The 126,558-nt window shown below is 50.8% G+C and overlaps 3 protein-coding genes across 5 annotated transcripts; 2 read left to right on the top strand and 1 right to left on the bottom strand.

Moving 5' to 3' along the window:
• Window positions 1–11,865: 11,865 nt before the first annotated feature.
• PIAS4 (protein inhibitor of activated STAT 4) lies at window positions 11,866–61,940 on the top strand. 2 transcript variants are annotated; one of them, XM_075903008.2, is made up of 11 exons: window positions 11,866–11,987; window positions 17,076–17,505; window positions 37,881–37,965; window positions 42,467–42,508; window positions 42,946–43,036; window positions 43,403–43,531; window positions 43,620–43,725; window positions 48,925–48,998; window positions 49,214–49,374; window positions 54,613–54,743; window positions 59,011–61,940. In XM_075903008.2, exons 1-11 carry the CDS (start codon window positions 11,961–11,963, stop codon window positions 59,214–59,216), a joined length of 1,482 nt encoding a protein of 493 aa, XP_075759123.1. In that variant the 5' UTR covers window positions 11,866–11,960; the 3' UTR covers window positions 59,217–61,940. The 2 variants fall into 2 exon arrangements, with proteins under 2 accessions (XP_075759123.1, XP_075759124.1); XM_075903009.2 differs by lacking the exon at window positions 59,011–61,940 and adding an exon at window positions 49,736–49,953 and having other exon boundaries at window positions 54,613–54,745.
• Window positions 61,941–69,858: 7,918 nt separating this feature from the next.
• On the top strand, window positions 69,859–74,873 carry LOC149520891 (uncharacterized). The gene is made up of 3 exons (XM_089775027.1): window positions 69,859–70,286; window positions 73,020–73,192; window positions 74,090–74,873. Exons 1-3 carry the CDS (start codon window positions 69,921–69,923, stop codon window positions 74,364–74,366), a joined length of 816 nt encoding a protein of 271 aa, XP_089631153.1. The 5' UTR covers window positions 69,859–69,920; the 3' UTR covers window positions 74,367–74,873.
• Window positions 74,874–88,133: 13,260 nt separating this feature from the next.
• ZBTB7A (zinc finger and BTB domain containing 7A) lies at window positions 88,134–125,944 on the bottom strand. Of its 2 annotated transcripts, XM_075903010.2 has the most exons (3): window positions 125,613–125,944; window positions 102,627–103,831; window positions 88,134–96,902 (listed from the first exon to the last, which is right to left on the bottom strand). In XM_075903010.2, the coding sequence occupies exons 2-3, from the start codon at window positions 103,814–103,816 to the stop codon at window positions 96,434–96,436; spliced, it is 1,659 nt and encodes a 552-aa protein (XP_075759125.2). In that variant the 5' UTR covers window positions 103,817–103,831; window positions 125,613–125,944; the 3' UTR covers window positions 88,134–96,433. The 2 variants fall into 2 exon arrangements, with proteins under 2 accessions (XP_075759125.2, XP_006135663.3); XM_006135601.4 differs by lacking the exon at window positions 125,613–125,944 and having other exon boundaries at window positions 102,627–104,776.
• Between the last annotated feature and the right edge of the window lie 614 nt (window positions 125,945–126,558).

Below are 126,558 nucleotides of genomic sequence, written 5' to 3'. Positions count from 1 at the left end.
ATTGTGGGGTTGATGCATAAACATAACACTTGCAAGTTTTCTGGCAAACTGGGAGTCCCTTAATACTTGTCTCTAAACTACAGTACTACTGTTCTGTGGACAAAATCAACTCCAATCACATCCACTCTTGAGTGATTACTTTTAATGCAGGGTGGAGTAATGGAGAGTTCTGATCTGCATGACACACTCACAAATTGGAGCTAAAGTTCAGGGCTAGAACACAGATCCACCGCAGCTGATCCTCTAGTTATGGGTCACCTATATATGATCCCTCAAAGGGTGTTCTGTTGAAATCAGCAAGATTCCAGGAAGGCATGAGAAGCTGTTCACTCAAATCCCCTTCCAGGATAGGGACCATATTTCATAGGATACATGTAAAATATGTTAATAAAACCACTATGTAGGTGAATTAAACTGGACTCTGCTTAAAACCTTATCAAGAATACAAGCTAGTCCTGGATGTTTAACACCTCACTTAATGGAATTAAGCAAATGAATATAATCTTCTAAATGAAAACAAAATTCATTGCCTAAGGTTATCTCTATGACTGGCTTGACCATGATGATTAGATGAGACTGCAGTAGTCTGGCTTCTTGTACATCAGTAGCATTCCTTCAGATCCTGCTTACATCAGTAATTGTTCAAACTCTTGTATAATCAATTATAGCCAAGTATCAGATACAGCTCTTTCAGAAGTCAACGAGAATCTTGCCATTTATTTAAACTGAGAATTGGGTTCTAAGGGAATCCCCTGTATATTTTTGTGAAAAGTTATGACTAAGTTGTAAAGCGGTCTATCTTGATTCCTAAACTAAAATGAATACATGATAAAAAAAAGAATATAATAGGGAATAAGCCAATTAAAATATGTGCTTTTGAAATCCTTGGCCAGTTCACTTCCATTCATTAAAGGTGTGGGTAATAATACCTCTCTTCCCCCCAACACAAACTGGGACACTCCTCAGTTTCATCAGTTTTACAGCTGTAACCACGGACTTATGGAGGAAGACTCCTGCGTTACCTCAGCATAAAGCAGATGAGAATCAGGACCCCAAGCTGCAGTGGGGGAGGTCTAGGTTGGATATTAGGAAAAACTATTTCACTAGGAGAGTGGTGAAGCACTGGAATGGGTTACGCAGGGAGGCAGTGAAATCTCCCTCCTTGGAGATTCTTAAGTCCTGGGTTGACAAAGCCCAGGCTGGGTTGATTTAGTTGGGGTTGGCCCTGTTTTGGGCAGGGGGCTGGACTCAATGACCTCCTGAGGTCTCTTCCAGCCCTAGGATTGTATTAGTCTAATTAATTTCCAAATTGCAATGCAGCTGGAGGTGATTCATAACAGCTCCAAACTGCTGAACAGATACATTATTTCTGGCTTTGGCCCGGACCCTGAAATGAGCTCTACATGGGTGGACTCCAGGTGGAGCCCTCATTCAGTCAAGTCAGCTCTGCTTGGTGCAGGCTCTATAATCTTGTCCTTAAAAGCAAGATTCAGATAAGGGTTGTGGTTGTTTGGGGGTTTTTTTTGGGGGGAGGGTTGTTTTTTAAAGCATACACCATTTGTTGAAGCAGTATCCTTTGGCTTACCATGTTAACATTTGGTCAGCTGTACACTGAGGCCTGATCTTCCGATTTCCTACACAAGCAAGAAGTCCTATGCGAGTGATCTCTCTGTAGCCTAAGGAAACAGCTGCATGAGTAAAGGTTTTCAGGCTTTCACCCAGTGTGGTCCATTCCTTCTCTGTAAATCAAAGAAAAGCATTCATGAAAAATATACCACCACCAATTGCTGGGGGTTGCTTTTACCCAGCAGACACTCTCAGAACCTTCTTCTCTTTGAAACTATTGCCTCTTATGGGGTCCTTGCTAGAGCATTCAAATGCAGCTGCTGCCAGATGCTTACAATGAAACAGAAGCTGGAATAACTCATCACTTTGTGTTTCTTTCTGACATTAACCTCCCTCGATTTATTTTATTTTTGGCCTCTGTATTTTGATTGTTGTATCTTTACTGCTACATTATGGCCATTATTTCTGTGCTTATGGCCAAAATATCAAGGGGGAGGGGAAATAGGCTGGGAGGACTCCAAGGCCTGCATTAAATATTAAAGGAGGAGGGGGAAGGGAAATGAAATGAAAACCTCTGCAGGGATCCTGTGCTGCGCATGTACTGGCCGCAAGAGGAAGGAGCAGCAGCTCCACCTACAGGATGGGAGGTTCTGGTGCAAGCCAAGTGCTCCCAGAGGTGCTTGTGTGTTTGCTGGCATGCCAGGAGGGGAGAGCAGGAAACGGGTGCTGAAGAGCATTATTTTTAGACCCTCCACTAAAAGCTGGCACTTGGGTGCTGTTGTGCTCATTCGTTCTTGCAGGCTTCACCTTCATCCAGATCTTTGTAAGGGGAAGGCGTGGAGATTTCTGCATGTGCAAAGCAACAAGGGAGCTTTTAAAAAATGTCTCCTTGAAACACACGCCGCAGAAGTCCTCGCACCTTGGCGGAATGCTCAGTCCCTTGCAGGCGGAGGTACAGGTCAGCGATATCTGTCTACCTAGCTGTTTTCATGAGACTCATCGCCTAGGTTTCTAAGCACCAGTAAAACAAAACTTAGGTTCTAACTAGGGATGCAAAAGGTTTGAGTGATGCTACAGAGCATCTGAAGCGGGCCCAGGGTGGTCACAGGCAGAGGCTGCTCCAACCGGATTCCAGCCCGCCCCCCCTTTAATTGGTTAACCAATTAAACATGATGTTTAACCAATTAAACAGGTTTGTACATCTCCTCTAGTTCTACCAATCCCCCTATTGCTGTGGTTTTACCCAGATCCTTTATCTGGGGTGATCTGGCTTTTTCTCCCATGACTCTCTATTGTTGCCTTACTCTCATGGATTAGATGACAGTGCGAATGAATGCATCTTACAGAGGGCCCTAAAGAATGCAAGTGCACCATGCTTCCTGGTGGGGTGGGATGGGGTCCTGTCCCTGTTCCCTCTGCAGAGGAGAGTCCCAGAGCTGACTGTAACTGCTATCCTGACGGTGAAAGCCCTCTCTGGCATAGTGGCCATGAGGACAGCCTTTGGGGCATGTTCAATGCCTCTGGAAACTCCCTGAGTTGCAGTGTATGGGCTGGGAGGCAGTTAGACTAACTGCAGCAACCTTAAAAAGGCAGGTTCCCCTTAAAGTGCATTCAGCCCTGGCAGAGGGACACAAGCTGCAGGGGGAAGGCTCTCACGTCAGTGGTGAAATAGCATGAGGGCACAGGGAGGAGGTTGTTGTTAGATGAAAAGAGAAGCTGAGGGAGGGGTAGTCCTGGGAGAATTCTGCAATGTTACTGTGGCTCCAAATGCAACAATTGCAGAATTCCCCTAGCACTACTAGAGGGAGGCGGGACCAATGAAGTCAGCTGGATCAAATTAGGATCCTAAAGTGCACAAGGAGTGGAGTGCTTTGAGAGTGGGGCAGTAATCTGTCACTGAGCTCTCAGTCCACCTGCTTGGCTCAGGCTGCCTGCTAATATTTTTGTGCTCAGGTATCACAAGATGCATCCCAGCCCCCTCTAAAAGATACACAGCACCACTACCTAAAGCCTCATTATATCAGGGATGTCCAGAGGATTCACACTCTCCAGGGGAGAAATGCACTCCTACTCCAGAACCTTTCCTTGCTCGGTATTTAACCCATCTGCACTTAGCTTAGTCTGAATATTTTGTTCCCTGGCTCTTGAAAATGCATCTAAAAACTAAAGTATCACTCTGAAAATACACCCTTATGACCTGTAAGGGCTGATCTATCCTTAAGTTAGGTCAGCATAGCTGCAGTTCTTAGGGTTGTGAACAATTAAGCCAACCTAACCCCCAATGTAGACATGGTTAGGCTGATGGTAGAATTTTTCCATTAACCTAGCTACTATAACATGGGAGGCAGATTCCCACACAGACAGAAACCCCCTTCCATTGCTGTAGGTAGCATCGTCTACACTACCATGTGGCAGCACCATAAATGCAGCTCTGTAACTATGCCTCTGTAGCGCTCATAGTGTAGACCTGGCCTAAATATCAGCGATCTACTCTGCTCCTTTTTATACTTCTCTGCCTTATATGTAGCTTCCTTCACAGGATCTCAGAGTGCTTCAAAAACATCAGACCAAATTCTTCTCTCAGACTGGTACAAATCTCTTACTTGCAGGCTGTGACGGCGCGTTGGGGTTCCCCCGTCTCCTGCACCCCGAAATGGCACAAACAGACTGCACCAGCCGGTGGAGTAGAGGAAGTTTATTGCCTCTCCAGGATACAGCACAGCACAGATGTAATCTGGTCACAGAGCTGGGCTAGGATGCCTCAGGCCCCCTTGAGATGGGGGAGACTGGGCCCCTAAACTCCAGCCCCTTTCCCTAGGCTGTCTCCTCCATGCTCTCAGCCAGCAACTCTAACCCTCTTCCAGCCCTGCCCCCCAGCCAGGGCAGCATTCCACCTTCCTTTGTTCCTCTCCATGGGGGGTGTCTGGCCATACTGGTTTGCATAGTGACTCATCCTGTTTTGCTGGGTCGTGGTACCCACGGCAGCCAGTGGGGTTACCCCAGAGCCAGCAGCATAAAAACCAGCAAGGTATCCCCACTACGTCACATAGGCTGTGAAGTTACAGCCATGACAACCTGGTATGAGAGGAAAAACCGACCTGTTGTTCCGTCAAGCCCCTGTGCAATAGGGAAGTCTCCTTGTCCCATTTTCACAGATGGAGAAACTGAGGCAAAGAGCATAAGTAACTTGCCCAAGGTCACACAGTAAGTCAGTGCCAGGACAGCATCCAGGCGACCTGACTCTCGCTCTCTCCTTGTTTAGAGGCTAAATATATTCCCTCTTTTTTAATTTATTTTCAATCAGGATAAACAGCATTATGGGATAAGAACTATAATCCTATGTAGGATGTCACTGGTTAACTGGGTGATGGTTACTGGTTAACCGGCAGCCTGGATGGGCTGGAGCAGCCCCCTGGTCTAATGTGGGCAGGGGTCCGCTCCAGCCTAGCCGGGCCTCCTGCACCATGGGCAGGGCACCCTCCAGCCTGGTCCATCTGGAGCAGCTCCCTACCTGTCTGCGGCACAGTGGGCCCGGACTGTGCAGCCCCCGCAGTGCAGAGTGGCGGGCGTGACCTGAGCAGTCCCTGCTTGCGGCAGGCCTGGCTGGGTTGGAAAAGCCCCCCACCCACAGCGTAGTGCAGCCAGCCCAGCCCAAGCACCCTCTGCTTGTGGCCCAGGCTGGAGCAGCCTATAGCACAGTGGGCCCTGCTGGGCTGGAGCAGTCTCCTGCCTGCAGGAACCCATTTAAGTCTTTAACCAGTTAACTGTAACATTGAATCGGTTAATTGATGAAATGGGATCTTTACATCCCTACTCCCATGTTTCTCAAACAGCAATAAACTACCATAATAAAAGTTAGTGCACAACACAATCACTTTGTTTCATAACTTCCATGCCAGTCAGTAGTCTCCTGCTGAATTCCCCACACCTACGCCCCCAGCTTACTTAAGAATGATCACAGACAGTGGTTGGCAGCACATATGGGTGAGAGAGGGCCAGATTCGCTCCTAGTGTAACTCCAGTGGTGTCGGTGGCATTTCGCTAGGGATTGCTTTGCCCGCTGAGTCTGTCTGGGGGTGTGCTTTCTCCCTGTGACATGAGGAGCTATCAGCTGTTGCAGTTGCTACGGTAACGGTTTGCATTTTTAGCACAAACCCTGGATTTTGCCAGAATGTAAGTTGAGCCCCATCGACCTGATTAACACACTGGCCTGTCAGGGAAATTGTCTAATTATCTTCTGTGAATATTTGTAGCTGTCATCAAAGTGCAAAAGTCTCTTGAAAATCTCTCTCCTCCCCAGCAGCATTGGTTACGTACACTCCCTTTGCACGGTTGGGAGTTTATTCTCCTCTCTGTGTCTACCCTGCAGCTGGGAGGTGCAATTCCCAGTAGATGTAGGCCTGGTCTGTGCTAAAAGTTAGGTTGACCCAGCTATGTTGCTCAGGGGCTTGAAAAATCTGCACCCTGAGGCTATGTCTACACTGTAGCATTTTTGCAGAAGAGGAAATGCAAATGAAGTGCTCATTAACATTTCTTGCGCTTTATTTGCATAATCTCTTCCGATCTTTTTTGTGGAAAAAAACGCAGTGTAGACAGGGCCATTTTGCGCAAAAAAAAAAACCTTTTGCTCAGGATCCCTTATCCCTCAAAAAGGAGATAATCAGGATCTTGTGCAAAAGTGTTTTTTGCCCCATCTACACTGGGTTTTTTTTCCACAAAAACCTCTTCCACAAAACAGATCTGAAGAGACTATGCAAATGAGAGTGCGAGAAATGCTAATGAGCGCTTCATTTGCCTTTCCTCTTCCGCAAAAATCATAGAATCATAGGACTGGAAGGGATCTCGAGAGGTCATCGAATCCAGCCCCCCGCCCTCAAGGCAGGACCAAGCTCCATCTACACCATCCCTGACAGATGTCTATCTAACCTGTTCTTAAATATCTCCAGAGAGGGAGATTCCACCACCTCCCTTGGCAATTTATTCCAATGTTTGACCACCCTGACAGTTAGGAATTTTTTCCTAATGTCCAATCTAAACCTCCCCTGCTGCACTTTAAGCCCATTACTCCTTGTCCTGTCCTCAGAAACCAAGAGGAACAAATTTTCTCCTTCCTCCTTGTGACACCCTTTTAGATATTTGAAAAATGCTACAGTGTAGACGTAGCCTGAGTGGCATAGTTAGACTGTGTCTCTGGCGGGATAGGTCAGCTTAACAGGTGACAGAAGAATTCTGAGCTGCCACCTCTCAGGGTGGGGGCTTGCGTATGTTGATAGGACAACCCCTCCCTAGTCCCAACAGGGTCTACACCGAAACACTCCCGTGGTGCTGCTTGAGGCATTTCAAGTGTAGACAAACCAGCAGCGAGGCCGTGGTGTGAGCAGTGGGGCAGTGCAGTTGGGTGGGTCAGTGACTAGTCAGATAATCAGCCCCTTCTACCTGTAGGTAGCACAACAGCTGTCTTGCTAGTGCAGTCCCAAGTTGCAGAGGCAGCTATGAAGTGGCACCGCAGCCTGTACTGTGGGTGGGGATTCTTTTGTCCACTCCCCCTGGTGATCCCACTGTGTTCCGGGGTTCCCACTTCAGGAGCCAGTGCTACCAACTTTCCTGGGGAAGAGCTCACTTTGGCATTCCCCACGGTTGTTTACTGAGGCCAGGTGTGCACTACAGACCCCTATCAGTAAAACCCACACTCGAGCAGCATAGTTATGCCAGTTTACGCCCTGCACTGTGCAGACAGAGCGGTGTCCATGGGATGATTCTCCCTCCAAGATAGCGACTGCCTCTCAGGGAGGTGGATGAATTACGCCGGCAGGAGACACTCACCGGAGGGTGTAGGATTTCGTCACTTACGCACTACAGCTGCATCGATGGAACATTTTATGAGTAGTCTTGCCCTGCGTTCAGATGCTGATGCGTAAGAGTTGGAAAATGAACAGGATTAGAGAGGTGGGATATTTAGCATTTTGTCATCAGTTTCCCATCCCCAAAAGGCTCTATCTGATGTGTGAATGGGAGCTGAGCTGTCCTGAAAAATCGGTGGGATGTCAACAGGGAAAGCGAATGGTGACGAGCTAATGAATTGAGTTTCCATACTATAAGGCCATGGGTGCCTGGTGGCTTAGGCAAGGGAAGACTTTGCCTTCCCAAACCGCCAGCCTGGTCATGCCCACAGTCCGCCCCCAGCGTGCCTGTGTAGGCATTCTGGGGGTGCAGAGTTGCTGCCCCCATTGCCTGTCCTCCCTGTGCTCCTGGCCGGAAAGGCTGGAACCACCTGCACCCCTTCCCTCTCTTCCTTTCCCTAGTGCTGTGGGGAGTGCTCGGCGTGCTGCCCCCCCCCTGGGAGGGCGGGGTCTCAGCAGAGGGGGTAGGGGGCCTGCCTCCCCCAGTCCCAGCTGCATCAACTGCCCATGTATAAGGCAATAGTTGAGGTGTGTGTGTGTGTGTTTTGAGCGAGTCCACTTTCATCCCAAATGCCTCCGGCTTTACAGAGCCGGGGCAATGCTCAGACAGCTTAGGGGGTAGGTTACCTACACCAAAAGTTTGAAAAGGGGCTTCCCTTTGCCCATGTTTTCAACCCTGTCGACAAAGGACAAAGGCTTTCTGCAGCTCCTGCTCAGATTAGGGATGTTAAAATGTGTTTAGTTTGGTAAAGGTGTGCCTGCTGAAAATGTCAGCAGGCACACATTTGCTTGCAGAGAGCAGGAAGGGGCGAAGGTGTGGCTCCCAGGGAGCCTGCCCCATGCTGCTGCTAGAAGCAGCAAAGGGGAGGCAGAGGTGTCTCTGCAGGAGCCAGTATGTGTGGGGAGATGACTTGAAAGCTGGCTCCCTGCACATGGCTGCTCCCACCTGTCCCTCCGCAATACTGACACAGAGGAAGTGGAAGTGGGAGGAAAACAGCTGGGCGGGAGCCAGTATACTTTTAACCTGACTCCCCACATAAACTGGCTCAATTTCATAATAGTTTTGCTTCTTTCATATTTTAAGATGAAAACATATTGTCTCAGAACTCCAACCATCTGAAAAGATTTTTTTCCCCCATTTTTCTTTTTACAAAAATCCACTCTAGTCTGACTTTAAGCGAAGAAAGTTTCAACTCCAGAGATGACAACTTTTTTGGAAAGTTGTGATCAAGGGAAAACAGAAGAGGTAATAACCAAAATCCAGATGTAGCTGTAATGCAGAATCAAGAATTTAGGCCCCGATCCTGCAAGTTGGCCCACCTGGATAGAGCCTTGGACTCCTGTACAGCCTGCTGCATGTTCTCTGTGTGTCCTCATCTGTAAAATGGGACTAAGGATACTGCTCTCTTTTGTAAAACACGGGGGTGTGATGGGGAAGAATCCCAGAGACACCTGAAATCTACTGATGAAAAGTGCCACATACAAGCTGGGGATTATTTATTTATTGACATCTTGGGGCTCTGCCCAAGCAGGAGTTAGGCACCTAGGTACATAAAAGACCCACTTGACACCTCTCTGCATGTAACATAGCCTTAAAAAGCCTAAACAGCGTTGCCTCATTGCTGGTGGGTTAAAGTCAGACTTAGGAGACCTGGGTTCTATATTTAATTCTACTGCTAGCTTATTGGGTGCTTTTTGTCAAATCGCATCCCTTCTCCATACATCGGTTTCTCTACCTGTGAAATGGGGCCACTGATATTGACCTCTTTTGCAAAGCACTTCAGAGGAGAGACTGGATAAGAGGGTTATTCTTGCCTTTCAATGACATCTAGGCTCCTACGTGCATCTGTGATGTCTGCAAACAGGCATGGGCGTCATGGAACATTCTGCCTTAGGAGTTTGGCCCCCATCTTTCATGGCCTTTGTGCCATTTGTGGCTGTGAAAATGTCTCCCATTGTCCCTAAGGTCTAAGATTTTTAAAAAGGGAGACATAGAATCGTAGAAGTGGAAGGGACCTTTTGAGGTTGTCCAGTCCAGTCCCCTGCACTCATGGCAGGATCAAGCACCATGGACAGGTAATTGTCTAACCTGCTCTTAAATATCTCCAATGATGGAGATTTCACAACTTCCCTGGGCAATTTATTCCAGTGTTTAACCACCCGGACAGAAAGATTGTCCTGATGTCTAACCTGAACCTCCCTTGCTGCAATTTAAGCCCATTGCTTCTTGTCCTGTCCTCAGAGATTAAGGAGAGTAATTTTTCACCCTCCTCCTTGTAACAACCTTTTAGAAACTTGAAAACTCTTAGTATGTCCGTTCTCAGTCTTTTCTTTTCCAGATTAAACAAACCCGATTATTTCAACCTTCCCTCAACGGCCATGTTTTCCAGACCTTTACATTTAGGCCTATAAATCCCCAATCCTTTAAAGATTTATGGGCATGCTTATGTGCATGGTTAACTTGTTTATGTGCAGGACTTGTCATAGTGCATAATGTTAACCATTCTCATTAAGACTTTGCAGAATAAGGGCCTGACTTCCAAAAGACATCAGTGGGAGCTGCTCCGTGTTCAGCACTTTTGTAAACAAGGTCATTCCGAGAGATGCCTAAATATGAACCTAGCAGTCTAAGTTTGGGCACGTAAATCTTGGCCAGGGATCAACAGTGTCTTTTTGTCTTCTTTGTGTGGTTGCCAACACTTGCAATTTTATTACAAGGTCTCATGATAGGCGGTGACTTTCTTAAAAGCCCCGACTTCTGGAAGCAAGCGATTCCATTAATATCTAAGGGTACGTCTACAGTAGAAACACTCCAGTAGTGGAGCTTCCATGCTGCAGCTGTGCTGCACAGTTATTGCCAAGCGAATCCACCTCTCCACAAAGTGGTAGCTTGTCTGATAGAAGAATTCTTCTGCCAACCTCTGTATCTACTACTCCAGGTCTTAGGTCAGCTTTAATTACATGGCACAGGAGAGTAAATTTTTCGCAGCCCTGAACAATATAGTTGGACCAACCCAGCTTTGTATTTTAGACCAGCTGTTTAAAAAAAAAGTTACTAATCCCCTGTGGCTGTGGAAAAAAAGCTTGAGTAGAAAGGTTAAAAGCCAAAAGGGAAATTAAAAGAACTCCAAATATATTATTTTTTAAAATCCCATGACTTTTAAGCCATTCTTGTGATATTTTGAACTCCTATGGCTGGCCCAACAAAGTTTGAATGAAAAACAGCTGGAACAAATATACAAGTTTGAAAAGTGCTCACTGTATATGCCCAGCAGAGATTCTGAAAGGGTGAACAAAGGAAACCAATTCCAGCTCATGTCCTTTTATGCTGCTCTGTGATGGGTAAGAGAAATCCGAAAGATGTATTTGTTTTATAAAAGGTTTGTTTCTGGTTTCACAGAGGCTTTTCTATTTTAATTTGCTGTGGTGGATATGTATGTGTGTATAGGGGGGATGGCGGTTTGTTTTCCGAAAGAACATTTCATATGCATTTGACCCCAACACATTCAAAGGAGATTTCTTATTCTGGCCATATATAATCCAGGTTTGCGGTAGGCTTTGGCCTGATCTGCACACCACATAGGTGGATGCAGCTATAGAAGTGCGGAGTGTGACAAATCCACACTCCTGCACGCTGTAGCTACGTCGACCTCACGTCCAGTGCAGACACAACTAGATCACGGGAAAGATTCTGAAACTGAGGGCACAGCGGCATCCCCTGGCTCGGAGCAATTTCCACCAGACTGCGTTTATTTACAGTTTGATTCAATGGCACACAGCACCCCAGCTCTGCAAACTAGCGTGTACATGCCTTGCTGGGGGGAGGGCAGGATTATCCCCGGAATCCAGGGGCTAACTTGCCAGAGCAACAGCCCCCCCCATACGCTCCCCTGCAGGCAATGCAGAACTAGGCACCCCATGAATTCAACTGCACGGGGGTGCATGAGCCAGCATGGCCTTGTCTCCCACCCCACGAAGCCCGTGGCGGGCTGGCTGCGGTGAGCCCCTTCATAAGCAATGCAGGGGGCTAATTGCTCTCTGCCTTGCCTTCCCATTAATGGCCTTTGTTAGCCCGCCAGTGGGCTAATTAATAATTAATTAATTAATTAAAGCCCGTTCTCTGGCTGCCCCGCCCGCAGACGAGGGCCCTGTTGCTGGCCGGGGCCCAGCTCCCCGGGAGGAGCGGGGTTTGCAGCGCCCCGTTCTGCCCCGGGCCTGGCGCTGTCCCCCCTCCCCAGCCCCCCGGCTCTGTCACTTTAAGAGCCCGGAGGCGGCTAGAACGGGGTCATGGGCGGGGCGGGAGTGGGCGGCAGCGCGCGTGCGCGGGCGGGCGGCCGGCGAGGGGCGGGGGGCTGGAGCGCGATGGGATTGGTTCCCCGCTCTTCTCTAAGCCCGCCCCCTCCGGGGGGGAGGGGGGAGGGCGAGGAAGGAAAGGGTGCGTGTCACGTGACTCGGCGGCGGCTCCCGGCGCGCCGGTGGACGCTGGAAGCCAAGATGGCGGCGGAATTGGTGGAGGCGAAAGTGAGTGAGCGGCCTCCCCTCAGCGGGGGGCGCGCGGGGCGGGGCCCCGGGGGCGGCCGTGGCACGGCCGGGGAGCGCGGCTCCCAGCACCCGGGGCCGGGCGGGCCCCTGGGACCTTCCCTGCGGCAGGCGCCGCTGGCTCCCACCTCCCCCGCGGGCACCCGGGCCGGCCTGCTCGCCGCCCCCCCGCCCGGGCCTCGTCCGCCAGCTCCCTGCGGGCCCGGGCCGAGCCTCCCCAGCCCCGCCCCTGTCGGCCGGAGCCCTCGCCCGCTCCCCCGGCGGCGCCGTCCCGTTACCAGAGACCCCCCCCTCCCGCCGCCAGCGTCGTCCCATCCCCCCTCGTGTCCCTACGGGACCCCCATCCCCTCGCGTCGGCTCCGTCCTGCCTCCCCGCCCCGCCATAACCATCCCCGGGGGCTCCCTGCCCTTCTGTAGCTGACCCCGGAGACCCCACCCCTCCCTGTACCCACCTCCCAGTGTCAGTGCCAGCCTGTCATCCCCCCCTCTCCGAGACCTCCACCAGCAGCTTCAGCATTTTCCTGTCTGTGCCAACTCCACGGGCCTTCACTCAGCCTCTTTGCATCCCCAGGCTGATTCCTGTGCTTCCCTTGGGGCCTTTCCGGCTCCCCCACTGACCCCTGAAATTGCCCACCACTTAGAGCTTCCCCTGTTTTCATTCTGTGCAGCTGATGCTTCAGATTCCCCACCCACCGCTGTCTTGGCATCTTCTCATCCCAACACTGAACCCTAAGATCTCCCCCATTTTAGCAGGCTGTGATAAAATGATTAAAACAGGCATACTGCTCCCCACACACCTTGGCTTTCCTCCCGACACTCTTCTCCTCCCCCCCCTTCATCTCCTGCTACTATTGCCTCTTCCCAAGTAGTCATTGCCTCAGGTCCCTCCTGCAGTTCTCCCATCTACTCTCTCATTTTTCCTTTCCTCTGTGACTCCCTCATGACGCCCCCTTTCCTGTTCCAATCTCAGCTCTCTGGGCTTCAGAGTGAAGAGTTTGTAAGTGCAATTGGGGGTGTGAGTGTGAAGTGATGACATCCAGGTTTCCTCCACTGACATTTTAGGAAATGGTTTTGGAGTGAGGGGTGAGTGAACTGTCCAAATGTCTCCTGTGGGTCATATTGTTTGCAAAGTTTACCCCCCACCCCTATGAAAGCATAAATGGATTGTTTTATTATCTGAATTGAAGGTATTGAGAAGCTTCCAGAGAAGTGAATATGGAGGTACCTAATGAATGAGATCTGAAGCTTTAAGAGTTCTAGAGAAAATGTTGATAGTCTATAAATCTGCATACGTTAGAGGATTCTGTGATATCTGATGTATTTGGAGGTTGCTTAGTGACATGACAATTTAAAAAAATATTAAACTGTATTATACTTACAAAATATTTTGTGCATGACGAGCACCGTTGGAGAGAGGAAGACTTGCACAGATTCCAAGATTGAGTCCAGTTCTGCTATGTGATACTGCTCTCTGCATGAGTAGGGCTCTTCAGTTCCTGCCTGCCAGTGAGTGGAATCACAGGTGTACTGTCTGTGAAGCAGAACTGTAACCTCACAGTACAATAACAAGACTTCCAGGATAAAGTCCCATTCTTGCCTGTCTAAAGACTTCAAGTGACTTCAGTCATGGCTGAAGGTGCTCAGCTTCTGGCAGGATTAGGCATTAAGTAATGGAATAACAGGGCAGACCCAGTGAATGCTGTGAATCATAGAACTGGCTTATATAGGGCAGACATAAAATGTAGAAAACTGTACATCTAGACATAATGGTGGCTGATTCCCCTTCTTGTGTTAAGCCTTCTTTATTATTGTGGGCAGAAGCCCACCATTCCTCCGAAAGGAAGTATCTTAAAGATATCTGTTGTCTGGCTGTAGCGAGAATTCATTATCTTCCATGCTTCAACACACAATTTGCTGTCTTTTAGCTGCACAAGGCTTACATCTATATTCACTTTACAATAATCTCATGAGCTAACGAGAACTGCATATTCCTACCACTCTGAGTTAGAAGCCTGAGGTTCTAGACTAGAGATGTAAAATCCTGTTTAAAATGTTAAGCAGTTAAACATATGATAACCAGCTCCTCGCTTAGGGTCTGGCTGGACTGGTGCATCCCTCCCCCATGGTAGGCACCCTGGAAAGCATGGCTTTGTCAACACTGGTTAACTGGTAATCCCAATTCTAAACACATAGGCTATGTCTAGACAGGCCAGTTTTTCCGGAAAATCAGCCGCTTTTCTGGAAAAACTTGCCAGCTGTCTACACTGGATGCTTGAATTTCTGCAAAAGCACTGATGATCTCATGTAAGATTGTCAGTGTTCTTGCAGAAATACTATGCTGCTCCCATTCGGGCAAAAGTCCTTTTGCGCAAAACTTTTGCGCAAAAGGGCCAGTGTAGACAGCTCAGATTTGTTTTCCGCAAAAGAGCCCCGATCGCGAAAATGTCGATTGGGGCTTTTTTGTGGAAAAGCGCGTCTAGATTGGCACGGACGCTTTTCTGCAAAAAGTGCTTTTGCAGAAAAGCGTCCATGCCAATCTAGATGCTGTGTTCCGAAAATACTTTTAACGGAAAACTTTTCTGTTAAAAGCATTTCCGGAAAATCATGCCAGTCTAGACACAGCCATACAGGTTAAACCCTTGGGACTTGGCCAGTGCCAAACCAGATAATTTGCAAGACCATAGTGGGGGTGGTCAGTATTGTGTAGCAGCATTTCCAACACTTTCACTGCTTACTGGGCTCTTAGAAGTCTTATGGGGTAAATTAGAGCTAAATAACAGCACAGAACACTGAGACAGGACTAGTGGCTTTAAAGAAACTTTATGGGATGACGGGAAACTTGGCCACACCCATACGTGGACATCTAGATAACTAAAATTATGTGGGACCACAGATGTTGCAGGGCCAGAGTGTGCCAGACTAGAGCGGTTCAACCTGTATTTCTTTGTGCTAAAATAGCCTGCTTTGCTTTTTATTCAAATCTGATAACGTCTCTAGACCCAAAATCTGGGTAAACATAAATTGCAAAAAAGCAGCAAGAATTATATGCTTAATACATCAAGAAGACAGGAAATTAGGCAGTGAGCACAGGGATAACTCTCTTGTCTGGTGCTTTAGTCCTCTTTGCTGTAGTATGTCCTCAGAATGCCCCAATGGGGTATGGAAAAGTTCTGTTACCCTCATCTTTCAAATGGGTAGTGATGCACAGAGAGATTAACTTGCCTGGGGTCACACCAGGAGCATGAGGTGTAGTAAAGAACTGAATCTGGGTCTGCCGACTCCTAGATTACTTTCCTAACCACCAAACATCATTCATTGGCTTACCAAAACTCTCTCCCTTCCCCTTTTTTCTTTTTTTCACTGAAGAGATTCCAGAACATACAATCACACTACTAAGTGTTTCACTGAACCCAGGTGTATTGTGATGCCTTCTAGGACTGCTTCAGTGAAACAGGAAGTCCAAGGGGATTTTACCGGAAAGGGGAAGAATAAAATGCAAGAGGTTAATTATTAAAATTTACGTTGACAGAGCTATGGCATTCTGGTAACACCCCCCTCCCCCGCACCATGCTTGTGCCCTTCTCATGCCTAGTGTAGACACAGCTCTGTCAAGGGAAGGATGCTTCCATCAGTAGGGAGGGGAGTGTTGCTGCAGTGACCAAAAATACCTTCTGTCACTGAATGCTGTCTACATTTCAGGGTTATGCTGGTGTAGGAGAAGCGCTATTGCTGCTACGGTGCCATAGTGTAGACATGGCCTGTGTTGAATTTCATGCCCCCCCAATATTGTTAATAAATATTTCTGGATTTAATTCAGTTGCTGTTTTTCCTTTAAAAGTTGGCTTGTCAATTTTTTTCATTGACAGTAAGAATGTTATCTTCAACCTCTTTTTGTAAATTAATAATCTGATTTCAATATTTATTTTCCATATAATCAGGAAATAAATATTGAAAAGACTTAGGGCCTGATAGGGACACCATTAACAGTCATGCTTACTAGTTCCAGTTAACTGTTAACCAGGGAGGGCTGAAGCAGCTCCTTGCCAGCAGGGGGCTGCTTCTGTCCCCAGTGGACCCCCACAGGGCTGGGTCAGGCTGAAGAAGGGGGAAGGGACTGCTCCCGACTGGCCTCAGCCCCCTTCCCTCCCTTCTGCATTAATCAGTTAACCAATTAATGGGATTTTATATCCCTAGTGTCTGATTTCATCACCTACAGCTGGGCATGTAGAATTTATGTTCTAGAAGATTTTTCCTATATTTTTGAAAACTGTGAACAAGATGCAAGGATAAATGCAAATGTTCAAACATATTTTCAGGGCTCGAAAAGCACTTTGTTCACTCTGGGTCTGTGTGAAATTTTTTTGGCAATGAGGAAGGCGTCAATAATCAATCTCTGCAGAACAAGAGCATTAATTTTAATTAATATTTTCTTGGTCTTATCTTTATGAAGACTGTCTTCCAAGTGTAGATCATTGCTGTGCTTCACTGCTCTCTGGCTCTCACCCCAGGCAGAAGTGTGAAGTTGACAAGTGGTCAATTTCAGTGTTGTTCAAAACCTTAGGGTCAGACTGAAAATTGGTAGTTTCTTTGGGCTCCCTCAGAACCCTAACAGAAGTAAGCATTGGTCCTGTTCACAAGAGAGCAGATTGAAGGAAGCGAGATGTGGGCAGAAGTAGTTAATAACCCCGATACACTTGCTCTTCCACTAACCAGATGCAAGTTGTGTCCCTGGGACTGCAGTTGTTTCCAATTGTTACCAAGAGATTACTTTGTACTTATCACAAATTATTTGGTAATTTAGTGACTAGCTTGTCACAGCTTTCAGGTCTGTGTATACTGACCAATGTTCAGTTTCTCTCTTATATATTGCCATTGCACAAACAAGTGTCAAATGCATGACACATTAATCACTTGAACAGCATGCCATTGAAACAGAAGGCTTGGTGTCAGTCCTTGCAAGTAAATTTTAATATTTTGAGTTCTAGGGTATAGACTCTGGAGAGAATTGTCACTTGATCTCTTTATAACTTTAAAAATCTTTTACTTTAATGTTTTACCTTTATTTCCTAGAACATGGTGATGAGTTTCAGAGTCTCAGACCTTCAGATGTTACTGGGTTTTGTTGGCCGGAGTAAGAGTGGACTTAAACATGAGCTGGTCACTAGAGCATTGCAGCTGGTCCAGTTTGATTGTAGCCCTGAAGTTTTCAAGAAAATTAAAGAGCTCTATGAGACTCGCTATGCCAAGAAGAGCTCTGAATCAGGGCAGCCACAGCAGCACCGACCTCCAGAGGCGCTCTCTATACATTCTTCCTATGACCGAGGGAGCACTGTTGCTAGGACTTCTCTCTCCACTCCTAACATTGACTATCCAGCACTCTATGGGAAATACCTTAATGGACTGGGAAGGTTACCACCCAAAGTTGTAAAGCCTGAAGTTCGGCTGGTGAAACTTCCCTTCTATACCACCTTGGATGAACTGCTGAAGCCAACAGAGCTAGGTGAGTCTTTCGTATATGCAGATACAAGACTAATAGCCAGGACTCAGTTTGGAAAAGGACTGAAAAAATATGCAAGTTTTATGGCAGCATTTTTGTTGAACAGTAAGGACACATAACAGAGAAAATCAGTAGGTTCTCTTCTAGTTGGTCTCCCTTGGTTTGGAATAATATTTGTTGCTTTTTTTACCTTTCTTGAAGCAGGAGCTGCAATTCCTTTGATAAGTGACTTGAAAGCCTATCTTGTTTTGATGTAGTCTTTGTATCCTTCAGTGAAAGTGCTGCCTTAACATATTGCATCCTTATGTACTGACTGATGTGTCCCTGCACTAGTCAATGTAGGGGGGCAGCTGTTTTCTCCATCAGTGTTATAACTACGCTAAGCTGGAACAGTGCCTTTTCTATACCGATATCAGTTAGCCTAAGTCTGCCATGATAAAGTGTAGAACTAAGTCTACAATGGCACTTCACTGCACTGTACATCCCCTCCCCTCCCACTTCCATGAGCAAAGCAAGTTACAGCACTGTAGAGCACCGGTGTGAACCGGGCTCCCAGTGCTGTTAGCTAACTGCTCTTGTGGAGGTGGTTTACATAGAGTGCTGGAAGAGGTGCCTTGGCTACACTTCTAAAATTGTAAGTGTAATCAAAGCCTCAGTTTCCCACAAATAAAGGGATCTTCCTATTTTAAATCACACACCAATGCCTTGTCTTAATTATATAAACCTACCATAGTTATGCACCATGCTTTGTATTTTGAGGAGTCACTAGAGGAACTCTGGAACACGAAAAAAGCAATTTCTTCCACCTCGGAGTCATGATGATCGGTCTGGATTAGTGTTTGTGATTCTAGATAGTGACAGTATGACCATAATAGAATATAATGTGTATTTTGTGTGTGGTGTAGGCAAAATGGTCTTTTTGCCATGGTTGTGGCTTTCTTTGCTTTGTGACCCATTAAATGACACCCTTCTTCAGTGGCCCACAGAGTAAACTTGGTAGCCTCAGGCCTTGTTACATAATGGACTTTCTAAGCAAAATAAATACAAAACTTGATCTCCCATTGTTGGAAAGGCTTGAGCTTAATGTGCACAGAAATGAAAGCAGTGCTGATAAATGAAGCTAGTGACATCTTACCCAGATGGCAACTAGAGGAACTGCTGCAGTCTGAACATAGTCTGGAAGTTTGAAGGCATGTGGGAAGCGCAGCCTCTGCTGAATAGCCTTGCTAGGCAGAAGTGTGGATTTGTTTCTCTAATGTGGACATAAAAGGCACTTTTTTAACTGTTACGTGGCTCTGAGAAACCTGCCAGAACACAAATCAGATAATACTTAAACTGTCCTTGTTAATTCAAAAGAACATAAATATTAGTACCAGATGGCGGTTTCCTGTTTCTATGTTCCTGCACATTCATAATTTCTTAATCCCATCTTCCTGCTTTTTTCATCATACCCCTTCACTCCCTTCTGCCTTCACAAACTAGGCTGAGTATCCCTTGAGATTATTTATATCCTCTGTTTCAGTTGCCTTCCTTGTTAACTTATTCCATATGTTTATTACTCCTTGTGGAGTTTCCCTGTTTACTCTTATTTTCCATATTTCTTAGCTTCTGGACTACTTAACAGTATAAACTGTATTAACTATACTATCCATGCTTCAGATGTACATGATTTGTCTGCATTGGAAGGGAGTACAGTTGTTAAGGCTGATAATTTAAACAGAATTTTAGAAATTGGTTACTTCAGTCTTGAATTTTTTGTGTGCTAGTCCATTGGAAAGACAATTGAATATGTAATTGAGTATTCTGAAGTTGAGAAGTGAGGGTTTTTTTGTTTTTCAGGGACAGCTCCATCTCCTATTCATAGCTCCAAGAAAAATATATGTAGCCTGATTATTAGGGATATAATGAAGGTGGCTAAACAACCAGTAAGTGAAAGTTTATCAGTTAATGCTACTGACTACATGTATCCTCTGCCCCCACAGCCCTGCCAAAAATACATTTTTTTGAGGGCTGGCAAACAGCGCAGCTCAGTCCCAGCTTGTGCCGGTCCTGGAGCTACCCCCACTGCGGCTCTGCATAAAAAGTAATTTAGGTGCTGTGGGCAGCAATCCAGTTTAGACCCAGCTCGTGCCAGAACTGGGAGCTACCCCCGCTGCAGCACTTCAGGTAAAGTAATTTAGGAGCAGTTCCCAGGACCCTTCATGAGCTGGGCTGCCTTCCTGCTGGTTCCTCTGCTCTTAGTGCAGAGCCGCAGTGGAAATAGTTGCCAGACACTGCATAAGCCAGGACTGAGTGCTTGCTGTGCTAACCCTTATCGATTAATCATTTAGCTGACACAATTTTTGTCACTACACGACTAACAAACCACACGCTGCTTAACATCCTTACTGTTTATCAGAGGGTACTAAGTTTGACAATACGTAGAAGTGTTATGTCAGATCAGATCTTTAGTTAGGCTAAACTGGCATCCTACTCCCTATAAAAGCTCACTCCTCCTGGAAGTCCTCTTGTTCCCTGGACACATTTAACAAATTTTCTCTTGATGTAATTTGTGCTTAATCTGTGGGGCTTGGTGCAGAACAGATGCTTTTGTACTCTTATCACACTGAAGTACAGATTATTTACATTTTTACTTGTTTTACCAACCCTGTAAATCCAGCATTGATGGTGGCAAAAAATACAATTGTGGAGAATTATTGATAGGGGGTAAGTTCAGTGTATGATCCCTGACTATTTCAGCATGGCAGAATGTTGTGACATAATCTCTAATTTCTAGTTACCAAACTGAAAGACTAGGAGGAATCTCTGGTTCTGAACTGGCTTGCTCTCCTCACATTAATATTAGCAGGGGTGATAGACATGTTATCTAACTTTTGTACTTGGCTCAATAAGATTCTGGCTGTCTTAACCCAAGAACAGCGCTGATCAGAGTGCTAGTGAACTATACTCAAGAGTACACTAATAGTTTGTGTTTTGGAAACTGGCATGCTGACAATTTAACTCAAAGTATTAACTTAGGAACGCAAAGCAAAAATAAATGCTTTATGGTAGGGATGTTAAACAATAGCGCTTAACTGGTTAACCATTTTAACTTGGGTCCCATTGCCTGGCCCCGCTGTGGCCCTCAGCATAGCTGGCTGCTGTGGGAGTTAGCAGTCAAGGGCTAACATTACTAGTCTATTGAGTTCTGCTTCATGAGAAGGATCTCTTGGAAGAATAAAAGCTTATCAATTGCTTTTACATCTTCTTGTTCGAGCAGTGCAACTTGTCTGTAGACCAGTCCTGAGAGTTGTTCTATAGAAAAGTCAGGCCTGGTCTACACTGGGAGTTTACGTGGAACTTAGCCGCATTAGGACTATTTTCTAAACAATGCATCAATACTACCGCACCTGCTCTGTCGACTTTAAGAGCCGTTAAAGTTGATTTCTGTACTCCTGCTTTCATAAGGAGTAACCGCTAAATTCAGTCTTGCATGGTGGACTTGAGGTAGTGCAGATGCAGTTCTGTGAAAATCAACGTTTTTGGTAAGTGTCCCACAGTGCCCTGTGATGACTGGTCTGGCCACGACTTTCAACTCTACTGCTCTCTAGGTGGACAGGAAAAGCTCCAGGAAAATTTGAATTTAGTTTCCTGTGTGGTGTGCAGATCTCAGAGTAGGCAGCACACCTGAGCAGCACATATGACCACAAGTTCGCATTCCATGAGCTACATGAGTTTCCAAGGTCACAGATAAGCCCCAGCATGGAGCGAGCTAGAGATCCTGGACCTCATTGCTATGTGGTAAGAGGAATCTGTTCTCTCAGAACTATGAAGCAGCAAGAGAAATGTAAATTTCAGTAATTACACAGCAATTCCATGTTGAGGGGCAGGTGGGAGCCAGTACTCATAGGAAGCCACTTTAAACAGCAAAGGGCATGGTGGAGAGAGGATATGCCCAGCAGTGTTAAGTGAAAATAAAGGAGCTGAGGCAGTCCTACCGAAGACAACTCCAGACCATCAGTTTGCTTCCTTTATCTGTGCACATGTGCTGCTTCTACAAGCAGCAGCATCTGATCCTGGTGTGGGGGGACCGACCAGTTTTCCTAGTCAGTCCGTGGATTCCTCCCAAGACACTTAGGCAGCCTTGGGCAACTGCATGGAGGACTGCATGGTGGAGGAGTGGGAGGAGAACGCTCAGAAGGCGAGTGGGGCAACCAATGTCACTGAGAACCAAGAACTTTTTATCACATTGGAAACCATTTCCTCCTCCCAAGACGTCTATCGGGCACTGCTCCCAGGGAGAGCACTTCTGGTGAGTTCACATTTAATTTGCTAAAAGTGGGTGTGATCTGTGTGTACCACTGTGCTTATACAGTGAGCTTGGAGTCCCTGGAACCACTGTTTCTGGAGACAGAGTAGTAATCCTTCCTGTGCATCTTCATAAAGCTCTTGTAGGGGAATTCTTTAATCCCTCTCACAAGGCTTTTGAGAAGGCCTGTCTTCTTCCGTCCTCTATGGTAGGACACCATTCCACACCAACCTAGCAGTAAGTAGTCGGGCGTCTGTGCAGCATAAAGTATTGCATCACTAGCCAATTAGCCCGTCATAAAACAGGATTTTCAGGTCTCTCCTCCACGTAGGTCTTCTCTCCTGAGCCTCCAGTCTCTCGCTCTGTGTTTGTGTGTCTCTCTCTCTCTCCTCCTCCTCCTACTGCCTCTCCCTCACTCTGTTCTCCTCCGCCTTCTGCCTCTCTCTCCGTCTCTTTCTTTCTCTTTTCCCTCTCCTGCCTCACACTCTGTGCCGTGTGGGGAGTACAGACCCCAAATGGCTGTTTGTGCCGCTTGCTCCTGCACAGCGACCCGGCTGAGCGGCGCAGAAACCAGCCGAGCACCACGGCGGGAGGGAACAGCCAGCATTTCAGCATTAGTCACAGACATTGGGCTACTATATATATATATATATAGGGTCCAGATTTCTGGCCACATTGTCAGTATCTGCTTCCTATCACTCTGATTTGGAAGAGACTAATGTCACGTGGCAACCTGGATGAAGCAAGAGAAGCTAGTAATTGATGCCTCTGCAATAAACCTCCATTTGCTCATCCCTGATGAAGCTGTGGCTTGAGCCTCTGTCCTGCTGCCAGGTCTGGACTCTCCACCTGCATGCTCCTATGCGAAAGGAAAGTTGCATTCTCCCAGCAATTGGGAGAGGGGCGAGGGAGATGGGGAGCCGAACATATTGGTATCGTGAGAGTCCCTGCCCTGCTCTGCCACCATGCTCGGGTCTTGTGCCCCCTCCCAGCTGTGGGCGTGTGCCCCAGCCTCTCCCTTTACCATGCTTGGCACCAATCCAAGTCCAGCTACTACACCTAGAACTCTGACATGTACCTGCTGCAAAGAGGCTGCTTAAAAGCTTAACTGTGTCCTTGTACATAATGCATCCCTGTTGTCTTTAAACAGACCTTCATGTTATTCTGACACATTAGGTTTTACACTCTACAGTGTATCTCCTGTAAAATCTGCCCTTCGCTTTGTCACAGCAGTTGGCCTGCTGTGCACTTCCTCAGCCTCTGCAGCTGTTTGCCTGACACACACCCATAGGTGAAAACAGACAATGGAACAGAAGATCAAGGAGCAAATGCATCCACCAACTTGGATAGGGCATGCATAAGCAAGTGGAGGAATATGCTGCTGGAGGAGATCCCCAAGGAGCATGGGGAAAGGAGAGCATGCAGGGAATAGGAAGTGAAACACCAGGAGAGTGGTGTTGCCCATGGTGGATGTGATAGACTATATGGTGGCTTTCCAGGATGCCTACCTGAGTAGCCACTCTCTCCAGCCCTTGCAGTACCGTAGCCACCTCTCCTAGGGGTCCTAGAACAAGGTGGGCGAAAGTCAAGGGCAGCATCATGCTCAACCCCCAGGGCTGTCCTTCTCGCAGTTGTGATCATCCCTCTCCTCTCCAAAGCTCCAACCCTGGACTCCTTTTCTGTCCCGGCTGTTTCCTAAATAACCGTGCATTATTTCTGAACAAGAGTCTCTTCTATTGTTTGCATTGAAGGGGTGGGAGGGAACAGTCAAGCACACTGAATGTAGGGACAACTCGTTCAGAGCAACATGCATGACTCTCAAAACTGGCCATTCACAAAACTGTCTTTCAAAGCCTCTCTGATTTGCACTGCCCCTCGCTGTGCTCTCATTATTGTCCTGGTGTCTTGCTGGTCAAAATCTGTGACTAGGCGCTTTGCCTTGGCATTCCACCCTCACAAATACATTTTCCCCTTGCCCTCACAAATTATTATGGAGCACTCAGCAGGCTGCCACCCCGATGGGAATGTTGCGTTCGCTGAGGTCTAACCTAGTTAGTAGACTGTGCTTTTGAGCATTTAAAAGGAAGGTTCCATGTTCTACTAACATTCTACACTTGATCAGCCTGTAGTTAAACTGCTCCTTACTGTGGTCCAGGCTGCGTGTATATGGCTTCATGAGCCATGGGAACAAGAGCTAGGCTGGGTCTCCAAGGATCATGATTGGAATTTAAATCTCTGTAAATTTTCCGGTCTGGGGAAAGTTCCAGCTTGCTGAAGGAGGCAGGAGTAACTGAAGTTTCACATGTCATGCACCTTTCCTGACCATCACACCTTGATGTTGGTGGATCATAAGGGCCATTTCACCAGCCCCTGCAGCACCATCAAGAACCACCTCTGTGGCTTATGTACTCTTTTGCAAGTTGGTCAGGTGCCAGGATGAGGAGGTGCTTTCTATTCTCTCGCCCTACCACGGCGAAGCCCTCCACTATGTACTCCACATTTCTAAGAGTCCCTACCCTCCAAAGCAGAAGGGCATTGTTTGCTTTGGCTTCTTGGATCACAAAAGCCCCCATTGTAGATTTTCCCACTCTGAATTGATTCCCAACTGGTAGCTCTCTGGCATGGCAAGCTTCCACTGACTGCTTCACTGTCAGAGTGGGTCTCCTGAAACAAAAAACAGGACTATTTAGCACTTTAAAGACTAACAAGATGGTTTATTAGATGAGCTTTCATGGGCCAGTCCCACTTCCTCAGATCAAGTAGTGGAAGAAAATTGGCACAACCATATATACCAAAGGATACAATTAAAAAAAATGAACACACATGAAAAGGACAAATCAAATGTCTGAAATTTGATTTGTCCTTTTCATATGTGTTCATTTTTTTTAATTGTATCCTTTGGTATATATGGTTGTGCCACTTTTCTTCCACTACTTGATCTGAGGAAGTGGGTCTGGCCCACGAAAGCTCATCACCTATTAAACCATCTTGTTAGTCTTTAAAGTGCTAAATAGACCTGTTTTTTGTTTCAGCTACACCAGACTAACAGGGCTACATTTCTATCACTATTCTACATGCAGTGGGTCTCCTGGTATTCTTGCACTTTAGTAGAGGGAAAAGCATTTTGCAGGCTTCCATGAAAGTGTCTTTATGCATACAAAAGTTTTGCAGCCACCTGTGATCGTCCCATACCCATATAACAGTGCAATCCCACCAGTCTGTGCTTGTCTGTCTGACACCAGAACTGGCATTCTGTTGTGTCCAGAAGATTGAATGCTGGTAGCATTTGTAATTGCCTCACAGAAGTGTGTGTTCATGGCCTCATCAGGTGCTTCCTTATTCTGGCAGACCCTGGGTATGCTCTGGACATACTCCAGTATTAGGTGTACTAATATTGAGCTTTGAGGATGTTGACAGGCTTCACAATGGGTTCCATGCTAACACTGCTATGGCGTCTGCACAGATAACCACCAAGAGGAAAAAGGGGCATGAAAAGACTTCTGTTGGACTTAAGCAGAGAGGAGGAAGGAAACAAGTGCATTATGGGCCACTGATGACATGTAACCAGATCCATCCACTGCACAGTTGTGGTCCCAGCATGCACTCGGCCCATAACCCAGAATACAAAGGGGCACAGCGACTGTGGGATAACTACCCACGGTTCATCACTCTCGAGATAGCTACCCTACTAGGGATGAGCTACTTCGAGCTACGTCAAATTCTTGCCAACGGTGAGGACATACATTTTTTATTTTACAAAATTGGCTGGTAAAAATCAGTCTTATTAATTTTACCTTCTCTCAGTTTAGACATGGCTTCAGATGCTACTGATGGTATGCCATAAAAATACTGGAGACAGATCCTGGATCAGAAACCATTTCATATGGACATCCTAACATGCTGTGGGTAAATGTGCTGCTACGGAATAGGGATGTGAATGTATACAGAGGTACATGGTTAACCTATGAACCTGAGCTCATCAGTTAATCTTAACAACTAGCCAGTAGCCTGTCATAAAACAGGGACATGGAGGAGAGACCTGAAAAATCCCCTCTCCTCTCCTCCTCCTGCCCTCCCCCCTCTCCTCTCTCTCAGCTCTCCTCCGCCTCCTGCCTCTCACTCTTCCTCTTCTCCCCCTCCTGCCTCTCACTCGGGGGACTGTGGAGCCCAAATGGCTGTTCTGGCTCCACGCTCCCTGTGCAAGGGCAAGCAGCTGTTTGGGCTCCGCACTCCCCATGCAGCATGGGGCCGCTTGCTCCCCCACGGTGGCCTGACTGAGCGGCGCAGAAGTCAGCCGAGCGCCACTGTGGGAGGCAACAGCGCAGTGCCGCCCCGCCCCCCCCCCCCCCCGAGGCAAGACTGTAACACTACAGCGTTAGTCACAGACATTGGGATACTATATATATGATTTCTCCTTTCTCCTCCCACCGCTTCTGACACAGAGGTGGGGCGGGAAAGGTGGGAGCTGGCTTAAAAGTGGCTACTCACGCGTACCAGCTTCTGTGCCCCTCAGAGGCAGCAGCATGGCAGGGGCTGGTGGGAGCTGGTGTTTGTGGGGAGCTGGCTGCTCTTTGAGGAAAGAGGTGATGTGATAGCCTGCATGCTTGTTATGGGTGCAGAGTGCTGTGATCTTTGCTTGCAAGCAGTATATTGGATCACAGAAGTCCCCTTGGGTTGTTCCTCTGGTGTGCTGATCATGCCACTGACACCTGCCTTCCTACTCTCTGGGGCTCCCCACCACCCTTCCCTGCTGGGTCAGAGCCTCTAGTGTCCCCCAGCCAAGGCACAGAGTTGAGGTTATCCACCTCCTGCAGAGTAAGGTTGTTAAAGACTAGTCGACTAGTTGATTTCCCCCTCCTTTCTGCCTCTGTCAGAGGCAGCAAAGGGGGCGGAGAAGAAGGGGTACTCCAAACTTCTGTGCCACATGGAACCCATACTGTGGGCTCCATGAAACGCTGTCGCTTTGAAATGCCATGGCACAGGGCTCACCGAGCGGCGGTGAGCCCCACTTGCCAGCTGCGCTGTTCTGCACTCTGCGCATGCGCAGATCGCTCTGCACCGGCTCTTCCTGGGTGTAATCTACTCACCATGGGCAAGTGGATTTCATTGTTTGTAGAGCCCTGCCATGGCAGCATTTCAAAGGGGTAGCTGGGGACTCCCTAGCTGACCCTGGACTCCCTGCAGCATTTCCACAGAACCCGGGGTCAGCTGGGGAGTCCTCAGCTGATCCTGGGCTCCATGCACTGCTTCCCCCTTTGGCATGCTGAGCAGAGCCTGGGATCAGCTACGGAAGTGCCTGTGGAGCAGTCGATGGAAATTCCATCCACTGCTCAGCTAGTAAATTAATCATTATTTAACATCCTTACTGCAGAGCAACACAGACACTAACCAGCTCCACTTTAAGGCTCAGCACCAAGATTTCCTGAAGCTGTAGGGCTGTGCTTCCATGCAGCTGCTTAATGACCCCCACACAGGGCCGCCCTGCACAAAGCTACTTGGCTGGGAGAGGGGCATTTCTGCCCTAGCTGCAGCAACTCTGTGCTGCGAATGGGAGTGCCTCTCCCAGGAAGGAGGGAGTGGCTGTGAGGAGGGGAATTTTGAACGTCCTGGTCCTGTCCCTTTGGGCAGCCAGGAGAGGAGAGAGACATGGCTGCAGGAACCTAGCTCTCTTCCAGTCTCTTCGACTAGGAGGTGGGGAATGGGGAGCAGATTGCATGGGATAGGTGGGGAAAACTGGGGGGGGGGGAGGGCTGACATAGGTGAGGTGTGGGTGGGGAGTTTGTGCTGTCATCCTGTCCTGACTCCCAACTAGGTTGCAGCTACTAGTGCCCTAGAGGTAGGCTTCTAACCCCCTCCCCCCTCTCCCATTGGATTAGGGTGGGGGGGAGCAGACTGCTTGGGGGTAGATGGAGGGAAGAGGAGCTGGGTGCATGGTGGTATCTGTGGAGTGAAGTGAGGTGTAAGGGGAATTTGTTTGGTGTGTACTGATTCACTCCCATCTGGGCTGCAGCAAGTCAGGCAGCCATGCTAGCTGGACTCTCTGCTGGGCTGGAAGTGGGGGGGGGGGAAGAAGCATGCTGCGAGGACCAGGGGTAGGGGGTGCCATAATTTCAGTAGCATTCCGCTGGCATGCTAGGGCATGTGTATGTGGGAGATGGGGTGCTGCTGGGGAAACTCTCATTAATGTATCAGAAGGGGCTTAGTGCAAGTATAGCTTCCCTAGTTGAGGCTCAAGTGAGGAAGAGTTGCTATTAATTACCAACTGATATAATTACAGGATCTGGAATATGCGAGGAAAAATATGAAGGTGGGGGGGGGGGTGAATAACATAGCACTCTTCTGTTTTCAACTCTTTGACTTGGGGAGCAAACACAAAACGATGGATCCTCTGCAGTTCCAGACCAAAATAGTTTTTTAAACTTTCCCTCCTGATGCTAGGTAAAGAGCTTGCCTTTGGCCATGTAGAGTTTAATAGATTAACCTGCCCGGAGATGTTAGAAAGTCTGAGTTAAAATTTAGTTTGTTTGGAGGGAGAGAGATTCAGAGCAGAGACATAGAGGGCAAGATACTGCGTTAGCAGATCTTAATGCAGGACCTAATTTCACTTGTATTGGTGTTTTTTCTATTGTAAATCATTTAGGCTGCTTTTGTAGATAAGGATTCAAGCTGTGGATAGGCCTAGATAATGACATTTGCATGATTACACTTCAAACAAAGTTGTAGGTTTTAATGGCTTAAGGGAGGGGTGGGAAACTGAAAGCCTAGGGGTTGAATGCAGCCCCCATTTTGCCTGGATCTGGCCCTAGGGCTCTGGGCTCCCCACAGCATTGGGGAGCCTGCGCTGGTGCTCCAGCTGCCCCACTGTCCCCCGCAGGGCTGGAGCACACACCGTCTGCTAGCCTGAGTCACCTTCATACAAGCTTCTCACTTATGTGGCCCTCTGACTCTTCTGTGGTTCAGCAGTCCCCGACCTCAAAAAAAGTTCCCCACCCATGGCTTAAGGTAAGAAAGAAAAGGATTCTTTTAACAGAAGTTTTGGAATGTTAGAGAGATCTTTAAAACTCTGGTCTTAATTTTTTTTAAAAAAATCTTGTTTGGCATTTCAATTAGAGTTGGATTCCAGACAAATGATTTCCATTAAGTTTTAGAATTTGGGGAGAGGTAGTGACATTCTTTGCTATTGGGTATACAGTTCTGAGTGTGCCCACTGACTCATGAGAGCCAGAAGTAGCAAGCACTAGGTGTGATACTAAGTGTTTGCAAGTTCTTCCTACAAAATAAGGTCTCTGAAGAAAGGATCTGGCCACAAACTCTGAAGCAGGGTGAATTTGATATAAATCATCATTTAAATCACTAGTCAGGAAAACTCGATTTAATCATGGTTTTCTACATAAAAGTACATTCTTGTTAGTTGATATAACCTTAAAATATATTCTTCACAACACCGACATAAATATAGGCTTCATTTTTTTAGAAGGTACACGCTATATGTTTTTAAACTGATTTATTTTGAAAACTTCAGGTGAGTTGTATAGCCATATCAGAAAATGAGTAATTGTTTGGTTATTTCATTTACCCAAGGTAATTGAAGCAGATATTTATGAAGTCCTTGGGAGGTGAACGATCACCAGTTCGACAGTTTTCCTCTCCAACTCCTCTGAAGTGGGGCTTACCATGTATATTTTTGTTAGTCTCACAGGACTACTTGTTTCCAATTCAACAGGTTAATCATTAATATTTGGAAGATTTTCTTGCCATGCTGTATTAGGAGAACATCACCAGACAGACATTGAAATTGTTTTATTTTACAAAAACAGCGATATTATGTATTCTGGATTTTTTCTTCAACAGCAAACATATTTTAATAAAATGAGCATATGATTTGTTGAATTTAGTTAAACATTCAAGTTTTTTAAAATCAGGTTTGTTTTTAACTCTTTTTAATTAAAATCATTCTAAATGAAATATTGCATTGACTTATTTTGTTTAGAAGAATCCATCCTTAACATACATAAATCAAGTCTTCCTGACTAGTGATTTAAATCAAATCCACCCTGGTTATCAGTGTGCCCCGTTTTAGTGCGTTTACTAGCTTGAGGAGTTAGCATAAATTACATGTAGTCCAAGGGTAGTGTTAATTTTCTTTATTAAATAATCTTAAGCATTACTTCTTGTTAATTATCCCTTGCTTTAATATTTTTTCATCTTCCATAGCTACAAACTGTCTAAAATAAATATGTATCTAGTTTTTGTTTGTACTAGTGGTGCGCATCCACACATGACTTCACTATTGGTGTTAGACGCAAGAAAATTCAGCCTGCCCAGCCATGGAAAATATTAGCAGGAACATTGCTCGGCACCCAGGAAATCAACCCCCAATTGGGTCCAAAACCCCAAATAAATCCATCTTATTCTATGTATGTGTTTTACACAGAGAGCTTATAAGGTCCTCCCACTTTATCAATGAAAGAGAGCACAGTAATTGCGTCCCTCCAGGTAACAGTTCTTTACACTGAGCTTGATGATAAACAAGTGTTTTTATTAAGTATAAAATAAAATAGGATTTAAGTGGCTGGAAGTGTAAACAGACAGGTCAAAGTAAGTTACTAATTTTAAATGAACATAAACCACTTAGCTAGTTGTGTTCCACTAAAACTTGTTACATGCAAATTCTTACTCTAAAACAGCTGTTTTTATCTCAGGTAGAGAACTTCATGTCAGAGTTGATCTTTACTCTGGCTTGGGTCTGCCACTTTTCAGAGCCCTTTGTCAGGTATCCTCTTAGAGTGAGCCAGGCAGCTTCAAAGGCCAGCTGAAAACAAAGGCTGATTGCTTTCCATTGCTTACATAGACTTCCCCCAGGTGGAAATCCTTTGTTTGGCATCCTCAACAGATAGCAGAACAAGGAGCCAATGGTCTCAAGTTGCAGTGGGGGGGGGATCTGGGTTGGATATTACAGAAAAACTATTTCCCTAGGAAGGTGGTGAAGCACTGGGGTGAGTTACCGAGGGAGGTGATGGAATCTCCATTCCTATAAATTTTTAAATCCCAGCTTGTGATTTAGTTGGGATTGGTCCTGCTTTGGTCAGGGGTCTGGACTTGATGACTCCTGATGTCTCTTCCCACCCTAGGATTCTATGGTCCCCCATCTCCATGGGAAAAATGCCATGTTCAAAATGGATTCCAGTACCAGGTGGCATGGTCATGTATTTCTAGAACCAACCACAGTTTGGGCTTACAGAGCAAACAAGACTATTCATGGGTGGTTGGTCTGATCACGGAGCCATTCAGTTTTCAGGGTATCAAGTAATGGCCCTTTATCAGTACTTTTAGAATTATAAATAGATTCACATTTCATGTTTCTAACTTCACATTCAAGAATGATACATGCACCAAAATAGGATATTCAGAGTCAACAGATTGTAATGTTAACATTGATGTTACATGATAGATTTTGCATAAAGCGTCTTTGAGTTATGCATATTCATATCCATAAGACAATTTGTGTGAAGCAAGGGGGGCCCATACCACAATGTGTGAGGAGGATCTGCTAGTATTATTGGGGGAACAAAAGGGCTACATACGCTGTATGTTTCAGCCACTGTCACGGTAAGCTGTATCTCTGTTTGATTCATACCTTTTGACAGTATCTGTTTGGCAATTTGTATTCTGCTTTTCATCTAAGTACTAAAATTGACAGTCTCTTCCTCCCATGTTGAAGATCGAGCTCAGTTCCTGTGCGCACGCACTCTGTCTGGGCATATGTCTGCACTGCAATTCTAAACCTGTGGCTCAGGCTTGCGTGGCTTGGTCTTATGGGCTGTTTAATTGCGTTGTAGATGGTCGGACCCAGAGCTCTGAACCCTCTACATTACAATTTACCCTTTGCTAGTGTCCACTAGGGATGTTAAATTGCAGGTAATTGACTACTTGAATAGTTAATGCATTTTGCATCGACTATTTGATTAGTCTATAGGGCACCTCCACCTTTGAAGTGTAGCAACAACCCTAGGGCTGTTGCTACACTTCAAAGGCAAAAGCACCGCATGGAGCCTGGGGTCAGCTGGGGACTCCCCCTGCTAACTCCCGTCTCCGTGTGACGCTGCTGCTTTGAAACGCCGCAGGGAGCCCAGCGTCAAGCATTTGCTTATCCGATAGTCCTTCACAGCCCTAGTGTCCAAGTTACCAGGCACAGCCAGCTGCAGGTGTCTAATGGCCGTGTAGACCTACCAGCAGTAGCTGAGGCAACTGCATTCTCTTGATTGCAAAATACACATCCTGCATTGGACATTCTCTGGGAAATGCTCCAAGTGCATATTTCAGGTTGCTGGTTCCATTCTCTCTGGGCTAAGTCTCAAAGGTGAACAAACTGAAGGATTTATTGAATCACTTTGAATTAGAGTGAGAAATGCCTATCCATAGTCCCTGGGCAACCATGTGATTTAAAATCCTAGAAATGTGCAGTGAGCTCCCTCCCAGGATATTGTGAAGACTAGGACTTTAACAGGGCTCAAAAAAGAGCCACAGAGGTTAGGTCCATCAATGGCTATTAACCAGGATGGGTAGGAATGGTGTCCCTAGCCTCTGTTTGTCTGGAAATGGGTGACAGATGAAGGATCATGTGAGGATTACCTGCTGTGTTCCCTCCCTCTGGGGCATCTGGTATTGGCCACTTGGCAGACAGGATACTGGGCTAGATGGACCTTTGGTCTGACCCAATATGGCTGTTACGTTCCCAAGTCCCAATATGAAGTCCATTACCTTTACATTAGCGGACATGTATCTTCAAAGGCCAGGGAAAGTGAATGCAGGGTCTCACTGGATTGTGAAATGGAAGGACGCTTCAGATCTCTAGAATCCTTACAGAGAATCAATGCCAGCAGTCCCTTTTCTGATATCTCAAGGAGAATCTAGCATGGCCTCTGCTGACCATAACAATGGTCACGTTTCACCAGAAAAGGTGACAATTAAGGGGTCATAGAATCCTAGAACTGGAAGGGACCTCAAGAGGTCAGCGAGTCTAGTCCCCTGCCCTCACGGCAGGAAGGTAGTAGGCTCCTAGGCTATTAAGTGTGAAGCCCTGATGCAGCCTACAACTTGATGTGGGGAAACCCTAAAACTAAAGATTCTACTGACCTCAAATTGCATTAGGCGATCATCTCAGCTGTTTGCAAACTGGCTTGTAGGTTGCCTTCTCTGAGTAAGAATCCATTGTCATTATGTTGGACAAAAATCCTAAAGGGTTATGCCAAGTACTTGTGAGTGGCAGAGATTGTATGCCTTAAAGTCTGAGAATTGCTGATCTAGCTCTAACTTCATAATTAACTAACTTCTTTATATCTGATACCCTGGGGTTTTAACAGAAATTTGTCCCAGAAGCCACACAGATCCAGAAAGCTGTAACTCATACATTGGGGAGAGCTTGCTTTCAGAAAAGGCTGAACCCCACTTTCAGGAGTGCCCAATTCTCCGCATTGAATAGTTTTACCGTTTTTTGCTGTTGGCCAAGGATGTACCTAGTCATTTTGTTAAGGCCCAACCATGAGGAATTTCTGACTTAATACCTGTAAGATTTTTTTGTTTTTGAAGGAACGACCGTTTCATTCATTAGGCCAAGAGTGGGAAACCTTTTTAGGGTCATGGCCACTGACCTGCTGAAAGCTGTCAAAGTGGGCGGCCACGCAAGTGAGAAGGGAAAAAACCCACCCGCAACCCTCACTGGCCTGTCCCCCTGAGTCAGACGGGGAAGAAAAACCCTCACACGTATGGCTCTCAGGTGAGAAGCAGGAAAAGGAGACTTGCGAGTCCCATGGGCCAGGGGAGGGGCTGAGACTCAGAGCTGGATTAACACTTTTGAGGTCTGGGGCTAGTGGATTTTATGGGACCACCTAGATTCTGTGGTGGGGCCAAAAATGAGAGGTTCAGTGAGCGCAAGAGGGCTACTGGGTAGGATTACCAGGTATCCGGTATTGAACAGGACAATCTGTTGTTTTTGCCTCTTGTCTGGTTTTAAAAAAAATTTGGAAAACACCAGACACCTAAAATGTCCAGTACTTTCTGATTTTTTTTTTCCTGGCCACGAGGCAAAAATTCTGGGCTATCTGGCTTAATACGGAGGCTGCCTAGCAACCCCAGTGCTTACCAGGGAGCTTTTGGGCCCAGAGCAAGGAGACAAGATGGCAGGCAGTTGCCAGTAGCCTGTTAGGACCAAAAAGCCTCACCAAGTGGCTTTTAAAGGGGCCACGGTGTTTGTGTGGTGGTGGTATCGTTGTTGTTGTTGTTTTTGGTGAACAACTCTCAGGTCTTTTTTTTGCTTAAACTTTTTCCTGGCGTGGGGTTTTTTTGGTATTTTTTCTGAAACCATCTGGAAACCCTTCAACTGGGGAGCAGGCTGGGATGAAGGTACAGGGTCTGCACAGGAGGGAGAATGCAGGAGCGAGCTGGAGGTGAGGAGTCTGGGTGGAAGGGGGGGTGAAGGAGTGGGGTAGGAATTTGTGGTCTGGGCCAGGAGTGCCTACCAGGCACAACTCCCAAGGCAGGGAGAAAAGGTGGTTCTGTATATTGCCAGAAGGTACTCCCCACTGGCTCCCACTCCCATTGGTCAATGAGAGAAACCGGGTCAGGGTGGGGGGATGCCTTCAGGGAGTGCTTCCCAGCAGTGCACAGAGCCCATGGCCCAAATCCAGCCTGCAGCTTGCTTTGATCGGGTCTGAGAGACTCAGTGTTTTCCCCCACAGCGGGGAGCTGGCGCTTCAGCCACTGTGCCCCCCATGTGGCAGCAATGCAGGCTCGTGCCACTGTGGTCGGGGTGTGGGAGATGGATCAAGGCAGGCCATAGGTTCCCCACCCCTGCTTTAGGTCATAAACCTACCTCTAGTCAATATCTGGTGGAAATTCTTCCTGAAGACAAATTATCCATAATATACTGAACAGCACACGCGCACACACACACCTCTCTGAAGTATCAGTGAGTAGCCGTTATTGGTAGAGGGATACTGAAGTAGGTGGACCAGTATGCCCCTGTTTCTAGCTGCTTTTGGACTAGGGATGTGAAAGTGTAACTGTTTACATGGTTAACTGATGAACTTGGGCCCAGTTACATGTGAGCCTGCCGTGCTCCTCGTCTCCCCCCCCCAATAACTGTATAACCCCTGAAATTTCTAGAGGTTACACATTTGATAGGTAAATGCAATGTTGATAGGTAAATGCATTCCTGTTTTGGTCTAGGAATATCTAAGAGTTCTTTGCTCATATCCGTTTCTAGCAGCCTCCTCTGGTCTACCCAGTACTGAATTTCACTGGCTATGGGTGAGAGGAGCCTAAATCTTTGCTGCGCTGCCCAGTTCCTTCAAGGTCTCTCATTTCCTCTTTAAGGGCAGTCCCCCCTCGCTGCAGAAGGAAAGTGAGTGTTTTGCATTGATGTTGTTGCCCTTCCTATGGGATTGGTTGTGCAGTCAAATTGACTAGGGCTGTTGATGCTTCAGTCTGTTTCATGGCATGAGGAAAATACTGCAGAGCTGCCTCACAGTCATACTTGTTTCCTTCCCAGCCTTTGGCAGGACTTATAGCCCAATTACGTTTGGGTGAGAGGTAATCATGAAGTGACACCTTTACCCGAGGCACCTGGCAGCAGCCATTTGGTATGTTTTAGAAGTAGGCCTTTTCTGTGTTTGGAATAGGTGGTATGCTCAGTATCTTGCTGCAGTGAGATGAGATGATCACAACCTCTGTTGGAAACTGGATCCCATGGTGATGATGGGATAAGTGGGGAGACTGCTTTGCTCCTGGCTTCGCTGCTGAGGCTTGCGCTCTCCATCTGGGCATGAGCATTGCTCTTGGAAAAGGTGGCTGCTTTGGAAAAGGAGAGTTTCTTGCAGGGTGAATTGATTTTTTTTTTTAATCAAAGTGATTTAAATCACCAAGCAGGAAATCTTGATTTGAATAATTGATTCTAATTGTTAATTTCTGAAGAGGTTGAGTCTTGATGGTATAATTTGGACACTTTTTTGTGCTAATCAGGAGGCTGTCCTGCACACATTTAAGCACTTATATGACCTTCATATGCATTTGTTCAGATTTGTAACTTTGACTTTTTATTACATTAGAAAATGGTGAATGAAATACTTATTTACTAGACTTTTATGTGTGTGGAGGTACGCTTGCATGGAAACTAGAATTCAACTAAAAATGCCCCAAGGCAGCATTTAAAAATGGCGTTGTTCTAGTTCAATAAAAGTACCGTGCTTTGGATGCACAAGAGAAAAATTACCAAAACATGTTTTGCATTTAAAACTGATTTCTTAAAGTATTTGCAGATGGTGAATTGGTTCAAGATTTTAGAATTGTAGTTCTCCTGATACCTAGTTTTTATTCATAGCTCAAAAGAGGTAAACAAGCTTTCCAGCTTTTTCACTCTCAATCAATTTTTCAAATGTGAATGAATTAGTCTTTGAACTGATCTAGTCTAATAAACTAAAATGAAGAAACTATTCTCTCTGTACCTGCAGAAGAGGCTACTGCTTGTTAACACCTTAGGTAATAAGGTAACTAGTGCTTAGCCAATGAGATTTGTTGCCTTTAAATGGGCCAGCAATTGGAGGAGGGGATAGAGGATTCCCTCCTCCACCTGCCCCCTGCATAATACCTGGGAGGACAGCCTAGATCGGGGTGGGCAAAAGGGCTTCTGTGGGCCAAGCGAGTTGATCTGGACCGCAGAAGCGCCACATGCCCCTGGCAAGGCGGGGGGAAACTTTGCGTGCTCTACCCAACCCCAGGCCATGATGGGCCTGGGGGCAGAAGGAGGGGAGCACACCCAAGTCTCCTCCTGCCTTGTGAGGGCACCACAGTCTCCCTTGCAGGACGGGGGCAGGGCTGAGGGAGACTTAGCGCGCTCCCCCAGGCCAATCCGGGATCGGGGGTGGGAGGAGTGCATGAAGTCTCCTCCTGCCCTACAAGGAGGAGTTTGGCACTTAATTCAACTGCCAGCTGCTGCGCGCACAGTCTCCTGCTGCCAGAGGCATGGGTACCTAGAGGGAACCGCCAGCTGTTCAGAACTGCTGGCGTGCTCTTGGGGGGGGGAGGGGGCTTTTCACTCTCCCCCACCCACAGGCCAATCAGGGTCTGTGGGTGGGGAAGCGTGAAAGTGTCCTGGCCCCACCCCTTCTGCCTGAATCCCTGCCCCTTCCAGGATGGTCTGGGCCACTTCAGAAATTTCTGAAGTGGCTCATGGTCAAAAATTATTGCCCACCTGTGGCCTAGATAATCAGGTGGTTCCTTTTGGCCTTATTCTGACTTCCAGCTTGGACTTTTTAAAAACTTCAGCAGCAAACATGTGCAGTTTGAATGGTTTTCAGTAGGAATTATTTTAATACCTTAGAGTAAAGTTAAGCCTTAGTATAGCTGTCATCGTTTCTAATTTAATTTTAAACAAGTTAGTTTTTTTAAAGAAAAATGTAGTGTGGATTTTTTTAAATTTAAATTAAACTGACATTCAGTTTTTATCCAGCCTGCATTGTGGCTAATTATCTCTTTCAGTCCACAGATCATTAGATTACCTTATTCTAAAATTGCACCATTAAGTTGATACATTTGTTGACACCTCTTTTCTCTGCCCTTTGGGACCAGCATTCTGATGCTATCTTATCACTTGATGTTAGATTGCTTTTTTTCCCCCTTTTCGCAGCCAGTCTAATGGTCTCATCTGTAAATACTTTCATGTTATGCAGTGACACATTTCCCTCCTGAATTCTAGTCTTCATGCTATAACATTCATAATATGCTCTTATTTTAAAGTGTGGACCTTTCCCTCATTGGGAAGCTGAAGGAAAAACATTTGTCGCACATCTCTCCCTTCATTACTTGCCATGACAAGGTGCCCTTTTTACTATTTGTGTCTCTTTGGCTTTAGAGGAGCATCCTCCAAGCCCAGCAGACAACTTCTTCTCTAATGCCAATTTAAAGAAATACAGCTCTAAGCAAACTGTGGGTGTACTACAAATGAGGGATCAAACATGACTCATTTCAGTACCATTGCAGTACCATTTTGATGTACGTTGCAGTGTAACATCTTTTTTTTTTTTCTTCTCTTCAGTCCCACAGAATAACGAGAAGCTTCAAGAGAGTCCGTGCATTTTTGCACTGACGCCAAGACAAGTAGAGCTGATCAGAAATTCCAGGTACTTGGTGTTGTGTATTTTTAAAACACTGTTAAATGCATCACCTCCCTGACAGTTTTCCCTCCCTATTGGGTGTCTGTTCTCTGCTTGGTAGCACTGCTTGCTTGAGGACACCAGCAGGGTAGTCTTTTCTCCAGTATGAAGACCATAACCATTTTTGGCACTGTCCACCTATTTTATTCTCTATAGGCTTTTGTTCTGCAATAAAATAGGAAGTTTAGGGAGCGCATGCGATGTCTTGAAACTTCTCATTTAAGCCTACATTGTGAATTTGTTTGCAAAATCTTTGGCATCACAGGTTAAAAGCTATACGCTCAGTGCCATTACAGAAGGATACTTATGTATCTTAGATGCCTATATACAAATGCGAGAAGTATGGGTAATAAGCAGGAAGAACTGGAATTGCTAACCAATAAATACAACTATGATATCATTGGTATTACAGAAACCTGGTGGGATGGGACGCATGATTGGAATATTGGTATGGAAGGGTACGGCTTGCTCAGGAAGGACAGACAGGGAAAAAAGGGAGGAGGGGTTGCCTTGTATATTAAAAATGTACACACTTGGACTGAAGTGGAGATGAACGTAGGAGATAGCTGTGTAGAGAGTCTCTGGGTTAAGCTAAAAGGGGTAAAAAACGAGGGTGATATCATGCTAGGAGTCTACTACAGGCCACCTAGCCAGGTGGAAGAGGTGGATGAGGCCTTTTTTAAACAATTAACAAAACTATCCAAAGCCCAAGATTTGGTGGTGATGGGGGACTTCAACTATCCAGACATATGTTGGGAAACTAACACAGCGAGGCACAGGCTATCCAATAAGTTTCTGGACTGCATTGGAGACAACTTTCTGTTTCAGAAGGTTGAAAAAGCTACCAGAGGAGAAGCTGTTCTGGATTTGGTTTTAACAAATAGGGAGGAACTAGTTGAGAACTTGAAAGTGGAAGACAGTATAGGGGACAGTGATCACGAAATAATAGAGTTCATGATCTTAAGGAAAGGTAGAAGGGAGACCACCACAATTGAGGTTATGGATTTCAGGAAGGCAGATTTTGATAAGCTCAGAGAACTTGTAGGTAAGGTCCCATGGGAAGCAAGACTGAAGGGAAAAACAACTGAGGAGAGTTGGAAGTATTTCAAAGGGACGTTGTTAAGGGCCCAAAAGCAAACAATTCCGCTGTGTAGGAAAGATAGAAAATATGGCAAAAGACCAGCTTGGCTTAACAAGGAGATCTTGCATGATCTCAAAATAAAAAAGGAGTCATATAAAAAATGGAAACTAGGACAACTAACAAAGGAGGAATATAGGCAAGCAACACGGGAATGCAGGGGCAAGATTAGAAAGGCAAAGGCACAAAATGAGATCAAACTAGCTACAGGCATAAAGGGAAACAAGAAGACCTTTTATAAATACATTAAAAGCAAGAGGAAGACCAAGGACAGGGTAGGCCCACTGCTTAGCGAGGAGGGAGAAGCAGTAACAGGGAACTTGGAAATGGCGGAGATGCTCAATGACTTCTTTGTTTCGGTCTTCACCGAGAAGTCTGGAGGTGTGCCTAACGTAGTGAATACAAGCAGAGAGAGGGTAAGTTTAGAAGATAGGATACACAAAGAACAAGTTAAAAATCACTTAGGAAAGTTAGATGTCAGCAAGTCACCAGGTCCTGATGAAATGCATCCCAGGATACTCAAGGAGCTGATAGAGGAGGTATCTGAGCCTTTAGCTATGATCTTTGAAAAATCATGGCAGACAGGGGAGATTCCAGAAGACTGGAAAAGGGCAAATATTGTGCCCATCTATAAAAAGGGGAATAAGAACAACCCAGGAAATTATAGACCGGTCAGTTTAACGTCTGTCCCAGGGAAGATAATGGAGCAGGTAATTAAGGAAATCGTATGCAAACACTTGGAAAGTAATAAAGTGATAGGGAATAGCCAGCATGGGTTTGTGAAGAACAAGTCATGCCAAACTAATCTGATAGCTTTCTTTGAAAAGATAACGAGCCTTGTGGATAAGGGAGAAGCGGTGGATGTCATATACCTAGACTTTAGTAAGGCATTTGATACGGTCTCGCATGATATTCTTATTGATAAACTAGGCAAATATAACTTAGATAGGGCCACGATAAGGTGGGTGCATAATTGGCTGGATAACCGTAGTCAGAGAGTTGTTGTTAACGGTTCTAAATCCTGCTGGAAAGGGATAACAAGTGGAGTTCCTCAAGGGTCTGTTTTGGGACCCGTACTATTCAATATCTTCATCAATGATGTAGATATTGGGATAGAGAGTACTCTTATTAAGTTTGCAGATGATACCAAACTGGGTGGGGTTGCAACTTCTTTGGAGGATAGGGACATAATTCAAAATGACCTTAGCAAGTTAGAGAAATGGTCAGAGGTAAACAGGATGAGGTTTAATAAGGAGAAATGCAGAGTGCTCCACTTAGGAAGGAACAATCAGTTCCATACATACAAGATGGGAAGCGACTGTCTAGGAAGGAGCATGGCGGAAAGGGATCTAGGGGTCATAGTGGACCACAAGTTGAATATGAGTCAACAGTGTGATGCTGTTGCAAAAAAAGCAAATATGATTCTAGGTTGTATCAACAGGTGTGTTGTAAGCAAAACTCGTGAAGTCATTCTGCCGCTCTATTCTGCACTAGTTAGGCCTCAGCTGGAGTACTGTGTCCAGTTCTGGGCGCCACATTTCAAGAAAGATGTGGAGAAATTGGAAAGGGTACAGAGAAGAGCGACAAGAATGATTAAAGGTTTAGAGAACATGACCTATGAAGCCAGGCTTCATGAACTGGGCTTGTTTAGTTTGGAAAAAAGAAGATTAAGGGGGGACATGATAGCGGTTTTCAAATATCTAAAAGGGTGTCACAAGGAGGAAGGCGAAAATTTGTTCCTCTTGGTTTCTGAGGACAGGACAAGGAGTAATGGGCTTAAAGTGCAGCAGGGGAGGTTTAGATTGGACATTAGGAAAAAATTCCTAACTGTCAGGGTGGTCAAATATTGGAATAAATTGCCAAGGGAGGTGGTGGAATCTCCCTCTCTGGAGATATTTAAGAACAGGTTAGATAGACATCTGTCAGGGATGGTGTAGACGGAGCTTGGTCCTGCCTTGAGGGCGGGGGGCTGGACTCGATGACCTCTCGAGGTCCCTTCCAGTCCTATTATTCTATGATTCTATGATTCTATGAATAGCTACCTGAACAACTTTCTTGTACTCAGCCACTAGGACTTCCCAAAACACATACATTCCTCTTCTGGGACATAACTTTCCATCCCAAGAGTGAGACACACCAGTGTGGGAGTGGCCTGTGACTCTGGAACTTGCTCCCGTGAGAGATCAGAATGACAAGCCTTTTGGGCTTCTGAGTGAAATGCAAAACTCTGACACAACTTCTCTGTAGTAAATACTAATAGTAATAACTTCGCAAAATCGGGGTGGGGGGATGTCATCCTTGAATATCTACTTTTAAGTTTAGTTCTCAGGTAATATGGTGATCTAGAGAGAAGAAAGTACTGCAAGGAAGTGCCATTCGGAGACTAGCAGGAAACAATATACCAAGAATCAAGCAGATCATTTGGGCTGATACAACAAGACTACTTTGTAGTGCTGAATGTGGAAATGTCTCAAACATAGAAATGGAAAAGCTAGAAATATCTGGATCAGGGAGGGGTTTCTCATTACCTGCAGTCAGACTAGAATGTAGCCTACACCCCTTTTAGGGGTTCTAGTGAGCACCTGACATCAGACACAGTGCTCATTTCAGGATAGGTCCTGTTGTCTCTAACTTTCTAATCCTTTCCTGTAAGCTACAGACTGAACTCAACCTCCTGAAAACTTAAAAGTAGGGTTGGGCTGTGAGACATTATCATCTTCAAATCAAGGCTAAATTCTGAATTTTTTTTCTGGGAAGAAGTTAGGTTTTACACACAGGCACAAGATGTATTCTAAGACCACCCTTGTGTTCTGCTGTGCAACTTTTCTAAAATGAGTTAATATCCCATTTGATAAAATAGAAGACTAATGCTAAAAATGTCCACAGAAATATTCTGTGGGTACTATAATGCTCAGATTCCTCTAATGGAAGACGCAGTTTTAGTTTGCTAATTGAATGAAGGGGGAGTTATACGGATGTTGTCAGCCTAAGCCTAGCTGGGGGCAGAGAGTGGGAATGTTTTACAGAATCTCATCTGCCCAATAATGTTTCCATGGTCATTTCATATTTCAATGAAGAGAGATTTTTCTTTAAATATTTTTCTGCAATTTTGGAAACCCAAACACCACAGTCTTGGGCTAATGCGTAAGAGCTAGAAAATGAAATTGACCAGACTGTTGCTATTTTCCAGAACAAGTGAAATCTTAAAAGTAAATGGCATAAACCGTACACGTGACTTAAATCTATTACAACTGACTTCTTTAAATTATTTAATTGGATAAAGAAGAAAACTGAGATTTTGTTAAATGAAAGTCTGTTTTGTTTTACCAGGGAGTTGCAAGCCGGTGTGAAATCTGTTCAGGTTGTGCTAAGGTAAGTCTCAATACAGTACTATGAAATTAAGCCCAGGAGGCAGCAAACTAGGAGAGAGGAGATCACTAGCACAGTATGGTAACAGTTTCAATGCTCTGTGTTCAGTAGGTACTAAAATAACTGATCACTATAAGCAAGTCCCTTTGTTCCTGAGGATAGTGCAAATCTCTACAACATAACTTTCTGCTGCTTTGACTTTGTTCTCTGCAGCTGATTTGAGTTATTGCTTTAATAGAAACTTCTGGTTACATCACATTTGGCTTCATATCAGCATTCTAAGTCTCTATCATGCCCTCAGTAGGCTATCCTTGGTTTGATTAGATGCCAGACCTTAGTTCAGTTTGGCTGTCTGTTGAAGTCAGTAGTATTTATTAGGCTAGAGATCTCTTCTGTCTTGTATGCGATGTAGATATTTAAAGGTAACCATTTCTTTCCAGAATCTGCTACACGGACACTAGCTCCCCTCAGGAGGATCAGTACCCTCCAAACATCGCAGTGAAAGTGAATCATAGTTACTGCTCAGTACCGGTAAGTCAATCCAGCCACAAAGAGTCACTTTATTGCATAGGGAGAACTTGTGCAATTTATGTGGTTTTGTTTTATTCTGGAAATTATCAGGCAAATGCAGAAGAGGAGCCAGAGTGCTAAAAGTAGATTGTTTTGACCTTTGAAGCTCATTGTAATGGATTTGGCTTGTAGAATTCATTAACTGTATTCTTATGAAACTGCAGTATCAACTTCCCTGTTCTTCACTATGACTTGATAATCTCATCCAAAGAAATTGCTTTGTACATGAGTAGAATTTTGCAAGGCTGATGTCCTGGTAGCTACAAAATCAAATCCACAGGAGTGTCTCTGGTAAATTAAAGAGGAAAATGTCTATCCTTGTTATAGGGCTACTATCCCTCCAATAAGCCTGGAGTAGAGCCGAAAAGGCCTTGTCGTCCCATTAACCTCACACATCTCATGTACCTGTCTGCAGCGACCAATCGTATCACGGTTACGTGGGGGAATTATGGAAAGGTAAATAACTGTATGACTTGGAAAATAGGTGCACATGTGTGTGGGGAATGTCCGTATTCCTCATCCTGTCCCTTTCCTTTCTCTTTAGAGTTATTCAGTGGGCCTATACTTAGTGCGGCAAATGACCTCAGCAGAATTGCTGCAGAGGTTGAAAACCATTGGAATCAAACATCCAGAGCTCTGCAAAGCACTTGGTAAGTCCATATTATTGTTAAAGTTCATGCAGTCTTCAGCAGACTGGCCAGGCTGAGAAGTCAGGCTAATAACATTTGTGCAGAAACAATTGTCAAACTCTATAGAATCTTTCTCTGTAATTCTGGATAAATATTTGTTGACTTGGGAGTGACTTTACTCAGCTGTGTATTGGGCACGTTATTGAATCAACACAGATCTGTGCTGAGATGTAACATTTTTCACAGCACTTTTTCTTGTGGCGCTACAGATAAATTATGATCTCATTTAGTTGGACTTAGAATTCATTCCCAGGTCATAATATGGTGAGTGCTGCTGAAGGTCAATATCGTTCTGATGAGTGGTTTCCTGCCTTCAGCTGAATAATTATGAATGGATGAATGCTGCCAGAGCGCCTGCAAGACCTCTAGAGGAAATTCTGGAGCAAAGAACTCTTATGTGGAGATGCCCTGCTATCTGTGCCCTTGGTGTTCTATTCAAAGGGCGTAGAGCAGGATTCACAGTGTGACGGGTTGGATTACAGGAGTTTCCTTGGGGTTGGCCACTGGCATACTGATCAAGCCACTGAGCCCACCTTCTTTCCCTCTGGGGCTCCCTGACAACCTGTCCCACTAGGCTGAGGTCTGGTCTCCCCCATCCAAGACAGAGTTGGGGTTACCGCCACCCCAGCAGAGCAACATGGACACTGAATCTGCTCAGCTCTGGAAGGGCTCAGCTATAGGGCCATTTAACTGCACTCAGGGACCCCAAACCTCAAAAGGGACCAACTCCCACATTAATCCATCTTACTCCGTGTAATAGATTTACACGCAGAATGTACATAAGGTCAGCTCTTTAGCAATGAGAGAGACACGCAAAGTAGGAAAATAGGATTTAAGTCATTGCAAGTGAAAACAGACAAAAAGCTATGACGTTAAAGTAAACAAAACGCACCAGCTAAACTTAATGCAGCAAGAAGTTGTTACGAGCCATATTTCTCACCCTTGTTCTTATCTCGGCCATTGTTGATCCTCTTCTGACCTGGGCCCAGCGGTTTTGCCTTTACCATACTCTTACAGTTGTTTCCAGGTCTCTTCATGTGTGTCCTCTTAGGCTGGTGAGGCAGTGTCCAAAGCCAGCTGAAGACAAAAGACTGGGTTGCTTAGGGTTCCTTAAATAGATTTCCCCCAGGGCAAGAACTTTTTTTTTTCCTTTCCAGTCTCCCCATCCCCATGGAAAAATACCAGATGCAAGATGGATTCCAGTACCAGGCAACATGGTCACATGTCTTTCTAGAACCGACCACAGTTTGAGCCTCCAAAAAAACCAAAACCATTCACAGGTTGTTGACTTGATCACCAAGCCATTACATTCCTGAAGTATCACTACTAGCTCACATTAGCACATTTAGAATTAGAAACAGATTCACACTTGGGAGCTACAGATTCAGTGGATTACAACTTTTAAAATGACATGTTGCATTACTTGTTTTTCATAAATCACAATTTGAGTTGTTTATGTTCATATTCTTATGCTAATCTTCATAGAGCATGTGGGGAGCCCCGTGACCCACAGCACCTCTTTCAAACGCAGCGATCTTCCTGAAAGAAGTTAAGCCCATTCAGATCAATCGTGGTATTGAGCAGTGTTCCCTATAAGCTGAGTGCTTGGGTGGCCACCCAGGAGAGTCAGCTGCTGACCAGTTGATGAGCAGAGCACACTCAGTCAGCAGCATGTGTTTCTACAGGTGGTGCACATCTGCACATGTCTCAGTGCACATAACAAAATTTATTTAATCCATGGATGGAAAAAATTAGAGGGAACCAGTGTCTTGGGTAAATGCAGAAACTTATTGGAAATCTAGGGGAATTACCTTTCAAAGTCAAAGCTCCTACTAATCTGAGAAACACATTTCCAGTCATTCAGTTTTCAAATGATGTAATGGGCTTAGCACTTATTTCTGTGTAAAAAAGGACAATAAACAAATCTTGCTGTGATATTTTACACTAACCGCAGCCTGCACTTACAGGGCACAGTCTGAAAGAGCCTATTTAATTTTTAAGAAAAACACATGTTCAAACATATCCGGTCCTCATAGCTTGTTCACTAGCTATAGATGACTAATACTGAAATGAGAAAATTCAAAATGTTTAAGGGAGGCATTGTGTGGCCTAGTTGATAAAGCAGTGGATTTGGAGTCAGGAATGGGAGTTTTTTCCCCAGTTTAGTCACTTCCTGCTCCTTGCCTTTGTTTCCTCATCTATAAAATGGAGTGAAAGGGACGAACTTTCTTTACATAAGTAAGACTTTTTACATTGCATCAATTCAGTCAAACATTAGCGTCCATTTGTACAACTATCTTTGGAGTTCTGTATGGGTCCCAGAATAGCAAATAACCTTGCTCTCAGCCCTGCCTGGTATGGTGCAGATCGACATGCTGATCTCTTCCAACTCAACATTCTGACAGTGATTTTGGCATAATTGTGCCTAAATAACCAGCGATCCATGTGATTGATGGACAGCTTCAAAACTGCTTTTTGCTTATGGCAGTTTGAGCATAAGAGGAAGCAAAACAGCAACCAGCAATGTATTTGGCAGTCCCTGGTGGTTGTGAGCAGTGTTGTCTTCGAGTCGTCATCGTCATGTCCAAGTCGAGTCTCGAGTCCCTAAAGTCACTTTCAAGTCAAGTCCCAAGTTGAGTCTCAAGTCTTAATTTTAAAAATGTCAAGTCACTTTCGTACAAGCCATCAATATCGGCATTTTCGGACAATTTTTTCACCAAGTCGATTTAACAAAATTAGCAAGTCTCAAGTCACAAACAATGAACCCAAGTAGAGTCTGAAGTCGAGTCACCTAGGAGACTTAAGTCGGACTCGAGTTCAAGTCGTGGGACTCGAGTCATCAACTCTGGTTGTGAGGCTTAGGTATCTAGCATATTTGAAGCAGAGAGAGTGGACTACACACCCATTTCCCCTATTAGTGCTGTAAATAAAACCAGATTCTATCATTCCTCTTAGAGCACAATTAGTTTCCTTTTTCTTGAAACAGGGTTGTGGGTAATCGGAATAGAATGGCTCTTCCGGTCAAAAATTAGTGCTTAGAATATATCCCTTGGAAGTCTAGAAGCATCATGCCAATATTCTACAACAGACTTCCTGCCTTCACTGTCCACAAGCTGATTTTTGTCATCACCTCAAACTTCAGTGAGACACATTAATAAACATCTTGGCATCATTTGGCTAGTGAAGTCCTCTTTGTTTTGTTTGGCTTTGTTGGTTTGGTTTCCCTGGTCATGCTATGAATTAATGAGAAACACCATCCCTTCAGTTTTACATAAACTCTTTTTTGTGGGCATCTGAAATTCAGATCCCAAGTATCTTGATAAACCCTGCTACTTACTACAGCTCACCAGAGCATTTTACAAATAGCTTCAGATTCTGTTCACCTCTGTTTCATTAACCACTACACTTTAACTCTGCTTGCTTGCTGGGGCTGACTTGTTTTTCCCTCTGCATATGTTTGTTGACTTTATAAGAGCGCTTTCTGAACTCGGCTACTTAAATGCCTAACACTGGAATTGGGAGCCAAAGTGATAGTCCCCCATTTAAAAAGCTTTGATGCTAGCTAATAGCTCCTAGGACAGGGGTAGGCAAAAGGGACTCTGCAGGCCATATCCAGCGTGCTGACACCCTGCCTTCAGGCCAGTCAGGGCCTGGGGATGGGGGAGCATGCGAAATTCCCTCCCCACCAGGGGCGCACAGTGCTTGGTCAACTGCCAGGGCTAACTCTAAGTCCCGCGCGCCCCTTGCAGGGCTGGGGCAGCGAGCAAGAGACTTCCTGTGCTGCTCCTCTGCCAGGGGCATGTGCACTTAGAGGGAGCTACCAGCTGTTCAGAACAGCTGGAGTTCTCTCTGGGGTGGGGAGGTGGGGCAAAGATGTAAGTGCTCCCCTTCTCCCCCCCCGCTCCCCCAAGCCAGTCAGGGTCTCTGGGCAGGGAAGCATGTAAGTGTCCTTGCCCCACCCCTTGCACCCAAGGCCCCGCCCCTTCCTGGGCAGCCTAGGGCCACTTCAGAAATGTTTTAAGTGGGCCCCCCTATCTAAAATGATTGCCCACCCTTGCCGTAGGCTGTAGTTCTAATTTCCCATGATCTGTTTGACTGGCTAGAAAATGGCAGACATGTCTGCTGAATTTAATCTTTTCAAACTATGCTTGTTTTTTCTGTGTGGCTAACATAATCGTAGACAACATAGACCTGTGCTTCAAAATCTCATAAAGATTCTGTATTGAGTTCTATTTTATTAGGTCTGAAACAGCCATGGAAATGTGAACTTACCCAGAGAGAGATGTGCTGGAAATGCAATAAACCTCTATGAATATCCATGCTAGTGTAATGTTTATAGAGTGGTTTGTCCAGGGACAGCGTCTTGTATTCATTCAGCACCTGTTTGATTCCAAAGATGTATGTTGTAGTATCCCTGTAACCTCTACAGTCATGTAGCCTCACCCTCACCTCAGCCCCTCACCTTCCAGCTCGCGCACCATCCTTGATTCTCTCTGCTCTCCCTTCAGATTTTTACACTAGTGGCTCCTATCTCCTGTCCTAATATGTTGATTTCTTCCAGATCTGTCTAATCCCTCTTTGGAAAATGGCATTTTTGCCAGACGTCCTGCCCTGCTTGCTCTCTGGCTTGTGCAAAGGCTGCAGGTGCAAACGTGTTAATCTCGCAAAAGCTGCAGGAGTTTAGCTAGCTGGCATGCCTGCTACCCAGCTCACTGGTTAGCTCCAGAGTTGCATCCTACTGGGGTCTGGGTAGTGCTAGTCTGCTCAGATCAAATAAAACTGGGAGGGGTCAGGTGAACTAGGAGTCCTGCTGTCTCACTTCCCCTCTCTTGTGCAATCCCCGTTATTGTGATGAGTCATGCTGTATTTTACTGACTCTTTTTTTAAAGTGACTGTGGCCCTGGCCCAATCCCAAATTCTTGTCCAGTGTCTGTCCTAATGTTGCAGTGAAGCAGCCTGCTACCACCTCCCACGCTGTTTGTCTCTGCTTCCCAAAGTTGGCTTAGTTGCTTGCCTACTGCAGAGAATTTACAGAATCCTCCCCACCAAAAGCATTTTTTCCCCATGTGACAGTTGCAGAAGCTTGGCTCCTGCACTACATGTTTATGGGTCTAAAACGAGCTCCTTTAACTTTGTCCCATGTTGTCTTCCTGAATACAGTAAAAGAGAAATTGCGTTTGGATCCAGACAGTGAAATTGCCACTACAGGTGTTCGAGTCTCTCTCATCTGCCCGGTAAGTTGCTTCAAAGAAATCCAGGCTATTGTCATTGGCTCTCCTCTTCACTTATTCAAACCAGCTTTACAGGATAATCATTTTTTTCACCAAAAACATCTAGAAGCAGTTTCTTGTGTATTTGCATATGACACCAGTATCCAGTTTGGGGAGAGGAGGCATCTAGTGGTAGAATGGTGGGACTGGCCCCAATCTTTATGCTGTTTGGTCCATAGCTGGTGAAGATGCGTCTGTCTGTTCCATGCCGGGCTGAGACCTGCGCCCACCTACAGTGCTTCGATGCAGTCTTCTACCTACAGATGAATGAGAAGAAGCCCACATGGATGTGCCCTGTGTGTGACAAACCAGCACCCTATGACCAGCTAATAATTGATGGGTAAGTTCACACCCTCTTTCCTTTTCTGCCTCTTTGATAACTCCTTCCCATCCTCTTCTACGCTGGGAGTATGCTCTGATTTTTAAGGCCTTATAGGTGATCCACCTTCATTTAAAAATTCTTTAAATTAAAAAAGCATAATTGCTCCAGTTGGCATGTGATACACTCCTCTCCCAGTTCCTGGTGGTGGTGGGTTTGCGTGAGCCTCGGTCACTAGGCGTCGCTTCTTTGATTCTGTCGTTTATCATCTCGCTCTGAAGCTCCTACAACCGTATTCGGTTTTCATCATGGTGACTGCGAAAGCTAGGCTGCTTTGCTCTTTTCCATGCAGTGATTGTTGATTGTCATTTACACTCCTTAGAATAAAACTACTTTACACACTCCTGACAAGACAGGCTGCCTTCAGCATGCACCACTTCTCCCACTCCTTCGTTAAGGGCCTGATCCTGCAAGATGCTGAAGGTGCTCAGTACCTCACAAGCAGTTCTCAGCACGTCTTAAGTTTGAGTCAGATGATTCTAAGTGCCAGCCATTAATCCAGGTGTCATTAGATGCAGAGCTAGCACATCTAAGATGGAGGTATGAATGCAGTTAAAACCAGTGCTCTGGGGGTACATTTTTTTGATGCTCCACCCGCAAACTGTGCAAATAGTGTCTGTAGGCTACAAGCTTCTTAAGGTCCTTAGAAAAAGCTTTGCCCAGGATTTTATATTCTGAGTTCCTATAAAAAGGACAAGATAGGGGGTTGGAAATGCTGAAGGGGTGTATTGGAGAGGGAGGGATAGCTCAGTGGTTTGAGCATTGGCCTGCTAAACCCAGGGTCGAGAGTTCAATCCTTGAGGGGGGCCATTTAGGGATCTGGGGCAAATCTGTCAGGGATGGCACTTGGTCCTGCCATGAGGGCAGGGGACTGGACTCAATGACCTTTCAAGGTCCCTTCCAGTTTTATAAAATAGGTATATCTATGGTAATGTGGATATTCGTAACTAAGATGGCCAAGCATTCTAAAGTTTGAGTTCTTTAAGCTTAATTCTGAATTTTTTCTTGGCTTCTTAGCCATTGTTTTTACTAATACGCCTTTAAATGATTTTATATTTACTTTCTTGGTTGGGGTTCCTCAAAGCTGCTTAGGATTGTAGTCTTGCATCGTTCAGCACTAGTTCAGACACATGGGTATAGCTTCTCAGACACATGGGTATAGCTTCTCCCTGCCAGTAGATGGAGACTGTACAGCCAAGATGCTTTTGTAATGTTCTTCCATGAACAAAAGGAGCTTGTTGGTTCATGATTCCTACTAGTATCTGCCACCAATAACCTTAACTCTGGTAGGTTGAGAGAACCTCAGCCTGTTAAGAATTGAATCCCCTTCACGCTAGTTGTTGGTGCTGCTTTCGGAGAGGACCTGTTCAAGTAGAAGAAGTTAAGCTTCAGGCTCCCAGATGGAAGCTCCTGTGTATTGTGCCTTCTAACAATAGTACGAGGGCTGGCAGCGCTCCCTAGGTTTACACTCAGCATGGCGCAGACAGGAATGGAATGGGGCCAGTACAAAACAAAATCTAAGGGTGGCAGATGGCCTCACTGGACTCTGATCCAGCCAGCTGAGATGGGGTTACTTTGGTCTGCCTCCTTCCTAAGCTGTTTTAACAGAGAACCAAGCCCAAGAGAGCATTCAGGTCTCTGATGGGAGGAAAGAGGCCTGTATTTTGTCACCACCAAGCTGGAGCAAGAGTCTGAAGCCATTTGTAGGGGAAGATCCTTAGAGACTGTTTCTTCATTCTGTCTTAGTGTCCAAGAGAACAAGAGGGTGCTGCTGAGGGCGTTCTTGTGGATCCCAGACATTAGGGTAGTGACCCTAAAAGTCCATCCAGTAGAAACCCCCTAGGGTTCATAAGGCCCTTTGAAAAAAACGTAATGAGAGAACTGGTCTGTGAAGGGCACATCCTACCGATGCAGTGGTCAGTGGTGGGGTCCACATACCGCTACCAAACTTTGTCTATGGTGCAGTTCAGCCAAAGAAGATTCTCAAATATAGTGACCTGGGAAGGAGAAGGCTTCAGTCTCTTCATACGTGGGCAGCTAGCTGAATGATAGCAGTGTCACCTTAGCCTTGAAAACATTTAAGAATGTCAGCTGCTCAAATTACGGCTTGATAATAGACCAGCTCCTTGGAGGCGATATGCTTCCATAGTGCATCACGGAACAAGGTTTGATATTGGAAGAAACATGGAGAGATGGAATTGAGTCTTATCAAGAGAATATTCCTACCCAAAGAATATTTGCCTCCTATCACTGAGATTGTTTCAACATGCAGAACCTGGACAAGAATCGTCTACAAGAACCTCAGAACAGATGTCACCCTAGGGCCTACGCAAATTAGACCTAACTAGGATCCGTGATAGCTCCAGGAACATGGGGTTAGATCAGGGGTGGGCAAGAGGTTGCCAGAGGGCTAGATCCGGCCCATCAAGCCACTGGATCCAGCCTGCAGCTGCCTCGCTGGGACTCTTAAGCACAGCGCAGCGGCAGCCACTTTAAATGTGACTGCTCTATTCTGGGAGCGAGGAGGGAGATTCTTGCTCTGCCCTGCCCCTCGATGAAATCTCTCAGCTCCCATTGGCCAGTTTCTGACCAATAGCAGCTGAGATTTTTCCGGGCAGTAGGGTCGGCCAGTGAAGCCGCCTCCTCCTCCTCCCCCCGCTCTTTCACCCTGCCCAGAGCAGTCACTGCAGCCTTCAGGTTCCTGCAGGGCTGCTGACTGGAAGCTGCCTAGATGTGCCTCCCAGACAGGGCCTGCCTCTGACACCCCCTTCTTCCTCCCACCCCCCAACTACCTGCCCCAGGCCACCACCCAAACTCTCTGTATCCCTTTACTTCAGCTCACAACTCCCTCCCAGATCCTGCACCCCCTCCTAGAGCCCCTCCCTCAGGCCAGAAACCTCTCCTGCACCCATACTCCCTCTTGGACTCTGCACCCCAAGCCCCTGCCCCAGATCACAACCTTCTCCTTCACCCAATCTCCCTCTGACTCCACACCCCTTCCTGCACCCCAGTCTCTTATCCTAAGCTCCTTTCTGCACCCGATCTCTGTCCCAGACCCCAAGCCTCCTTGGTAGAAATGCAGCCCTTGAGCACTTGCCAAAATCTTGGAATGGCCCCCCCATTAAAAATTATTGCCCACCCTGGGTTAGATGCTGCTCCCCTTAAGGGAGAACTCCGTATATTTCCAGCGTGCGCTGCTAAGAGCAAAGTAAGAGAGAAAGGGGTGAATGCCATTGTTTCCTATGTGAACAAGGCAGCAGGAATCAGGAAATGGTTCGGCAGCCAGACTGTTTACTGAGCTCCAAAGCAGAGATTGCTGACAGCTGTACAAATGGTGATGGCAACAAGGGGTACTGGTCGAACAAGATGCAGAGCTGCTGGTTTCTGGGAAACAAACTCCACCCTCTGATCTCTCGGACCTACTGATGGAGCAATTCACAAGAGCTCAGATGAATTCTGCAAGGGGCAAATGAGTGAGGCCCTGCCGTGAGAGCAAGAAACTGGACTTGGCGACCTCTCCAGTCCTTTTCAACCTCAGTTATATATTCCCCTAGATTTAATCATGCAGACAGTACTCGGAGCATCAAGAAATTCATAGTTACTGATCTTATCTAGCTTTTATGGCCTCTTTAGTCTGAAGCAGTCGAGGCATAGATTATCTGTTCACTCTGCCCTCTGGCAAATACATAGTTTGGAAGAATTAAATTTTTATTGGTAAATATAAAAAAATTGAAATTTTGAGAGGCATAGTAAGAAAAATGCTATTTGAGAACCTAGAGTTTGATTTAAGGATATTTACTTTGTATATTTTGATGTGTTGACAATTTTCATTTTAACATTTACTTCTTGAATTTTAATGTCGGCTGACATTAAATAATTTGACCCCACATAATTTTAAACAGGAAAAAACAGAAGAAGATGCTTAAGTAGACATTATTATCTGTCATAATTATTAAATATCCTCTAACTCAACCAATACAACAGGAAAAATCCATCTCCCTTTCTGATTTATAGCCTGGCTGTGGAGGACTAGACTTTGGAAGAAAAGGAGAAATAGAAATGTCTAGTATTTCTGTTTCTAGTAGTCCTTTAGCTAGGCTAGGCCAATAGAACTCCAGAGCCTGTCATGAATCAAAGAGCAACTCCTACTCAGTCATGACAAAACTGTTCTCCAAATGTATCACATGTCAAGGAAATGTCATGAATGGCCTTTTGCAAATCAAGTATTTGTTCACCCTCCTACTGATAACTCCCCAGCCAAGATGTGTGTGATGCTTTCTAGAACTGACCTGCTCAAATCGACACCCTTGTGAGGCCAGTGATGAGACACCTCAACAGTAGAAAAGCAAACACCCAGCGTAGGTGGCCCGGTCAACCAGAGCAGTAGTTTTGATCTCCTTGTGGTCAGTCTCCTTGTGATTAGAAAAGGTGGCCATGTCAAACTGTGCCATAATTGGTGTATTTTCCACCCAGTGTGGGAGGACAGGTCATGCCTTGTACTTTTCCCCAGAGATTTCAGCACTAGCTTGGGAAGTCCAGCATCTGGTGAAGTATTCTGTCCGTTTACGATGAGTAAAACTGGATGTTCGCGAGTTACCAATGAGCTATCGATGTGGCTTCCCCAGAATATTGTCTGGGCAGCAGCACAAGGGATTTGGGAAGTTAGCCAACAAAAGGCTTGCAGCGGGGTTAGGAATGTGTTCTACTGTGATGAAAATGTCAGCCTGATGAGCTACAAGATAAGGTGTGAGGGAGAGACTTTAGCCTCATGTTCAAATCTGCTCTAGGTTTGTTATCACATCTAATAATTGAGCTGTCATCTCAGCCCACTTCCTAATAGAAAGCCTTCATCACCAAACCACCACCTCTCATACATAACAGTAGTTGTCCCCTTCCACTCCATGGGCAGCATCGATAGAGACCAAGGACTGGATTGAGCAGGAAGGCTGCTCTCTCTCTTAGTCTCTCTGATTCATGGTTTAAGGCACATCAGGGTGGAGTGGGGATGTTTGCTCTACCAGTACCTGTTGTGTGGAATAATAGGACTTGGGTGTAGCAGCTTTTCACTATCACCAAATCCCCTTCAACCCTGTACGTTTTAGGGCCATTTAAAGTGAAGATCCCTCTTAGCAGAGCACTTTTGATGACAGATTGCCGAGTGCCTCAGGGCTAATAGATGGTATTCTCTTTCCTCTTCAGGCTCCTCTCAAAAATACTGACGGAATGCGAGGATGCAGATGAAATCGAATTCCTGGTGGATGGATCCTGGTGTCCAATCAAAGCTGAGAAAGAAAGAAGCTGCAGCCCTCAGTGTCCGATATTGGTACTAGGTGGGTGTGTGGGTGTGGCTAATGATTTTAAATGCACTGAAAGAAGAATTGTAGAGAGCTTGCAAAGATTGCAACTTGATACAAAATCGGGAGATGTGGTCAGTATTGGAGAATTGTCGAACACCTTAGGCGCTCTATTCAGAATGCTGCTGTAAGTCTGCTAGTAGGTTCCCCTGTCTTTCCACACACAGGAGTTAGCAGTATCAGAGAGGTAGTAACAACACTGTAAGGGGGGAATCGTTCTTGATGGGGTCTTCAGGCCCTTAGAATGGAGTTTTGATCCTTAACTGGTTTAGTTATTGAGTCCAAATCCATTGTTTAGCAAAGTTGAGTTATGCCTTCAAAGTGGCATGGGAGTCCCTTTTCCGGGACTCCTCCCATGAACTGCTGTTGCTGCTTCAGCAGATCCCGAATTGGCCCCCCTGAGAGCTGTGGAGAAGGTGATGCCTCTTCTTCAGGGGAAAGGATTGTGCTCCTAATGCTTTCTGACCCCTACGTTCGGGGGAGGGATGAGACCTGACTCAGTCTCCATGGTCTTACCAATTCCATCGAATGTGTAATTTCCACATGGTTACCATGGCTACTGTTCTCCCCGTATTTGGCTCATGACCTCTGATTAGCTGCTTTCGATCTTCAGGATGCCTGTTTCCATGTGGTAGTTTTCCCCAAACACAGGAAGCTTCCTAGCTTCAGTCAGTATTATCAACACACTGTTCCTCACTCTGGCCTGTTGTCGACATCATGGCTGTAGTGGCTTCTCTCCAAAGGAGGGGAAATCATGTCTTTCCGGACCTAGACAATTGACTAGTGAGGGGCAGAGCCAAAGAATAAGCCTTCAGTCTCCACTTCACATTGTACCTCTTTGGTCAGCGGGTGTTAACTGTAACATAGCGGATTCAGTCTTGATTTTTATAGAGACTCTACTAGCTTCTACGCATCTGAGGGCCTTTCTTCTACATTAATTTGATATCTGTCTCTCTCTGGACTGCTAATCTCAGCCTTTGACCGTGGTCCATGTAAACCTTTAGTTACTAGACCATGTGGCCCAGCTCACGAGACTGAATCTTTGTCGTTTTCAGTCATGGTTGAAGTTTGTTTCTCACCCTAGTTGCCCGTCAGTGGACTGGCTGGTCTGAGCAGCGCCAGAGATACTGGGCTCTCTAGCGGTGTGCTAAGCAGAACAAAGCAGATCAGGTTCTCTTTGCCCGTTTTCTATAACTAGGATTCCAGTCAACAATGCCACCACAATACGGCATCTAGGGACATGAAAGGTTTACGGTCCGAGCCAGAAGCATGTCTTCATATCAGCACATTGGCGCTTCAAGCCACTTCCAACGCTTGTCATGCCTTTCGGGATCAGCCTGGATCAGGGCAGCATGCTAACCGACTCTCCCACCGCAGTGGTTCATGTGAACAAGCAGGAAGGGGCTTGCTCCAATCAGCTTTGCCAGGAAGCAATAGAGTTCTGGTACCTGTGCATCAAAGACGGCGTAATGCTTGCTAGCCTTACAAACCCCACTGGCCTCAGCAGGACTTTCTCCGAGAACCACCAGTGGAGTGGTGCATCCACTCAGTCAGCCTGTTTGTAACAAAAGTGCTGTCAGTTTGGTTCTTGAGCAGGACTCGGTCCAGTCTTTAGCCAGTGCCTTCCGCTTGTGCTGGAGATCAGCCCTGCAGTACTTCCCCCTGTTCCTCTTATTTCTCATGTTATCCGCACTAGGGATGTAAGCGACTAGTCAACTACCTGATAAGCAAATGCTTATCGGGTAGTCGAGTAAGAACTCGACTAGTCACTTCCCACCCTTGCTGCTCCTGAGAGAGAGGCAGCAAGTGGGGGAGCAGGAGCCGGTGCTGGGGGAAGCCAACTTAAAAGCCAGTTCCTCACAGCATCGTCTCTGCAGGGTCAGGGGAGGCAGGGGACAGCACAAGCAGGGATTGAAACAGTCCTGCCTGCAGGTCCCAACTGCTGCTCCTCTCCCTTTGAAATGTACAAGAGTCGCAGGTGGCTCTTGCACATTTCAAAGGAAGAGGCACATAGGGGAACCCACACTAGTGGGGGACTTCCTCGCGCTGGGGTGAGTTCCCGATGCCTCTCTCCCTTTGAAATGTACAAGAGCCACTTGCATCTCTTGTACATTTCAAAGGGAGAGGTGCAGCAGGATAGCAAGTGCTCCCCTTATTGACTAATTTAGTAGTCAATGGAAATTCCATCGACTACTCAATTAGCTGATTGACATTTAACATCCCTAATCCACAGACTGAAGTTGGACCATGCCAGACTGAGACGTGCAGCTTGATTGAGACAGTGTTGGATCTTGAATCTCCTCCAACTATCAGTTCAGCCTCCCAGATCCTTTGTCTCCTGCCCAACCTACTCTGTGCCATGGCTGATTTGCACATGCCGCACTTGGCAGCGCGAATGGCTAGATGAAGGAAGAAATATTCAGACGCTGTTTGGAGGGTCCTATTTAATAGTAGGAAGCCACCTACTAAAGGCCACCAATTTAGCCAAGCGAAAGTGGTTTTGTTTGTTTTCCATTTGGTCAGTATCTGGGAGAATTCAGCTGATGGCAGCTAGTGCTCAGGATGCTTTTGGATTACTTGCTACCTCTAAGTCCTCCAGTCTGCCTCTTGTCTTGCTTAGTGCCCACTTGGCGGGGATCTCAGCATGCCGTTCGCCAATCCAGGAGAAGTCTCATTTTCTCAACTCATCCCAGTGACTCCTGAAGAGTTTTGTCCCTCTGTTCCTTCTTGTGAAGGAAATGGTCCTTGTGAGACCTTCATGCTGTACCGGCTGCCCTCATGGGTCTGCCATGTGAGCCACTCTCAGCTTGCTCTGTCTCTCCTTTTCTTTCTCAGCAGACAGCCTTTCCTATTGCTCCAGCCTCCACAAGAAGAGTCAGTGAACTGCAAGCCCTAATGACAGGGCTTTCATGTGCACCGTGCTTCAAAGACCAAGTGTCCTACAGGGCACAGCTGACATTGTCCAAGGTGATTTCGCCGTCAGCTGATTTACTTACCTATATGCTTTCCTAAGCCGCACTCTGGGGTACACGATCAGTGTCTCCGTGCCTCGGGTGAGGTGGTGCTTGGCATTGTACATAGGAAGGACTCAAATGCTTCATCGTTGCATCGACTTTTTGTCTTTTATGCAACTCAGACAAAAGGGCAGCTGGCTTTGTCAAAATGTCCCTGGGAGGGAACTTCCAGCATTGAGAGCTAAAGAAGCCCAAGACAAATCTACTGCGTTTCTCAGCTGTTCCAATGCAGGGTGCTCGTACGGCTGCTGCAGTCTTCCGTATGTGTGTTGACCAAGCAGGCTGCTCTTATGGCGGCTTCTAGGTCGGATGCAAACTTAGGGAAGGTCGTTCTCTAGTGATTGAGCAGCTTCAAGCGAGGGATGTAAAATCCCAGTTAAGGTTTAACCAGGTATCAGGGTTCCATATGGAGGGGAAAGAGGGGGACCAGCAGCAGAACCTGTCAGCCCCAAGTCCGAGGGAGAATGGTGCCCCCCCCACATACACACGTGTGGGAGTGGGGTGGCAGCAGTAGCCAGCCAGCAAGCATGGGGGGGGCTTCTGCTCCCCCCTCCCGCACTTAAGGCTACCAGCAGCCTCAAGTGCAAGGGGCTGGTTCCTTAATTGGTACCTGGTAAGCATCGCATGTTAAGGGTGATGTGAACGGGTAATCAGTAAGCGTCCCTAATCCAAGCAATACCAAGAGGAGGAAGGGCTTGGAGAGTCACCTGTGCAAAATACACATCTGCCGCCACTTAAAGAGAAAATGGTTATTTTTGCAACTGTTCTTGGAGATATGGGTGTAGCCACGTATTCCGTGACTCACCCTCTGCCCTGCCTGCATCAGAGTCTCCAGTCTTGGATTATTGTGTGAAAGAACTCAGCCGGGGTCAGGCAGGAGCTGCCATTATATAGCCATGGGGAGAGGTGTTGGAGGCCGCTGGGTGTGAGCCCAACCCCAATGAGTTCTCTGGGTACACGCACATCTGAGTGGAACACACATCTGGCCTATATCTTGAAAAGCGACAGCACAGATAAGTTGCCATCTTCCTTCCAGGGCATCTCAGGAAATATTCACATACCTCTGGAGCGGCTGGACTTCCATACACAGCCACCCCGGAGGGACGGTTTTATCTGCCCCGTCTCCAGATATGTCCAGAGGTGCAAAGAGGCTACATCCCTTCGGGCTCTGCCGTGGAAGTAGCCTTTGTGGCGGCTTAAACGTTCTAATCACACCTCTTTCTTCCCAGGTTCTTCGGAGGTGAACGGGCTGTTGCCCGCTCCCAACAGCAATGGAGAGAATGGCAAGGCCACCGCCGATGTTGTGGATTTAACACTGGACAGTTCGTCGTCCGAGGAAGAGGAGGAAGAAGAGGAGGAAGACGACGACGACGATGAGGGACCCCAACCGAAACGACGCTGCTCTTACGAGAAAGGTTTAGTGTCTGCCTGCTGACTGCAGAAGTGGCTCTGAATCTCAGAATGGACAGACTTGAATACTCTGGTGCTTACAAAACCGGAGGGGGGGGGATTCCTCCTTCACCTCACTTCCCTTCCTCCCTGGTCTCCTTTGACTTTCCTATTCCAAGTTAACCATTAAAACGAAAAATAAAACCATTGAGCTGCTTCTTGGTTGGAAACCTGCCCCCGCTAACCAGCCTGACCCCGAGCTCTACCAGCTCAACCTGAACCGGAGTCTGAAGTAAGGAAAGTGTCTTAAGCTGGGCAGCCAGGATCCAGAGCGATCTGACCTCTGCTGCCATTCAGCATCGCAGTGTGAATCGCTGGAGGCCGCCTGGGACCCTACGGGACGGCAAACTCCAGTGCATCTCCAAAGCTGTGTGCATCTTTGTCTTGTTAAATAACCATTCCTGATTATCTCTGGACATGTGACCGGGTGGGGGGCGAGAGGGGCGTGGGTTGGGGGGAGGTTTCTAGAATGCAAGGCTTAGAGGGCTTTTGGGGGGAGGGGGGGGAGGACCGAAAGGAAAGACGTCAGATTGGAATCGCACTGTTCTAGTTAGGAGCTCCCGCAGCTCTGCACCTCATGTAAAGAGACACGTTTTGAATCCTTTTAATCTCATCGGACGATAATGTAGAAATTGTGCGTAGTGAATCCTTTTAGTTGAGCAGAAGCCATGGGGTGGGGGGAGGGGAGGGCTTGAACCACAAATCTGTTGTATTTTCGAAGTGCAATAACTTGGTGTTTTTGAAGACTATAAAAGGGCTGTGCGTTCCCTGTTTTTTAAAGAAGGCTTTGTCTCGGGAATTGGTGCCAGGGGCCTGCAGGACAGCTGAAGCCCATCAGCTGGGCACGTGGCATTTGTGTAGGTGTGTGAGGTAGGGTGGAGGGGATGGTATGGCCTTCAAGAAAATGCCAGGTGGGGAAATCTCAGTTTCTAGCCAACTACCTCGGTAACTCCAATTCAGGTTTATTTCAGTCACGAAACAGTGCAAAGCCCATCGCTGGTACTGCTGACAGCGTTCATGTCATAGTGTTTGGAGGGAGCACGGCGACTGGAACACAGCGACCACGTATTAATGGCCTCTGGACTCTTCCATTTCTGTCAAGACTTTGGTCCCAGACCCAAAGCTACTGCTAAGCTCTTAATGGCAAACTCTTCTTGCTCTTGAGTTTCCAAATGGTAACCTTTTACTTTGCCTTGTAACTTTTGTAACTAACTTGCATACTCCGCTCTGCCTGTTCCCAGTTAAAAGCCTCTGACGTCTGCATTGCTTTGGACCTTGCCGACTTTCTCGACTGTGGATGAGAAGAAACTGTAGCAGGAAGCTGGCATGTTGAATTGACCCCTTGAGCGTGTATAAGGGAAGGGTGGAACTCCAAATGGCAATGAACTTGAGCACCCCACCAGCTGAGCCGCAGTACTGCAAGCCAAAGCCACTTGTGTAGCTTCCAGTCGGACTGCGTGTAAGCGTTCTAGCTGCTGAAAAAGGGCAGTCCGTCACTTCCAGCTCCACCATCCCTTCTGCTCACTTGTACTCTCGCTAGCGAGCCCAGCTGCAGCCCGGTCCAGACACGGGGGACGCAGGGACCCAATTTCCCTCTTCCCCTGAAGCTGGGGTCTGCAGCTAGGTTAAACCACAGAACCAAAGTGATGGGACTTTCAGAAGCACGCCTGATGCATTTAAAATGCCCCATCCACGTAAAAGCCATCAAGTTCCATCTAGAACTTTTTTCAGATACCTTTTGAAGGGCCTCTTTAAAGCATGCAGGAGGAGAGCAGAATATTAATCCATAGATGCTCTTGAGCAGAAAGCTAGACCCTTCCCCCTCCAAATTCTCACTGAGCCATGATGCATGAATAGAGCTTTCTTCAGTGAGGCATGCTGCACCTCAGAAATCCCAGGCCCTGCAGCGGTGGGATACCAAGCCCTGCATCCTCCCATCAGAAGGTGGAAATGGGGGTGCCGATCACCTTGGGGGCCGCATGGGTGTGTTTGAGGGGAAAGGTCCTTCCTGCCAATCTGTGCTCTTCCCACCAAACGAAATTGGAGGCAGGTGGAAAGTTTCTGCCTGCGTGCCCCCTCCCCAAGCGGACATGTGCAAAGCTGGCTGGCAGAGATCACATGGGAAGGGGTCTCCCATTTCCTTAGCAGTGAAAACAAGATGGTGAAGGAATTCCCTGGGGCCCCCTTCCAGAGCAGTCGAGGGATGGGAGGGAAAGAGGTTACCCTGGAATCACCTCCACTTTTCTGCCCTTTTAGTTCCTCTCCCCCAGAAAAACCTCTCTTTGTACGGAAGACTTTTTCTTTACATTTTCCAGAAAAGCAATATGTTTTTGGATTCAAACTGATCAAAAGGAAACAAAAGCTGGATAGAGCTCAAATTGTTTTACTGTATATAAAGTTTTGCGGCTTGCATCCCCAGCCGCCCGGTAGCTTGAGTCCAATTTTTTCTAATATTTGTATTCTAATTTAATTGTTTTTAAATTTTTTTAGGCCAAGCCACTGTTTGGAAACATCATGCTTCTGTTACTGCTTTCTGTTTGAGTTGGCCAGCTCTTCCTGTACATATGTTTTTTCTTATATCCTGTTTTTTTTCTTTTTTTTTGTAAAGAGGAGGAAAAAACAAAAGAATTATTTTTTCCCTCAGTACACATTCTTCAAAGTTCAGAATTATAGTGTTTGTTAAATAATAAAGATTTACATTTAATTCCCAGCTTGTCCTTTTCCATTGTGCATTTTGGGCTCTCCCGCTTGCAAGGGCCTGTCTACACTCGAGCGGTGCTGCTACGGTGCCGTAAGATGGACACTTCCTACATTGATATGGGGAGGGGGGAGGAGTTCCATTGATGTCATTAACCCACCTCTTCCAGAGGTGAAGGAATTCTTCCATTGGCCTTAACTGCTCCTCCTGAATGGGTGAGGCCGGCCGCACTTTGCACCGAGCGAGATGTCTCTCCTAGCACTGAACAAGGCCAGTGTCCTTTTTAAGTGTGGAGTAGGCATCGCGCATAGTGGATTTTTCCATTGTGCGGCATCAAGATTAGGAGCCTGATGTCTTGTCAATTTCACTGGGGCACGAAAGTTGCCAGGGTGACTCAGCATTTTTAAAGCCCCTTGAGTGAGAAGGGAAGGGCAGTGGAGCGTCTGGTGCTCTAGACCAGTGTTTCTCAACCTTTTTTATAAAGTATCCCTTTAAAAAAATAAGTACCCCCCTCCCGGTACCTGCAGTTTTCTCTCACATTTTTTTCTATCATTGCAATACATTTGTTAAACAACTTAATTGTAGCCGCTCGGGTGGTGAAATTTTTGGGTGTAAAGTACAAAAATAATAATAACGCTGTCAAACTTAAACAAATTCAGTTTTTTCCAAATTTCAGTTGACACGCCCACTCCCTGTCCCCCCCCCCCCCCCCCCCGGACTTCTCTCGAATACTCCTCAGGCTACTCATACCGCTGGTTGAGAGACACTGCTCTAGATGTCTGGCTAAAAGCAATAGTCTGGCTCTGCTGTATGTTGGAATCCCGGGCTGGGATGCTGTTCTCTGGCCTGGCAAGATGAGCCTCACCGGGAAGATGGCAGAGCCAGGCAGGCTGAACTGGGAAGATGCAACATTGCAGGGCCTATCCTGGAACAAGGGGTTTAACTCCTTAGTGACATGGTGGATTTCAAACACGGTTTGCAGCAACATGTGGCTCGTTTGTCCCATAGGTGTCAAATCCCTCCTGTCCTTGGCTGTATGGAGGGGGGGGGAGGTCTCTGTAACCATTGAACCAGTTTGCCTGCTTCTCCCTCCTCTCTCCGTGTGGCTGGCAGGACATCCCACCATGCGCTGATGGACTCTGGTGCTCTCCGCTTGAAGTAGTTTGGTTCAATGGCTCAGTGCCCCCACTACGCAAACTGATCCAGCACTCCTGCTGGTGGACTGCTCTGAGGGCCCATGGCCCCAGCTGCTCTGTCCCCTGCCGAGGCGCAGGGAGGCAGCTGCCGGGATTTTCTCAGAAGGCGCACAGGGGAAAAACTCTGATTCAGAGGCCGGGGGCGGACAAGCCTTTATGATTGTCGCAGAATAAAAGGCTGTGAGGATGCAACTCTGTGTATGGGCAGAAAGAGGGTTGTAGCCTGGCTATTAAACCAGCTGTGTTCTCAGTGTAGGTTGGGTCTTGGTCCCTAGGAGTGGGTGCGTCTCTGGAATATAAATGGGGAGGCTGTACATGTCCTAGCGCATGTGCAATGAAGTCTTCTGGCTCGCCCTGCAGCAATGACCCCCACTGGAACTCCTGGATTTGTTGGGAAGCAAGTGCCTTCTTTGTCCGATATTTTGCATTCCTCATGGTTGTGTAACTTCTGCTGTGTGCTTACATGGCTCCTTTCTCTAATGAATCTGATACCAGCCCTTGTTCCTCTCTCCTGTTCAAGTTTTCCTTTTTTTTGTAGTGAAGGTTTTGTGCTCTATCAGCAGTCACTTGGAGCTCTGACTCCATTCCCGACAGGTCTGATAGTCCCCGTTTAAAATAGGATGCCGAACCAAACACACAGTGCCCGAAACATCCCTGGCCACTTTTGTTTAATATAAATGTCTGGCGCTCAGATCTGCGCCAAAACTGAAGTGGCGGCGTCTTTGTGTGGATAAACAAAACGGTGCAAGCAACAGCAGCCCTTGCACACTGCCGCCGAAACAAAGCATGTGGCCGCCAGAATTGTAGAAGGAATTGCACAAGACCTGCAATTTGCAGGAATTGCGGGAAAGGAGAGGTTGACAATTTCCAGCCTTTTCCCCCAGTATGCCCCATTGGACTGGGACTTGAAGAGCTGGGTTCTTTTCTTAGCTCTGCCACTGAACTACTGTGTGGTCTTGGTCAAGTTTCTTGTCTCTGCATCTCTCCTCTCCCATCCTTTGTCTTCTCCGCTTAGTTTGTAAGCTCTTTGGAGAAGGGGGCTGTTGCGTAACTACACAGCCAAGGGCTTTGGGACCTCTTAGGGGTTACTGTAACTTAAATAACACTCTCTTCTGCCCTGGGAGAGTTTGCCACTTAATCTTCAAAATATGATGGAGTGGCTCTCACTGGCCTGGCTCTCAGTGAGCCTAGCAGGAAAACCAGCACGAGAAGACCGCACAGAGGTTTTTACGCAACCTACGCGAAGGGTTGGACTTCCTGGAAGATGCAGCACGGCTTAATCCGACTGCAGGCCTTGAATCCTGGCTTTGAAATGTCGGAGCGATTCCAACCAGCGTCTGGGTTGGGACCTGGCAAAGCCCGTGGAACGCTGTCCCTTTCTCCGTAGCCAGCCAGAGACGGCAGCCTCTGTGGAGCTGGTCCCCTGCGGGTAACGCAAGCTTTCTTTGCTGCTGCAAACAAGGGAAACCAGTCGGGCTCTGGTTGCTCCAAGCTTTCGGCGGCGTGCTCGAGAGCAGACAGCCTTTCACTTGGCAAAGGAACACGGCTGCAGCACCATCTATCAAGCCACCTTCTCATTGGTTTTCTATGGGCCGTGTGCTCCTAAATCGGGGAGTCTGTCAACACTGCAATTAAATGTGGGCAGCTGGCCCTTGGCAGCTGCCTCCAGCTTCGGCAGTAAAATGGGGGTGTAGTCACATGGGCTGGAGTCTGAGTGCAGGGCCCTTCCCTCCTCGCAGGGTCTCGGAATCTGGGCTCCTGCCCAGATGTCTGCCTTGAAATGTTACAGCTGCACAGCCTGTGCCTGGTAAGCCCCGGTCAGCTGATGGGCTAGCGACAGGTGTTTAGTTTCCATGGAGATGCACCCGCCCATATAGGCGAACTAGGCAGTCACCTAGGGCACCAAGTTAAATGGGGCACCAAATGATGGTGCAATATCATTGAGGGGTTTGGAGGTGGGGGTGCCGATTGCATGGTTCGCCTAGGGCACCAGTTGCTGGCAGCTAGTCTAGGGCTGCCCCGGATGCACCCCAGAGGCTACATCTATACTGCAGCTGGGAGGGTGCCTCCTAGTGCAGGGAAATGTGCCCCCACTCGCTTTGTCCCAGCTGCAGTGTAATGTGCCCTTAGGGACTTTGGCCAAGCCGCCTCCTGTGACTCCGTGACACCAAGGCCCCAATGTTCTGGTGACCCAAAGGGACCCCCCCCCCTCCCCACTTCGGGTGCAAACAGCTTTGAGTGTAGGTCTGGCAGAACCTATGTCTGAATGTGGGTCAAGCCCTAAGACCCCATTTGGGATACTGTGTGCAGTTCTGGTCTCCCATGTTTAAGAAGGATGAATTCAAACTGGAACAGGTACAGAGAAGGGCCACTAGGATGATCCGAGGAATGGAAAACCTGCCTTATGAAAGGAGACTCAAGGAGCTTGGCTTGTTTACTTCAACCGAAAGAAGGCTGAGGGGAGACATGATTGCACTTTTTAAATATATTAGAGGGATAAATACCAGGGAGGGAGAGGAATTATTTAAGTTTAATACCAATGTGGACACAAGAACAAATGGATATAAGCTGGCTAGTAGGAAGTTTAGACTTGAGATTAGACGAAGGTTTCTAACCATTAGAGGAGTGAGGTTCTGGAACGGCCTTCCAAGGGAAGTAGTGGGGGCAAAAGATCTATCTGGTTTCAAGATTAAACTAGATGGGTTTATGAAGGGGATGGTTTGATGAGATAAGATGATCTTGGTAACTAATTGACCATTATCAGTGGTAAATAGGTCAATGGAGGGATGATAGGAGTTACTATAGAGAACTTTCTGGGTGTCTGGCTGGTGAGTCTTGCCCACATGCTCAGGGTTTAGCTGATCGCCATATTTGGGGTCGGGAAGGAATTTTCCTCCAGGGTAGATTGGCAGAGGCCCTGGAGGTTTTTCGCCTTCCTCTGTAGCATGGGGCACAGATCACAGCTGGAGGATTCTCTGCATCTTGGGGTCTTCAAAGTATTTGAAGGCTTCAATATCTGAGATATAGGTGAGAGGATTATTCTAGGAGGGGTGGGTGAGATTTTGTGGCCTGCACTGTGCAGTGGGTCAGACTAGATGATCATAATGGTCCCTTCTGACCTTAAAGTCTATGAGTCGGTTCACACAGTGGAGGAACCCACCTGTTAATTTCTCATGCGCAAAACCTTCTAGGGAGGCCCTGTGGGAACCTGGCTGCTTCTCATAACCTGTGTTAAAATACAGTGGGGGTTTGAAATTGGCTTAATTTTACTGGGCACTTAAAAAAAAAAAAAAACTGCGTAGCACGCCCTGCTCCTCCCGGCCTCAGGTCATAAGAACAGCCGTACTGGGTCAGATCAAGAATCCATCTAGCCCAGTATCCTGTCTGCTGACAGTGGCCAATGCCAGGTCTGCTCTGTTCTGCAGGGCGTGCGAGCACGGTGCGGAGTGGAGGGAGGAGTTTTTTTCAGTTCTCTTCTGAAACCTGGGCTGCTCCGTCCGCCGGGAAAGTGGGGTGTGACGTAGCAGGCAATTGGCCCACTGTGTTCACTCTGGTTTTGCATTCACGGTTTGCTTTGTTGTGCTTTATGCAAGTCCTACTGTCCTGTGCTGTTCTGGAGTAACTCTGTGTGCCTCAGTTTCCCTGGGCACTGCCACACAATCTGAATGAGGAGAAGTCTGGGCATGACTCACTGTGGACGTGTCAGTCTCCTGAGGAGCAGGTGACAGCAAATAACACCCTGGGACTGGAAGCTGGGCTGCCTGGGGGACTGTGAGCAGGGGCAGGGAGTGTGCGTTAGTTTTTTGCTGGCTGAGGGGGAAGGGAGCCTGGCTGGCGGGGGCGCAGGGGCCCAGAGCTGGGGCTTTCCCCAAGATGGGCTGTATTGGATGCTCCTGGTTCCTGTAGCAAGAAGTCTGAGCGATGCTGTGTCCCCTATGAACCAATAAACCTTCTGTTCTACTTGCCAGCTGAAAGTCCCCTCCAGCTGCAGACGGGGGTGCAGGCCCCAGTGTCTCCCCCGTGACATGGGGCGAAGGGTAGAAACTGTCCTTTTGCAAGACACACCTAGGAGAAAATGAGAACACTGAAGCTGGAGGCTGGCTGAGATGAGAGCTTTGCATGTCGTTCATTTGTATAAGAGGCACAAGTCGTCTTAGAGATTCAAAGATACACAGCGCTGGGGCCAGAGCTGCTAATGCAGAAAGTCGGTACAGTTTCATACGGGAGTTTTGGTGGCCATTGTAAGATTTGCAGAATTGGCAGCTGCTATATTGTGTACTTAGATTTCCAGAAAGCTTTTGACAAAATCCCTCACCAAAGGCTCTTAAGTAAAGTTAGTTGTTATGGGATAAGAGGGAAGGTCCTCTCGTGAATTGAGAACTGGTTAAAAGACAGGAAACACAGCGTAGGAATAAATAGCCAGTCAATTTTCAGAAAGATATAGGTATGCTCTCTCCACTCTCCTAGAACTAGAAGCGACTTCGAGAGGTCATCGAGTCCAGTCCCCTGCCCTCGTGGCAGGACCAACCTGCCACGAGGTAACTAGTGGTGTTCCCCAGAGTCCATACTGGGACCAATCTTATTCAACTTACTTATAAATGATCTGGAGGAAGAGGTGTAGACAGTGAGGTGGCAAAATTTGCAGATGATTCTAAACTGCTCAAGATAGTTAAGACCAAAGCAGATTGTGAAGGGCTTAAAAAAGATCTCGGCAAACTAAGTGATTGGGCAACAAAATAGGAAATGAAATTTAATGTTGCTATGTGTAATTGGAAGAAATAATCCCTACTGTTCATAAAACAGGTGGGGACTAATTTAGCTGTAACGACACAAGAGAGAAATCTTGGAGTCATTGTGGATAGTTCTCTGAAAATATCCACGCAGTGAGCAGCGGCAGTCAAAAAAGCAAACCGAAGGTTAGGAATCGTTAAAAAGGGGATAGAGACTAACAGAATATTTTATTGCCTTTATATGAATCCATGGTACGCCCATAGCTTGAATACTGTGCACAGATGTAGTCGCCTTCTCTCCAAAAAGATCCATTGGCTTTGGGAAAGGTTCAGAAAAGGGCAACAAAAATGTTTAGGGGTTTGGAACGGGTCCCATATGAAGAGAGATTAAAAAGACTTGGACTTTTCATCTTAGAAAAGTGGAGGCTGGGGGGGGGGGGGATATGATAGAGGTCTATAAAATCATGACTGGTGTGGAAAAAGTGAATAAGGAAAAGTTATTTACTATTCCCATAATGTAAGAACTAGGGGTCACCAGATGAAATTAATAGGTAGCAGGTTTAAAACAAAAGTAAGTTTTTCCTCACACAGAATACAGTCAACCCGTGGAACTCCTTGCCAGAGGATATTGTGAAGACTAGAACTTTATCTAGTTCTTTCTTGAACCCTATTAAATTCATGGAGCTTAGATCCATCAGTGGCTATTAGCCAGGAGGGTAAGAATGGTGTCCCTAGCCTCTGTTTGTCAGAAGTTGGGACCCTTTGATGATTCCCTGTTCTGTTCTCTCCTCCTGGAGCATCTGGCATTGGCCACTACTGGAAGACAGGACACTGGGCTAGATAGACCTTTGGTCTGCCCCAGTATGGCAGCTCCTATGTTCTAATAATCTCACTGGCTTAGAACAATTTTACTTTTAGATACCCATCAGCTCACCCATCATCCTGTGCTTGGAATCAAAAATTAAGGCTGCCAGGGTGGTGAGCAGTGACTCCCTGTCAGCTGAGCGCTTGAAGCCAGGAGAGATTCAAACGTTGCTCACATCTGGCAGCATGTGTATCTATTGGTGGTGCACATCTACACATGCCTCAGTGTACAAAAATTTATTCTGCACGGGGAAGGAAGAAATGAGAAGAAACATTTATGACGAGGTGCCCTGCTTGCATTGATTTGCCAGGCCAGCTGGGCATGCTGCTCCCATTTGCCCCTCTGGAAATCTGGTACTCACAGCTACTAGCACTTGAACACACTTTGCTGTTGTGCCTGGCTAGTGCCCCACTCTTAGATTGTCGGCTGAGGATGTGAACATTTCTTTCCTTCAAAAGTTATCCCTCCCTCCGTCCCTCCATCCTATTAGTGATCAATTCTCTTGTGGTCAGTCTGAGAGATGTAATTCTTCAAAGCTAGCCTCGCTGTTGGATCTCCAGTCTCACATGTCTCCTTTGCGGCTGGAAAACACCCATTGTGCTCAGATTTTGACCTCAAGACCCCTCCAGCCACCCCGGCCCTTTGGCTTCCTTCTTCGGCCTCCCTTGTTGGCTTTCTGGCCACGCTCAGCCAGCTCCACCCCTTAGCTCAGCTCCCCGCGGCACTGTTGCACCCTAGGCGGAAGGCTGATGTTGGACCCCTTGCTTGTGGCTTGGCTTAGCCCCGCGCCCGTCACAGAGCCGGCGAGTGAGCACGCACCTGGATCTCACCGTCGTTTTTCAGGACGGTCTCTTTGAAGACCCACACTTCCCTGCCCCTCTCCTGTTGCCGCCTTCCCGTCGCTTTAGCAGCTCTCTCGTCTCTTTGGGCGCCCTGGCCCGGCTGGAGCGCTTGGCTCAGAATTCCTCCACCTCGAGCGGATTAATCATTTTATTTATTAGGCTTACGGGCCAAATCCTGCTAAACCCGAGGCTTTGCCAGATAAACAGGCTGCTTTGCAAAGGCAGCCCGTTTGTGAAAACACAATTAGCAAACCCTGTAATCTGCACTAATTATCAGGCAACACTCTGGAGGTTCATTCCCCTCTGCTCCCGCAGGCTTTCCCTGGCCCCACTGGAAGCTGCTGGAGGAGAAGCGAGGGATGAGCTCAGGTGAAAACCCCAGAATTGCCCAGACCATGGAAGAGGCAGGAGCTGGGAGCAGGGGCCAGCCCGGAGCTTCCTTCACCATTGATTATCTGCTCTTCACTAAGGGGAAGCCGGGCAGCAGAGATCGGGCGCCTCCGACCTGCCAGCCACCGGACAGTCCTGGCTCCTCCGAAAGGAAATCGGAGGAGGAGGTACAGGAGAACCCACCTGTCCCTGGCTCTATGGACCCACTGGACAAACCCAACCAGTCTTACATCGCCCTGATTTCCACAGCTATCCTCTCCTCCCCGGAAAAGAAGCTGCTGCTCTCAGATATTTACCAGTGGATCATGGATAACTACCCCTACTTCAAAAATAAGGTGAGTTCCCTTTGTCCTGGGGCGGGAGGATGGTGTGATGGCTGACTTGGGTCCAGGGCTTCCAGTTCTCCAAACCTATCTGGCTCCAGAGTCGCTCCCGCAGGCTGCGTCTTGGCTCCGGGCATGTTCCCAAGGGGGAGCAGAGCAATTTGATAAAATGTGCCTCCGTAAACCCCTCCATCCCGCACACCCCGCCGGCTCCGAGTCTGTCGGTACGGGCGCGTGCACAGCTGAGGCTGAACTTCAAAGTACGGCGCCCCCCCCCCCTTTCTGATTTGTCGCTGGGAATTTGGGAGCCTCCTGGGGCGAGAGGTGAATTTAATTCTTCACTACAAACTTCCCCCCCCTCTGGGACTGGGACTGCGGAGATGAAGGACGGTCAGAAGAACTTTCTCTTTGAGGAAAATTTGAAAGTTCTCGTTTGCCCCAAATCAATTCAAAGCTCCTAAGGAAGCTGTAGCCTGTTGGTTGCAGCTGGGCCTCCTCTTCCTGACCTGTGGTCTGTTGAGCGCAAGGGAAGGCAGGGGAATCCTAGAATCATAGAACTCTTGAACTGGAAGGGATCTGGAGAGAGAGTGTCCAGGCCTCTGCAGGACCATGCACCGTCTAGATCACCCCTGACTAACCTGCTCTTAAATATCCCCAGAGATGGCGATTCCACAACCTCCCTAGGCGACTTATTCCAGTGTTTCACCACCCTGCCAGGGAAAGGTCACTCTCCCCTTTTGCTTCCCAGCTGCTCGGGGCAGGAGATCAGGAGACATACAGGTGAAAAGTGTTCTCTCCCCTCTGTTGCTTGGGCCACGGGGCAGGCAAGCTGGAATGCAAAGGCCTCTTTTCAGCCTGGCAGGAAAATGCAGCGGTTAGAGGCAGGTGCAGAAAGAGTTTGGACCTGGCGTGGGGTTGGGTTTAAGGTGTGTTCGAGTCAGGCGCCTTTCTGAAAACAATCGGAGGCGACTGTCCTAGGAAAGGTGACGTCCCTGGCTCCACTGAGCGATTGTGCAAACCCAGGGAGCGCTGTGACGCTGACGTGTGGGACCCGGGGGGTGTTCCTCTGCCGGGGAGAGAGCGGTTGTAGGTTCCTAGGATGGTATCGCTTCGGAGCGGAGTGGGGCGCAGGGAGCCAAGAGGAGGGGCCAACTGACCCTGCTGCTGACTTGCTGCAGGAGACATTTAAGTAACCGCAAAGGAGGCAGGACAACATTGTGCCTCTGCTGTTTTTTCCCTTTAAGATGTTACAACCAAAATCTGCTTGTTCCTGCTACAGGTCGAGGGCTAGTTTCCCCCAGAAGAATCTCTGTGGGTGGAGAGGGAGCAGGGAGTTAGCAAAGAGCGGGGAGGCTGTGAGCTGCAGCAGTTGGGAGGGGGGAAGCGGTTTGCTCCAGACCATGAGCGATCTGGTCATTCTACACTTAGTATCATAGAATCCCAGGGTTGGCAGAGCCCTCGGGAGTCAACGAGTCCAACGCCCTGCCTAAACTATCCCAGACCGGGCTCTGTCAAGCCGGGACTTAAAAACCTCGCGGGACGGAGGTTCCACCCCCTCCTTAGGGAACCCATCTCAGGGCTTCCCCACCCTCCTAGGAAAATAGTTTTTCCTAATATCCAACCTAGACCTCCCCCAGTGTAACTTGAGACCATTGCTCCATATTCTGTCCTCACTGAGACCAGCCTCTCTCCATCCTCTTTGGAACCTCCCTTCAGGAAGTCGAAGGCTGCTCTCAAATCCCCCCTCGCTCTTCGCTTCTGCAGACTAAATAAGCCCAAACCCCTCAGCCTCTCCTCGTAGGTCATGTGCTCCAGCCCCCTCATCATTTTGGTTGCCCTCCGCTGAACCCTCTCCGATGCATCCACATCCTTTCGGTAATGGGGTCCCAGAATTGGGCGCAGTACTCCAGATGTGGCCTCCCCAGAGCCGAATAAAGGGGAATAATCACTTCTCTAGATCAGCTGGCAATGCTCCGCTTAATGCACCCTAATATGTCATTAGCCTTCGTGGCTACAAGGGCACACTGTTGACTCATCTCCAGCTTCTCATCCACTGTAATCCCCAGGTCCTTTTCTGCTGAACTGCTGCTTAGCCAGTCGGGCCCCAGCCTGTAACAATGCTTGGGATTCTTCCGTCCCAAGTGCAGGACTCTGCACTTGTCCATGTCCCAATCCTCCAATTTGTCTAGGTCACTCTGGACCTGTCCCTACCCTCCAACGTACCTACCTCTCCCCCGACTTCGTGTCACCTGCAGACTTGCTGAAGGTGCAAACCATCCCCTCGTTTGCTCATTAATAAAGATCTTGAACAAACCAGTCCCAGAACTGACTCTCGGGGCAGCGAAGAGTTTGGAGCAAAGACGTCTCTGTTAAAGATTCACCATCAATCATTGGCACCTCCAAGACTTCAACACCAGGGCAGAGCAGACTGGATATTTCTACTACCGGGGGAGGGAAAACCTGCCGTTGGTCACCAGAAAGCTGCTGAAAGTGGATGGCTCAAGTCAAGTGGCTTTATTTTTTTTTTTTTCAAATCCTTTGCAGGGCCCCCTCTAGCTCAGTTTGTCCATCTGCAGAGCTTGGGGCCGTGACAGGCCGGTCGAGGGGTCCGGCGGGCGTCCGAGCTCTGGGATCCGGCGGGTTTGCTGCTGCCTGGCTCCGTGGTTTGGCCACGGCCGTTTCCTTGCCTGGGTTCCCAGCCCTGATCTCGGTTCCCGGCCTCCCCCCCTCTCGTTGCCTGTGCAGGAGAAGAGCTGGCGTAACAGCGTGCGGCACAACCTGTCCCTGAACGAGTGCTTCGTCAAGGCGGGCCGAAGCGACAACGGCAAAGGCCACTTCTGGGCCATCCACCCGGCCAACCTGGAGGACTTCTCCAAGGGCGACTACCACCGACGCCGGGCCCGCCGGCGCATCCGCAGGTGAGAGGTGGCTACTGGTGGGGGACCGCGGCCAGGCGCTCCAATTCCTAAGCCAGCTGCAGGGGAACCCCTGCTCTAATGGACCCTCTTAACCTCTAGCCTGAGCCAGCAGCTGCTGCTCCCCCTTAAGGGCTAAGACCATTAGCCCTTCGTGCTGCCCTGACTCTGACCTGGCCAGACCCACCTTGGCCTGTCACTGCAGTCTGGGCGGGCAGGGAGCCTGGTCTCCACCCCTCCTCTTCCACGGCCAGGAGCGGTCTCCCCTGCCCCCAGCCAGCTGAGGCACGTCGGCAGGGTGGTGGCGAGGCAGGCGAAGGCCGACTGAGGTCTCCTTGGCTTTGCCCAGCGCTCCAGGCCTCCTGTATTTACCTAACGGCCCCGGCGAACGAGGCCTCCACAGCAGGTCGTGGCGACTGACTGGCGGGCAGCCCCCTTCAGTTCTGCGGCTCCAGCTCTTCCGTGGGCAGGAGGACACCACGGGGGAGCGGGACTCCCGGGCCGCGTCCGGACCAGTCTCGGTGTGAGGCGCGGACGGTGGGTGTCGCGCCTGCTGGGCGCGGGCCGCTGTCTGGTTTGTGCGTATGGAGAGGCGCCCCGGTGAGCGAGGGATGATAAAGGCCCCGGGGGTGGGGGGGCAGGTGGAAATTGGGGCCTGTCCGCGAGAGACTCATTTCCATCAGTGCCCTGGGGGTGGAAGCTGCTGCAGCCGGTGGGGTGGCTGGCCCCACAGCGAAGCTGCCCAGTCCTGTCAAGGGTTGGGGGTGGCGGGAAGGGACGATCATCGGGGCGAACCAGCCGGAGGTGGATCGGTCCCTCCCGGCGCCAGCTCGCCTGAATCTGCCCCAGGCTGAGAGCGGGGGGGCCTGCGTCTGACCCTCCTCTGCTTGTCCCTTCCAGGATGGCGGTGAACCTGAGCTGCTATCACCCCTACGCCTTCTACGGACTCAGCTGCTGCCCCGCCCGCCACTGCCTGTGCTGCCCTCCCTCCGCCGGCCCCGGCCCGGCTCCGCACTGCCAGCCCGGATTCCCCCTGCTCCCTATCTACCCGCCTGCCTCCCAGCGCCACCCGCTCCTTGCCCCGGGGGCCCACAAAGCCCTGCCCCAGCAGCAGCTCAGCTGGTCCTGGCCCGGCCCCCACTTCCAGCGTCCGCTGCAGGCTCACCCGTACCTGTAGCCAGGAGAGCACTGGGCGCTGCCCCTCGCCAGCTGCCTTTGGGGCCCTTTTGAAGAGAGCGGAGGAAGGGAAACGACCTGGACCTCTCCCCCTTGCTCCCCGGGCTCCCTCTGACGCCCTGCCTTCCTGCGGGGGTTCGAGGGCAAAAGCCAAGAGGCCTACGCGCGCCTGACGGACGCCCCGTATCACCCCACTGGCCTCGAAGCAGCAAGCAGACGGGAACTCAGCCTGCCAGCCCCCCCGGGCCCTCCGCCCCGCCCTCGCCTGCCCCCCTCGGGGAGAAGTCTTCCACCGCGCACCCAAAAGCTGGGCCAGTTCTGCCTGCTGCCGCCTGGGCCTCGGGGCAGACTCTCGTCCAGAAGCTCTCGGCCCTGGCTGCTCGGGGGCCATCGGGAAAGGGCCCCCCGCAGCCTGGATGACTGGACTGTGCTGGGGGAGGGTGTTGCCCCAGTTCTGTGGGCTTGGGCCTCCATCCCCGTGGGCAGCCTGCGGAGCCAGGCCCCTGACTGAATGGACCTGGGACAGCTGCAGCACCGTGGGGCAGATAAAGCCGAGCCCCCTCCCCTCAGGGCAGCGCTCTTCCCCCTACTAGGGGCGGCAGGGTTCCCGGCCGAGGTGGCTGAGCCATTTGTAGCCGGGGCTAACAGGCGCAGGGCGTCTGCTCTGGCAGGAGAGGTGTGAGTGGGAGGAGGGAGAGCCCCCCCCTCCCTCTCTCCTCTGCGCCCCCCCCAGCCCTGCACCACGGCCCGATGTTCACAATGAAACCGTTTTCCAGCTGGGCTCTCCAATGGCTCCACGGTTCCTGCCTGTCCCCACGCTCCCTTATTTAGGGCCGGGAAGCTGGGGGAAGAATGTGGAGCCAGAAGGGACTTGGATTTCTGCCTCTGGCGCTCGCTAACCCCCAGGCCGAGGGCCCGCTGGCTGCGAGCACGGCCAGCCTGCGCGGCAGAGAGCTTCAGGGAGGGAGGAAAAACCAAAGTGGAACCTAACTGGTGCCAGGGGGGGAGAGGGGCGTACGGCTGGAAGGGAGTGGGACTGGGGGGGGGAGAGGGGCGTACGGCTGGAAGGGAGTGGGACTGGGGGGGGGAGAGGGGCGTACGGCTGGAAGGGAGTGGGGCCAGGGAGGGAGAGGGGCGTACGGCTGGAAGGGAGTGGGGCTGGAGGGGGAGGGGCGTACGGCTGGAAGGGAGTGGGGCCGGGGGGGGGGGGAGAGGGGCGTACGGCTGGAAGGGAGTGGGGCTGGGGGGGGGGGGAGAGGGGCGTACGGCTGGAAGGGAGTGGGGCCGGGGGGGGGGAGAGGGGCGTACGGCTGGAAGGGAGTGGGGCCGGGGGGGGGTCTCTAGCTGGTGATTCGCCTTCAATGTGTGACCCCCATGATAAGCTGCGACCCAGGCCAGGGTCACACGGGGGGTATGAGTCAGACCAAAGGCCCTTCTAGCCCGGGGCCCTAGTGGGAGTGAACAGACTAGGGACTCCACTCTCAGCAGGGGGGTAGTGATGGGGGGTGACTGTCTTGCTCTCCTCAGCACTGGTCTGGCCTCACAGGAGGGACCTGGCTCCAAATCATGGGGGGCGGGGGAAGGGGTGCTCCTGGCAAAGGCTGAGAGTTGTGTGTTACCTAGAATTACAGGGAGCCAGCGAGTCCGGCCCCAAGGCAGGGCCAACCCCGACTCCATCTTCCCGGCCAGGGCTTGGGCAAGCGGGGACTTAAAGACCTCGAGGGAGGGAGACTCCGCCCCCTCCCTAGGGACCCATCCCAGGGCTTCCCCACCCGCCTAGGAAAATCGTTTTTCCTAATATCCAGCCTAGCCCTGCCCCACTGCAACTTGAGACATGAGTGTGGGTCCCCCCCCGGCTGACGCTGCCCTAGCCCCACTGTTCGCCCGGGCCACTGTACCAAAGCTGGGCAGGAACTAAGTCCCGGCTGGGATGATGGAGCTGGGCTTCGGACTCTGACTCCTGGGGTCTCTTCCCGCCCTAGGATTCTACCTGGAGAGAGACCGGGGTTAGGAAACCCGGCTGCTGAGGAACGGTGCCAACGGGGCCCGTCCAGCCTTGAGAGAAACGGGTGCCACCCTTCCGCTCTGTAAAGGGCTCGTCTCAAGAGGACGGCGCTCCATCGGCCTCCGTGTCCGCAGCAGGTGGAAAGGAAGCCGGGGGCCTACTCGGCCGCAAGGGAGATTTAGGTTAGTTATTAGGAAAAACTTCTTAATGGTGACGCTCTGGAGAGGGCGCCCCGGGACGTGGTGGAATCCCCCTCGCAGGTTGGACAGGGCTGGCTCTGGGTTCCTTGGTCCTGCCTCAGCGCAGGGGGCAGGACTTGCTGACGGCTGGAGATCCTGGCCACCCCTCCATTTCTACAACTCTTCCTGGGCCGGTCACTGCCCGCCTGGGCCCAGCGCTGGGCCGCAGGGCCCGATCCCCAACGGACGAGCGGGGACCTTGCCGGCGCTGTTAGGGGACTTGGATGTGGCATTTTGCTTTGAACCAGGGAGTAAAGTTCCACTTCTGCCTTGCACTGTGTCTTGTTGGGTTTGGGGGGGGGGGGGCTTGCCTGTGACCCCCACCCTCCTCTGATCCGCCAAGGGTTGGGAACGGCGTTCGGGCTGGTTTCTTTGAAGGGGAAGGTCTCTCCTGCCATCCATGCAGCACCAAGTGTTTGCCGACACGGCTCCACGTTCTACTGGAACGAAACCAGCGAACTGCCCGTGTGTGGACACACACCCCCGCCCCGCTCCCGGCACCTTGTATTAAAGCACCAGCCAAGCAGCGGTAGGATAGTCTGTCCCTTGGCATGGGCAGGGCGATAACCCCTCTGGGAACGGCCACTTCCTTCCCGGAGGGTGCACATGTGGTCTCCCCCCATTACCACTTACACATATGGGGCTTAACGCCGCCACCATGCCTGCGGGGGAGGGGAGCGCAGCACGCTGATTGGAAATTCATTTGACTGATTGAATAAGCCTCCATTTTTATTTAAGAGCAACCCTGCCCTAATTTCCCCCGGCTAATTGTTCCTGACGCCCTTAATGAAAATCGCAGCTCCCAGGCAGTAAGTGGCATTAGCAGCCTGGCTAAGCAAGACGACTTTGCTGTTTTAATCCCGGGCGCTAAGCCCCCCAAATCTTATAGCGGCCTCGAAAAATAGGAAGCTTATGACACAAACTAATCTTTCCACAGGGCCCGTGCCCTTTGGAGTGAGGCTGCGGGGGGCAACGCTGCTCAGCCCCTGGGGCAACGGTAAATGGGTTGTAGGGGCAGGTTGGGGGTTGAAATTCTCTTTTTAAATGTCCTTCCACCAAGGCTTTCAGCAACCCGTCACCTGCCCCTTTGCTGAGCTGATTTTCCCATGGCACCTCCTGCAAGACCCCCATCGGCCATTTCCCAGCGAGCTGGAGGGGTAGCCGCTGTCTTGCCCTGCCTGGTTTCAGAGGGGTAGCCGTGTTAGCCTGTAACCGAAAAAAAACTTTAGAAACATCGAACACGGTAAGTGGTGCAGCAAGATTATTTGCTGGGGGGTTTTTTAGGTTGTGACCTGTTTGCACCATCCTGTGCCCTTCCTGGGAACAAGGAAGGGCGATTTCCTAGCTCAGCTCCCTTGCCCCTGCCTCCAGGGGCGCTGGCTTGAATGGGAAACCTCTAGCAGAGGAAATGTGTCTCTTGGCAGGGGGAAGGTGGGTGGGGCGGTGACGTGGAGGCAGGGGGAGGGACCTGCCTCCTGGCCGCGCTATGCTAAAGCAGTTGCAATGGCTGTGTATTTAACTAGCGGGGTATGCTGGATTCCCCTCCCCGACGGCCCCGCTACTGAGCTCGCTAGTACGGGCTCTGCAGAGGGAGGCCGGACGAGTGGGCTGGTCCCCACGTTCGGGGCTTTGTGTAGCTGCAGCTCTGCCTGCCTCTCCTTTGCCCCCCGGGAAAAAATGTCTGAGTTTTCCCGCGGGTCATCCCAGCTCCCAGGCTGGGGGCTAGTTTTGTTCTCCACAGAAAGGCCCCTAAGTCCTCTCCCAGCAGGCTCCCCAAGAGGAGGGAGCTGGCGCCCAAGCATGGGGAGGGGGCGCTTACAGCAAAGGCTGAGAATCGTCGCTTTTCCCTGGTTGCCACCTGTGGGAAATGAGTTTGGGTTTCAATCCCCCCCCGCCGCCCGTGGGCAATACAGTGACACGTGCCGAATTAGTCACTCGACTGATCCAGGCCTTCCCAAGCCACCCAGCTGCAGCCACGCCAGGGCCCCCTGCGGCGCAGCCCGCCCTGCCACCTGCCGCCCTTGTAACGTGGCGTTCTGTCTGGGGGGGATGTGGGGGCGGGTGCAGCACCAGGGTAGCCTGGCTCTAAGCTGCTGGCAGCAGAGGGGTGCGAAGGGGATTCTCCCAATGCTGCGGGGGACAGGCCCAGAGCTGCTCTTCTACCCCTCCCGGAGCTGTCCCTGCTTCCCCCAGTGGGGAGACCGGTCATCAGAGCCCCTACCTGGGCCTGTTGCCCCTGGCTGGGATTCTAGCCCCCCCCCTTTCGGCTGATCAAACCCCTTGCCTGGAAGCTCTTGAAGGAGCAGCCTATGCGGCGTGCGGGGGCAGCTGCAAGGCTCAAACCATTTGGTAAACCGAGGCAGCTGGCAGGGCCAAACCAGTTCCCCCGTATGGGCAGGAACATGGGATGGGGCAGGGTGTCCCACACTGTGTCCAGGGAAGCTGGGGCCTGGCTCATCCCTGCAGGACAAATGCCCGGTCGTATAACTGTCCCTTTCCAGCCACTGCCCTGCCAGACCGGGATGGGCAAGGAGAGCTTTTGGCTACAGAAGGGGGAGGTGTTTAGGGGTCTGTCTATCTCCCGCCAACCGCCAGCATGGGCAGGACTCCCTGGGGTCTGGCAGTGCAAGAAAGCACCTTCCCGTTCAAACCCCAACCCTTCCAGGATGCAGGTTACTAGCAGCGTCGCAGGGGAAACTGAGGCAGCCCGTGGGACAGTGACTTAGCTAAGGTCAGTGGCAGAGCTCAGGCAGTGGAGATGGGGTAGAGTGGCTGCAATTGTTGGGGGGGGTATTGCTCCTGGTAACGAGCCAGCCCCTCACTCCTCTGGCCTAGCCCTGCATTTGCACGGCCGCCAGCTTCTTAACATCTGAGCCCTCCAGGAGGAAGCCTCCTGACCGGGGCGTAAGGTCCATGACTGGCCCTGGGAGTGCTGAGTTCGAATCCCAGCGCTGGATTCCTTGAGCCATTTGTTCCCCCGCTAGCCCCCTTTAGGCAGAATCCCACAGGGCAGGGCTGAGCTGGCCTCACTCCTCCAATGGCTTTAGGCACCTAACTCCCCTTGGTTTAGGTTTCGGTGCCTTCATACCCTTGAGGATGTGGGGCGAAGTGACCTACCCAGGGTCACTCGGGGAGTCGGTAGCAAAGAGACTTAAACCTGGCGTTCCTGAGTCCTGAGCTGGCACCAAACCCTCAGGCCCGGTCTTTTCTGGCCGTGCCCCTTCGCGGTGCGTCGGCGGGTCTCTGTCACAAGCCCCGGGAGCCAGCGTGCTGCGGAGGGAATGGACCAGGGGCCAGGGCTTTTGTAGAGGGGTGAACGTGAGTGCCAGGCCTTACCGGCCCACTGGGGTTCTTGGCCACGGGAGGGGCAGCTCAGATTCCTCAGCCAGTCCTTCATGACTGCTGCTGCCGCAGCACCCAAAAGCCGGGTCCAGAGGTGCCGGGGCTCAGCCCTGGCAAGTCCTGGCAGAAATTCGGCGCTGCCTGTGCAAGGCCAGGCAAGTGAGTGAGGGGCCAGCTGAGCTCTGCTGCCGTCCTGTCCGGGGCGAGGGCGTTTCATCGCCATTGGCCGCACCAAAAACCCAACGCCGCATTGAGCTGCGGGGACAGGGCTCGCTCTGTGCCAACCCGCAGCTGGCTCGTGACAAAAGGGCAGCCGGAGAGCTGGGTCGTGTGCCTCACTCCACCACTGACTTGCCGCAGGGCCTTGGCCATGTCACCCTGCCACTTGCTGCCTCAGTTTCCCCTTCTGCACTATGACGCCCATGATCCTGAGCCACCTCCCAGTAGGGGTGGGGGAGGGTCACTTCCTTAGCACACCATGTCCACCCAGCGTGCTCAGGAACAGTCGTGGCTGCCCAGCTGTGTTTTGAAGGAGGGGATGGGGGCTCGGGTGGGGGGGGGGGGGGGAAGCCGGGGGTTAGGCTTGCCAGATACTTTCACAAAAAATACCTAACATGGTGGGGGAAAAATTGGCTGGGGAGGGGGAATAACGGGGGACCAAAGTTGTTGAGAAAGAAAAAAAAAACTGCACCAAAAACGTGTCAGTGTGCCTTTACGTCGCCATGCTCCCTGCCCCCGCACCCCACCCGCAGCAGATGCGGCAGGGGAAGAATGTCCCAAGCGGCCTTCCATCCACGAAAAACCGGGCCAATACTGGGCCAACTGGCAACGCTGGGGCGGGTGTGTGTGGAGGGGGGGCAGGGGATGATCACGGCTGAGCGTAGCACTGGCTTAGATTAACTATGGCCTAGCAGCGCCCCCCGCAGTGTGGGGCAGCCACTGCACCGGCTACTGAAAAGCAGCTGGCTCTGGGGTGGGGCCCGACTGCTGCGCCCAGCATTGAGCAAGGCTGGATTTGGCAGGGTGCTGGGCGTGGCGTGAGCCGGAACGTTCCTCCCTCAGGAAAGGCCTCACCTCGTGGCAGGTGGGGGAGGGGAGCTCTGCTGTTCCACGGGCAGGGGGTGGCAGGCAGGACGTGTTACCCAATCCCACCTGTGGCTCTGGGCCTTCGGCCCGGATTATTTGTAGCTACAGTGATGTAAGCGTGCCAGAGCTGTTCCCCCCTCCCTCCAGGCACTGGCAGGGCCTGTCCCACGGCCAGGGGTGAGAACCAGCAGACAGAGCCCTCTAGTGCCAGCAAAATGCAGCCAGCTCTGGGGGGTGGCTGCTGGTCTCGGTAGGTTGCACAGGTTCAATCCCAACACCCTAAACTGCAGGCAGCCCTGGTTAGCTGGTGGAGGCTGGGCTGGGTGAGCAAGTCCCTGCCCCCCACTGCTGCGCTGAATTGGCCTGGGGGGGGCATTGGGGGAGAGGAGCTGGACAGTGTCAGGCACAGGGATGCCCCCGGTCTGCAGGGGCGCTGAGGCCGGTGCTGTGTCCCTGGAGAGAGGGCAGATGCAGCAAGGGAGCTGCAGGGCTGGGCTTCGTCAGTGTGCGTATGGGGGGGGAGTCGGCCAGGTCAGTGTCCCCCCCTAGAACTGAGGGGCAGCTTGGGGGGGCCACCAGACGGGCACGTTACCGCTGCTCCCTGAGGTAAGGCGCTCGCGCCAGCTGATCCCGGGCCCGCCCCTGCGAGCGGGGCCTGCGGCCTGAGCCCGAGCGTCAGGGCTAATGGAGCCGAGGGGGTTGCAGGGCCCTTGGCAGAGGCAGGGAGCGGCCAGGCCGGTGCCGGAGGCCCAGCAGGACTCACCCTTGGGGGCGCGTCGCCTGTCACAGGGCGGCAGGGCACTCAAAGGCCCGTTCCCCCCGCCCAGCTCGCCTCGGGCGATGCCAAAACTTGGCCAGCCGGCACGAGCGGGCAGCCTGGGCGGGGTTCCGCCCGCCCCCCCGTCTGACAGGGACTGGGCGTGTGGGCAGGGGCTGGAGCAGGGGGGCAGGACTCCTGGGTTCTGCCCCAGGCGGAGGCCAGGGGGGCATGTCCGCCCGGGATGAGCACAGAGGCCTGAACATTCCCATCCTGGGAATCAGTGAAATGGAGCCGGCTTGGGGCGGCTTTACAGCCCGTGGGCTCGCTCTCCTCCCCACGGCTGGCTGCACTGGGCCACGGGGTCCCTCCCTCCCTCCCCCCACCAGCTGCCTTTCTCGGACAGACCCCTCTGCGGATGGCCCACGCGTTAAGACGCGGCCATCTGCTCCCGCGTTCCCGCTGGGTGACAGGCTGGCCCGGGCTAAGCAGCGGGCCCGGCCCAGCGCCTTAACGGGCTGCGCAGGGGGGCATTAGCCGCCGCTCAGCAGTAAGCTGAGCAAAATGAGGATTACGCTCGGGCGCTGCGTTTCTAGCCAGGCGTCAGCCCCATCAAATCGCACTTCTTGCCAGCACCGGCAAGCGGCTTAGCGCGCTGAGAGCCGGGGAAGCTCCTTTAAGACAATAAGCAAAGATGGGCCACATTGTGTCACCCAATAAATAATCAAGAGGCAGGGGTGAGGTGAATCCCCCCCCCCCCCCCCCCCACACACACTGTTCCAGCCAGCCAGATCCATCAGCTGCGCAGGGCCCGGCTGGGTTAATTCCACCTCCTGCCACCAGGAGTCACTGCAGAGCAAGGGGGGGGCAAAAGCAAACAGCCGGCAGGGGGGAGCTGCCCGAGAGCCAGTTTATCCCAGCAGGGGGCAGCAGCGGCTCGAAGCAACCAGCCCCCTTGCCCTGTAGGAGGCGCTGTCAGCAACAGTGCAGGTGGCCGGAGACTCCTGGCTACTCCAGGACGAGCCTCTCCCAGCAGCGGGGGACGGGCCCTTTCTTCAGGCCTGCTCAGGTGTCCTGACTTTTTTGGCCAAGAAGGGCCTGGGTCCCGTTTGCTCTTGCTCCTCTGTGAACAGCACAAAGGCCCCATTGGCCGGAGCAGGGCTTGTGCCCCCTAGAGAGGCGATGCCGGGCGATTTGGGCGGGGGGCTTGGCCTGGAACGCAGCCCTCCGGAGCCCTGATCCCAGCACCCGCCAGCCCTGTAGGTCCCTCCCCGCTCCTGCTGGGATGGTGAGTGGTAGCAGTGCCCCCGCCTCCCTCTCTGGGGGGAGGGGAGGCAGAGCGAGCTGTGGTGCAGCGGGAACGGGGTCTGTGGCATTTGATTTCCACAGTTCCCCTGCCCACCCGGGGGCAGAGGCTCAGCGGTGGGTTTGCAAAGCGGATTTCCCCGGTCTCTGCCTCTTCGAGCAAGGGCTGCTGTGGGTGCAACGTCCGTGAAGAAGCTTCCAGCAGGAGGCGCTGCAGAGCACTGGTGGGGGTGGTGCAGGCTCCCAGCAGGAGGCGCTGCAGAGCACTGGTGGGGGTCTGGTTCCCAGCAGGAGGCGCTGCAGAGCACTGGGGGGGCGGTGGTGCGGGCTCCCAGCAGGAGGCGCTGCAGAGCACTGGGGGGGGGGGTGCGGGCTCCCAGCAGGAGGCGCTGCAGAGCACTGGGGGGGGGGGGTGCGGGCTCCCAGCAGGAGGCGCTGCAGAGCACTGGGGGGGGGGGGTGCGGGCTCCCAGCAGGAGGCGCTGCAGAGCACTGGGGGGGGGGGTGCAGGCTCCCAGCAGGAGGCGCTGCAGAGCACTGGGGGGGGGGGGTGCGGGCTCCCAGCAGGAGGCGCTGCAGAGCACTGGGGGGGCGGTGGTGCGGGCTCCCAGCAGGAGGCGCTGCAGAGCACTGGTGGGGGTGGTGCAGGCTCCCAGCAGGAGGCGCTGCAGAGCACTGGGGGGGGGGGTGCAGGCTCCCAGCAGGAGGCGCTGCAGAGCACTGGGGGGGGGGTGGTGCGGGCTCCCAGCAGGAGGCGCTGCAGAGCACTGGGGGGGGGGGTGCGGGCTCCCAGCAGGAGGCGCTGCAGAGCACTGTGGGGGGGTGCAGGCTCCCAGCAGGAGGCGCTGCAGAGCACTGGGGGGGGGGGGGTGCGGGCTCCCAGCAGGAGGCGCTGCAGAGCACTGGGGGGGGGGTGCGGGCTCCCAGCAGGAGGCGCTGCAGAGCACTGGGGGGGGGGCAGGCTCCCAGCAGGAGGCGCTGCAGAGCACTGTGGGGGGGTGCAGGCTCCCAGCAGGAGGCGCTGGGGGGGGGGGGGTGCGGGCTCCCAGCAGGAGGCGCTGCAGAGCACTGTGGGGGGGTGCAGGCTCCCAGCAGGAGGCGCTGCAGAGCACTGGGGGGGGGGGGGTGCGGGCTCCCAGCAGGAGGCGCTGCAGAGCACTGTGGGGGGGTGCAGGCTCCCAGCAGGAGGCGCTGCAGAACAGTGGCGGGGCGGGGGGCGGGCTCCAGCAGGAGGCGCTGTGCATGCGCCGGTTCTACAGGGAACGCTCAGGTCCCCCTCGTGCTCGCCTTTCCCAGCAAGACAGGCCTGCCCCACGGGCCGTGCGTGCAGGATTCCAGCAGGCGCTGGCCACGAAAGCGTCAGCCACGAAGCCCCGCGCAGGGAGCGAACGCAAACGGTCCGGCGGGAATGAGAGCCCGACACACGAAGCGGCGCAGAGGCCGGCACTCAGAGAGCACCGGACCCTGTCGCCGTTCCAGTTCAACATGCGGAAAGGAACGTCCCCGCGACTTTGGGTTGCAGCAGCCGCCCCGAGCCTCTGTCACTTGTAAAAGAGACACGGGGCCCAGCCTACAGCCCACGGTGACACCTGCATCAGCCTGGCCCTGCGTCTCAGCCCCCTTAACTGAGCAGAGCTCTCAGGGCCGTGGGTCGGTAATGACAGGGGTTCGCGGATGCACAGCGAGGTCCTCGGCACGGCCGCGAAGGGAGGGGCGCTCCCCTGCCTAGCCCACCCTGCCGTGGGGAGCAGGGCGAGGAGGAGAGCAGCCAATTCTAGGCCTGGGTGGACAAGTGGGGCAGGGCTGAGTCGCTGCGGCAGCCTCCGCGGGGTCATTGTCAGTTCCAGCAGACGATGGGCAGGGGTGACGCCTGTCGTGATGTGGGCTGGCTGGTTGCAAGGTGTCGCTGGGCCCGGTGGGTGAGGTCGCCTCTTTGATTGGACCAGCTTTTGGTGTGTGTGTGTGTGGGGGGGGAAGTGCCACGCTTTCCACCTGGCCCAGCTCTGGGGCGAGCGCGACTGCTTGGCTTTTCTCCGTCGGGCCCAGACAAATATGACCTCGCCCAGCTTGGCGGCTGGGTTTGAAACGAGTCTTTGCTTGGGCGCAGTTTTGCTTTGCTGCTAGATCCTGGGCACAGGTGCTTTGATTGTTCTGGGGCGGGGATGGAAGCCGGTTGCTTGGTTGATTTTTCTTCTAGGGCAGGTGGGGAGGGGAATTCCAGCCTGCTTCAGAACCAAAGTGCTTTAAGACAAATAGATCCACCCCAGGAAGGTGACCCTGAAAACACTCGCTTCCTCAGCAGCCCATATGATGGATGACTAAAGGCAAAAACCAAACGGATGCACGTAGTGAGGCACATCCAGTCTGTCCCTTAGCCAGGATGTCAAATATCTGATTGCCAACCCTCCCCATCCCCCAAACAGGCTCCCGGCTGCTGGCTTCTATTTTCAAACCCTGACTTCAGTTCCAAGTTGTTCCTGCAGAAGGACACGGGCTTCATCTTGGGGCAGGTGCCCTGGAAGCGGGGTGCTTTGTAGCTGCTCAGGAGAGAGCCCAGTGCTGCCCAGCTGATTAGCAGAGTGCTCACCGCTTGGCTTTTATTTGTACGGGTGGTGCACATTTGCACATGCCTTGGTGCATGTAACAAAATTTATTCTGCACGCGGAGGGAGAAAATCCGCACATGGGTGGAAAAGATTAGTGAGAACATTGTCTTGGGGGCTTGTCTTGGGGGCTTGGCTAGGAACAGACTGACAGGGATCCTCAGGGGTCTCCGTCATTTGGAATTGCAGGTGGGCTAGTTGGGCCAAATCCGCAAGGGAACAATTAATTCGATGCAGGGGGTAACTCACTCCTGGTGGAGGTGTCTCCCAGCAGCTAATACCAGGCAGAACAGATCTGGGCTGAGGGCGTTTGCCCTGATGCGGGGGGCAGAGGGTGAATAATCCCACCCTTCTGCAAATCTATTGGCGTGGTTGGGGCCCTGCGCTTGCTACGGCCTCGTCTGTGCTGGCAAAAGCCGATCGATCCACTGCGGCGAGACACTGCCCAGCCAGGATGGGCTCAAAGCAGGTTCCAAAGCCCTGAGCTTCAGCTGCTGAGGCTGGGGGCTGGTTTGGGGGAATTGGCCAGGCCTTGCACGTGCTGCTTGCCTTAAGCCCAGCGGGCGCCAAGCAGAAACTCAAGTGGGGCCGAAGAGCTTGGAGCTATTTTGTGGCTCGGCCGGGCAGCATGGGAGCAACGTGCCTCTCTCCAATCCCAGGACTCCCAAAGGGTCCGGTTCTGACTCTGCGCCAGGCTCCTGACCTGCCTCCAGCTGGGCTTGGGAACGGGCTGTGTTGCCAGCACCGGGCCTGGCCTGAGATCCAGGGGAGGACGCCGACAGCAGTGCCGGGATGGGGAGAAGCCGCACAGGCCCCCGGCTTCCCAGCACAGCTTGTTTTCACAGTGCAGACCCAGGGCCGTACACCAGCATCGCCCAGCTGAGCTATGGGGATTGATGGCAGCTGTGGATTGCGCCTCCGCCCCCTCCACCAGCCTTGGGGCCTCACCTGCCGTGGTCTGAGAGACCCACCAGCGTTGCTCAGCGGGACCCACGGGAAGACCTTAGGCTTGGCCTCCTCCGCTCTCCACTCCAGATCCGCGTGTAAGGTGAATGGGATCAGCTCCCTGGTGCACGTGGCGCTGGCCCAGAAGGAGCGTCCGACGTGGCTGGTTGCAGCAGAGCAAGTCCCAAGCCCAGCGGCAAAGCGCCCAGCAAACAGGGCCTGGTGCCAGCTGTCAAAGAGCCAGTAGCCAACGCGCGGGGGGCTGGATGCAGGGAACTGAGGGAGCAAAGGCCCCACCCAAAGATTCCCCTGCCCTCCTTCTGCCAACCACCGTGCCCTCCCCAGGCGAACGCCCTATCCTCTAGGCCACGCCAGAACCCACCCCACCTCCTTAACTTCAGGGCCTCCCTTATCCTTCCTTCCGCCTGCCTCTCCCCCATCCTTCCACCCACCTCTCCCTCCCTCCCCCCCAAGGTAGGGTTGCCAGAGACTTTCACAAAAAATGCTGAACATGGCAGGGAAAAAATTGAGCAAAAAAAAAAGGGGGGGACCAAAGTTGTTGAGCAAAAAAAAAGACCCCTGCACAAAAAAAAAAAAAGAGAGTCACTGCGCCTTTAAATTCCCATGCTCCCCGCTCCTGCCAGACGCAGCAGAGGAAGAATGTCCTAAGCGGCCTTCCGTCCGAGAAAAACAGAAAATACCGGACATGTATTTTATTTTTTTTAACCGAAGCCACAAATACTGGATTGTCCAGGCCAATTCGGGACACCTGGCACCTCACCCCCGAGTCCTAAGCTCAGCGCTGTGAATCGAAGAGCGGCAGGTCGTTGGCAAAGCTGTAAACCTCCTTCCAACAGGCTTGACCCCCTCCTGCTCCCCAGCCCAAATCCAAGTTGGAGAAATAAATCCAGTCCAGTTCAAACGCCCTCCACCCGCTGCAGGCCAGCTCCTCAGCTGGCACAAATCGACGTCAACCCATCCCACGGAGGGGGAGGGAGGGTTACGCCAGCTGACAAACAGGACGGACGTGCGCGGGGTGTACACCTGGAAGGCATAAGAGGATCGATCTCCCCATCCAATCCATTGCCTCGTGGCAGCGCCTAGCACAGTTTCCTACAATCTGCTAGGCCAGGGCACCATCTCAGCTCAATTCTGCAGCCTCAGCTCCAAAGCTGACAGTCCACTTGGTGTAGCAAAGTCTGCACAAGGCACCAGCCTCTCTGCACAGGGTGAACACCGGCTCCCGCTAACAGCTCGCAGGCTGCGTGTGTTAGCCACCGACTCTAACCCCACCAAGACCCTACCTCCCCTTCTCGAGTCTTAGCCTAGAAACCGGCAACTTTTATAGCAAGAAATTTTTTTTTCCCTTCTCTTTTGGTTTGAAACCATTTTTTTAAAACTCCAAGTTCTTAAGGAGCAGCTTGTTACAATCACTGTTTGCTGGCTTCCAGTGGGTCTCATATACAAGAAAAGACGGTTACGTTGTAATATTTTTAATATATATTTTATTTTTTAACGTCCCCCAAAAGTGCATTTTTTATTATTTTTTTCTTGTCTCCCACACTTTATAAAGAACTACCAAAGTTACAATCTATGGAATGTCTTTTCTGTGCTTTTCTCGCCTCGCTCAGTAACCAGATACCACACAAAGTAGTTTACACATAAAACTGATGAAACTTGCGAGTGCTTTATATATAGAATTCATTTGTTTGTTTGTTTATATATAAAGACGCAGGAAACGTGGCCCCATCGCTAATATTCTCTTTCATCCTCCTGGCATCATATCAGATGATTTTTGAGGAGGGGATGGGAGAGTTTAAAATCTACCCACCTCAGATTAAAGTTGAATTTCTGTTTGTGTGTGTATATATATATATATATTTTTAGAAAACATAACTTCAATACAGCATCTCATTACATGGCCCAGGCAGTACAAATGCGACCCCCGGAGGTTTCTACCTAGGAGGCTAAATCGGCTACCTGCTCATTAAAAAGTGTTCCTCTTTATTTAAATAAAAACTTTCATAATAAATTGAAAATATAAATATATATATATATTTTTAAATAGTCGAATGGGCCATTCTGAATGCTCATCACACCGGCGTTTCGGGAGAGACAGACACAGCTTTTGGTTTGCTACCCTGACCCATGGGCTGCAGGTGTTGAGAGGAGTGATTTTAAGCATCTCAACTGGTCTGGGTTGCTGTAGGGACTTACACAGGCTGGTCAATTTCTAGGGGCTATTGGGGGTCACTCAATCTCCGACTTGCCACAGGCCGGAGCATCTCTGCCACCGACTCCTGCGTCCAGCGGACTGAAGGAGGGGGTCATCTTATCTCCGGGTTGAAAGTGATGGAGAATCCACTCCCCCCACTGCTCAGAAACCTCCATCCCCCCTCCACCCCATCCCCGCTACACTCCACAGCTGACCTCTCCCTCTGGGTTGTCAATCGGACATCACGTGGAGGAGGGTGAGAAAAGTCCCAGGCAGCGCTAAACATCAGATGCTAAAGGAGCCCTTTGTGTGCAGAGATTCCCTTCCCCCCCCCCCCCAGGACACGAGGGAAATGGCCAGGGACACCTGCTCCCCCCTCCTGGCCCCTCCCTGCATCACAACAGGACTGGATTCTCCTCGGGACAGCCGCTCGCTCGCACATGCAACAGAACCGCTTCCCGCGGAGTCCAAAGGGTCCCCTTAGTGCAAAGAAGAAACCTCCTGCCCTTCGAGATGCTGCCTCCCCCTCTTCTTGTTTAAGGCTTGGGGGGAAGTAGAGTCTCTGGGCCTCCATCAGACCCCTTCCCCTTTCCCGTGCAGGAGGGGACTTGAGGCCGGGGTTAAGAAGCCGGCAGCATCCTTGGCTACCCTCCCTTCGGGGCAGGGGGACATGGGAGGCTCGCTCCTACATCAACTCCTCTCCCCACCCTTCAGATCTGGGGGGGGGGGGGCAGCCCTCCGCCCACCAATGCTCTCCCTGGGCTTGCGACCTCCGCAAGCGAAGGGTTCGACTCCTGCCGGGGGCCAGTGGAAGAGTTTAAGCAAGAGCCTGCAGCGTCTTTAACGAGAGTCCAGAGAAGTGGGGGAAGGGCCCCCCCAAAAAATGACACAGACATATGCCGCATGGAAAATACACCCCACGCTCACAGCAGGCAGCTCCCGCAGCTCTAGGGATCTCCCCCCCCCCCTTCCAGGAAGTCCCCCACACTGAAGGACCAATCCCAGTCTGATGGGGAGAGATCAAAGGGGTCCCCTCTCTCAGCCCCGCCTTGCAGTGAGGGTGGAGTGTACTTTGGTATGTACTGACAAAGTCTCTGGAACTCACAGTTCTGATCACATCACCCTTAGGCCTGGATTCAACCAGGGCCTTTTACAAACACAGCTGGGCCTGCCCCTCTCCCGCCTTCCTTAACCCTTCCACATCCAGGGGTTACATTCACTGGTTTCACATGGGGGACGGGGGGAGGAAGAAGGGAACGGTAGGGAGGCGAGAACAGCTTAAAACGACAACCGCCCATCAGCCTCGCCAAAGGCCAGGCGCTCCCTCCTAGCACAGAGCCATGGCCTCGGAGTCTGTGTGTGGCTGGGTAGGTTTCCTTCTAGACTGGGGGGAGGGCGTCAGATGCTCTGGACAATCTGTGTTCCCCTCCCACAACGCTGGGGGGGGGGGAATGGGACCACACAGACGTTTGTCTTTAGTGTCAACCCCCCCAGGCCTGCGGCAGCGAGGCTGCTGGCTTCGGAGGGCGCGATCCCTGGCAGACGCCGGAGCAGGAGCACAGTCGGCTCGCTGGCTGTGCAGTTCCAATGCTCACTTGGCCCCAAAAGCATGAGGGATCTTGGACAGCCCTGGTGAAACTTCCACTCCCGATCCGCAGGGGGATAAAACCCCATCTCGGGACAGCCCAGGCGCCCCCTCCCGCCACCCCCCCAGTCTAGGACAAACCACCAGCTGGGCCACACCCCCACACACAGTTATATCACCACTGAAATAACATGTTTCCTTCTAGACCAAGCAATTAAGAGGCCAAACGACAGCCCGCCGTGTGGTCTGGTTTGTAGGAGTTAGGGGTTGTGGGGTTTGTTTGTTTGTTTTCCTGAAATGTTATAATTCAGCAGTATCTTTGGCAACACTTTATCACAACCTGAATTTCAAAAGAACAATAATCTTAACAATACAAATCAATGCTTATATACAGTATATGATTGGGGAGTTGTTGCATGCACTAGTCTTTCATCGTCGGTTGTTACATAGAGTAAGACAGGTAAGAAAGTTAAGGCAGAAGGTACTTGGAGGCCGGAGCCTCCCTACACAGAGAAGGGAGGAGATCGGTCGGTTGGGTTTTAGTGCAAACTGATCAAGGCTTGTGCTAAAGTGTTGCCGGCACTGACGCATCGACCCAGCGCCACTCAAAGCTCAGGCGGCGGCTCCCCCGGTCTCTAATCAAGGGAAAAGCATCTCATATCACAAACAAGGTGCGGTATCTCTGTTCAGAAGCCATTGCTCACCAGCCTCCAAACCCACCTCTGCCACAGGACTCGCTGCCAAACACAGGGAGTGGGGAGAGGATCCCGGTGGGCGCAGAGGGCAGCTGTGACAGCCGACCTTGGGTGGATGCTGCCCTCTGATCCTCCGAGGCCGGAAGGCTACCCCCCACAGGGTAGCTGAGATGGATCCCAACCCGCACGCCCCATCCCCACGGGTAACTGAGCGGGGAGGTTCCAGCGCCCCAGGGATCCTTTCACAAAGTGCGGAATTGTTCCGGTTTGCATGGGGGCCTTGCGTCTGGAAGGTGGATCTGGGATATCCACTCCGGCCCCAGCTCTGCGGGGCCCATCACCCAGGGGGGACGTGCCGTGAACAACACCCTCATCCCCGCTCGCCAGTTCTCAGTGGCAGAGAGCAACTCCAAAGCGGAGCTGCAAACGGGCAGGGCAGGCTGGGATTGTCCAGAGGAGACTGCTCTCCTTTCTCCCACGAAATCTAGGGGTTTGACTCCCCTTCTCCAACAAGAATCCTGAGACTTTTTTTTTTTGCTGTCCGTTTTGGAGGGTGGGGGGGGGTTCTTTTCCCTCCCCCCCAATGGCAGAAGGAGGTTTGGAGAGACACACAAGCCATAAAAGGTGGCAGGAGCAGAAAAGGGGGAACACAAACGAGAAGAGAGATACCACAACTTTTGATTACAATAAAGAACCTCAAGTAACTGTCTATTTACAAGTCCACACTAGTTTTTGCATATGCAATAGGTAGCCAGTGCTAAGCCAAGGTTCATCCCTGGGAAAGGTGGTTTGCCACATCCAGCTAGTGCCCAGGTCATGGGCTACCCGACCCTGCTCTCTTTGGGATGGGAAGGTGGAGGCCAAGATCGATGCGTTTTACAGCACGGAGGAAGGACGCACCATCTGCCCTGTTGCCCACCCAGCACCTGACGCTACGGAGAAGCTGGGATTGGATTTGGGGCAGCAAGTTACTTTCAGCCCCGCCCCAGTGGGCTGCAGCATGGGACTGCTACAGTCCCTGCTTTGGCTGTGCATCGTCGCTGCAGTTTTCATAGGCAGGCGCCCGCTTCGTAAAATACACCTCAACTGGCACGGGTTCGGAGGAGTCAAAGGTGAAGAGACCTCCTGGGTGGTCAGTTCCAGCTGGGTGGGCGGGGCACTTTCTCGCAACGGTTTCGCTCCTCCGCACTGCTCATCTGAGCCCCGGCCTCGCCCGCCGCACGCGGGAACTAGAGCCGGAAAGCAAAGGCCCCAGCACCAAGTTTTCCTTTGCTCCTGGAGCAAGCCTGCATTTCGGCTCTGGCTTGCTTACAGCTGGGCAAACGCCCTGTGGGAAACTCTGATTCAGGAGGGCCAAGGTGTTTCCCCTTTTTGGTCTCTTCGCCTTTGAAAACGAAAAAGCAGCAAGGGGGGGGGGGGGGAATTATTTTTCACACTTTCTCTGAATTTAATTTGTACGGTGGGTTTTCTTCTCCACCCCTCTGCAGCGCCTGATTCCGGACTAGGCACTGGACTCATGGCAGAGGGTGAGGGGGGAGCAGGATCAGCAAGCCACGAGTCTCTCCCTCGAACTACGTCTAGCGCTGTGCAGTGGGGTGGCAGACGGCAGAGCCGGGAACCACCGGGTTCACGTTGAAGATGGAGTTTGCTTTTTGCTTTCAGTCGCTTTTCCGAGTCTGGCTGAGTAACCCTTGGAGAAGAAATTAACGAGGGAGCGTGGAGAAGCTGCCCCCGTCTCACGGTGCTTTTCCCCTGACAAAACGATATCACCTAGCAGCTCAGATGCTTTCTTTCCTCCTTGCTACACAAGCTAAGATGCTCCCGGGAGGGGAGAAGAGGGCAGGGACACATGGGGTAAGGTGGGAGAGACGTCTGGGCTAGCACTGGCTATAAGACATTTAAGAAACAAACAAACAAATAAAAAAAAAAAAAAGGAAAATAGAAGGAAAAAATACAAAAACAAAAACACCCATGATTCCTGTCTAATATTCAAGCTTCCATTTTGTGAAGTAAAATCACTTCTGAGGGGTTTGTTTTCAGGCCATGTCACAGAACCTAATTAGCAACCTTCCTCTCATTCGGTATCTTTTTGTTTTATTATTCCATGAAATAGATGTTGGATTCTGCCTAGGTCGGGGTGGTTTTTTTTAATATATATATATATATACACTTTTTTTCTTACAAAAATAAATTTAGGAATTTTCTTAATAATAATAATTTCTTTCTGTAGAAGTTGGTTTTTTTTTAACTTGTAAACATGTTTCTCTTTTGCTTTTTTAAATTAAGATAAAGTGATCTCAAAGTACCCGTTCCATCGCAAAGTGCTAAGACTTCTTTGTGGTTTTTTTGTGGTTTTTTATAATAATTTTTTTATATTTTTATTGCTTTTTCTGCATTAAATAAACATCCATCTCTTTTCTATCCCCTCCCCATATATCCCCACCCCCCCAATCCCATACACTCCCCTCTCACTCCAGCTCCAGTTTACATTCGGCCAAACCTGCTCTCACTTTAAAATTAAAAAAAAAAAAAATCTAAAAAGTGCTTTCAAAATAAAAGGACTAAAATCTCTTTTCATTTTGAACTGTGCATTTAAAAAACAGGAGACTGGCTGAAAGGTGCCCTTTCTAGACTCTGCTAAGTTGGAGGAGCTATGTAGCAGATACCAATATTTATTTTATAGCCATATGCAGGACTGTCTACATAGCTGGGGACGAGGAATTCACTGAGACTGACCCAGGTAAGATGTTTCAGATCACAGGGCTGGGACTGGCTAGCAAAAACCAACAATCTGCAGCATTAAGACTTCCTCCTGGAGTTCTAAACCTCTTTTAGCGAACCTGGAAGAGTTCCAGGGGTACACTTCCTCTAGTGGGGGTGCAGGTATACTGGCAGAAAGGTGCAAATACCAGTATTGCATGTTTCCCTGCTCATATGTTTATCCTAGTTACAGCTGAAGCAGACACAGCATCGATATAACAGTTTCAAACGTCACAGCCCCCTGCCCAAAACAGTGATACCGGTGCAAACCCCGTGCGGGCACCAGACCGAAGGTCTATGCCTCTTGGGCACCAGAATTTACCAGCCACTTTCAGGGTCTTTTTCTGCTAGCCAAGGCCTCGGTGCAACCGAGAATCAGTCCCTGATCCACCTGGTTTCAAGGCGTCAGCGGCTCATTCTGTGCCAGGTTAGCCTGCGAGCCTGACCGTCTCACACGAAGGTTGCGCCCGCACCTTTCCGGGTACTGAAATTGGGCGCAGGGTGAAGCGGAGGGCGTTCGACTAGCAAGCACAGCAAAGAAAGGATGGGAGGACTGGCAGTGCGGTCAGCCCCAGCGCCCGTCCGCTCCACCCCGTCACGCTTTCATCACCGTGGATCTAACGCACCCCCGGGCCAGTCTTTCAGCGCCCCCGACTCACACAACCCGATCAGGCTTTGCCTCTGCAAGGCAGCTGATACATCAGTGCCCATCCGACGGATCCTAGAAGCGGGTGCGCTTGATGTCCCCCGCAAGAGAAATTCCAAAGGCCAACTCCAAAGCAGAAGCAGCCCCGCCATGCTTTGATTTCTACCCCAAGAGTTTCCATCTCCAGAAAAGCTCCCTGAATCTTTACGGGAGGCCTGAAACAACCCATCCCCCCCCCCTTTGTTTTAGCTGTTTTTAGGGTGCTCCCATCCGATTTCTACTCTGCTCCAAGAGATTCCTTTAATAGAACCATCTAATCAAGCAAGTGCTTTGAGACCTGGGGATGAAAGGTGCTAATCCAGGTGCTAAGACTCCCAGTTACTGATCATGAACCCCCTGCACCCCAAACATAGAGAACAATCCTGCCGCATCCCCAAGGTACCAGCTGGACAGGAGCAGGGGGTATTGGAGACTCTGACCAAACAGGGAGGACTGAATAAGTGCTGCATCTTGCAGGTTAGGATGTCGGATGCAATCAGCTGACCTAGCAAAATCTTTCTGCTCCGCTCCCGTTGGGTACAGCTTGCCTAGCACAGCCCCCTCGGCGATACGCCATGAAAATGTAGAACTAGCCCCTTCCTGGATCAACGGTTGCCTGGAATCGCTCAGATTCCTGCCTGACTCAAAGTACTAGGGAGAGGAGTTTGGGAGCCACAGGGCAGCTGATAAATCGGGGCCGGTGAAGCTACATGCTCCAGCCAGCTTTCCTGGAAATGCAGCCACCTCTGCTGGGCGGACAACACGCTGCCCAGTGCGTGGGTGAAGGGGCATTTTGGCCGAGGGCTCTGCTAACATCCTCAGGACCAGGGCCACCACGTGGTCCGCACAGAGCAGAGAGGGGCGCCATCTCGGCCTGAGCGAGCCTCACCTAGTCACCCCTACCTGGCCCAGTTTGCCGGCATGGAAAGAGCAGGCACCTCACCCGCAACATGCCCCCCCTAGAGCTCAGAGCACTTCCCACACCTCGCACAAAAGTGCACCAGCCTCATATTACAGCTGAGGAAGCCGAGCCCTGGAGCGGGAACACGACTGGGCCCCGTCACCCAGCCATTCTGCGGCAAAGCCGGGCCTCAGCGCAGGAGCCCGGCCCCGCAATCGGGCACAACGTGCTCGGCTCAACCCGCCGAGGAAAGCCACGTTTCATCCGGCTTCTAGGCCTTTCCAGCCCGCCGCCCAGAGCAGCCGGGAAAAATCCTGTTTCCCTACCCACACAGCCCTAAAAACAAACACGTAAAATAGCATCGGTTTTCCCCACCTCGTCGTCATTATAAAGATCGTGCCCCGGGGCTGGCTCCCAGGTGATTTCGCCACCGCGAAGCCAGCTTTGCTCAGCACCAGGCCAGCCAGGAAGTGACCTCCCTAGGACAGAATCAACTTTCCAAGGGAGGCGAGAACGTTGCACCCGTTTTTACCCATCCAATCAGATGGAGGCACAAAATGTAGCGACTGCCTAAGAACTTATTCGGCTCTTGGAATTTTTCTGTTGGGGTTTTTTTTTTTTAAACCAGATGCTTTTCTGACAGTTTTTAAAGTGTGTCTGGACACAACATAAAGCTTTGGATTTGCATGGATGCTTCTTTCCATGGTAGAGATCAACCTTTCGACCCTCCCAAACCTCACACTGCCTAAATCTCTGCCTTCCAGCCAAAGATCCTTAGCTTTGGGAGGTATCCGCATACAATTGATTATGGTGGGAAGATTGGAAACATTATATATATATATATTTATATAGAGAGATCTTTTAAAAAGGGGGAGAAATATTTTAAAGAGAAATTGGAGGAAAGTACTAACTAGATTTTGTGACACTTTTTTTTTTTTTTTTTTGGTTTAGGAGAGTCCTTGTGTGTTACCCTCTGACGACCCCCCCGCTACATTCAATCTTCCTGACGCTTCATTGTTAGAACTATCTTCAAAGTGCTCCTCGTCTTCCTCCTCCTCCTCGCCATTTTTCCGCCTGGTGTCCTCCTGTGATTCTTGTCTCTCGCCACCGGCTTCCACGCTTCCGTCTTCGGGGTTCCCTGCAGGGGCGGGCACGCCACTCGCCTCCCTGACCCGGGGCTTGCGCCCCCTTCTGGATGGGATGCCGTTGCAACCATCTTTTTTAAGGTGCCTGTGCAAGTGGTCGGATCGGACGAAAGTCTTGAAACAGCTGTCGCACTGGTAAGGCCGCAAGCCAGTGTGCACGCGCATGTGGTTCTTCAAGTCGTAGTTGTGAGCAAAAGCAGCCCCGCATTGCTGGCACAGGTAAGGCTTTTCACCTGTGTGCTTCCGCATGTGGACTTTCAGCTTGTCCTGCCTGCACGGGAGGGAGAGAGGCGACAGAGTCAGGAAGGGGGCGGGAGGTTCGGCACCTCGGGGCAGCACCACGTTTCCGACGCTACGCGGGAACTGGGGTGAAGTGGGCGGAGCTTTCAACCTTCCCCCGCCACAGGGCAGCCGGGGGAGGAGCCTTCACGCCCACGCCCAGATTATGTGGTGACTGGAGCCCCTCAGGAAGCCGCACGGCGGCTCTCCCGCACCTGTGGTGATGGGGGAGGGCATGGAGTCTTCACCCTCACCACACACCTACCCTCCCACACCAGTCACATACAGACGGGGGGGGGCCTCAGAGGCAGCTTCACTTCCACCCCGCCACATGACGACTCTCCCACACCTGACACGTGGCAACCGGGGTATGGGAGGGGGAAACCTTTCGGCCTCATCCTGCCACGCGCTGACCCTCCCACCTCCTCCCACGGCAACTGGGGAGCCCTGTCCCGTCAGCACCCCGCTCCCTCAGGGCTGGCTGTGCGAAGGCCTGGGAGCCTTCCCCGAGGGTGCCGCTGCCCAGGGTGATGCGAGCGGGTGGATGAACGCCCAGGTCCCCCAAGTCCCCACCAGAGTTAGCCTCCTGTGAGCCGTGTGGCGGCAACGTTTCTGTAGCAAGGCCGTGGAGCTCTGCCCAGGGGAGGCCCTGCTTCTGAGGCACAGGGTGAAAGGAATCACGCCCAGCTTTGGAACACCGGCGCCGTGCATGGATCCAAGCAGCCCAAAGCGCGCGTCAGCTCCTGAGGGCAAACTCCGGCTGCTTGAAAGGCTGGTGCAAGAACCTACACGATGGGAAAGCCACCTGCCCCCAGGAAACATCCTCCCAACCCCCCTTGGCTGGGGTCTGGCAGGAGTTCGATCCCTTCCAAAGCTTTTCATACGTCATCGCGCCCGCGGTCTCCGTTCTCCGAGCAAGCGCGAGAGAGTCGGAGATGGGGGCTCCGCTCAGCAGCACAGACTTTCACTCAAGTCACTGGAGCAGCCTGCTCAGACTGGGGAAAGCACAGGCTTTGCTGCCGCGTGGTACAGCACCTCGCAGGATGGGGCCTTAGCCCACAGCGGTTCCCAACCCGGTACCGGAAGGGGTCTGCAGAAAGTTGAAAAGTAAGGATCGGGCCCGCCCCAGGACTGGGACTTTCCGCCCGGCGAGTCTCGCCCGGGGCTCACCGGTTGCGACTGGCTGCACAGCTGCTGCCCTCAGGTCGGGATCTCGATACCCCAGGAGACACCATCCGTCCTCCTGCCACCAGCTGCACTGCTGTTTATGCTCCAGCCCTCTCCCCACCCCGCAGTGGGCCCAATCCTTGCTTTTCCTTTGCTTTTTTTTCCTCCCCCAGGGCTCTGACCCTGGCCAAGGAGCCACCTTTGGTCACGACAGCCCCCTCGCCGTGTCCTCCGTGGATGGGCAGGGGAGGAGGGGGCGGGAGCGGAGAAGCAGCACGGGCCACGGGACGTGCTGGCCGCCACTTCCCGCCGCTCCCCCTTGGCGGGGTCCCTAAAATTTGACCGGATGGACTAGGCTGTGAACCTCTGCCCTCGCACATTGGCCAGGATGAATAAAGAGAATTATAAACGGTGAAAATTCCACCGGGGCCAACCGCGAGCCAGAGCGACCTCAGAGGTTTGCCGACCATTTGTCAGAGGGGCTGGGGTGCTTGTAGTGAATCAACAGCTGCCTTTCCCCACAGGGGAGGGAATCTAGCCAGGCTTGGAAAAAGTTTGCAATGGGGTAAGTGCTCATTCTGGTTACAGAACCGCTGCCCCGCAGTGGAAACCCGCAATGGCCTCATCAGTTGAAAAATTATTTTTTTTATTAAACACCAAACGGGAATAGGATTTTTTGAAACGGTTTCCCTTCGTTTTAGGATTCCCCTCATCCCCCATGTTCCTCCCGGGCCTAGCCTCGAACCCGGAGCGCGAAACTGACTAGAAACCAACAGCAGCCTGACTAGCTCTGTGCAATGCGCCAAGCTGACAGAGGCTCAGAAGGGAAACAAGCAGCGTTAACGGGGATGAGCAAACTAGATCATTGCAAGATGCCAGTTTTGTTAAGGGGGGGTTCCCAGAGAGGCAGGCAGTGGCGTGTTGGGCTGCCACGCAGGGAGGCAGGATTGTACCCCGTCTCTCACTCGGTCGAGAGGGCCCGGAATAATTCTATCCCTGACCCGTTAGCAGCTGCCACCATATGGACCAGGGGTGGGCAAAAGAGCCTCCGCGGGCCATATCCAGCCTGCCAAGTGGGGGCTGATACAGCCCGGAGAGGCCCTGCCCCTCCACTGGCCTCAGGCCAATCAGAGTCTGGGGGCGGGGAGAGCATGTGAAATTTCCTCCGCCCTGCCAGTAGGAGAATCCTCATGGTCCCCTGCCCTCAAGCCCTGATTGGCCGGGGGGGCAGAAGGGGGAGTGTGCAAAGTCTCCTTCCACCACCAGGGGCATGTGCACCTAGGGCAAACCTCTGGCGAGGGGCAAAAACTTCACCGGCTCCCCTACCGCCAGACCAATCATAGTCTGTGAATAGGGACGCATCCTGGCTCCGCCCCTTCCGTCTGAGGCTCCGCCCCTTCTGGGGCAGCCCAGGGCCACTTGAAAAATTTCTGAAGTGGCCCCTGGTAAAAAATTATTGCCCCCCCCCCCCCCCCCCCCCCCGTATGGACGATTTATTATTATTAATTATCACTGTTGCCCAGACGAGCTCTAACCCGGACAATGTCTCTTTAACGAAGGGCGGGGGGGAGCTATCGGAGGAGGGCCCGGGAAGCACATGGTGGCTTGGCACCCAGAGGGGGTCGTGGGAAGCCCTTGTTGCCCGTGGCATCACTCAGGAGGTCCGAAGCAAGGCAGCAGAACGCAACCCCCCTCCACTGCAGAGGAGACACAGGAGATCCCGGGCTGGCTGGACAAGGCCCCCCCCCCGGGCTCCCCCTCAGCAGGACCCCAAAGGCCTCGTGCTGAGCAGTCAAAGAGCTGACACAGGCCAACAGGCACGAGTCGAGCGAGGAGCGGGACAATGTCCGGATTTGTGTCTGGAACCCAACAAAGGGTCCCGCTGCGCTGGCGTTCGCCTGACTCGGCGTTTCTGAGGTCAGCAAAGTGGCATCGTAAACAAGGGGACTGACCGTGGGGCTGGGGGGTGGGGCACACAAGGGCATCCCTGCTCAGGGGGCGGAGGGGCAAGCGAGAGACGGCAGGAGGCAGCCCAGGCTGTAACCGTCCTGCTTTGGCCACACACGGGCTGGGTGTGGAAAACCGGGATTTCAGGCTGGAAACGCGGCCTGAGCCTGTTATGAAACAGCCTTGTTTATAAGCGCAGGCAGCGTTTCCATCCCATTCGCTGTGTCAACGACAAAACAGCCCCTCCCGCCAGCCCGGAGGGAGCCAGTGGCAGACTGGAGGCCGATGTCGAGAGATACAGTCGCCCGGGAGGGACAGAGCACTGCGCACAGACCCCTGCTCTGGACTGCTGCCAGCAAAGGCCGGCTGTGCTCCCCCTGAGCACCGGCCCCGCATGCTCGGGAGCCAGCCGGCAGGGCGGGTCGGCTCGCAGGGCAGTGGTCTGAGGAGACAGCCGTCCTGCGGCTTCGGAGCAGGCCCAGGAGGCAGGCTGGCTCACAGGTCCAGCGCGCCCCCCACAGGTGGCTTCTCCTGCCTTCACGGTCTCCTGGTGAGCAGCCACTCGCCTGCCATTCAGGGCCGACACCCGGCTCGTTCCACGCTGCAGCTGGCCTGGGGGTTGCAGGAGCATCCTCCCCCAGCAAGCTAGTGTGTCCCCCAGCTGCTGAACCCCCGGCCTTGCCCTCCTGCTGGAGATTTCTGCCCGTGCGGGGCGCCACACCACACCACACGTGGGCGCTGCTTCCGCACCAGCAGCCTGGGGCGGAGGGGGGGGGGGGTTGCGGGAGAAGGGCAGGAGGAAGTGACATGGCCCAGCCACAAAGACACCCTTCGGTGCGCACCCAACGGCTGCAGCTTTCCGTGGGCCTCGGCAGGAGCTCAGCACCAGCTTCCCTGGAAGTCGTGGGCACTGCGGAGCGTCTCGGGCACGTGGCGAGCTGGCTGCGATGCATCTCGCCTTGCCCACTTACAGCTCTCACCGCGAGACCGCCGCTCCACCTGGAGCAGCCATTTCTGAGTTGCACCAGCAGGGGGCAGCTCAGAATCAGGCCCATTCGCTCGGCGTGGCCAGGTCTTCCCCCCCCCCGGGGACCGCCTCTGGAAGCGAGGCCGGCCGGGTGCTCTCGAGTCGGGACTATTCACGCACGCAGAAGGCTTGGGCTGGACTGTTTGGCTTCTTTGTCAGCCCACACGAGCCCTTGGCACAGGGCGGCGAGATCGGGGCGGAAGCCCTGCCTGCTGCAGCCATCAGACGTGGAGACAGAGAAGAGGAGGCCTCTCTGTAACACGTGGACTAAAGCAGAGCCGAGGGACTCGAACAATACCCCCTTTCTTTGGCCCTCCCCGGCAGAGGGAAGCACAGACGGGACCTGATTAGGCGCGGGGACGAAACAACCATGCCCTTGGGGAACCACACAGAGTTGTGGGGTTGGTTTGTTGTTTTAAATAGGAGGAAACGGTGGGAGGAGCAAGAAACAGTCCCCACCCCTTTCTCACCGTTCCAGCCTCACCGGATGCATGCAGCAGCAGCTCTGCTCAGGGTGCTGTGTAGCAAGAGAGGCAAAGAACAGGCCAAATTCTGCCTCCAATTCTACGGGCTTCGGATGTTTCGGTCTCAAGATGGGGCCTTATCTAAAGGGACATCTACACTGACCAGCCCACCGGTCAAAGAAATGATGAAATAATACAGGCGGGGAAACTGCTGAAGTCCCTGAGATTATGTCTACACTGCGCCGCTATTTTGGGATAGCGAAATAGCTACCCGGCATCCAAGGAACGCGCCCGTTATTTCGAAATATTTTCAAAATAACGGGCTCACTAGTTCACCATCCTGGTGAACCTCTTTGCACGAGGGTTAAGGGAAACAACGCTTTACTTGGAAATTTGGCACCGGGCAGTCGCGCCACGTTTCGAAACAGCCTATTTCGAAATAAAATCCAAATGACACCCACAATTTGCATCGCGCAAACGGCGTCTCTTATTTGGAGTTTAGGATGCAGGGTAGACGCTGGGGCTGCAACAGTGCAGTCCATGAACTGATCGGTTAATGCTATGGACTACACGCATCCTGCCCGCCCCTTGCCAGTACACCTTTTAGCAGGCTGGCCAGCAGCCCGGCTCAGTCCTGGCTTGCCCCGCTGTGGATCTGCATTTCGCATGTATTAGGAGCCAGGTAGGCGGATAGCCAGGTCCAGGAGCTCAGATCACTCCCCCCCCCGGAGAGGGGCTGCCCGGGGACTATAGAAAAGTCGACTAACTGATAATAATTCATGAGGTTAATCGACTATTCAATAACATCCCTTGTAGACACACCCTAAGGGGCCCATCTCTCAGTGCTCCCCTTGACAAGACCTGGGCATAGCCAAGATTTCCACCAATAACAGAGATTCGGGGAAAATAAGAAGGGCCCCCAATTTCCAGAGGGGTGGCTAGCGCAGCACTTTCTAAGTCAGGGCGTCTCCAACCAAGCACCTCAAAAAAATTACGTGCTAGGAAATTACACCACTAGGAAATGACTCGGTGCTGGCCAGGGGGATTGCATAAGGCTGATCCGCCCCCCGCCCGTCCCCGCCCCGCGCAGCTCCCATCCTCTGCCCCTCACCTGGTGAATCGGACTTTGCAGATGTTGCACTCGTAGGGTTTCTCGCCCGTGTGGGTGCGGATGTGACGGGGCAGCTTGCCGGCCCCTTGGATCACCTTGTCACAGATGGGGCACTTCTGGAATGCTTTTGCCCTGATCTTCTTCTCCACCTTCTGGGACCAGGACGGATACACGTCGCCCTCGTGAGAGCTGCTGAAGTATTTCAAGTAATAATCCATCACCCCGTCGTCGTCCTTCTGGTCCTCCTCGCCCAGCTGCTGCCTTCCCACCGAGCTGATCATCTGCTGCAGCAGGGCGCTGGCGGCCAGGCCGTCCACTTCTCGGGACTCCGCCTCCTCGGCCTCCGCTCCCCCAGGAACGAAGCTGGGAGAGTTGCTGGCTTCCTGCTGGTCCAGGTGACCCCCCGGCGTTGCCTCCTCTTCGCCTTGCGCTGCCAGGCTGTGTCCGCTGTAATGTCCATTCTGGGAAGGTGGGAATAAGGCTCCCGCGGGCTCCTCTTCCTCTCGGTCCAGCCACATGGCATGGTTGCTGTCGGGGTCCCCGTCGTTCGCCTTTGGTCTTTCGCTTGTGGGGGCTTGCGAGTAGAAGTCCATGCCATTGCAGTCCGGCTCCTCCTCATCCTCTTGGCCTGGGAAGTTCAGTCGCTGAAGGTCTCTCAAGTCTTGGTTGGTCCACGGAAAGTTGCCTTGGTGGCCGTTGATAGGGTTGCTCTGGAAGAACTCCAGGTACTCTTTTGCTCTGAGATGGTTCCTTTGATCAATTTGATCTACTAAATCCATCTGGTCATTTTTGGCCAGAATCTTCCTGTCCAGGAGATCCGTGCACACCTCCGTCACCGCCTGGATCTCCAGCAGCTTGGCGGCGTTGAGGATCTCGTTGACGTTCGAAGTGCTTACGGTAAGGGTCGCGGTGTAAGCGAACTCCAGCAGCGCCGCCAGGGCCTCCGCGCTCACAAAGTCTATCTCGTATACATTTTGCTGGTCCACCACTAACCCTGAGGTGAAGAGCTTCTTGAAGTACTGGCTGCAGGCCGCCAGGACAGAGCGGTGGGTGGGGAACTCCTGCCCTTCCACCAAGATCACCACGTCGCACAGCAGCCCGTTGTTCCGCTGCTCGTTCAGGCTGCTCAGGATGTCGCTGCTATGGTCGGGGAACGGGATCCCGATGGGGCCGTCCACGCCGCCGGCCATTTTCAACACCAAGGGCTGGGGAGAGACGAGAAAAAGCACCATCAGCTCCTGAGCCCTTCCTCGCGAAAAGGCAGTCGACGCGTATAAAGACTCTCCTACACGGGACTGACTTCTGGTCTCTTGGCCTTTACATCAGGCAATCTACGTGCCCCACACCCTGCGCCCCCACATCAGCCCGCACTGAGCACTTCTATGGTCACAGCCCTCTTTGTTCTCCGGCCGGTGATGGAGCCACCCTCAGAGAAACCCCCTGCTCGGTCGCCCACAGCCTGAGAAGCACTTGGAAAACAGACAGAGCCAAGTCCACAGCACAATCTGCACACGCCTTGCTGGGGAAGGAGAAGCAGTGCTAGCGAGGCCCTGGGTGCCCATGCACACCCGCCCCGCCCCGGGGGAAGGGCACCTGCGGACGCGGCACTGGAGAATGGGGGAATAACGGGACCTTCCCAAGTGGCCACCCAAGGCCCGACATAGCTGAGGTCAGAGATCCGAGGACAGCAAGGACTTCAATGCTTGTGGAATTGGGAGGGTTGCTTGTGGGAGAAAAGGGGGCAGGACTTAGGTGCCACAGACATTGTCGAGGCTGCCGGACAGACAGACCGTGGTGTTCTCGGGGCTTCCCTGGCTCCCAGCCGCCCACCACACGGCAGCCCCCCGGTGCTGGGGAGCAGCTGAGGTCTGCGCCGCAGAACCGTGGGGGCCGGTTCTCCGTAACCCAGCTGAAATAAGCGCAGTGCCCTAGTCGAGCTCCGGTAATAGCCAGACTGAATCCCCCTTGCGTCTGTAAACCCCGCTCCAGCCAGGCTCCATCTGGCCCCCGAGAGCACCTCGTGGCCAAGGCTAGAGAGAGAGGCTGGCGCCAGCCCCACTGACGGGCCAGCAACTGAGGTACGGCAGGCATCAAAGGAGTTGCCCAAGGTCACGCAGGAAGCCTTTGGCAGTGCCAGGAACTGAACCCAACCCTCCCACATCCCCAGCCCCCTGTACTACCCCCTGGCCCATCCATCCTCCCTGGGGGCCAAGGTACACTCTGTTCATCTAAGTAGCGACCCCCATTCCATAGCCAAGAGAGTGCTGGGCATAGTCCCCCCCTCTTCGTCCCTCCGTCGCCTGCATCACTGGCTGGTGAGTCTTGCCCACATGCTCAGGGTTTAGCTGATCGCCATATTTGGGGTCGGGAAGGAATTTTCCTCCAGGGTAGATTGGCAGAGGCCCTGGAGGTTTTTCGCCTTCCTCTGTAGCATGGGGCACAGATCACAGCTGGAGGATTCTCTGCATCTTGGGGTCTTCAAAGTATTTGAAGGCTTCAATATCTGAGATATAAGTGAGAGGATTATTCTGGGAGGGGTGGGTGAGATTCTGTGGCCTGCACTGTGCAGGGGGTCAGACTAGATGATCATAATGGCCCCTTCTGACCTTAAAGTCTAAGAGTCTATGAGTCTAACCAAGGGGTCCAGACAGGCACTTTCCCAGGCCCCCCCCCACGCTGCCTGTGCTCCTGCTGCGCCAGCTGGGCACCCCGGCAGCCTTTCAGAAGCTCGGCAGACTGAGTGGAGGGGACGGGAGTTGGCAGGGGGGGTTCCCCACCCATCTTAGCTCACACAGGACCCTTTAAAACCTCCGGCTATGCCCACGTCGCCCCGCCCCGTCCCCGTTCATCAGCTGCATCCCCGCGGAGCCGGAAGGTAAGAGCAGTACCACAAAGATTCAGGGAGCATTGACGGCTTGCTCGGCTCTACGCAGAGACTACCGGTCACCGGGCACGCCCACCTCTCCAAGCGAAATGCCTATTTCTAACGCTATTCAGGAGCCCTCACAGATCCGCCAGCAGGAAACATGGCAGTCGTTTGGTCGGGGGGGCTAGGGCACGAGGCTGGGAATCAGGCAATCCGTGTTCAATTGCAACTTCTGCCACAGAGCAGCTGGGCAACCTGGAGCAAGTCACTTCAACTCCCTGCACCTCAGTTTCCCCATCTGTAAAACAGGGATAAGAATTCCTCTCTCTTCTCCTGCCTGGTAAGACTGTAAGCTCTTTGGGGCAGGAGCTGACTCTCATTAAGTACAGGTTGAACCTCTATAATCTGGCATCCTCTATAATCCAGCACCCTCTATAATCCAGCACAGGTTGAACCTCTATAATCTGGCATCCTTTATAATCCAGCACAGGTTGAACCTCTATAATCTGGCAACCTCTATAATCCGGCACAGGTTGAACCTCTATAATCTGACATCCTTTATAATCCGGTACAGGTTGAACCTCTATAATCTGGCAACCTCTATAATCCAGCACAGGTTGAACCTCTATATTCTGGCACAGGTTGAACCTCTATAATCTGGCATCCTCAGGACCTGACTGGCACTGAACCAGAGAATTTTCTGGACCTCGGGAGGACAATATTATCTAGCACCATCACCAACACATCCACTGCTTACTCAGCTCTTAGGTGACATTTAGGGGTAAATTAGAGCTAAAGAACAGCACCGAACACGGACAGCCAGGACTGGTGGTTGTAACCAAGCTTTATGAGACTGTGGGAAACTTGGCAACCCCTCTGCTAAGTGGACATCTGGCCAACTAAAATCATGCTGGACCACGGATGTTGCTGGACCACTGCATGCTGGACTAGAGAGGTTCAACTTGCATGTGCAAAGCCTGGTCCAGCCAAGCTCCCATCTCAGATGGGATATCTAAATGCTGTAACCCCACCGCGAATTAGAATATTTTTGCAAATAGCATCTTTTGTGCATCGCTCTCCAAATCCCCTACCCACCCGCGGAAGGAACCACAAACCTGCCCCAGCAGCCAGAACGAAGGCACAGAGAAGGGATGCGGCTCGTGCAAGGTGGACCACGGAATCGGCGGGCGAGTCAGGACCAGAGCTAGCTCCACCGGGAAGCGAGCGATGGTGCTGGGTTAGAGCAGCGGTAGGCAGCCATGGGTTTCTGTCGCGAACGTTGCAAAACAGCCTTCGCCCACGCTCACTTTTCACTTGCTCGTACCCTTCCCAGCAGCGCTTTCAAGTTGAAACTTTCCACGCGTGAGCTCAGCCAAAGAGCAGGAGGGGATTTTGCTTCACTTTCCCCTCTCCCCACCCCCCCTTTAAAAAAAAAAATCCTGCTGCTTTTTCACTTTTTCAAACAGACCAGCTCAAAGCGACAGCCCCGCGGGTCAGCCAGGGACGAAATAAAACTGGTTCCAGATGGAAGTTTCCGGCCTTTGAGAGTACCCACTGCTGCAGATGTTCTCTGAAGGTTACATCCCAAGGAAACTGATCGGTTTTAACAGCAGCAAGGCAGGAACTGGATTTAAAATCCCAGAGCATGGAGCCCATCCAAGGAAGTAACAGGGAGTCCTTCCATCGACTCTACGGGAGCTGCTGTAGTGGGCCCTTCAGCACGTCTATTAAAGGGCAGCCACTCGCACGGATCAGCTGGGCTGTGGTGCTTCATGGCATATCAAACACAGATGCTTTACAGGGTTTGAAATATTCCTGGCCTGGGAGACACTGACACCAGCTCCAAGGGCTGAAATACGGTTACAACTAAGTGCAAAATTTGACCTAGATTCTGGGTTTTTGAGATGAAGTGCAGAGATAAAGGAGGAAAGAACATTTTGTGGTTAAGGCACTGAATGGAGGCTCAGGAAATGTAGGTTCCATTCCTGGCTCTGCCACAGACTCCATGAGTGACCTTGGGCAAATCACTCATTGCTCTGGGCCTCATTTTCCCCAAAACAACGAGGAATCCTGTAGCATCTTAAAGAGCAACCGGCTGATTTGGGCACAAGCTTTCCTCGGTAAAAACTACTTCATCTGTGCATCTGGCAAAGTGGTTTTACCCACAAACGCGGATGCCCCAATAAATCTGTTAGTCTTTAATGTGCCACAGGACTCCTCATTCTTGCAGCTACAGACTATCACAGCTACCCCCTCTCAGCCTCAATCTCTTCCCTTCCTCACAGGCTACTTTGCACACGTATGTTTATTAGCAATGGAAAGCTGTTCCAACTAGAGATGTTACATGGCGTTTAATCAGCTAATCGACTAATCGATGGAATTTCCATCAACGAGTCAATTAGGTGATGGGGGGAACGCAGAGCCACAGAGGCGATAGCTCCTGCCCCGGGAGCTAACCCCACTGTGATTCTGCCTTTTAAAAATATTAAGAGCCACTAGGCTCTTAATACATTTAAAAGGCTGAAGTGCAGCAGGAGGGTTGATTCCCAACTCAGGCCTGGTCCCCTGCTACACCTCTGCCTCTCCGGCCCCCGCCCCCCGGCAGAGTTGGTGCTGGGGGGAAAACTGGCTTTTAAGCCAGCTCCCTCCAGTACTAGCTCCCCCCCCGTTGCCTCTGATAGAGGCAGCAAGGTAGGTGGAAACCGACTCATCGATAAGCATATGCTTATCAGATAGTCAACTAGTTGCTTACCTCCCTAGTTCCAACCCTACGGAGAACCTACATAGACAGAACTGGCCTAATTTACATCCATGCAACCCAACTTGGACTGGACAGAATTCTGTTTCTGAAAAGAGTCAGTGCCGAAAGGTCATGAAAGACTAGCCTCTCTGGAGCAAGTGTGTTTTGATCTGGTCCTAAAAAATAAAACATAGAGACTTCCCGCATTCGATGGCGGAAGGGGTTTTGTTGTTGTTAGCGAGAATTTGAGACTGTGTAAAGCTTTGGCCGGTGATCTCTTGACCGGCTGGCCAGCATCACCCTCCCAGTTGGGGTTTGTTGGCCACGACACCGGCGACAAGGAAGCCACCCAGGCAAGGGTTAACCCCACCCCAGCGGGGAGCCGTGGGAATGGCGGCTGGATCATGAGACTTTCCAGTCTTGGCGTGGACTGCGGTGCACTTCACAACTTCTTCCGCCTGGACAAAATGCCTTTTGTGTTGATCCGTGGTTTAAATGTACAGAGGCGGAGAATGCAAAGAGGCTGAAACAATCGGCCCCTTCCCAGTGCATCTTCCCTAAGCCCACCACTACCCCAAAAGAGCTGGTTCTGTTATAACCATTGCTGCTGTGATAAGCCACCTTGTGCCTCTTGCTAAGTGACTCTGAACAGCTGGCAGAAATCGCACGCGCAGGTCTGAACGGCAAGCTTATTAAAGCAGGCAGAGGATTAGCAAAGGGTGACCTGCACCTTGACAGGTTCCAACTGAGAGGTCTCACGGTGCAGTGGCTTCTGTTAAACGAGTTTGCTGGGTCTCAGTGCGGTGCTTAATTAACAGGTGTGCATGGCCCAAAAGCCAACAGCACAGCTGCCAAATCAAGGACTGAGCAGGCCACAGGGTAGGCACTGACCTAAATTTAGTCCAATGCCGTTTTTTTCCTCCAGCCGAACACATTCTACACTTGCTGTCTTCGGTTAGAACAGCACACAGCAATCCAAAGATGCAGCTGCATTTCAGAGATGCCAAAATTATATCCAAGGGCATAATTTGAAGCAAATGACACAGTCAACTTGTCAATTTTAAAAAAAGTGTCACGGAGTACTCCTTCCCTGGAAAGAGCCACACCACCAGGGAAACTAACTGAGGCCCGGTCTATACTAAAAAATTCCACTGACATAACAGTTAGGGGACTGGATTTGGGTTGGGTTTTTTTTAAACCAACACAGCGATGCTAATAAAAGCCTTAACGTAGACACAGCTATCTAGGTGGAACTGCATTTAGACCACTACAGTTAATGCTGTTTAATCCAAAGCAGCATTAATTATACTAATATAAGCAGAGTTATACCATCCTAACTGCAGCCACGCTAAACATTTTTGCCAGTGCTTCTGTACCCACAAAAGAGTCCATAATGTAGACAGCGCTGGACTCTGCTGGGGGAAAAAATGGAAGTGACAACATACAGGTTATATCTACACTATGGGCTAAGGTCAAGTTCAGATACGCAACTTCAGCTGCGTGAATTGCGTAGCTGAAGTCAAAGTACCTAACAACTCCTCGTGGAAGCAGGACTACTGGCATTAACCGGAGTGCCCCGCACTTCGAATTAGCTGACTTCACTAGACCAGCTAATTCGAACCCTGGAAGATCGACAGCGGCAGCTTCAATCTTCTCTGTAGTGTGGCAGTACGCATAAAGTAGTGTGAAATGTACAACGCGGAAAAGTAATACTCCTAGGCTGTTTCTACATTGGCAAAATTTTGCCGCCTGTCTACACTGGCCGCGAGTATTTGCGCAAGAACACTGACGTTGTAATGTACAAAACCAGTGCTTCTTGCACAGATACTCTGATGCTCCTGCTCAGGGATAAGTCCTCTCGTACAAGTATTCTTGTGCAAGAGGCCAGTGTAGACAGGTAACATCAATTTCTTGCGCAAGAAAGCCCAATGGTTAAAATGGCCATCGGAGCTTTCTCGCACAAGAACGCATCTACACTGGCACGGATGCTTTTGCGCAAAAGCAAACCTTTTGCGCAAAGGCACATGCCAGTATAGACGCTCTCTTGTGCAAATACTTTTAACGGAAAAACTCTTCCGTTAAAAGTATTTGCACAAAATCATGCCAGTGTAGACACAGCCCTAGTCCCCACTTCTCCAATCTCTTCCTGTTTCAATCATCTGAGTGGTTACTTGGAACAGGCATGCTCATTTCACACAGAAAGGTGATTTTAACTCGATGCCGCCTTTTTGCATTAAAAGGACTTTCAGAAGCGTGACTATAATGGACACTCCTTGCAGATACAGGAGCAGCAGCGTAGGGTAGCAGGGGCCACCCAGGAGCAGGGCCGGCCCCCTCTCGGGGACTACTGAGTAGTTGTGTAACCACTACAATGTGATGCAGTTACATGACTAATTACACAGTATCTAACATCCCTAGGGATGTTAAAGACCAGTTCATTGAATAGTCGATTAATCTCATGAATTGCGATTGGTTACTCGAAAATTCTATAGCGCACTCTGGCCCCACTCCCGAGGAGTCCCCTGCCACTCTGTGCTGCTGCTGCTGTATCAGAGGTAGCAGTGCAGGGTGCCAGGCAGGAGCTGGCCCGTGAGAGAAGCCAGTTTAAAAACCAGTTCCCCCCACAGACCAGCTGATACAGAGGCAGCAGCGTGGGGTGGCAGCAGCCCCTGTCCAGGGGAGGGTCTGAGTTCCCATACCTGGCACGAGCCGGAACTGAGCCAGGCTGCCTGCCCACCTGGCTCCTAATACAGAGCCCCAAAGGAGGTGTCCCAGACCCATGCAAGCCAGGACTGAGCCAGGCTGCTGGCCAGCCTGCTAAAAAGTGTACTGGCAAAGGGGCGGGGGGGCACGTGTAGCCTATAGCATGAACCTATGAGTTTTTGCTTATCAGTTCATCGACTACACTATTACATCCCTAGTAACGGGATGCTGAGTATGTGACTTGTGAAGTACTTTGGGGTAAGAAGTGACCTAATACACACAAATGGGGAGCAAGCAAAGCTCTTGGTAGCTACAAGCTGGAGAACTGGCACTAGAAAAATTCAAAATATTTCTTGTTTGCTTTGACCCTTGAGTGGGTACCTGCCATAAAAAGCAGAGTCATAAAATGGAGACTTGCTGGCAGCCCTAAGCACTTGGCTGCTGCTTCTACCCGGATGTGCTTTTCTGAGCAGCAGCAAGAGGTGAAACTCACTGGCAGGTGAACAGGGGCAGTGATGCGACAGGCCCTAGGACAAGTGCCCTCCCTCTACTGCTTTGATTGCAATTGGTCCGGTTTTGCCATAAGCTTCCTCCAGCATCTCGTCCATTTCAGTCTCAGTTCACAGCTAACACAGCTGGGGTTTCTGTTCCTGGAGCCGAATGTGGCAGCGGTTTGTAAGACAGGTACAGGAATAGCGCGTATGGTATTTTGCCTTTAGATCTGCGTGTCAGTCTGGTTGGGTGATTGAACGTCTCTACCATCTAACATCTGTTCAGCGGCGGGCTCCAGACGTACGTGGCAGTCAGTTTTGATTCCTAGTGGAGAAGCGTTCACATTACAAAAGCCACTACCATCCTTGGCACAAACTGGGCCCCCTTCTTAATAGCTTCAGCAGAGCACCAAGGCCCACCTTTCCTAGAGACGGCTCCTCCGGAACAGGCCTATGGCACTGTGGTGACCCAGGACAAAAAGGGAGGGAATGTAATCAGGCAAACGTGGCACGGGGAGTTGACACGGATTCTGTTCTTGGCTCACCGGCCTTGTGCCTGTTACCCCAGCTGTGAAATGACAATGACGCATACCCCCATCGCGTAGATCAGTCGAGGTAAACGTTCTCCCATTGCTCTGGAGGTACCATTTATCCGCTGAATACAGAGCATTTCAACCTCCTACGCTGTCAATCCAGCACTTCTCACCAGCTCAGAACTGCCTTTTTAATATTCTAACCCATGTCATTGACAAACAGGATCTTCATCTCAAGAACATGCTTGTGTTTCGCAGGTCCACGTATTTCAGACACTTTGGCACTCAATTGCCAACAGCAGGTACCTTTTAGGAAGCAGCTGAATTTTAATAGAAACACAGAAGCATGGCAGAGGTGAAACAGGGCTTGCTACTTAGTAGTCAAACCCTCGACTTTAGGAGTGTTTCTCTTCCTCCTGACTGCCATCTTCCCACCGGGGACTCTGCTGCACTACGCTTTGCGGAGTTTAGGGAGGATCCGAGGCAGAAAGAGATCTGCTTGGGCTTGCCCTGTAATGCGGCAGAAACCGGCGTCAGCAGAGATGGCTCATGCGCCAAATGGACTGAGCGCTGCAGTTTCTTGAGGGATCCAGGCCTGCAGCCATGGCGTGGGAGGGGGGAATGAGGATGACTGCTCCCCTAGCTATGAATTGAACAGAAAAGGACTTGCATTGTGTGACCTGTATTTGGGGTGAGCAGGGGAAATGCCCATTTCTCCAGCTGGAGGTTAGTGAGGGAGGCAATAATGTTCGGGCTGACTTTTTTTTTTTTTTTTTAAATACCAATGTTATATTAATTATCCTGCACATACAGAAGCTCTCCTGCTAAATGGGTGCTGGTAATATAATGTGTGACCTAAGCGCTGGCCTTGTGTGCCTCCTTAGGCATGCTATGATATCTGGGGTCAAAGGGCAAGCAACAAGCGCCTCCTTGCAGTTATTCCCATGAAGCCTTGCTCCTTAAAACAATGATGCACAAAGCCCGCCCCACCCTCTCACCAGTGACCAAGATGTTAGCCTTCCCTTTAGCCCTACACCAGTGGTGTCCAAAGTTTTTTCAAAGAGGGCCAGATTTGATGAAGTGAACATGCGTGAGGGCCGACCATTTTGCCTGACATTCTTTGAACCATTAAAATTAAATGCAAATTAACTATTTTATGCAAAGTTTATTGCAAACGGCATACTTTTCATTTCGTCACATGGATGACAAATTTAAACAGGTGTTAAATCACTCTGCCTTTCATATCTGAAGGCCAGATGAAAAAAAAAATCCAGGAAGCTGAAATATATGTCAGGAACATTGTAAAGTACATTACATATTATTGGTAATAAAGGTTGTCTGTCAACTTTTAAGTTCAAAAAATATGAACAGGAACATAACACCAAGTATACATGTTGTGTCCAAATATATTTATAACTGATTTAGACCAACTGACATTAACTGAGATTTTACAATGTATTCATCTCAATACATATGGATTCGTTGGGGGCCATAAAAGATAGATATTGCCAAATTACCTGGGGGGCCGTATTAAACTGGAACACGGGCCGCAATTGGCCAGCGGGGCGGACTTTGGACATGCCTGCCCTACACTATTGTGTAACAACGTGAATAAATTGCCCAGGGAGGTTGTGGAATCCCCATCTCCAGAGATATTTAAGGGTAGGTTAGATAAATGTCTATCAGGGATGGTCTAGACAGTATTTGGTTCTGCCATGGGGGCAGGGGACTGGACTCGATGACCTCTCGAGGTCCCTTCCAGTCCTACTATTCTATGATTAACATTGTTATTAAACAGCTGGTATGAGGCCAGAGCTGGTGGTTCAATTTCAGCAGTGGGGAAGGCGCCCTGAAATTATAAAGTGCTTTGGGATCTTCAGGATGCTTTGCAAACATCCAGGACTTTTCCTGCACTAACCAGACACCTGTGACCTATACATCTCTACCATACAGCCTTATGTTCCAGGGCTCTCAGCCAATCCGCTTTCTCCTTTCAGCCAGCTGAATTTTACATAACTGCAGGGCAGTAGGAGAAAAATGAAACTCTTCCCTCAGGCAAACCTGGTCATTAAACAGCGTGATGGCGACAGTTTTAACTTTGGGCATGTCACTTGAATTCAAAACCTCGCATTTCAGAATTCCCAAAAGCTGCATTCGGCATTCGTTTTGAGGATCAGTTTAGAGGGGAAAAAACAATTTAAAAATTTGTGAGTTGTCAAGTCATTTTTCTGCTTTTTTTTAAAACAGGAAATTTGTCTGCAATCTCTAAAAGCCCAGGCTTATCGGTTAATTGTGTAGTCAATTACACATTGATATCCCTAGCAGCTCCAAGGAGCTCTCTTATCCGAACACGGACCAAAAAAGGGGCTGCTCCAGAGAGCCAATCAAAGAAAAGCGCCCTTAAATCAGCAACCATTTCCTAGCTCAGAAATGGCTGCACACCGTGTACGTCTTCAGAGAAGTTAGCCTAAGGCCGATATTTGACAGAGCATCTGAATTGGTCAGGGCCATTTGTCTCTAAAATGGCCACACCACAAACGCCACAGTGGGTTGTTATGGAATTTGAATTCTTTTGGTTTAGATCTTAAACTCGAGAGGCAAACAGCTCTCGTCCAGTTCCCAGTACTAGGAAAAAACAACCACCAAAACCCCTAGGCTACGTCTACACTGCAGGCTTCCTGCGCAAGAACTGTTTTGTGCAAGAGTTCTTGTGCAAAAGATCTTCCACAAGAGCGCGTCCACACTGCCATATGGTTTTGCACAAGAGATGTGTGGACACTCTCTTGTGCAAGAAAGCTCTGATGGCCATTTTAGCCATAGGGGTTTCTTGCACAAGAAATTCATGTTGCCTGTCTGCACTGCCTTCTTGTGGAAGAGCTCTTGCACTAGAGGGCTTATCCCTCGTGGGGAGAGGAGTAACTCTTCCGGAAGAAGCCCTCTTTTCTGACGCTGTACTGTAAATTTACTTGCACAAGAACACGCATGCAGTATAGACACCCAGCAAGTTTTTGCGCAAGAACAGCTGTACTTGCGCAAAAAGCCTGCAGTGTAGACATAGCCCTAGTGTTAAGGCAAATGGTAATCTGGCAGTGCCCCTTCAGCCAGATAAGTTAGGGAAAGCTGAGAGAAGGCGTCCTAGGACAAGGATTTGAAAGTTACATGCCAGCCTGTTTACAACTATTTAACACTCACCTTTTTTCCTTTTATTGCTGTGTCACAGATGAGAACAGCCGAAGGCTGACCTAGCAAAGATCCTCCTAAAGGGATATCACATACTGCCTTACACGCGGACATGCTGACCAGCCATTTGTGCTGGAGAGGCAGCGCAGCGGAGTGATGAAAGCAGAGACTGGCAGTCAGGGACTTCCGCATCCTGCTCCCAGCTTTGTTACGCAGGGTGTCTGCGCTACAAACACACACCCAGAGCTGGCCCACAGCAGTGGCCTCACACTTGCGGGGCTGTAAAATTGTGGGGTAGATGTTTGGGCTCCCGTTTCAGAGCTCGGGCTCCAGCCCAAATATCTACACCCCACTTTTACAGACCCTTGTGAGCGTCCGTGACAGAGGCCAGCCGTTTGTAGTGCAGACATACTCTATGTCTTCTCTCTGCGTCTCATCTGTAAGACAGGCAGCCCACCACTCAGCTACCCTACAACTAAAAACACAAACAACAAATGGCCCTGTAGCACCTTAGGGGACGTCTACACAGCAGTGTTACAATGCACGTCTGCCCTACACGCCTTTATTTTGAAATAATGTCGAGCTGGAGGACTTCTTACTCCAACTCCTGGTAACCCTAATTTCACGAGGAGTACGGAAGTCGAAGGACGAGTGCTCTTCATGCAACTTCTTGCTGTGCAGACACCACCAAAAGCCAAGTTAAGCTATTGCAACTTCAGCCCCGCAATTGATGTAGCTGAAGTTGCATCGCTTAATTCGACTTCAGCCCAACTGGGTGGACGCGCCCTTAGAAACTAACCAAAAATACAGATAGGATCATGAGCTGTCAGGGGCTTCAGGTGATACTGTCTATATTTTTTGGTTAGTCTCTAAGGTGCTACAGGACCATTGGTTTTTTTTAAAGTTACAGACTAACATGATGACCCCTCTGAGGCTTCTAAACATGCCAGACTCTCTCAGAACCGTTCCGAGGATTTTGCGGCAAGCTCTCAGATAATCAAGTCAAAGGCTCTAGCTATGAAATACAGAGCAGTAAGGACAACCCCTCCCCCACATAGCACGGACTGGGATGCAAGAAAGACTGCATACCTTCTCCTCCTCCCTCTGACTAACCCGCAATCCGGATCCATCCTTCCCCCTGCACAGGGCTTGTGATGATGCAGGGAGATACTTGCTATCCAATCTGAACCAACTCCGTGGTATCAATGGTTCTGTGTGAATGTTGAAGGGCTGGGATTCCTCACTGTTTTCGAGGTGATTATTAGGGACACTGCAGCCCACCAGGAAAGAGTCCTTGTCCTTCCCCTTCTGGCACTTAAAGAGCCAACACGTGGATGATCTAATAGAGGAAGCATCTTCAAAAGAGGATGGTTTGGTCAGCCATGGATGGAGAACGTGAGCAGGAGAATCAGATTCCAATACCACTGCAACCACCGTGATCATCTACTCTGACCTCCTGCATAGAAAAGGCCAGGGAAGAGGTGTGGGGCTGGCCTGGAACGGCCAACGGCAGCCAATGGGAGCAGGAGGTGACTGTACCTGCAGACACTCAAGGTAAACAAAGCATCTTGCAGTCTGCCATGACAGGCTGGGAGCCGAAGGTTGCTTGGCTTGGCGCCATGGTGTCCAGCCAGTTCTGAAACAGTAGCCACTATCATGGCTATTGCTTTAGCAAACTAGCCACACCCAACTGGCCAACTCGCCACATGTGGCTAGCAGGCTGGACGCCACAGCCCTAGATCAGACTTTAGAAAGTAGGGACGTGAAATATTGTGTAATTCAATAATCGTGTATCTGCACAAAATCTTAGTGGTTACGTGATTATTCGATAGCCCCCAAGGGTGGGGCCTGCAGCCAGTGTGCTCCCAGCCTCATGCCACCCTGCTGCCTCTGTATCAGAGGCAGCAGGATACAGCCTCTGTCCAAGGAGGATCCGAGCTTCCCACAGACAGGGGCTGAGTCAGCATCCCGCCTGCCCCCCGTCTTCCCCTGCTTCAGTAGCACAGGGGAGGGGGAGAGGCAGGTCCCCAAAGCTGGTGCTCATGGGGAGCTGGCTTTTAAGCCAGTTCTCCCCCCCCCCCCCAAGCACCGGCTCCTGCCTGCCCCTCCCCTGCTGCCTCTGTGGGGCAGGTGGCTCTGCAGAGCTGGCACCCACAGAGAGCCCTACCCATGTGTATCAGCTCCTGCCTGCTCCCCTCACCCTCTGCGCTGCAGCCTCTCTATCAGAGGCAACAGCACCAGGGAGGGGGCAAGACGGCTCCATGGGATTGGATGCTCAATATGTACCAGCTCCTGCCTCCCACCTCCCCCCCACTTTGCTGCCTCTGATGGGGGGGGGAGTGGGAGTGGGGGGAAGTCCGTGTAGTCGATAGGATGAACCGATAAGCCCGGGCTTATCGGTTAATTGTTAACACGACTACACGCTAACAGCCCTATTAGAAAGGCATCCAATCTTGATTTAAAAATGGCGATGGAGAATCCACCAGGACCCTTGATAAACTGTTCCAGCGATTAATCACTCTCACCATTACTCATGCACAGCTCATTTCTAGTCTGAATGTATCTAGCTTCAGCTTGCAGCCACATGGTCACGTTGGACCTTTCTCTGCTAGATGGAACAGCTCGTAATTAAATATTTGTTCCCCATGTTGGTACGATCCCCTCGCCCCGTGACATTATTTGTTAAGCTAAAAAGCCTGGATCCATCATTTGAAGGGAGGGTACAAAACCCACTAGGATTTTGTTCAGAGACAAGAAAAATCGGAGGCAGCCTGATCTAACTGGTAGGAGCCCTGGACTGTGTATCAGGAGACTTGGGATCTATTCCCAGCTTTGCCACTGACTCTTCTGTGACCTAGGGCAAGTCACCTCACTACTTCTTCGTGCCTGTTGTCCTCCCTTTACCTGCCTCCTCTATTTAGATTGAGTTCTTTGGGGCAGGGACGGCCTCAGCACCCAGCCCCGCAGGCCTCTAGGCACAACCAGAATGCAAACAACAGAAAAAAATCACTGAGAGAATTAAGACTGCGGAGGGTAAACTGAAAGCTGGCCCACCGTTTTCTGGCTTTGCCACAAGGCAAGGGCCAAGGGGACACCTGACAGTGACAACCAGTAAATGCAGAAGCAGCAGCAATATCACTCTTTGTAGAGCCTCACGTGAGATGCTCAAGAGGAGCTGCTGGCGTTCAGTGTCTCAGGCCAACGCCTGCATGGTTAGACTGTTTTGCCGCTGGAAAGAGAGAAACACGATAGCTGAATTATTAAAGGCCTAGGTATTATGGCCAGCATCTGTGGCCAGGGAAACTAACATGGGGTAATCAAATCCCCATGCTTTACGGCACAGACTGATTACTGCAGGGGTCAGGAAGAACTCACATGTGTTGCATTACACCACGTGCAGCATGTAGTGGGGCAGTCCATTTTCTGCTGGGGCATCAGGTATTGGTTAACATCAGAAGCAGGACAGTGATTACAGACCAATAGTCTCCCCCAGTATGGCACATCAGACATTTAGACAAGAAAACTCTTTTCCAGTCAATCAGTTAAGGCCCAGCAGAAGCAGCAAATCCTACCCACCGCTAAATACAACCCAACGCAGTCCAGCCAGATAACCTATAGAAGGGCAGTGCCGGGACGTTTCTACGCTACGTCAACGCACAGCCATTTTCACCACTGACACTGAAAACTAGGGCAAATTAAAACTACTTGTGTGTTGCAAGGTTTGTCTTAACTGGTTACTCCACCCAGATCTTCTTGCCAATTTTCTCCTGTGTCATCAGGGACCACGTTTAATCTCACAGGAATGCGTCTTGATGCCTCTGTTGCTACACACACAAATGTAAGCGCTGTGTGTACTGAACAAGTGCGTGCTTACGTACTACACTACTGCCACATCAGCCAAACAAGCACCCATCACTGGTGCTCTCCCCTCATATACATGTTTTAATGGAAGGTCTTTTTTTCCCACTTCTCAATGAAGGCCAATAGTAAGTTTATTGATACGTCTGTCTTGGTCCAATTGACTTTTTCCTCTCCCTAATCTGCTCTGGTATTGCCATGAAGAAACAGACAGATCATGGTGATTTGTAGAGCACTGATTATTTTTGAAAGGGAAATATTTAAAGTGTCCAGAATGCATCATTAAAACTGAATGTAGGATGGGATTTTCAAAGACAGCTTTACTTCCTGAAATGTCCAACTCCCACTGTCTCTGGACACTTAACTCTCTTAGGAAACCTCAGCCTCCACCATTTTTGTAAAGGGTGGAGTCTGAGGTTTGTAAATGGAGGAGTCTGAGGGTGCAGAGGGGAGAATGCTGGGAAGTGAATTAGTGACTACGTGTGGGCTTCTGTTTCTAAGGGCAGGGTTGAAGTGCATTTTGGAAGAGGAAGAACGGTGTTATGTCCTGAAAGCAATCAAGCTCTGCACGCACACACGCACACTTTCAAAGGGCAACAAGGCCACATCACCAAATAAAGTCTCAGAATCAGCCTGAAGAATCACCACTAAAAAAACCAAACCGGCGCCAGTGCCAACCCACTCCCCAGCACACCACAAAGGAAGGAATCTCTGACCTCGCTGGGCGGGGAGCCATGGACGGAGCTGGCACATAGCTGCGGAGAGGGGGAGTCAGTCCATAAAATTCCTTCTGGACTTGAAGATTGGGTGAGGGGTTTGGCCATATGTCAGTTCTATCTGCTTGGAAGGCAGGGACGTCAGGCATTTGAGGCCAAATCCTGCACTCCTTACTCAAGCAGGATATGCATTATGCAACCTGAGCATGTCCCAAAGCATCAACCTTGGGCAACCTGTAGAACTGGGCATCTCGGGACTTGTCCCCTTCTCTCACCAATAGTTTCTGTCCACAAATTAATCAAATTCTCTCTTCAATTCAGGCAACTCTCCCGCGCCTTCTCACGCCCACGCAATCACCTGCACATTTACTATTCTGTCTTGTAAACAAATACATTCAGGCTAGCTTTGTGGATACTCTGCTACCTCGCTTCCTCACTGCCCTCGGGTTGTGAGGCCCAAATAATCAGCTGCACAACGGCAACCATTTTACAGCTTCCCTTTTGAGTTTACGCCCCCTCCACCCTGACCAAAACCCTCCCTCAAATGCGCATGACATTTCCTTTCCTGCTCCCTCTGGCTTTCGAGTTTAAAGGTCTCGTGTTATTCTGATAGCCTCAAATGGCACCTCAAAAGCCAATAATCTTCTCGGCACCAGGAAGGAAAAAATAAAAAGGCTGAGCATTAGGTTTCCTGACAAAAAGCACACAAGGCAGGACCGGCCTTATGTAATGCCTGGTTTGTGGACAGACAGACAGTTCTTGTCTTATTGCACATTATTTGGAGTGTAAAAATGAATCCCAGGAGTAAGCATGCCATAAAATAAACTCCTGGGAACTGTCCTGCCATTAACTATTTGCCCTCCAGCACAATCCCTGATTGGAAGCTACAAAGGGAGGGAACGCTGAACAGCACCTCTTGCCCTCTCTACCTGTTGGGGCAAGAGACTGGATAAGGAGGGAACATCTACCTGTAGCTACAAGCCCAAGCTTCAGTCAGCTTGGTACTGGCTATGCATTCAGAAACAGGAAGGAGGGGGGGAACCTGCCTACTTCCTGGTTTCCAGTTTTACCAGTGGGAAATAGCCGGGGGGTGGGAGGAGGGTGAATCAGAAGGTAACAATACATGGTGTTAAAATACATTGTGTGGCTCTGCCCCAGATGCAGGACCTGCTGTAAAAGGAGTGGCACATACCCTACCGGAGAGCGAGGTATGATTTTGTGGAATTGCAGACCATGACTCCGATGAACAGCAAAGAATTAAAAAAAAAAAAAGTGACAAGATACAACTGAAGTGCTAACCTGAACAGCAAACTCTGGGGCACTATGTCATCAGGGAATGAGGATTTATTATCTTGGGACCAAGCAATGGTTCCTTTAGTCCTGTCTGCAGCCATGCTGGAGCTCACCAGAAGTTCATTTCCCACCCCTACCTAAAACCACACCAGCAGTCCCTTTAATGCAGCATTCCATCCCCATCATATACGAGCAGAACATTTATGGTCCTGGCTCCCAGCGGCCAAAGCCTAATGCTTCAGAAGAAAGTGAAAAGTCATGTACCAAGTTTTGGGGATGGTCTTGAAGGAAAATCTTTTTTTTTTTTTTTTTTTTTAACTCCGCAAGTGATCACCCTATCGCCTGCTGATTACTGCCACTTGGATAGGTCTCTGAAGAAGTGGGTTGTGCCCACGAAAGCTCATACCACCATCTACATTTTTTGTTAGTCTCTAAGGTGCTGCAAGACTAGTGGTTGTTTACGTTTACTGCCACTTAGATAGCTAACAACATTATCAGCAATGTGATCCCGTCCTTTCTACAGAATCCAGCTGCAACATTTGGATTGTCAGCAATGGGGAATGCAAGACTATGGGCAGCACATGAAGAAGATACTGAATGGGAGTATGTTTTGTTTCTCTTCAATTGTCACAGGTATTTGTATGGAATCCCAATGCCTGTGTGACCTCATTTGCTCCTGTTCTGACACCTTACTGGAGCTGTTCCAGGATTAACGGGACGCTGGGAGTTCAGATGCTAAAGGCATGGACACACTACTTGAGTGGCTGGCAATACGACCAATCAGAAGAGAGTTCTGAATGGGGGGGGGGGGGAAGAGAAGAGATCCTATTTTGTATCCAAGGGTCATGGGATTTGGCCCAAATACTTCTCACCATCCAAGATGCTAATTTTCTCTCTCATATATTGCACATCAAAAGGCTTTTAATTACAAAGACATGCTGGTCTCTCCAAAGTTGAGAATGACTGTTTATTGCTTTGATTAGCAAGATGACAAATGGAAGTGTAATTGTCTGTCACAGAAGACTTTTGTGAGTTATTCTAAGGCTGTCACTTTTAATCGAGATTCAACTGCACCTTCCCCCTACCTTTGAAAACCAAGCCCAAACATGGGAGAGCAATTTCACAGGCCTACATTTCAAACACAGGCACTTGTGTTAGGTTGTTCAATTCCACAACTAGTGCCACAGGGTAAACAAATGCCCATTTAACAGTTCAATGGAAACACTGAGGCTCAGACCTTCACAGGTGTTTAGGTTCCTAACTTTCATTGAAATCAGTGGAAGTTAGGGAAGCCTAACTATCCTCTGAGGATCTGGGCCAGGGTGCTTTAACTGACTTTCTAACTTGTTAATGAGCTTTGGGCTCATTGACAAAATCCAGTTACTTACAGCTGCAAAAGAGTAGCCATAAGGGAAGGAAAAAAAAAACCACCTTTCAATTCACATTCCTACAGAGTAATGCTGGAGTTTTGAAGCACTGTGGGCCCGATATTCAGAGGTTACAGTAGCCCCAATTCAAACTGAAGTCAACAGGATTTACTAATACTTGGCACCCCTCAAAAACATGCCCTTATTTTAAGATCTGGCTAAGTATTGTCAAGTCCCAGTACCACAACACAAGTTGCATTTCTGAGCTAAAACAATGCCACACAAAAAGCTACAAATCAGCATAAAGCACAGAATTATTTTTATCCACCATCTAATTATTACAACTTCAGCACTGCAAAACTCTTCCAGTGCACAATTAAGGCATGGTGGAAAAATCCCACCACCTCATCCACCTTTGGGCTGTGCGGTTCACTCCCTCTTTTCCCAGAACAAGCCTTAACAATGACCAGAATGAATACTGAAAAGGAATGGCTCCTCTCCAATAACCCATTCATACTTACAAAAAAATTAAAACAACATCTGTAAAGCAAGTTGCTGGAATTCTTAAACCTGTTGCTTTTTCCAAATCAACCTTCATAAGTGACCACACATTGCTCCTTCACTCCAAGACAAGCTGAAATATGCTGTCATCTCCTCAAACATGCATTAACAAAATTTAAGGAATTAGCCACTTCTCTGCTGTTGCATTGTACATAGCTGAAAGATTGAGGGTTATTTAAAATACGCAAATCTACATGACAAGCATCTTTGCTATTTGTTCATAAAGGGACTAGCATACTTTGGGAACTAGATAAATAGTGCATTTAATTGCACAAAATTACCAGAGGAGTGGGTAATCTTGGTAGTTTAACTCAACAACCAGCTGTAAATCCTACCAAGGGGCTATTACAGGGAGTCAAGACCATTCGCTGTCCAGGCTACTGCTTAAGATATAATGGACCCTCCAGGGAACAAGATGCAGGTAGCCATATTGGTTTCCAACATGATGCATTTTATTAGACGAAGCAACAGCTAACACACAAGCTTTGGAAGCAAACACATCCCTGACAGAAAGGTCTGACATCTTGTGAATTGCAAGCTACCTACAGATTCAATACATTCACAATTTAACATCTTCCATGGTCTCAGTATAACCCTTTACCTACAGGGAGCAGACAACAGCACTTCTATTCTGCAACTAGCTAGGAACTCCAGGTCCAAGCCATGCTCATCACAAGTCATCCACCTGTCACTGATCAGCCCCACAAGAGTTGTGGTTCACGACTGGAAGCATGCAACTGACCTTCAAATATATTCCCTGGCCTGGATGGGAAAGCTTTTTATACTGGCTCAGGGCCCAAATCACATGCTTGAGTTATGACCCTACCACCCCCCCGATGCAAGGATTAGCTGTGGCTTCGGAGGGAGAGGAGCACCAAAGAAGTCCCAAAATACTGGCAGGGTGGAAAAGTCCCCCGGGGGGCCTACTAGCCTGAGCTAGTGAGTCTTGTCCCTGTACAACAGGCTTGGCCTCCACATTCCAGCCTCTGCAGCAGCGTGGCTGCTTACAGACTTGGGGGCTCCCCAGCCCCAGGGGGGCTAGCAGAGCAGTGTCTCCTCTCCAGGCCATTCGCTGGCGCTGTGCACAGCCAGGCGAAGGATTTTTTTTTCCATCCCCCCCCCCCAACACACAGAGTCCGCGCCAGGGGTGGATTATCCGGCTGCATGTTGCTTCCTGCAGCCTGGTGCCACTGTCCGGGTGCGTGAGGCGGTGGGGAGGGGGGAGAGGAAAGACAAGGCAGCCTGGGAGCTCCCCCCCCCCACGTCTGCTGTGGCTGCCAAGGGAGGGGAGAGCGAGCCAGCGAGCTCCCCCCCCCCCCCGCAGGCTCATGGGCGACCTTGTCTCCTTGGACCCAACCCCGCCAGGACCCCACCCAGCTCCCTCCCCTCGGCGGGCTGGAGAGGCCCGCCCCCCCCCCCCCTCCCCTCCCCTCCGCAGGGCGCCAAGCCCCACCGCGAGCCGGCCCCCTCCCTGCCAGCGGGAGCCTGGCCGCGCGCCACACCCCACCCCTCCCCGGGCGGCCCGCCACCAATGGAGGCCTGAGCTGGGGGTGGGGGCGGGGGGCCGGGCCTGGGGCCTGCGGACACCACCCTAGGCCCGGGCCTACACTAGGCCCCGCAGCCGCGGCCTTTCCTGAGCGCGCGGCCCGGGGACCCCGCCTCTCCCCCGGGCTGCGCTGCCCATGGGAGGGGGGGGCGCGCGGAGGGAGCGGCCCGGAAGTGGCGGGGAGGGAGGGCGCTGCCCCGCTGGCCGAGCTGCTCTCGACGGCGCCTCCGCATCCCGCCCCCCACTCTCGCAGCGCCCTCGGTCCGCCATTGGCCAGGCGGAGCCGGGCGGGAGAGAGGGGCGGAGGACGTCTTCCCATTGGCCGGGCCGGCCGCCCATCAACACACCTCCCGTCGCGGGTTGGTTCAGGGGCGCCCGGCCCTGCGCGGGGCGACTTGGGAGTCGTAGTCCACGAGCCCATTGCACCTGCAAGGCCGAGCGGGGCGGGAACACTACAACTCCCAAGAGCCTCCTTTTCCCACCCCCTCCTTGCGAGACTCCCCCCATTTTCTTGCAAGCCCCCCCTCAAAAAAACTCCCCCCCCCCCAGGAAGCACCAGCCCAGCCAAGTACAACGTATGCACGCAGCAGAGAATAGAGGGTGGGGGGACTGCATTAACTGCATGGCCGCAAAGTTATTTGCAACCCCCCCCCAGTTCCCTCCCCACTGTATTGCAACCCCCGCAACTGCCCCCCCCAGCTTATTGCAAACCCCAGCCCCAAGTACCAGCCTCGCAACTGCCTAATGCAAAGAGACAGGCAGATTAAAAACACCCTCCGTAGGACATGGAGAAGAAAATGACACCCCCCCCCCGCACACATTCGCGCTCTGCTTACACTCTGCCCCCTCCCTTTGAAACCCCCCCTCCTCCTCCAGCTGCTGTAAATTCTCCCTTTGCCCCCCTCCCTTAAAAAAAAACCCCGGGGTTGATAAAGTTGGGGGAGGGGGAATAAAGTAAAGCCCAAGCCAAGGGGAGCAGGGACTTTCCTCCTTCCAAAGCAGCCTCCCTGTTAGAGGTGGGGGGGGGAGAAAAGAGGGGGGGGAAATGTCCCCTTGATTCAGCACCTCCCCTCCCCACTCAATCGGCCGTGCTCGCCACCCCCCGAGACAGCCCGATCGCCCCGAGTCTTACCTTGCTGGTCCTGGGGGTGGCGGGGCTGGGGGTAGGGGGGGTCTGCCTGGAGTTTGGAGTCAGTTCCCGGCCAGCTCTCCCTCTCTCGCTGGTGTTACTGCCCCTACTGTAACTGTATATGCAAAGCCCCGTATGATGCTGAACTCCCTTCCTGGTTTCTCTAAGGGCAAAAGGGGTCCTCCCTTCTCTTAAAGGTGCCGCAGCCTCCCCTCGCCCGCCCCGGGCTGCGAGCCGCCGTGCAAGGGCCGCTGGAACAGGCCGGGCCAGTCCCCGCGGGGAGGGCACCAGAGGCGCCCGCCACGTCTCGCCCTTCGCTTCCCCTGCGCCGGCTCCCGAGGAGCCGCAGCCCCCTGCCCGGCTCCCCCCGCCCGCCCCCTGGCTGGGGAGGGGAGCCGCGCCTGCCCGCTGCCTGGCTGCGCTCCATGTTATCTAACCCCGGAGCGCACGGAGGAGAAAGGAGCTAGCCAGGCACACGCACGTGCTCACACGTGGAAGCCGTCGGTGTGGGCTCAGCCGCGGCAGCCATCCCTTGGAGAGTCGGGTCACTGTCACCCGAGGCTTGGCAGAGAGGGGGGCTCTGTGCCCATCGGCCCGCTGCATGCGTCCCAGTCCCAGTGGGTCTTGCCGTGCCTCAGTTTCCCCATGGGGGTACAACAGGAGTGATACTATTTGGGTGCCTGGAGAGATGCCACTAGAAAGTGCTGGAGACCACCCAGTACAATCGGACTGTGGCTAATATTTTCCCTTTAAGACACCTGGCCAGGTGGCTCCTCTCAGCTCAGCTGCTGGGTGACCTTGGATAAGTCACGGCCCTGCTCTGTGCCTCAGTTTCCCCACCCAGCCCTTGTCTATTTAGATTGCAAACTCTTTGGGGTAGCAACTGTTTCTTACTAGGGGGCCTGTCCACACTACACAGGAGACCGACGCTGCCATGGTCAATCTTCCA

This window comes from Pelodiscus sinensis, chromosome 32, assembly GCF_052426305.1.
Source record: "Pelodiscus sinensis isolate ZL-2025 chromosome 32, ASM5242630v1, whole genome shotgun sequence".
Lineage (NCBI taxonomy): Eukaryota > Metazoa > Chordata > Testudines > Trionychidae > Pelodiscus > Pelodiscus sinensis.
This window is presented reverse-complemented; position numbering and strand designations above follow the sequence as displayed.

Coding starts and splice junctions, on each gene's coding strand:
- LOC149520891 (XM_089775027.1), top strand. CDS start 69,921: ATGAGCTCAGGTGAAAACCCCAGAATTGCCCAGACCATGGAAGAGGCA. Junction 70,287..73,019: donor ACCCCTACTTCAAAAATAAG/GTGAGTTCCCTT, acceptor TTGCCTGTGCAG/GAGAAGAGCTGGCGTAACAG. Junction 73,193..74,089: donor GCCCGCCGGCGCATCCGCAG/GTGAGAGGTGGC, acceptor TGTCCCTTCCAG/GATGGCGGTGAACCTGAGCT.
- ZBTB7A (XM_006135601.4), bottom strand. CDS start 103,858: ATGGTGCTTTTTCTCGTCTCTCCCCAGCCCTTGGTGTTGAAAATGGCC. Junction 96,903..102,626: donor TGCAAAGTCCGATTCACCAG/GTGAGGGGCAGA, acceptor CCTCCCGTGCAG/GCAGGACAAGCTGAAAGTCC.
- PIAS4 (XM_075903008.2), top strand. CDS start 11,961: ATGGCGGCGGAATTGGTGGAGGCGAAA. Junction 11,988..17,075: donor CGGAATTGGTGGAGGCGAAA/GTGAGTGAGCGG, acceptor TTTATTTCCTAG/AACATGGTGATGAGTTTCAG. Junction 49,375..54,612: donor GACCAGCTAATAATTGATGG/GTAAGTTCACAC, acceptor TTTCCTCTTCAG/GCTCCTCTCAAAAATACTGA.